Source organism: Pteronotus mesoamericanus, unplaced genomic scaffold, assembly GCF_021234165.1.
Source record: "Pteronotus mesoamericanus isolate MK-2021 breed Mesoamerican mustached bat unplaced genomic scaffold, CSHL_Meso_final scaffold_21, whole genome shotgun sequence".
In the NCBI taxonomy this organism is placed as follows: domain Eukaryota; kingdom Metazoa; phylum Chordata; class Mammalia; order Chiroptera; family Mormoopidae; genus Pteronotus; species Pteronotus mesoamericanus.
In genome coordinates this window covers 169,921-308,666 of record NW_026555310.1, presented here as the reverse complement: position 1 = coordinate 308,666, position 138,746 = coordinate 169,921, and the positions used below count along the sequence as shown (strand labels likewise).

At 44.2% G+C, this 138,746-nt stretch overlaps 8 protein-coding genes and 1 pseudogene across 12 annotated transcripts; 6 read left to right on the top strand and 3 right to left on the bottom strand.

Annotated features, from left to right (window-relative positions):
- Positions 1 to 3,854: 3,854 nt before the first annotated feature.
- On the top strand, positions 3,855 to 4,816 carry LOC129084514 (olfactory receptor 6C2-like). Its single transcript, XM_054590711.1, has one exon. It carries the CDS (start codon positions 3,878 to 3,880, stop codon positions 4,814 to 4,816), a length of 939 nt encoding a protein of 312 aa, XP_054446686.1. The 5' UTR covers positions 3,855 to 3,877.
- A 24,486-nt stretch (positions 4,817 to 29,302) lies between these two features.
- LOC129084512 (olfactory receptor 2AP1) lies at positions 29,303 to 35,048 on the top strand. 2 transcript variants are annotated; one of them, XM_054590709.1, is made up of 2 exons: positions 29,303 to 30,208; positions 35,016 to 35,048. In XM_054590709.1, exons 1-2 carry the CDS (start codon positions 29,303 to 29,305, stop codon positions 35,046 to 35,048), a joined length of 939 nt encoding a protein of 312 aa, XP_054446684.1. The 2 variants fall into 2 exon arrangements, with proteins under 2 accessions (XP_054446684.1, XP_054446685.1); XM_054590710.1 differs by lacking the exon at positions 35,016 to 35,048 and having other exon boundaries at positions 29,303 to 30,232.
- A 20,203-nt stretch (positions 35,049 to 55,251) lies between these two features.
- On the top strand, positions 55,252 to 56,241 carry LOC129085076 (olfactory receptor 10P1). Its single transcript, XM_054591490.1, is given in 4 exon segments — positions 55,252 to 55,483; positions 55,486 to 56,049; positions 56,052 to 56,184; positions 56,229 to 56,241. Coding segments are annotated over 4 exon segments (942 nt in total).
- A 1,927-nt stretch (positions 56,242 to 58,168) lies between these two features.
- Positions 58,169 to 59,285, top strand: LOC129084511 (high mobility group protein B2-like; annotated as a pseudogene).
- A 15,102-nt stretch (positions 59,286 to 74,387) lies between these two features.
- On the bottom strand, positions 74,388 to 75,317 carry LOC129084510 (olfactory receptor 9-like). Its single transcript, XM_054590708.1, has one exon. It carries the CDS (start codon positions 75,315 to 75,317, stop codon positions 74,388 to 74,390), a length of 930 nt encoding a protein of 309 aa, XP_054446683.1.
- Positions 75,318 to 99,695: 24,378 nt separating this feature from the next.
- ITGA7 (integrin subunit alpha 7) lies at positions 99,696 to 119,044 on the bottom strand. Of its 3 annotated transcripts, XM_054590985.1 has the most exons (26): positions 118,670 to 119,044; positions 114,277 to 114,404; positions 114,095 to 114,174; positions 112,843 to 113,098; positions 112,294 to 112,371; positions 111,852 to 111,971; positions 110,816 to 111,023; positions 110,497 to 110,690; positions 110,046 to 110,134; positions 109,790 to 109,917; positions 109,543 to 109,638; positions 109,305 to 109,366; positions 108,986 to 109,155; positions 108,432 to 108,581; positions 107,639 to 107,754; positions 106,912 to 107,104; positions 106,752 to 106,832; positions 106,572 to 106,651; positions 106,370 to 106,444; positions 106,133 to 106,235; positions 105,427 to 105,603; positions 105,108 to 105,239; positions 102,989 to 103,102; positions 102,664 to 102,762; positions 102,453 to 102,578; positions 99,696 to 100,406 (listed from the first exon to the last, which is right to left on the bottom strand). In XM_054590985.1, exons 1-26 carry the CDS (start codon positions 118,873 to 118,875, stop codon positions 100,176 to 100,178), a joined length of 3,492 nt encoding a protein of 1,163 aa, XP_054446960.1. In that variant the 5' UTR covers positions 118,876 to 119,044; the 3' UTR covers positions 99,696 to 100,175. The 3 variants fall into 3 exon arrangements, with proteins under 3 accessions (XP_054446960.1, XP_054446961.1, XP_054446962.1); XM_054590986.1 differs by lacking the exon at positions 111,852 to 111,971 and having other exon boundaries at positions 112,240 to 112,371; XM_054590987.1 differs by lacking the exon at positions 112,294 to 112,371.
- Positions 119,045 to 125,243: 6,199 nt separating this feature from the next.
- BLOC1S1 (biogenesis of lysosomal organelles complex 1 subunit 1) lies at positions 125,244 to 128,872 on the top strand. The gene is made up of 4 exons (XM_054590992.1): positions 125,244 to 125,438; positions 126,154 to 126,226; positions 128,248 to 128,380; positions 128,662 to 128,872. Exons 1-4 carry the CDS (start codon positions 125,378 to 125,380, stop codon positions 128,770 to 128,772), a joined length of 378 nt encoding a protein of 125 aa, XP_054446967.1. The 5' UTR covers positions 125,244 to 125,377; the 3' UTR covers positions 128,773 to 128,872.
- Positions 128,873 to 129,411: 539 nt separating this feature from the next.
- RDH5 (retinol dehydrogenase 5) lies at positions 129,412 to 133,256 on the top strand. The gene is made up of 5 exons (XM_054590989.1): positions 129,412 to 129,671; positions 130,253 to 130,599; positions 130,760 to 131,018; positions 132,474 to 132,637; positions 132,920 to 133,256. Exons 2-5 carry the CDS (start codon positions 130,272 to 130,274, stop codon positions 133,141 to 133,143), a joined length of 975 nt encoding a protein of 324 aa, XP_054446964.1. The 5' UTR covers positions 129,412 to 129,671; positions 130,253 to 130,271; the 3' UTR covers positions 133,144 to 133,256.
- A 790-nt stretch (positions 133,257 to 134,046) lies between these two features.
- CD63 (CD63 molecule) lies at positions 134,047 to 137,262 on the bottom strand. 2 transcript variants are annotated; one of them, XM_054590990.1, is made up of 8 exons: positions 137,167 to 137,262; positions 136,516 to 136,592; positions 135,433 to 135,621; positions 135,163 to 135,237; positions 134,973 to 135,068; positions 134,725 to 134,865; positions 134,386 to 134,469; positions 134,047 to 134,204 (listed from the first exon to the last, which is right to left on the bottom strand). In XM_054590990.1, the coding sequence occupies exons 2-8, from the start codon at positions 136,579 to 136,581 to the stop codon at positions 134,139 to 134,141; spliced, it is 717 nt and encodes a 238-aa protein (XP_054446965.1). In that variant the 5' UTR covers positions 136,582 to 136,592; positions 137,167 to 137,262; the 3' UTR covers positions 134,047 to 134,138. The 2 variants fall into 2 exon arrangements, with proteins under 2 accessions (XP_054446965.1, XP_054446966.1); XM_054590991.1 differs by lacking the exon at positions 137,167 to 137,262 and adding an exon at positions 136,889 to 136,968.
- Positions 137,263 to 138,746: the final 1,484 nt, after the last annotated feature.

Genomic DNA, 138,746 nt, shown 5'->3' with positions numbered 1-138,746 from the left:
AAATTAGAATTTGCTTCCATGGTCACTTTAGCTTTTGAAAGGGCCAGTCATAACTATGAATTCAGGAAGCCTTTTCTAGTTAAGAGACAGAATAAGAAAAAATGATGGAAAAAACATTACCACTCAATAATACCCACTAGTGTAATAGAAACAAAATAATATCAGCATTATAAATTACCTTACAGGGAACCTCACCTTATTCTCCATCTACTAGTTAAATCCTTTTTTATCTTTTTTTTTTTTTTTTTTTTTTTGGCAGGGAGTAAGTGTTTGGGGGCATAGCATTTACTCTTCTTAAATTTCAGCTATCCATTACATAGGCAGCCTGTCCCAAATGAACGCAGAATGAGGTTTGTTCCAAACACAGGAAAGGTCCAAGGGTCTCAGATATACCTGAATTAATGAAACAGGGAATCAATGAAGGAAAAGAAAGGAATCTCAATCACTCACCCAGCTCCCTAACTGGCAGCAAGAATAGGTAGTTTTGCACAGGTAAAGTCATCCAAGGCCTGCCTATGAATGTTAATTTAAAAAATTAGTTATGGGAGGGAGGTGGTGAAATTTATTATTTATGTAATGAAATTGTTTCAGACTTTAATTGATCCGAACTCAAAATAAATAAATAACTCAGTCTCCCAGAGAAATTTTCACAGTATAACAGAGAACGTTGCAATGATTGCTGGGAAAGGCCAGCCATTCGTCTGAAATCATTTGAATCTGTCTGAAGCAGTCTCACACACACATACCCAAAGGATCTGCCACCACAGATCCTTTCTAGTAATCCCCAAGTGCATTACTAGAAGTAGTGCTTATTTAACAAGCTTCATGAATTAAAACACAATGTTGCCAAAAAGTCACATGTACTATATTAGCCACTTTAAAACACTAAATTAATGATCATTAAATAAATGTCATTATGATTGAGTTCACCAGTCTTTCCTATCAATATAGAAGAATAAGAGTTTTGATAAGAGAAGGCAGGGAATAATTTTAGATCCTAGGAACTTTATAGGAGAGGGAGAACTGGAGATAATAATATCAATAACCAGTACAAGGATTTAACTTTTCTACAATGAGAGGGAGGGAGGCAAGGAGGAAAATTAGGAGTGCGGAAATGAACCAGACCTATCATTTAGTTTGGCCTCTCAGCATCTTCCTCTGACAAGCACATGGCAAGACACTATCTGTGCAGTATGCAATTTCTCCCCTGAGCTGAGTGAGTGTTTCCCTGTTCCAAAATCATGTCTGTGAACTCTGAGCAGTGCACTTGTCAACTCAGCTTACAGTGGCAGTTGATGCAAACAACTTTATAATAGAAAGAAAAGAACCTAGCGAGACTGAATGTACATAGGAAAATACGAATAGCTACCAACGTAATTAAGAGTGATTGTCGAGGAGTAACAATGAAGTAGCCATCCTGAGTCCAAATTTGCATTTTCATTGTTATCTGTATTGCCATGTCACTGAACATGCACTAAAATGAAATATCATTTCCCATTAGTACTCTGAAAGCGTTTCATTTTCCTTTCTTTTTAATAAATTCATTGGGTAACATCGATTAATAAGATTGTATAGGTTTCAAGTGTGCATTTCTATGATACATGATCTTCATATTGGTATGTGTTACCGTCTAAGTTCAAATTATCTCCCGTCACCATATATTTGACTCCTTTTACCCTTTACTATCCCACCTTCACCCTCTTCCCTCCGGTAATCACCACACTGTTGTCTGTGTCTGTGAGGTTTGTTTGCTTTTCTTGTTTGTTCACTCATTTGCTTTCAGTTTCATATCTCACATATGAGTGAAGTCATAGGTGGGATTTCTGATGCTATGCTTTTTAAATAATAAATGCTTATTAAATATTTATTTGAATGAAGAATTGTAGATTACTTACTTGAGCAATAGGAAAGAAGAGTACCCTAAATGTATTTTTATTCTCTATTCATAACTCACACATTGGATACTCTTGGGGAAATTGTTTAAACACAAGAAATCAGGTTTTCCTCCCATGTAGAAGTGTGTAGTGTTTTCCTATAAACCCTTGTGACTAAATTTTCCTATTTAACAATGAACCTTCCTAGTAAAACACAGAGGAATAGGCCAATAGATTGAGTTATTATTAACTTTTGATATCCCCAATGAGAATGCATTTACCAGGTCTTCTTTTACAGATGGACACCCGAGAGTAGCTGTTTGAAATATGAATCTCGATGAGGGTAAGTTTTGACATGAACGAGAGGGGGATTGCCTAAGCCTCTATCTAAAATGATTCCTGAAAAATAATGTACATTAGAGCACAGGGAGGCTTAAAACTGTTACCAGTTACTAAAATGGACAGAGATAAATATCAGTGAGAAAAGTAAGTACTTTATAATTTGTTTGCAAAGATTGGTTCATGAGTGTCCACTTGTTTCTGAATATTGCTTGGGCAAGTTACTATATCAAAACACAGAAAACATAGCTTGTTGGTAAATTAGTGGGGAGAGGTAACATGAGGAGGGGAGCAGCAGAAATTATTCAAAGTCACTGGAACACATACTGAGACAGATTCTGATGGTTGAGTTCTGCAAAGAGCACAGGATTGACCAGGCTGCTAAAGAAAGCATACATTAGAAGTCAGTCCCCCTGGACTCCACCCATGACTCGAAGCTCCAGAGAAGAACTAACTGTGGTTTATATTCAGGTTCCAAAACCTTTTTCTATACATCACTTCAGGAAATCCTTTGTGTAAGCAGCCCCAATACTGGCTTAGCGGTGCTTCCGTTTGCCTAAATACAGGGTAATAAAACAAAGATATATCTTTGTCTTTTAAACTTTTTATCTCCCAACTGAGAGATAATTTGAACTATACAAAGCAGAACTAACACTTTTAAATGAATGCGCTGCTGTTAAAGTTTAGCCCTAACAACATAAGATGATCAACATAAAATATTAATTAAACATTTGTCCAAACCCATAGAATATACAACACCAAAAGTAAACCATAACATAAATTATGGACTTTGATTTGTCAATGTAGGTTTATCAGTTGTAACCCATGAACCACACGGGGGCGCTGTTGACAATGGGGGAGGCTGTGTATGTGTGACAGCAGGAGTCGCACAAGAACTCTCCATCCCTTTCCCTCAGTTCTGCTGTGATTCTTCTAATATCGCCATAAAAAATGTTTTTCTTTTAAAACACAGAAATACTAATTAACAGATCCTTCTTAGTTTTGAAAATGGAACATTTCAGTACGGTGCGGAAAAGTAAAGAAAAATAAGGATGGGAGGAAAAAACTTCAGAAATGACATTTCCTCCATAATAGGGACAAATAAAATCTGTACTATAAGGCAATAATGTTGAGAAAGTGCAAAACAGACACATGATTTATGTTTTTTGTTTTTCATTTGACATCTTTGTAAATATGCTTTCTTTTTTAAAAAAAATTAATTTATTATTAGAGAGAGGGGAAGAGAAGGAGAAAGAAAGAGAGAGAAATATTGATGTGCAAAAAACACATTGATCAGTTGCCTCTCACGCCCCCAGCTGGGGACCTGGCCTGCAACCCAGGCATGTGCCCTGAGTGGGAATCAAACCAAAGACCTTTTTGTTTACCAGCTGACACTCAACCCACTGAGCCACACCAGCAAGAGCTATAAATGTGTTTTCTAATCACAGAATTATAAGCATTAGATCTATAATATTTCTATATTTCCTATAGATGTCTCCTAGTAAAATATTAAATGCACTATGTCAACACATCGGTTATTAAGCAAAAGAAAAAAGTACATGTGAGCTCCCTTGCTGGGTGTATTTTCATTCAGGTTTCAATGCTAGCTTCTTATGACACTTCTCTCCGCAGGTGGAATTATATTTGACTTGGCACAGGCAGTGATGAGAAATCATACAGCAATAACAATATTCATCCTGATGGGATTGACAGATGACCCAAAACTACAAGTTCTGCTTTTTGTATTTTTGTTCCTTACCTACATGTTGAGTGTGGCTGGGAACCTCACCATCATTACCCTCACATTTTTGGATTCCCATCTTAAAACTCCCATGTATTTTTTCCTCCGAAATTTCTCTTTCTTAGAAGTTTCATTCACCACTGTCTGTATTCCCAGATTCCTATATACTATCATAACTGGAGATAATACTGTCACCTATAATGCTTGTGCTACCCAGTTATTTTTTGTTGTCCTCTTTGCAGCAACAGAATTTTTTCTCCTTGCGGCCATGTCCTATGACCGCTACGTGGCCATTTGTAAGCCCCTGCATTACACAACCATCATGAACAACAGAGTCTGCACTATACTTGTTCTCTGCTGTTGGTTTGCTGGCCTGTTGGTTATCCTCCCACCTCTAGGCATGGGCCTCCAGCTGGAATTCTGTGATTCAAATGTGATTGATCATTTTGGTTGTGATGCATCTCCTATTTTACAAATAACCTGTTCAGACACAGTGTTAATAGAAAGAGTTGTGTTGAGTTTTGCTGTGCTGACACTCATTATTACCTTAGTGTGTGTAGTTCTTTCCTACACATACATCACCAAGACCATTCTAAGATTCCCTTCTACCCAACAAAAGAAAAAAGCCTTTTCTACCTGCTCTTCTCATATGATTGTGGTTTCTATCACCTATGGCAGCTGCATCTTCATCTACATCAAACCTTCAGCAAAGGAAGGAGTGGCCATTAATAAAGTGGTATCTGTGCTCACTACTTCAGTTGCCCCCTTGCTTAATCCATTCATTTATACACTTCGAAACAAACAAGTGAAAGATGCCTTAAAAGACACAGCAAAATTGATTGTATTCCTCACAAAGAAGTAAGAAACAATTGAGTTTTAGAGGTTATTAAATTTAAATCTAACCCATGAGAGACATTTATGAATTTTCCAAATAAATGGTTTCTTCCTATTCTGTAGATTCATCAAGCTATTCTACCCCCAGGAACATTTGTCTCTTAAACTCCAAAAGCCAAAAATCAAGCTATTTCTTTCTTTTAAGTTTATTTTATTCAGAATAGTTTCTTCAATAAATGTATGTTCTAGAGACTAGATTCCTAAAATGCTCAATGTCATAAAAAGAAAATGCAAATAAATATATTTTTATCACTGGCCATATAGCCTTCTCATGATGTGGAATGTAAATTTTCAGAGACCATTTCTCATTTGCTGAGAATACTTCAATATATAGCCTCTGATTGTACAAAAATAATCCAAGATTCCTTATTAATGCATAAAAAGTGATCTAAAAACAAAGTGTGCACTCCAGAGCTCTTCTTCTCATTTTAAAATGTCCATTTCTCTTCTGGTCAAGATGGAGGCATAGGTAAACATGACTTGCCACCTTGTACAACCACAGCAAAAATTACAAAACAACATGCACCCAGAATCATCAGAAATATGAGTTATATGGAAGTCCAACAACCAAGGAATTAAAGAAGTTACATTCATCCAGATAGGTAGGAGGGGTGAAGTATTGGAAGGGGGTCCCACATCCATGTGTGCTAGATAAGAATCAGGAGGGATACCAGACCCACACCAGCCCACCCAGCTTAGGGTTCCAGTGCCAGGAAGATAGGTCCCCATAACCTCTGGCTGTAAAAATCCATGGGTGTTGGGGCCACAGAAGAAACTGTGGGATTCTCAGGCATCTCTTCTTAAAGGGCCCAAAACTTACTTGGGACTTACACAGACTCACTACTTCTGGGCCTAAGCACCAGGGCAGCAGCTGGAAGGGCACCAGTGGTATACAGGGAGAAACTGGACTGTCTGGCATCAGGCAAGTGCCAGGGGACAGCTTCCTCCTAGACAAAACTACAGAAGCTAGGCAGTGGCCATGGTCCCTTCTCTGAGCCCTCCCCGAACAGAGCCACAGAGCTGAAACACCTTATCTGAGACTCTATCAACCTAGTTCACACAGGTTGCCCTGCTCTGGCAATTATGTAAGGCTCCACCTCATCCAACATATGGGTGCACTTTTCTACAATAGGCCATGCTACTAAGACAGGGAATCGAAGCAGCTTTACCTGATACATAGAAACAAACACAGGGAAGCTGCCAAAACGAAGAGACAAAGAAATATAGCCCAAATGAAAGACAGTACAAATCTCCAGAAAGAACTAAATAAAATTAAGATAAGCAATCAGATGCTGATAGTTCAAAATACTGGTTATTAGGATATTCAAGGAACTCATTGTATACTTCAACAACATAAAAAAAGACCCAGGTAGAAATGAAGGTTGCACTAAATGAAATAAGGAAAAATTGACAGGGAATCAATAGTGAAGTAGATGAAGCCAAGAATCAAATCAATGATTTGGAATATAATGAAGCAAAAACCAACCAATCAGAAGAGCAAGAAAAAAAATGCAACAAAAATTAGGATAAGCTAAGAAGCTTATGGAACAACTTCAAAATATCAACAACTGAATCATAGGGTGCCAGAAGGAGAAGAGAAAGAGCAAGAAATTGAAAACTTATTTGAAAAAGTAATGAAAGAGAAAGTCCCTAATTTTGTGAGGGAAATAGACATGAAATGTGATTCCCAGGAAGCACAGGGAACCCCAAACAAGATGGGCACAAAGAGGACCACACTAAGACACATCGTAATTAAAATGCCATAGGTTATACATAAAGAGAGAATCTTAAAAGCATCAAGAGGAAAGCAGTTAGTTACATACAAAGGAGTTTCCATAAGGCTGACAGTTGATTTCTCAAAAGAAACTCTGCAGGCTTGAAGAGACTGACAAGAAGTATTCAAAGTGATGAAAAGCAAGGACCTGCAACATAGATAAAGTGTTTCCCAGACAAGGTAAAGCTAAAGGAGTTCATCATCTCCATGCTATTATTATATGAAACGTTAAAGAGACTTATTTAAGAAAAAGAAGATCACACCCTGGTTTCTCTTCATATCATATAAATCTTTCGCCTTTTACTAAAGATTTCTGCAAAGAAAAAGATCAAAACTATGAACATTAAAATGGCTACAAATTCACAACTATCAACAATTGAATCTAAAAAAAAACTAAGCAAACAAGCAGAACAGAAACAGAATCATAAATATGTAGATCATTTGGAGGGTTATCAGTTGGGAGGGGGAGGTGGGAGAATGGGGGAAAAGTGCAGAGATTAAGAAATACAAATTGGTAGATACAGAATAGACAGGGCGATGTTAAAAACAGTATAAGAAATGAAGAAGCCAAAGAACTTATATGCATAACCCATGGACATGAACTAAGGGGGGTGATTGCTGGAGAGAATGAGGGGTACCAGGTGGAGGGGAGCAAAAGGGGCAAAATTGGGACAACTTTAATAGCATAAGTGATAAAATATATTAAAAAATAAATAAAATGTCCAGTTTTCAGGAACAAGAATTTTTCACAAAGCAATTTCAAAATCAGTGAAAATAATTATATTTTTTCTTTTAAGCCAATTTACTGACAAAAATTTTTCAACTGGCCTTTCTGGAAGTGTACTGAATCCTGAAATATGAAAGAGTGAAAAAACAAGATTTCCAAGTGTGGTATGTCGTTTACCCACATTGCCGTTGATGGTGCTTACTCATTGACTCAAGACAGATAAGCCTGAATTTAAGGGTAGGATAACTAAATCTTGGTCAAATAAGTTCTCCAAACTTCAGACTTATATTATTCCTTGATTTAAGAAGGTTAAAGATTAGAATTTATCAAAATATTTAAAAAGTTCATAATTTTGGAAGGACATTCTAACAGGCATTTGATTGCTTAGCATGGGCTAAGTATAGTGTGAAAAAAAATGATAGAGAAAGATGGAAAAACAAGTAACAGTTATGTAGGGGCCTTGGACCAAATAATGGTCCACTCTTTAATGGCCACTCTTGCCATTAAATAGTAAAAAAGTCATTTTATTCTTTTCAGGTTCTATAATTGTGGAAAATAAAAGTTTGTGCATTTCCAGTACATATACAACTATTACTTATGTTTATTAAACATCATCTAGTTACTGGAGTGTACCTTTTATTTTTATCATATTTACAATTGTTCATAGAAGGTAATAGTATGAGTATAATCTTTTATACTTTAAACATATTCAGGGAAAATAGAACTTTATTCTCCAAGGCCTTTCTTCTTTTTCATTTAAAACTTCTAAACCCCTAGAGACCATACTGATATAAGCAAATTATTGAATGAATTAATATATGAAGAAGAAGAGACAAATTTCCTATGCAAAAGTATTCCAAATCATTGATGTAGATACTCCGTCTAAAAGGAAGGAGAAACTTTACAGAGGAGAAACTGACACTGTGTCAGTCAGATGATCAAGGTCAACATCAACAGCCAATAAGCCATGTTGATAATATGTATCCCTGACATGATGTAATAAAAATGCCACCTTACCTCTGTGGTCTTCTTCCCAATAGCATCGGGCAACTTTCAGTGGGAAATCCTATAAAATACCTGAACTGTACTCCTCAAAACTGTCAAGATCTTCACATATAAGGAAAAGTCTGAGAAAGTGTCACAATCAAGAGGAATCTAAGGATACATGACAACTAAATGTAATGTAGAATCTAATAAACAAAATAGATTGAGAAACAAAATTAAAACAGAGGAATGAATACAGGAAACAGACTGACAGCTGTCAGAGGGGAAGGCGATCGGGGGACTGGGTGAAAGAAGGTGAAAGGATGAAGCAAAACAACATATATATAAAACAGAGAGACAGGCAACAGTATGGTGACAGCCAGAGGGAAAGGGGATGGGGAGTAGGTGGAGGTGGGCAAAGGGGTGGAAAATGGGGACAGAAAGAGACTACTTGGGGCAATGGTTTTGCAAACCAATGTCACTCCAGTAAATTTAATATAAAAAATGTAATGTGGTATCCTACATGGGATCATGGAATAGGGGAAGATATTAGGTGAAAACTAAGGAAATCTGAATAAACTATGGACTTGATTTAATAATATTGATTCAGTTTTGGTTCATTAATTGCATCAAGCACATTATACTAATATAAGACATTAACAGGGGAAACTAGGCATATGGTATACATGAACAATTTGTATTATCTTCTCAATTTTTCTGTAAATCTAAAACTGCTCACAAAAAAAAAAGATCTATTAAAAATAAATACAATCTTCAAGTTAAATGACAATTATTTCTTTATTCTGAGAAAAATCTATGACTACTTAAATGATGGATTTGAAAGAAAATTTAAAGATCTCTTTTGCAAACTACTCAATGCAAGGATGCCATTCAAGTCCATTGTCCCATCTCTCACTCTTCTCCTTAATCTGCTGATGACCTGTGTTTGATGCTTCCATTGCACATTCCTCACCAGTCTCTCTGGGCTGACCTCTGCTAAACACCTATTTAACTTTTGTTCTTTAAGGCAACAAAGAGTCTTTATCAGTCTCTCTGAACCAGGACCCCTAGGGAATGCATTGTTTGTCAGCACAGTTGATCCCAAAGTGGCTAGATCTGAAGAGAGAAAAAAATTTGTTCCTTTGAATATTTAAAAACCTCCAAAATGCGGGCTAATGTGTCTTTTGCTGAGGTAATCATTTCTCCTAGGAATAGAAAAAACTCTAAAAACTCTCTGCCCTTTAACACGTTTGTACATAATTTAATAAGTATTTGAATATGTGTTTAGCATTTTGCTATGTAGTATAGAAAATGCAACAGAGTTGATCTGCCCCAGATCAGCAATACAATATATAAAATATACAACCATGGAAAATTAACAATAGAAGAAATTACACAGGGCAACATATATTGAAGTGCCACATGAATGACACAGATCATGCGTCCTTTCAATACAATTATGATCCCTGTGGTCAAGTGAAATATTAAGAGCATTTATAGTATTTATTGTGTACCAGGCAGGAATTGTTCTAAGTGATATGTATGATAGTAATAGAGTCTATTAAAAACCTTGTATGTTATATAGTATTATCATCAACATATTTTTATAAATAATAATAACATGGTACCATTATCATTCTACTATTGCAGATAAGGGAATTGAGGTATAGAGCCCAAAATGCACAACTAATAGAAAAGCTGCGATATGAACCCAGATAATCTGAATCCAGTGTTCAGGTATACAACCAGAATAAAATATACTGCTTCCTATTATAGCAGACCCTGTGAGGAGATAGAACTCTCCTCAGACCCAGAAAAGATTAACAACAGTGAAAAAGTAAGCAGAGAGCATTTCTTACCAAAAAACTAGATCAAACAAATAAATGAGACTGTGCATAAAAATTCTTTGTGCAAATGTGGAGAAAAGAGAATCCTTGTGTCCTGTTGGTGGGAATGCACTCTCAGGCAGCCGCATGGAAAACAGTATGGAGTTTCCTCAAAAAATTAAAAATGGAACTGCTTTTTGGCCCAGCAATTCCACTTTTAGGAATATATCTCAGAATCCTGAAACACCAATTAAGGATATATGTACCCTTATGTTCATAGCAGTGTTATTTACAAGAACCAAGAACTGGAAATAGCCAAACTGTCCATCAGTAGCTGAGTGGATAAAAAAGCTGTGGTACACTTACACACTAGAATACAACACAACAGTAAAAAAAGAAGGTCCTCTTACCTTTTGTGACAGCAAGGATAGACCTGGAGACTATAATGCTAAGTGAAATAAGCCAGTCAGCAAAAGACAAATACCATATGATCTCACTTATATGTGGAATCTAATGAATAGAATAGAGACAGAGGCATGATACATGGAATAGACTGACAGCTGTCAGAAGGGAGGAAAGACTGGGGACAGGGTGTAAGAAGGTGAAGAGATTAGTCAAAATGTGTACCGGGTCTGGTACAAATAACGCCCTTTTTTATTACAAAATCTTTTACTACAAAATCATAAGCATGTAATTCTGTAATATAACAATATCACACTCAAGCATACCATACGACATTTTAGGTGAAATGTTCAAATTAAAACTCTAAATTATTACATCCATATTACCCTACCAACCACACTCAAGCAGGCATTACTTCTGCCAGACCCTGTATATGCATGACCCATGGACATGGATGGCCTGGGGGAGGGGCAGCTGGGTGGAGGTGGGGAAAAGGGGAAAAGCAGGGATAACTGTAATAGCAGAGACAAATGTATTTAAAAAGTAAATAAATTTTAAAAATAAATAAATTTTAAAAAATAAAAATAAAATAAAATATAATTTTAAAAGTTAATTTGAGAAAATCTTTCTACTTGGGTAAAATGTTTAGGGAAGATATAAAAGTTAGAAATAATTAGTGATATTAATTGACTGATAATATGAGATAAGAGGAAAGTCAAGTCATTTATAGAGTTTAAATCTGGATTGGAAGTATAGTGCTCTTGACCCAAATAGGTAGTTAACATGGAGAATCAGTATTGCAAAAGCCCTCCAATTTCATTTTTATTCAAAATTGTTGTGTCTTCCTAGGTCCTTTGCTTTTACATATAAATTTTAAATACAGCTTGCCAAATTGGCCTTAAAAAGAGAGCAGAGAGCTTGTTGAAATTTTTATTGGGATTGTGATGAGTATACGTATCAATTTGGAGAATTGCAGTCTCCACACTATTAAGTCTTCTGATCCATGAAAATGGTCCATCTCTCCATTTAATTTAGGTCTTCTGTAATCCCCCAATGATTTGTAGTTTGAAGAATTCCAAAATTGCAGATTTGTTAGATTTATTCCTAAATAATTCATGTTTTTACATACACTGCTTTTTTATTTTCAAATTCTAATTGTTCATTGTTAGTGTATTGAAATACAATTGATGACCATGTACCCTGTCCTAATCTCACTTTAGTAGTTTCAATAGCTATTTTATATTTTTCTTTATTTTCTATATTTATGTTCATGTGATTTGAAAATAAAAAATTATTTTAATGTTTTATTCCAATCAGGATGGATTTATTTTCCTATCTTATCACACTTATTAGGCCCATTAATGCAAAGTTGAATAGAAATGGTGAAGAAGACATATAAGTAGCTAACAGATATATGAAAAGATGATCAACTTCACTAGCAATTAGGAAAATGAAAGTCAAAACTACAATGAGATATCACCTCACACCTGTTAGAATAGCTACTATCAGCAAGACATGACAACAAATGTTGGAAAGGTTGGAGAGAAAAAGAAAGCCTCATAAATTGCTGGTGGGAATGTAAACTGGTACAGCTACTATGGAAAGCAGTATGGAAGTTCCTCGAAAAAATAAGACTAGAGCTACCATATGACCCAGCAACCCCTATTCTGGGAATCTACCAAAAAATTTGAAAACACTTATTTGGAAAGATATATACACCCCTATGTTCATAATTCACAGTGGCCAAGACATAGAAACAACTAAAATGTCTTTTGATAGCTGATTATATAAAGAAAATGTGGTACATTTATACAATGGAATACTACTCAGCCATAAAAAAGATGAAATGCTGTGATTTGAAACAACACAGAGGGACCTTGAGAATATCATGCTAAATGAAATGTCATTCAGAAAAAGCTGAGAACCATATGATTTCATTTTATATGGAATATAAAACTGAAAATGATGAACAAACAAGAAAACCAAACAAAAACTCATAGACACAGGCAATAGTATGGTGGCTACCACAGAAAAAAATGAGGGGGTAGTAAAGAGTAATGTAAGCCAAATTTATGGTGATGGAAGATGATTTGACTTAGGGTAGTGGGCACACAATATAATATATAAATCATTTATCACAGAAATGTACACTTGAGCCCTGGCTGGTGTGGCTCAGTGGATTGAGTGTAGGCCTGAGAACCAAAGAGTTGCTGGTTCAATTTCTGATCAGCGCACATGCCTGAGTTGGGGACTGGGTCCCCAGTAGGGGGCACATGAGAGGCAACCACACATTGATGTTTCTTTCCCTCTCTTTCTCTCTCCCTTCTCCTTTCTCTAAAAATAAATAAATGAAATCTTTTTTACAGAAAGAAATGTACACTTGAAACATATAATCTTATTAATCAATGTCACCCCAATTAATTTAATAAAAAAATGAAATGAAATGAAAGCTTAGTATTCTTTCAATCAAGGAATTTTATCTTAGGGAATTTATTCAATAGACATATGAATAATGTGTGAACTAATAACCTTTTACAGTCATTCATTTGAGCATTGCTTTTAGTAGCAAAAAATGTTAATCAATTGAAGTGTCCTTCATTAGATGATTATTCTAATCAATAGAAATTTCACTCTATGGAATACCTTACATCTACAAAAAAAAGTTAAGCTCTTTCTGTACTAACAAAGAAAGATTTCCATTATACCATATATTTAAGTAAAAAAATGTGGAACGGTACCTATATCCATTCTGTTTAGAAAAAGGCAAAAATTAATCATCTAAATTTATGTATGCCTAAAAATGCATTAAAATACTGGAAAAGTAGTGGAAGTATAAAAACAGGTGACTGAGCATAGATAAAGTAATGAATAAGAGCTTTTACTGTATATTTTTTATAATTTCTGCTGTATGAAAGCTTTTTAAAAATCATATAATGAACACGAGTGTTCGTTACATAAATATATATAAGTACAGCAAACAAATACAACTCATCCAATATATTCCTCAACAAACAACTTACATGCTATGTAAATTGTATTTCATTCATAATCAAATATATTTTATTCAAATTTGTATTTAATTAATATTCATAATTTATACAAATTCATACATAATTCATACAAGTCATAATATGAAATGAATTTATATGCATGTATCTATCATAAAAATGAACACCAATACTACATATTCAAACATGTATTATGCACTGAAAGTGGCAATTTGAGAGAAATTTATAATTTTATGTGCATATAATACTTGAAAATGATGGCTGAAGTTAAACTTTCAACTTTAGAGTAATGAAACAAAATAAAAATTAAAGAAAGAAGATATGCACCAATTATGACCCAGTGATTCCATTTCTGTGAATTTATCCAAAGAAACCTGAAACACTAATTCGAGAGAACACAAGCACCCCTATGTTCATTGCAATATTATTTACAATTGCCAAGATTTGGAAGTAGCCCAAGTGTCCATCAGTAAATGATCAGATAAAACAATTATGAGACATTTACAAAATGAAATACGACTCGGCCATAAAAAAGAAGAAAGTTTACCCTTTGCAACAGCATGGGTGGACATGGAGAACATTATGCTAAGTGAAATAAGCCAGTCAGAGAAAGACAAATACCATGTGATTTCACTCATATGTGGAAGCTAATGAACAAACTGCACAAGCAAAATAGAGACAGACTCAGAGAGCAGGCAGACATCTCTGGGGTTGGGGGGCAGTTTAGCGGGTGGAGGGATCAAGCAGAAAGGAAAAAGGACTCATGGACATGGACAACAGTGTAGTATAGTGACTGTGGGGGAGAGGGGAGTATTGGGGGACAAATGATAATGGAAAAATACAAAAAAATTAAAAATAAAAAAGAAGATATGAAAATATAAAGATAAAGTATAAAGATATCAGCAGAAATTAATGAAATGAAAAACAAAGAGAGAGTGTAAGCGGAAGTTATAAATCCCCTCCCAGAAGAAAAACTACTAAAATTTTCATCTTCTGGTAGAATTAACTATAGAGGAAACAAATAATATTAAAAATAGAAAAGGAGACTTGATAGCAACAACTTAGATAATAAAGATAAAAATACTATAAAAGCATTACTACCAGTAAATATAAATTTTAGTAAAATGGACTAATTCCTACAAAATATAACCTCAAAAATATAAAATAAAAACCTAAATGATGCTATAAGATTTAATAAAGAAATTAATAGTTTTAAATCTCCCAAAAAGGAGAACACCAGATCCAGACACTTTGCACTTAATTCCTACCACTCTCGAGGAAAAGATAATTCCAAGGAAATAAAATGTTTCAGCACCAGGAAAATGGTACTACTCGAATTATTTTATAAAACTAATATAACCTCCAACTAAACCCATGTAACGTAAGTGCAAGAAAGGAAAACTGAAGGACAATCTAACTTAAGAACTTATCTACAAAAATCTTAAAAAAAATATTAACAAGTTGAACCATTTTTTTGAACCATTTTTTTAAATTAAAAAGATAATGACCAAGTTTGGGTTTCTGTGAGGGATGAAGAGGTGGTTTAATACTAGTAAACCTTGTAATAGTATTTCATTACCCCAATAACAAAAGGAGGGAAAAAATGTGTTTATTTTACTAGATACACTAAATTTATTTTATTTATATGAATTTATTAGATTTCTCTTAGCAAGTTAGGAATAAGTCAAATGACTAAATGGACCTGAAATAATTGGCTTTGCTCTTTCCCACTTGGTTATAAATTTAAAAATAAAACAATCCAACAGTAAAATTTTTTGCAAACAGTAAAATAGTGAATATTCAATATCCTAAATATTTATAATAATGAGTCACATGATTGGACAAAGCACACATGAAGTGAAAGTGTGCCCAAAACCAATGGCAGAACTATTTCTCCTATGACAAGGGATGGTATGGCTTCACCCAAGTCCAGCATCTCTCAAGGCGTCCCTGAGAGGCTTCTTTCCTCACCTGAATAATCCCTCAGGCAATAAGAAGGAATGTGAAAAGACACCATGCTTACAATTTGTCACCTCACACATTGTTTTGCAACCTGACTTGTTTCTGATTCTATTGTTGCATCTTCCTTTCCCCAAGGACACAGTTTCAATTGATAGCTAGTTTTTTCCTCACAAAATTCATTATACCATAGGTTAATTAGTGACTTTTGAGCCTAGGATCCCAAGGGATCCTTTTATTTGTTTAATCAGATGATCTCTGCACACCTGTGGAGGGCCAAGTGTATATAACTTATATACTTCTTGTTAATATATAATTTACAGGGAATCCTGACTTCCTGTACAAAGGTCAAGATATAGACTATGCCCAAACCAAAGAGTTTGCCACCATCACAACAGTCTTTAATTCTTCCAACTGTACAGAATATATAAGCATTTTTCTAATATTAAAGTCAGATAATATCCTTTTTTTGGTATCTTTATTAAGACTGTTAGAAGGTAAAGAACATTTGGGAAAGACTACTGGGAAACTGTGAGCAATGGGAACCTAAGAGACTTCTGTTCACTCACACACTTGTCAGTGAAGGCAAGTGTGTGAGTATATGAAAATATTGCAGGACAGATTGTCACTAACAAACTCCTGCTCTGCTCTGAGTTACCGTAAGGATCTTTGTGGTAAAACTGCCCACAGAAGCCATGAACATCAATCTGAAAGGTAAGTATATTTGCTTAGTCATGCCAGTTGTTCACCTTCAGGACCCAAGCAGTTCAAAGATATACAGATGGCTTTGACCTATGTGTTTCCAAACCCAGGCCCTAAATAATTATGAACTGTATTTCAGAGTAGGAATCAGTTGTTATCTTCAGTATTAATCTTATTCTCTAACAAGTGACATTTGACTGCTTTTTTTAATCAATTTATTTATATTTTTCAAATATATTTGTCTCTGCCTTCCCCCAACCACTTTGCCTTGCCCCCTCCCCCCTCCCTCCCTCAACCCTTCCCCTTTGGTTTTCTCCATGAATCTTTGTTATATGTTCCTTGACTTGCCCTTTCCCTTCCTTTCCCCCCCGCCCCTCCCCTCTCCTTCCCTCTTCTCTCTGTTGGTTTCCTTTCCTTTTAGTGTTGCTGGTCTAATTTTCCCTCCATCTTTGTATTGTTGGTTAGGTTCCGCTTATAGGTGAGATCATATGGTATTTGTCTTTCACCCTCTGGCTTATTTCGCATAATGCTCTCTAGTTCCATCCATGCTGTCGCAAAGCTTAGTAGTTCTTTTTTTCTTTCTGCTGCGTAGTATTCCATTGTGTAAATGTACCATAGTTCTTTGATCCAATCATCTACTGATGGGCATTTAGGTTGCTTCCAAAACTTGGCTATTGTAACTTGTGCTGCTATGAACATTGGGGTGCACAGGTTCTTTTGTATTGGCGTTTTGGTGTTCTTAGGGTATAGTCCCAGCGGGGGAGTCATTGGATCAAAAGGCAGGTCCATTTTCAGCTTTTTGAGGAAATTCCACACTGCTTTCCACAATGGCTGCACCAGTCAGCATTCCCGCCAACAGTGTACTAGGGTTCCCTTTTCTCCACAGCCTCGCCAGCACCTGTTGTTTGTTGATCTGTTTATGATGGCCATTCTAACCAATGTAATGAGGTACCTCACTATGGTTTTGATCTGCATTTCTCTGATGGCGAGTGATGCTGAGCATCCTTTCAAATGTCTCTGGGCCCTCTGTATCTCTTCCTTGGAAAAGCGTCTGCCCAGGTCCTTTGCCCATTTTTGGATTGGATCATTTGTGTTCTTGGAGTGGAGTTGTGTGAGTTCTTTATATATTTTGGAGATCAAACCTCTATCTGATGTATCATTAGCAAATATATTTTCCCATAGGGTTGGCCCCCTTTTCATTTTGCTGATGTTTTCTTTAGCCATGCAGAATCTTCTTATTTTGATGAGGTCCCACTTCTTTATTCTTTCCTTTGTGTCCCTTGCTTTAGGAGACATATCAGTGAAAAAATTGCTGCGTGGGATATCTGAGAGTTTCCTGCCAATGTTCTCCTCTAGGACTTTGATGGTGTTGCGACTTATATTTAAGTCTTTTATCCATCTTGAGTTTATTTCTGTGTATGGTGTCAGCTGATGATCCAATTTCAGTTTTTTGCATGTAGCCGTCCAGCTCTCCCAACACCATTTGTTGAAGAGGCTATTATTACTCCACTTTATGCTTCTGCCCCCTTTGCCAAATATTAGTTGCCCATATAGACCTGGGCTTAATTCTGGGCTTAATTCTGGAAAAATTAACATAATTAAAATGTTCATACTACCCAAAGCAATCTATAGACTCAATGCAATTCTATTAAAATACCAAGAGCATATTTCACAGATCTAGAACAAATACTTCAAAATTGTATATGGAACCAAAAAAGGGCCCTGATTAGCCACATCGATCTTTACAAAGAAAAACAAAGTTGGAGGGATCACAATATCTGATATCAAATTATACTACAAGGCCACTGTAGTCAAAAAAAGTCTGGTGCTTGCATAAGGACACATAGATCCCCACAGAGAGAACTAAATGAAATAGGAGCAGGTAAACTATCAGATATTGAGTTCAAATCAATGGTTCTAAGGAAGTTCAATGAGCTCAGTGAGCTCAGAGAGAATTACAAAAAACTACAGGGAAACTACTAGGAACTTACTGCAAACTATAGCAACATGAAAAAGGACATAGAAACTATCAATAAGCTACAAAAGGAAAAGAAGACTACAATTTCTGAATTGAAGAACACAGTAGAAGGAATCCAAAGCAGGCTAGATGAAGCCGAGCATCGAATCAGTGATACGGAGGATAAGGTAGAAAAAGCTCCCAGAAAGAACAAGAAATGGAAAAAAGACTCAAAAAGAATGAAGAGGCATTTAGGGAAATGCAGGACAACCTGTAACGCAATAATATCCACACAATAGGGATACCAGAAGGAGAAGACGAGGAGCAAGGGATAGAGAACCAGTTTGAAAAAGTAATGATGGAAAACTTCCCTAATTGGAGGAGAGAAAAAGTCTCACAAGTCCAGGAAGTAAAGAGGGCCCCATTCAAGAGGAACCCAATGAGGCCCACTCCAAGACATATCATCATTAAAATGGCAACTATCAAAGACAAAGAGAGAATCCTCAAGGCAGCAAGGGAGAAAGAGGTAGAAACATACAAGGGAGCCCCGATATGGCTAGCAGCTGACTTCTCAACAGAAACACTACGAGCCAGAAGGGAATGGCAAGAAATATTCCAAGTCATGAAAAGCAAAGGCTTGCAACCAAGATTGCTCTACCCAGCAAGGCTCCCAATTAAAATGGAAGGTGAAATAGAGTTTCCCAGGCAAAAAAAGACTAGAAGAATACATCTCTACCAAACCAGCACTACAAGATATGCTAAAGGGACTGGTTAGGAAGATGAAGGAAAAGAGTGAGAAAGAGAAAAACACAGGTACAAAGGGGAAAAAAATGAATAAGTACCTATCAATAATAACTTTAAATGTAAATGGATCAAATGCGCCAATCAAAAGATGCAGGATAGTTGAATAGATAAGAAAACATGAGCCACACATATGCTGCCTACAAGAGACCCACCTCAGAGCCAAAGACCTACACAGATTGAAAGTAAAGGGATGGAAGAAAATATTCCAGGCAAATGGGCAAGAGAAAAAAGCAGGGGTTGCAATACTTATATCAGACAAAATAGATTTCAAAACAAAGGCCATAAAAAGAGACCCAGAGGGACACTTTATAATATTTAAAGGAAGAATCTATCAAGAAAACATAAACATTATAAACTTATATGCCCCCAATATACGAGCCCCCAAATATATAAGGAAAATCTTGGATGACTTTAAAAAAGATATAGACAGCAACACACTGATAGTAGGGGATTTCAACACTCCACTGTCAAAAATGGACAGATCTTCCAGACAAAACATCAATAAGGATATTGTGGAGCTGAATGATGCACTGACTCAAATAGACTTAACTGACATATATAGAACCTTACATCCCAAAGAAGAAAAATATACATTCTTTTCAAATGCTCGTGGAAGTTTTTCAAAGGTAGACCACATGATAGGACACAAAGCAAGCCTCAGCAAATTCAGGGAAATTGAAATAATACCAAACTTTTTCTCAGACCACGAGGGCTTGAAATGGGAAATCAACCTCAAAGAGAAACTTCAAAAACTTGCAAATTCATGGAGACTGAACTGTAGACTATTAAACAAAGAATGGGTCAATAATGAGATAAGAGAAGAAATCAAAAAATTTATGGAAACAAATGAAAATGAACAGACAACAGACCAAAACCTATGGGACACAGCAAAGGCGGTCCTGAGAGAGAAGTTCAGAGCAATACAGGCTTACGTAAAAAAGATGGAAACATTTCAAATAAAAGACCTAACACTACAACTTCAAGAACTGGAGAAACAACAACAAATAAATCTGCGAGCAAGTAGAAGGAAGGAAATAGTCAAGATCAGAGCAGAACTGAATGACATAGAGACTAAAAGAACAATTCAAAGGGTCAACCAATCCAGAAGCTGGTTCTTTGAAAAGATAGATAAAATCGACAAGCCTTTAAGCAGACGGATCAAGAAAAAAAGGGAGAGGACCCAAATTAATAATGTCAGAAACGAAAGAGGAGAAATAACAACTGATACCACAGAAATACAAAGGATCGTCAGAAACTACTATGAACAATTATATGCCAAGAAATTTGAAAACCTTGATGAAATGGACAAATTTCTAGAAAAGTATAATCTTCCCACACTGAAGGAGGAAGAAACAGAAAGCTTGAACAGACCGATAACAGCTGGGGAAATGGAAGCAGTGATCAAGAAACTCCCGGCACACAAAAGCCCAGGGTCTGATGGTTTCACAGGAGAATTTCACAAAACATTTAAGGAAGAGCTAACCCCATGTCCTTCTAGACAATTCCAAAAAATCCAAGAGGAGGGAAGACTCCCAGACTCTTTTTATGAGGCCAGCATCACCCTGATCCCAAAACCAGATAAAGACCCTACAAAGAAAGAAAACTGCAGGCCAATTTCGCTGATGAACATAGATGCCAAAATCCTCAACAAAATATTGGCAAACCGCATCCAGCAATACATTGAAAAGATTATCCACCATGATCAAGTGGGATTCATCCCAGGGATGCGGGGATGGTTCAAGATACGCAAGTCAATAAACGTAATACATCACATAAACAAAAAGAAAGACTAAAACCGCACGATCATCTCGATAGACACAGAAAAAGCATTTGATAAGGTACAGCACCCATTTATGATCAAAACACTCAGCAAAATGGGAATAAATTGGGGCATTCCTCAATGTAATAAAGGCCATATATGAAAAACCTACAGCCAACATCATACGCAATGAGCAAAACCTAAAAGCTTTCCCATTAATATTGGGAACACAACAAAGATGTCCGCTTTCACCGCTTCTATTCAACATTGTATTGGAAGTCCTAGCCACAGCAGTCAGACAAGAAAAAGAAATAAAAGGCATCCAAATAGGAAAGGAGGAAGTAAAGCTATCATTGTTTGCAGACGACATGATAGTGTACATAGAGAACCCTGTAGACTCTACCAAAAAACTACTCAACCTAATAAGTGAATTTGGCAGAACAGTGGGATACAAAGTCAATATTCAGAAATCAAAGGCGTTTTTGTACACCAGCAATGAAAGAGAAGAAGAAGAAATCAGAAAAAAAATACCATTCGATACAGCAAGAAGAAAAATAAAGCACCTAGGCATAAATTTAACCAAAGAGGTAAAAGACCTGCACGCAGAAAACTAAGAAATTAAGGAAGACACAAATAAATGGAAGCATATACCGTGCTCATGGATTGGAAGAATTAATATCATCAAACCGTCCATACAACCCAAAGCAATTTATAGATTCAATGCAATCCCTATTAAAATACCAATGATGTATTTCACAGAAATAGAACAGACATTTCAAAAATTTATATGGAACCATAAATGACCCTGAATAGCTGCAAAAATTTTGAGAAAGAAAAACAAAGTAGGAGGGATCACAATAATAGTTATCAAACTATATTACAAAGCCACTATACTCAAAACAATCTGGTACTGGCACAAGAACAGACCCATAGACCAGTGGAACAAAATAGAAAGCCCAGGGATAAGCCCAGAATTAAGCCCAGGTCTATATGGGCAACTAATATTTGGCAAAGGGGGCAGAAGCATAAAGTGGAGTAATAATAGCCTCTTCAACAAATGGTGTTGGGAGAGCTGGACGGCTACATGCAAAAAACTGAAATTGGATCATCAGCTGACACCATACACAGAAATAAACTCAAGATGGATAAAAGACTTAAATATAAGTCGCAACACCATCAAAGTCCTAGAGGAGAACATTGGCAGGAAACTCTCAGATATCCCACGCAGCAATTTTTTCACTGATATGTCTCCTAAAGCAAGGGACACAAAGGAAAGAATAAAGAAGTGGGACCTCATCAAAATAAGAAGATTCTGCATGGCTAAAGAAAACATCAGCAAAATGAAAAGGGGGCCAACCCTATGGGAAAATATATTTGCTAATGCTACATCAGATAGAGGTTTGATCTCCAAAATATATAAAGAACTCACACAACTCCACTCCAAGAACACAAATGATCCAATCCAAAAATGGGCAAAGGACCTGGGCAGACGCTTTTCCAAGGAAGAGATACAGAGGGCCCAGAGACATTTGAAAGGATGCTCAGCATCACTCGCCATCAGAGAAATGCAGATCAAAACCATAGTGAGGTACCTCATTACATTGGTCAGAATGGCCATCATAAACAGATCAACAAACAACAGGTGCTGGCGAGGCTGTGGAGAAAAGGGAACCCTAGTACACTGTTGGCGGGAATGCTGACTGGTGCAGCCATTGTGGAAAGCAGTGTGGAATTTCCTCAAAAAGCTGAAAATGGACCTGCCTTTTGATCCAATGACTCCCCCGCTGGGACTATACCCTAAGAACACCAAAACGCCAATACAAAAGAACCTGTGCACCCCAATGTTCATAGCAGCACAAGTTACAATAGCCAAGTTTTGGAAGCAACCTAAATGCCCATCAGTAGATGATTGGATCAAAGAACTATGGTACATTTACACAATGGAATACTACGCAGCAGAAAGAAAAAAAGAACTACTAAGCTTTGCGACAGCATGGATGGAACTAGAGAGCATTATGCGAAATAAGCCAGAGGGTGAAAGACAAATACCATATGATCTCACCTATAAGCGGAACCTAACCAACAATACAAAGATGGAGGGAAAATTAGACCAGCAACACTAAAAGGAAAGGAAACCAACAGAGAGAAGAGGGAAGGAGAGGGGAGGGGCAGGGGGGAAAGGAAGGGAAAGGGCAAGTCAAGGAACATATAGCAAGGACTCATGGACAAAGCCAAAGTGGGGAAGGACTGAGAGGAAGAGGGGGGAGGGGGGCATGGGAAAGTGGTGGGGTAAGGCGGAGACAAATGTATTTGGAAAAATAAAGTAATTAATTTTTAAAAAAACAAAGATTTCACCAAATATTATTAAAATTAATAAATGAATTCAGAAAAGTTATAGGATAATAAATTTACATGCATAAATCTATCGTGTTTCTATACACTAAAAGTGAATGATCAAAAAAAGAAATTAAGGTAACAATCTCATTTACAATTGCATCAAAAAGAATAAAATAACTAGGAATAAATTTAACCAAGGAGATGAAAGACCATACTCTGAAAACTATAAGTAACTAAAGAAAATAATGTAAGAGGACACAAGTAAATGGAAGGATATACCATGCTCATGGAATTGAAGGATTAATATTATTAAAATATCCATACTAACCAGAGAAATTTATAGATTTAAAGCAATACCTATCAAAATACCAATGACATTCTTCTCAAAATTAGAAAAAGTAATTTTAAAATTTGTATGGAACCACAAAAGACCACAAACAGGCAAAGCAATATTGAGAAAGAAGAATAAAGGTTAAGATATCATGCTCCCAGATCTCAAACTGTATTACAAAGCTATAATAACCAATAAACAATGTTGTACTGTCACAATAGAACAAGATAGAGAGCCCAAAAATAAATACTCCCTTATATGGTCAATTAATCTTTGACACAAGAAGTGGGAACATACAATAAGGAAATGGCAGACTTTCAATAAGTGGTATTGGAAAAACTGGACAGATACATGAAAAAAAAAACCATAACCACTCTCTGATATCATTTACAAAAATGAACTCAAAATTAATAAAGACTTAAATGTAAGACCTAAAATCATAAAACTCCTAGAAGAAAACATAGGAAGTAAATACTTTGACATCAATCTTAGTATTTTTTGGATCTGTTCCCTTGAGCAATGGATACAAAAAAATAAGCAAATGAGACTCCATCAAACTAAAGTATACCATTACAGCAAAGGATACCGTCAAAACAAAATGAAAAGACAACCTATTGAATGGGAGAATATATTTGAAAATAATATATCTTATAAGGATTTAGTTTCTAAAAATATATAAGAACTCATATGACTAAATAACAAAAAAATAAACAATCTGATCTAAAAATGGGCAGAGGACATGAATAGATATCTTTCCAAAGAAGATGTAAGGATGGGCAACATACATATAAAAAGATGCTCAACATCACTAATTATCAGGGAAATGCAAATTAAAACCAAAATGAGATACCACATCACACCAGAGTGGCAATTATCAAAAAGTCAACAAATAACAGGTGTTAGCTATAATGTTGAGAAAAGGGAACCCTTGTGCACTGTTGGTGGGATTATAAATTGGTGCGGCCACAATGGAAGACAGTATGGAGGTTCCTCAAAGATAAAAATAAAACTACCATATGCCCAGCAATTCAGCTTCTGAGTATTTATTCGAAGAAATAGAAAACACTAATTCAAAAAGATATATGCACCCCTATGTTCATTGTAGCATTATTTACAATAGCCAAGATATGGAAGCAACCTAGGTGTCCATCAATAAACAATTGTATAAAGATGTGTGTGTGTGTGTGTGTGTGTGTGTGTGTAAATAATTAATTTATTTATTGTTTATATATTCCCCCTCTTCCTTCCCCTCTGGTCACTGTCAAATTAAAAACCTTCAGCACGGCTAAAGTTTTCCCTTTCTTTATAAGGACAACAGTCGTATTCTGTTACAGTCCACTCTAATTACTTTACTTTAAATTTACTACTTTTCTAAAGAGCCCGTCTCCAAATAAGTTGCATTCTGAGGCACTGGGGATTAAGACTTGTGTGGAGTCATGCAGTTTAACCCATAACACCTTGCTCAATTATTATCACATTTATCATCATCTCACTTATTTTATACTTACCTTTTGGTTGATTTATTGCCCATATGCTACCTCTACACAAGGACTTCAGTGGTTTTGTTGCCTGCAGTACACCCACTACCTAGAAAATTTCCTGCACTTTAAATATTTGTTGAATAAATGAATGGGTTAGCTTATTATCTATCAAGATCTGCTCATTAGGTACAGGGCACTTAATCATTATTAGTTCAAATGCTTTAAATGTTTAGTAATATTATGAACTAAAATATTCTGAGGTCAGGTCAGAATTGGTCAAATATTTTACTGATCCTTTTTTTAATTGAGATATAACTGACATATAACATTATATTAGTTTCAGGTGTACAACATAGGATTTGATATTTGTATATTCAGGGTCCAGCAGAAGTAATGTCTGCTTGAGTGTGGTTGGTAGGGTAATAATATGGGTGTAATAATTTATAGTTTTAATTTGAACATTTCACTGAAAATGTCATATGGTATGCTTTAATGTGACATTGTTGTTACAGAATTACATGCTTATGATTTTGTAATCAAAGATTTTGTAATTAAAAAAGGGGCATTTGTGCCAGACCCTATATAAAGAAATAATCACACCAATAAATCTAGTTAACATCCATCATCATACACAGTTACAAAATTTTTTCTTACAAGAATTTCTAAGATCTACTCTATTAACAACTTTCAAATATGCAATATAGTATTATTAACAATAGTCACCATGCTGTAATTACATCCTCATGATTTATTTTATAACTAGAAGTTCATACCTTTTCACTTCCGCCACCCATTTTGCCCACCCCCACTCCCTGTTCTCTGGCAACCATCAATCTTTTCTCTGTATCTATTGATTGGAGGCTTTTTTAGTGGGGTTTCCTTTTTAGATATAAGTGAGATTACACTAGAAATTTCTGACATTATAATGCTTCCTCTATCTTCTATCAGTCACATTTACTACAATGATTTCCTTATTGTGCAACCTAGGTAATTCCTAAATTTTAGAAAGCAGCATGACCTTTCAAATAATTTATTATAAAATACTTTTCTTCATGAATTATTTCCTGGGAAGATTTCCACCTCTTGACCTCCTTGTCTTATTTTATATTGATTTTTGCTCCCAAATTCCAAGGCTGCACCATTTGCAGCCTAGACTGACTCATCAATGAGATATGATTCCTCACTCAATTTATAGCCCCTTCTCTTCTCTAAATAAGAATGATTCTCTAGGGAAGAGATTTCTCTAAACAAAGCATTTGCAATCTGTCAGAGACAAATGGCTTCCATTGGTGACTTTGGCTTTCTTCTCTATGACCACATTTGAAAGAAATCACTGAACTATTACTTATTATAACTTTATAGTTAATTCTCTTTATGGAGAAGAGAAAATGGAAATTATTTATGTGGCATGTTCTATGTACCAGGTACTTTTCTATGCCATTTTCAATTATAAATCTATTTAATGGGCATTGTGATCCACATTTTACAGTGCAGGAAAGTAAAATTGAGAGAGATGAAGTTTGCTGTGTCATTTAAAATGGAGTTAATCATGGCTTTATATTTGGTTAGACCACAATTCCTCTCTGGGCCTCACCATTGTTGTTAAGAGTTGTATTAAACCATGTACAAGGAAGCCACTTGTAAGACATTTGTGAAGTGGGCATTTTATCCCTAATTCTGGTATTTTGTTTGCAAGGCTAGCATTGGTTTTTCTGGTGCTTGTGCTGTGTTGATAAATAGATGATTAACATGTTCAATTAACTGCTGTGAAGGTGTCTTTGGAAGGTAAAGGGTTAGCCCTCCCAAGCAATATATACAATAAATACCTAAACAAGTACTTCATTCACTACCTTAAACTGAAAATTTGCAAGTGTTTTCTCAGAAGTGCCTCACAGGCCAGTATAGACTCTCTCTCTCATCTCAATCTGAGCATTTTACTTTTACCTGTTTTATATTTCATTTCTGTACTTACACTCCAAAAACATGAAAATGACTGCTTACTCTTTAGCAAGTAATCAAATCTATAATTGGGCTAATTACAACCAGGCAAGTGATGCTCAGAAAGTGCTTTTCAGGACCTTCCTAACCTGCAGGCAGTCCCACCATGGACTGCTTGTCCATGGCTAAATCCAGCTATGCCCATCCCCTGGGGAATGTTACTTTCTAGACTCTATAGTCTTCCTCTTTGCTGCTGATACTCCCTTGCTGCCCCACCACCACCATCTCACCCCCAGGCTAGCCTCTCTGGGCCTTCATCCCTTAGCCATATGTTTAAAATTTGTTCCCAACGTTATTGACAAAGACATTTATTAGCCTATTCCAAATAAGGATTCCCAAGGCAACTTGTGCTTCTTCACTCAATTGATTCCCTGGTGCATGCTCCCAGTAAAACAAATATAACCTGTGCCACACTGGATAAAGGATACTCTGGGGTGAGAGAGAGACTTCATATTCTGCCTTCTGTGGCCATCAACCTGATTTCTCCTAAAACAGAAAAATCCAGGATAATTTTCTCCTCAAAGTTCTTCTTTTATCCTGTTATTTATTGGTTCCATTTGAAAATGACATAATATAAAAAAAAATACCCTCTGATTCTGCTCCATTCTGAATTAGTGGAAGGACAGAAACAATAGGCACATTTCCACTAAATTGATAAGGGACCGCAGATGACTACTTCTTACCAAGAGAAGCTGCAGGATAGGATTTGGAGGGAGATAACTAGAAAATGCAGTAAATTTTATATTATTTTGTAATTATGTGGCCTTACAATTTTTATTTACCTCTAGCATAGTTAAGACTAAAATTCTACTATAGCTACTTGAATAGTCAAGTGAGGAAGTATATTTCCTGTTTATAGCTTCATTGATTTTTCTTCTCTGTGGGTGTGAAGCCTGAAACTGATGCAGATGTGACTGACTATTCAATCACTCCCTGAAGATTCCAGGTTGGTAACCAGGAGGGCAAGGGCATCTGGAACATTGTGTAACTTTTCTTGATCCCTGATTCCAACTGTGGACTGCAACCCACTAATGTGTTATGAAATCAATTTAGTGAGCTGCAACAAGCATTTGAAAAAAAATTTAATAAATAGAATTTAAAATATCAAATTGTACCATAGAGTGAGCAAGAAGTCTTCTATAAAACTTTTATTTAAGTTAGATATATGCATGCATATTTGCCAGAAAATTATATAAAATATGGAGTGAATTATAGTCCATCATACTTCAAAGCTGCTGCCTTAAAAATGTTTATAAAAACAATACATAGAAAAAGTTGTGAATAAATCAGTAAGGACACTCACATATAATGTGACTTTTAACCACATGAGCTCACAAGGCAGTAGAAACAAAATATTCTTGAAGTGCTTACCTGTAGAGTCTCTTAGAAAACCCTGGATCATTGTTTTATATACTTTCCCCATAAAATTTTCATACATGACATGTTTTACACATGATTTAGTGGGTTCATAGACATGGTAAATCCAATCTAAGAATTAATGAATCCCTAGTTAGAAATCTTGCTTTAAATATTCTTAAGCTCCATAAATTTTCTTGGAACTTAATAACATCTCCCTATCTTTGTGGGTAAGCTCTAGATCTAAAGATTCTGAATGTGTTTGTGTAAGTAAATGCAAGTTTTCATCTTAATCTAATACTTAATTCTAGGAAATATGTTGAATGGTTCAAAGGACAGGATTACATAATCCTAACACATTAGTTCTCCCTTATTCGTGGGAGATACTCAAATCTAGTGATCTGAAATGGAAAATAAAACCATGGATAAAGGAAAACTACTGTAAATTCTAATGAACGGATATGGGCAGAGATGCTCAGAGGGCCCACTGAGAAGTGAGGAGCTGGTACTTTTTGGCATCGAGGGAATTAAGAGAGTTGAACCACAAGGAAAATGAATAGCTGTTCTAATTATATGAAAACTAAAAACAAAAACAGCAATTAGAAAAACAGCAATTCTGAGAAGTTAGGCAGACAAAGAATGTGGGGCAATGAATGGAATCAGTGGTAGGTAAGGAAAGTGAATACAGGGAAAAGAAAATCAGGAACTATTCTGGAAGGAGGCAGCTGCTGGAGACTTTCTTTTATTAACTCATTTCACAAACTTTTCGATCCTCTATAAGGCAGGCACTTGTTTTACGTAGGTACTAGGGAAAGTACCATGTGGGGAAAAAATGACAAGAACTTTTCTATACAGGGCAAATGGGACTGGGAAGGCTCCAACATCATTCAAATGGGTCACTGGTTTGGGTCCTGTCATCAGAGGAAAGTTCATGGTGCATCTCCTTTTGTCCTCTTCAGATTTAACCTGTCCATTTCAGAGCACTTCTTATTTTCTCACCTTTTGTTACTAACATTTTTTTTTACCTTGAGTCTTCAATGTTTTCAGCAATGAAAAATAAAACCTTGTTGACTGAGTTTATCCTGCTGGGTCTGACAGATGTCCCTGAACTCCAGGTGGTGGTTTTCACCTTTTTGTTCCTCACCTATTCACTCAGCATCATTGGAAATCTGACTATCCTCATCCTCACATTGCTGGACTCCCACCTTCAGACTCCCATGTATTTTTTTCTCCGGAACTTCTCCTTCTTAGAAATTTCCTTCACAAACATCTTCATTCCCAGGGTCCTGGTCAGCATCACAACTGGAAACAAGAGTATCAGCTTTGCTGGCTGCTTCACTCAGTATTTCTTTGCTATATTCCTTGGGGCAACAGAGTTTTATCTTCTGGCTGCCATGTCCTACGACCGCTATATAGCCATATGTAAACCCCTGCATTACACGATCATCATGAGCAGCAGAGTGTGCACCCAGCTGGTTCTCTGCTCTTGGCTAGGAGGGCTAACGGCTATTATACCACCAATCACTCTGATGAGTCAGCAGGACTTTTGCGCATCCAACAGGCTCAATCATTATTTCTGTGACTATGAGCCTCTTCGATCTCTCTCTTGTTCAGACACGAGCCTCATAGAGGAGGTTGTCTGCCTTGTGGCATCTGTGACCCTGGTAGTCACTCTGGTGCCTGTGATTCTCTCCTACACATTCATCATCAGGACTATTCTGAAGCTTCCCTCTGTCCAGCAAAGGAAAAATGCCTTTTCCACTTGTTCTTCCCATGTGACTGTCATTTCCCTCTCTTATGGAAGCTGCTTCTTCATGTATGTTAAGCCCTCGGCAAAAGAATGGGACACATTTAACAAAGGAATAGCTCTGCTTATCACTTCGGTTGCACCTTTGTTGAACCCCTTTATTTATACCCTAAGGAACCAACAGGTAAAACAAGCCTTCAAGGATATAGTCCAAAAGTTTGTGAATCTTTAAAGAATATGAGAATTAAAGCCTTAATAGATGAGTCTTTACTATGTACCAAGCTCTCTGCAAGTTACTAAGTATCCAATAATCAGTTAAACTCCAGGCCAGTGAGAGAGGTTTGAAAATGAATAAGTTACAACCTGTTAAGTGTTCATATAAATAAATTCAATCTGAATTAGAGAGTCAGTATAAGTTTTCAGAGGGGATGCTATTTAAACTACATCTTAACAAATATAACAAGTCAAGGAAGCAAAAATAAAGGGAAACTTGGACTGAACGTATATTGTTGGTAGGACCACAAAATTTCAGTCCAACAGGATTGAATAAATGATGTCATTAATTTCAATGAAATAAAAAAGAGAAGAGATAGATTTAGTTTTGTTTTAGGCAACTGGATCTGGGACCAGATCTATGTATTTCGCAATCCTCACCATGTAGATGATAATTTACATGAGAATAGAGGAAATCACAAATAGAAGGTAGTAGAGATGAAGTTTAAATATTAAACTCTAGGGATCTTCTCACATTTTAAAGAGCAGAAGAGATGATAAGAAAAGTAATAGATCTGTGAAAGTCATGTCTCAAGAAACATGGTTGGCAATGAAAAAGTTACAGAGAGCAATTAATGTGAAGAACAAAAGTCTGAAAATTATCAAAAAGGTGTGATTTTTTAATCTCCGCCATTTTCAGTAAATGTGGAAATTTGGGTGGAGTAGGAAGAAGTCAGGCTATTGTGGGGTATAAGTGGGTGACAGTTGAAAAGTTAGAAATAGTAAAATGGAATTTCAAGAGTGGAGAAATGAAAAGAAGAACAACCTCCAAGCTATGTCCCCCATGCTTTCTCATTTACAGTATGTTACAGTAATGATTATATACTTAAAGTCTGAATTCACCTGTAGTCTATAAGATCCAGGAGTACAGGGATAATATCTTCTTGATCATAATTCCATCTATAATGTCAAGCAATGGTAGGTGCTCAAAAATTAGTTGTTGAATGGAGGAATAAGTAATGGATGGATAAATAGATGGATAGACAAACAAATAGGGAGCCCAGAATTGAATTTTTTTTTTAATGAAGAACCTTGATCACTTGAAAATTTGTATAGTGAGAGCATTGAATTAGCAAATCACAACTCGTTTAGACTTTTTAGAACTGCCTAGAAATTTTATTCTATTTTACAAATGAGAAAACTGAAGCTTAAAGAGGTGAAATAACTTGTATAAGGAAACACAGCTGAGTGCCTGAACTAGCACTAGAAGCCAGGGTCCCATTGCTTGGCTACTGAACAATAAAACCTTCCACGCATTCTAACTGGTTTTAAAGTTTAGTCTCCTAAGTATTTCTAAATATTTTAAAGTAGCCTTGGATTTCAACCTGTGTCTCTCTTTTTCCAAGCTCTAGTTAGATGTCTTTATGACATGAATCTCTTTAGGAAGTTGAAAGCATGCAAAATCCCATATTCCACACATGGTTTTCTACTTCTCCTAAGAGGCTTCTGCTTTTTGTGTCCATATCTGTTCTGAACAATGTGTGTCTCTTATTTTCTCTCTTTAAGAGGAAATAGAAAGACCCCCAAGAGTATCGGACCAGAGAAAGCAGCATTTTTCCTCCACTCTCATCTACTATAAGTTTCCAATTAGGATTAAGTTATGAACAAGGAGAGTCACATCCACTACTAACTCACACATCCTCCTCCCTATTCTTCTTCTTTCTGAGCTACAGGTCAGTGGCTTTGCTTACTGGGCTTGAAGACAGGAATGATGGCCTAATAGTATATAACACAGTGTCATGCCAATAATAGGCACTCAATAAATGTTTGATTAGTAAAAGAGTGTATGAATGAGTGAATGATGTCTTTATTACATAAGATGTAAGTAATTTTTATAAGTTTTTCTACCACCTACTTGTTTTTTAAAACACCAAACTCTTTCTTTTCTAGATATTTTTAAGAATATTTTGGACCACACAATTATTTTATTGTAGAGCCATACACAAGTAAATCCCCTGTTAATGTTAACTTGTTTAAAATTATTCTAAGAAATATTTTCTCCTTTTCTCTGGGATGTTCATTGGTAAATAAACTAAAAATCGCACTGCATTTTCACAAAGGCCGTCTAAGCATGTTTTCAGAACTCTAAAAGACACACATACCTTTTTTTAAAATGTTTTTCCCATCAATTTATATTTTATATCTAAATCTACTATTAGGAATTAATTTATTTTATTTTAAGTCTTTCTTCCTATTAAAATGCAATTAAGATAAGTGGCATACTGGTGTACTATACTAGCAAACATCACCCAGATCACAGTGGCTTAAATAAAAAGTTATGATTTCTCACACTATGTGCCCAGGGTGGGTCAGCAGCTAACTCTGCTCCACGAGATCTTTTCACACAATTTTATTATGCTGCCATCTCCACATGATGCTTCAAGGGTCACTGCAACAGGAAATGCACACCGCTGGAATGTCTGAAACCTGCAGTTAAATGCATCACCCAAAACCCACTGGCCAAAGTGAGTTAACAACTACAAAGGATCCAAGATGGGGGATTTTCTCACACTCACGTAGAAGAACAAGGAAATGAGAACTTTTTGCAAAAGGTTAGAACACTCTTTGAGGTAGAATATGTGACATTCTTTCCAAATAACAACCCAGTTGTAAACAGGATTGTCTAAGGGAAATTGGCAAAACAAATTACTGCAATGAAAGCTGTAGTAATAGTGAGGAGGACAACTTCCCATGGTTTTATTATTTTAAATACAAATAATATCATTTCACTGTTTTTTAAAACCTCCTGATCCATCAGGCTTCGCATTACTTAAATTCAAAATGCAGAGGGGCCAGAAAAAAGAATGAAATTCGGTGAAGAAAGCCTACATAAATTAGGAGATACCATTTAGAAAAACAATCTACACATTACTGGAGTCCCAAAAAGAAGAGAGTGGAGTTGGGCAAAAAATCTTAAAAGTTAATAACAGAACTTCCCAAATCTGGAGAGAGAAATGGACATCCAAATTCATTAATCTTAGAAGTTCTCCCAAAATTTGAACCAAAATGATCTTTTCTAATATACATTACATGAAACTGTAAAATCAATAACAAGGAGGTTTAAAAGAAGCAAGAGAAAAAAATCCTCACATACTAGGGATACCTCATAAGACTGTTACCAGATTTCTCAGCAAAAATCTTGCAGGCTCAGAGAGAGTGGAATGATATATTCAAAGTGTCAAAAGAAAAGACTGCCAACCAAGAACAATTTACTTAGCAAGGTTGTCTTTCAGGAATGAAAGAACAATAAAGATCTTCTCACTGAGCAAACCAAAACTAAGGAAGTTTATCACCACATGACATGACTTACAGGTAATGCTGAAAGGAGTTCTTGAAGCTGAAATCAAAGGACACTAAATAGTAACATGAAAACATAACATATAAAACTCACTGGTAAATGTAAGCATATAGTCAAATTTGTCCACTCTAATACTATAATACAGTGGTGCAATAATCACTGAAATCTAGCCCAGAAGTTAAAGGACTAAGGTATTTAAAATAACTACAGCTACAATAATTTGTTAATGGTTAAACAATATAAAAAGAAATAAATTCTAGTAGTTCCAGTCAAGATGGAGGTGTAGGCAGGCACCCTTCACCTCCTTGCTCAACCATAAGAAGGATTACCACTAACCTCAAAAAAAAAAAAACCACCCAGAACTGCCAGAAAAGTCTAGCTGTATGGAAGTCCAACAACAAAGGATTTAAAGAAGACATATTCATCCAGGTAGGTAGGAGGAGCAAAGAAGGGGGGCAAGGAAGGAGAGAATATGGCGTGGAAGCAGCAGGCCAGTGGTGACCAGCCAGGGGCAGTGGCAGCTGGCAGAATGGGAGTCCCACATTAGGGATACCAGGGGAGTGAGCCCCAGGCCAGGCTGCGCAGCCCAGGGTTCCAGTCCTGGGAAAATAAATCCTCATAACTCCTGGCTGTAAAAACCAGTCCGGGTTGGGGCAGAGGAAGAACCTGTAGGTCCCTCAGGGGACTCTGGTTAAATGGACCACAGGGTCCGAGAATGCAGGCAAACCCACCCATTCTGGGAATCACCACCAGGGCAACAGCTGGAGGGGCACAAGTCGCATAAGTGACTGGAAGTGGGATGAGTGCCGAACAAGCCTCCAGCAGTCATGCAGCAGCATTGCCCCCTCTCTGACCCGTCCCCCACATACAAGGGCACAAAGCGCTGAAGCAGGCTGCCCCCACCCTGGCGATTACCTAAGGTTCTGCCCATACAATGTAACACGTGTGCCAAGACATGGAGTCAAAGCAGCTCTACTTAACTCACAGAAACAAACCCAGGGAGGCTGCCAAATCCAGGACACAAAGAAATATGGCTCAAATGAAAGGACAGGAGAAAACCCCAGTAAAAGAACTAAGCAAAATGGAGATAGCCAAGCTATCAGATGCAGAGATTAAAACACTGGTGACAAGGATGCTTAGAGATCTCATTGAATATGGCAAAAGCATAAGGGAAGAAATGAAGGCTACTCTAAGGGCAATAAAGGAAAAATCCACAGGGAACCAAAAATGAAGGGAAGGAACCTGGGGTTCAAATCAATGAATTGGAACATAAAGAAGAAATAGTCAACTGGAACAGAATGAAGAAACAAGAATTCAAAAATATGAAGAGAATAAGAAGACTCCGGGACATCTCCAAATATACCAACATCTGAATCATAGGGACAGAAGAAGGAGGAGGAAGAAGAGAAGGAGGAGGAGGAAGTGGGGGGAGAAGGAGGAGAAGGGCACGAAATTGAAAATTTATTTGAAAAAATAATGAAAGAAAACTTCCTGGCTTCCAGTCAAGATGGCAGTGTAGGGAGACATTGCTCACCTCTTCACACAACCACATCAAAATTACAACTAATATATAGAACAACCATCACTCAGAACCATCAGAAGTCAAATTGAATGGAAGTCTGACAACTACAAAATCAAGTTGAATAGAAGTCTGACTACTAGGGAATTACAGAAACCACATCCATCCAGACTGGTAGGGGGAGCACAGACAAGGAATGGGCTGGTCCAACAGCCATGTGGATAAAAATTTAGGAGAGATATCTTGGGAATAAGGAGTCCCAGACACACACCAGGCCCTCAAGCCCAGGATTCAAGTGCCAGGAAGATAAGTCACCACAACATCTGGCTGAAAAAAAAAAAAAAGTGGGGATTGAATCAGTGGAAGAAACTTCTGGAGCTCCAAGCACTTCCTCTTAAAGAGCCCACACATGGATTCACCTACTCAGGCTCACTCCCTCTGAAATCCAGCTTTGGGGTAGCAGCTGAAAGGCACCAGTGGTATACAGAGAGAAAATGAAGTGTCTGGCATCAAGGCTGTCTGGCATAAGGCATTGTCCTTTAGCTAAACCCTCCCCGACGCTGGGCTGGTAAGCTTGTGCCATATCTGAGACTCCATCAACCTGGCTGTCACTCTTGACCCCCCTTGGAGATCCCTAGAGGCTCTGCCCCACTCAACTTACAGGCCCACCCAAGCTAATTTTCCATAAGAATGGCTGGTCTTGGCTCCTAAATCCTATCAAACAAGCAACAGCTGGCTTCAGTGGGCCCTAGTGGCAGCCAGATTAGACTCACAGCTTGACTTCACCTGGGAATCTCCAAGCCCAGTACAAGTAGTAGCCATCTCAGACTGCTTCACAGTCACGTAGGGTGCCTTGGGAAAAACAAAGGTGGAGGCTGATGTTGGCCTGTACCACCCAGGAATCCCCAGGGCCAGCGCACACAGTAGACAGCTACAGACCACATTGGAGCACCACCACCCACTGGCCTAGGTAAATCCCTCCCATTGATCTGCCAACAGCGACCAAGGCACAACTACAAGAGAATGATGTACTCAGCCCACACAAAGGACAAACCTTAAGTACCCAGCTTGGGTGATAGGAGCAGCTGTGACACTACAGGACACCTACTACTTTAGGCTATACTACCAACACATGGAGTCAAAGCAGCTCTACCTAATACATAGAAACAAACATAGGGAGGCTGCCAAAATGAGGAGACAAAGGAGCACATCCCAAATAAAAGAACAGATCAAAACTCCAGAAAAAGAGCTAAACAAAATGGAGATAAGCAATCTATCAGATGCAGAGTTCAAAACACTGTTTATAAGGATGCTCAAGGAACTTAGTGAGGACCTCAGCAGCATAAAAGAGACCCAGTCAGAAACAAAGGATACACTTATTGAAATAAAGAACAATTTGCAGGGACACAAGAGTAGAGGGGATGAAGCTGAGAATCAAACCAATGATATGGAAAATAAGGAAGCAAAAAACAACCATGCAGAACAAGAAGGAAAAAAAATTTTTAAAAAATGAAGCTAGTATATACAGCCTTTGGGATAACTTCAAAAGGTCCAACATTCACATCATACGGGTGCCAGAAGGAGAAAACAAAGAGCAAGAAATTGGAAATCTATTTGAAAAAATCGTGAAAGGAAACTTCCCTAATTTGGTGAAGGAAATAGACATATAAGTCCAGGAACCACAGAGAGTCCCAAACAAGATGCATACAAAGAAGCCCACTCCCACTCCAAGACACATCATAATTTAAAGGCCAAAGGTTAAAGATAAAGAGAGACTCTTGCCCTGGCTGGTGTGGTTCAGTGGATTGAGTGCCAGCCTGTGAGCCAAAAGGTCACTGGTTCAATTCCCAGTCAGGGCACATGCCTGGGTTGCAGGCCAGGCCCCCAGTACAGGGCCATGTGAGAGGCAATACTGATGTTTCTCTCCCTCTCTTTCTCCTTCCCTTCCCCTCTCTCTAAAAATAAATTAATTCTTTTTAAAAAGAGAGATAGAGACTCTTAAAAGCAGCAAGGAAAAAGAGGATAGTTACCAGATGGTTGACAGATGGGAGGAGGAAGGGGGCAGTGGGTGAAGAGGTGAGTGGATTAAGAAGTGCAAACAGGTAGTTAGAGAATAGCCAGGGGGGTATAAAGTACAGTATAGGAAAAGGAGTAGCCAAAGAACTTACATGCATGAACCATGGACATGAACAATGGAGGGGGTATTGCCTGAGGGAATAGGTGGAAGGTGGAGGGTGCTGGGTGGAGGGTGACACAAAGTGGGAAAAATCAGGACAACTAATAGCATAATCTATAAAATATAATTTTTTAAAGCACAAATTAGTAGTTACAGAATAGCCGGGTGGGGGGGGGGGGATGTTAAGAACAGCATAGGTAATAGAGTAGCCAAAGAACTTGTATGCATGACCCATGGGCATGAACTAAGGTACATGGATTACTGGAGGGAAAAGAGGTACCAGGGGAAGGGGGCAAAAGGGAAAAATGGGACAACTGTAATAGCATAATCAATAAAATATATTTTCTAAAATCCATTTTGTCAAAGTATGAGTACACCCACTTTTCTCTGGATGACATTTGCTCAGAGTATCATTTTACCCTTTCATATTGGGTCTATATTTGCTTTTGCAACTGAGATGTGTACCCTGAATGCAGGATATCATTGGATTTTGTTTTTTGATCCAATCTGCTACTCTATGGCTTTTATTGGTGAGTTCAGTTTATTTACATTTAGGGTGACAATTGATATAGGATGATTTCTTAATACCATTTTATCTTTTGTGTTTTGTATCTCCATTGTTTCTTTTCCCTTGTGTTTCTGTCTGCTCTTTTACTTTGGTGGTATTCTGTTATTTTTTCTTCTCTATACTCTTTTTTGTATGTTATATGTCTCAGTTCTAGATTTTTGTGTGTGGTTACCATTAGGTTTATGCAAAAATGTTTCTTGTATATAATAGTCCTTTTTCCTCTGACTGCATCTTATTTCCATTTCCCCTGTACAAATTCAGACCTTTACCCCCTTCCCTTTTATGTTTTAGTTGTCACAAATTATTCCTTTTAATGCTGTGAGTTTTTTTCTGAAGTGCAGAAGCTATTGTCTTCTTTCTCTCTCTAAAATGTCTTTAACTCCTTTAACCTTTATGTGATATCTAAGTGTATAGTACCCTACTCTGAAAAAAAGGGTTGCAATATCATGCTTCTGTCTGCCTGTTGGTGACTCTCAGTCATAGTTTTGTAACCTTTTATTTTTTTTGTTTCAGGTAGAATAACCCCATTAAGTACTTCCTGCAATGCATGTATTGTGGTGGCAAATTCCCTCAGCTTCTATATGTCTGGAAAAGTCTTTGTTTCTCCTTTGAATCTAAAGGATAACTTTGCTGGATATATTATTCTTGGCTGAAAATTTCTCTCTTTCAATAGTTTCAACTGTGGAATATTTGCTTCCACTCTCTCTTAGCTTGTGAAGTCTGTCCAGAAAAAGTCCAGCCATTGTTAATATAACAAGGGTTGGCACATCAATGTAACCTGGCAGCCAAGGAGCGTGGATGGGAATGCACACGAGTAAACAATAATGACTTCACTGTACTAGTCAGTTGGGAGCATTAGCTGCCATTGAATGAGCATGTGTACTGTTCAGCCCTAGCATTCAGTATGACTGAGAAAGTAGAGTAACGAATCTGCATTAAATTTCACGTTAAGCTTAACCATTCCTCTACAGAAACTATTTGGATGATTCAGAAGGCCACAGCTATGGGCAACTAGTGACTGGAAGCTTCATCCTCACAATGGGCCCACTCATGTATCACATCTTGTGCAGAGTTTTTTAGCAAAATATCAAATCACCCAGGTGACTCAGTCCCCCTAGAGCCTAGATTTGGCACCCTGAGACTTCTTTCTGGCTTTTCCCAAAGCTAAAATCACGTTGAAATGGAAGTGCTTTCAGACTGTTGATGAGATTCAGGAAAATACACCAGGGCAGCTGATGGCAATTGGGAGAATTATGTGGGGTCCCAAGGTGTTTACTTTGAGGAGGACTGAGGCATCATTGTCCTATGTACAACATTCCTTGTATCTTGTATCTTCTTCAATATATGTCTCTATTTTTCATATTATATGGCTGGATGCCTTCTGGACAGACCTTGTATATGGTTGCTGAAAATCCAATAGTAATCTACTGGGATTTTCTTTATAAATTGCCACCTTCTTTTCCTTAGCTGCCATGAGAATACTTTCTTTATCGTTATTTTTTTGTTTGTTTTCTAAGTATATTTTATTGATTATGCTATTACAGTTGCCCCAATTTTTCCCCCTTTGCCCCTCTTCCCAGTACCCCCTTTCCGTCCAGCAATCCCATCCCCTTAGTTCATGTCCATGGGTCATGCATAGAAGTTCTTTGGCTACTCCATTTCCTATACTGTTCTTAACATCTCCCTGTCTAATTTGTACCTACCAATTATGCTTCTTAATCCCTGTACCTTTCCCTCAACTCTCCTCCTTCCCCCTCCCCACTGATAACCCTCCAGATAATCTCTGTATCTATGATTCTATTCATGTTCTGGCTGTTTGCTCAGTTTGTTTTTATTTTTGTTTTTGTTTTACAGATTCAGTTGTTAATAATTGTGAATTTGTTGTCATTTTAATGTTCATACTTTTGATCTTCTTTTTCTTAAATAACTCCTTTTAATATTTCATATAATAAGGGTTTGGTGATGATGAACTCCTTTAGCTTTACCTTGTCTGGGAAGCACTTTATCTGCCCTTCCATTCTAAATGATAGCTTTGCTGGATAGAGTAATCTCAGTTGCAGTCCTTGCTTTTCATCACTTTGAATTTCTTGCCAGTCCCTTCTTGCCTCCAAAGTTTCTTTTGAGAAATCAGCTGTTAGTCTTATGGGAACTCCTTTGTAGGTTACTTTCTGCTTTTCTGTTGCTGTTTTTCAGATTTTTTCTTTATCTTTAAACTTTGACAATATAATTACAATGTGTCTTGGTGTAGTCCTCTTTGGATCTAACTTGTTTGAGATTGTCTGTGTTTCCTGGGCTTGCATGTCTATTTCCTTTACCAAATTAGGGAAGTTTTCTTTCATTATTTTTTCAAATAAGTTTTCAATTTCTTGCTCTTGGTCTTCTTTTTCTGGCACCCCTATGATTCAGATGTTGGCATGTTTGGAGATGTCCCGGAGTCTTCTTCAGTTTTCTTTCTTTCTTTTCTTTCTCTTTCTTTCTTTCTTTCTTTCTTTCTTTCTTTCTTTCTTTCTTTCTTTCTTTCTTTCTTTCTTTCTTTCTTTGAATTCTTGTTTCTTCATTCTGTTCCAGTTGACTATTTCTTCTTTATGTTCCAATTCATTGATTTGAACCCCAGGTTCCTTCCCTTCATTTTTGGTTCCCTGTGGATTTTTCCTTTATTGCCCTTAGAGTAGCCTTCATTTCTTCCCTTATGCTTTTGCCATATTCAATGAGATCTCTAAGCATCCTTGTCACCAGTGTTTTAATCTCTGCATCTGATAGCTTGGCTATCTCCATTTTGCTTAGTTCTTTTACTGGGGTTTTCTCCTGTCCTTTCATTTGAGCCATATTTCTTTGTGTCCTGGATTTGGCAGCCTCCCTGGGTTTGTTTCTGTGAGTTAAGTAGAGCTGCTTTGACTCCATGTCTTGGCACACGTGTTACATTGTATGGGCAGAGCCTTAGGTAATCGCCAGGGTGGGGGCAGCCTGCTTCAGCGCTTTGTGCCCTTGTATGTGGGGGACGGGTCAGAGAGGGGGCAATGCTGCTGCATGACTGCTGGAGGCTTGTTCGGCACTCATCCCACTTCCAGTCACTTATGCGACTTGTGCCCCTCCAGCTGTTGCCCTGGTGGTGATTCCCAGAATGGGTGGGTTTGCCTGCATTCTCGGACCCTGTGGTCCATTTAAACAGAGTCCCCTGAGGGACCTGCAGGTTCTTCCTCTGCCCCAACCCGGACTGGTTTTTACAGCCAGGAGTTATGAGGATTTATTTTCCCAGGACTGGAACCCTGGGCTGCGCAGCCTGGCCTGGGGCTCACTCCCCTGGTATCCCTAATGTGGGACCGCCCATTCCGCTGGTCACCGCCAACTCTCCACTGCAACACCACGTCCTCTCCTCCCCAGCTTCCCAGTTTTGCCCTTCATACCAATCTAGATGAATATGTCTTCTTTAAATCCTTGGTTGTCATACTTTCATACAGTTTGATTTTCTGTCAGTTCTATGTGTGTGTGTGTGTGTGTGTGTGTGTATAAAAATTTTTTTTATTGTTGTTCAAATACACTTGTCTCCATTTCCCCACCACCACTCTCCCCATCCCCTCCCACCCCCACCTCCCACCCTCAACCTTACCCGGCTTTGGCTTTGTCCATGGGTCCTTCATACATATTCCTTAAGGGCCCTTCTCCTCGTTTCCCCTGTAACCCCCTTCCTCCCTCCCTGCGTTTTTTTTTTTCTTTTGAGGTAAGTTTTGGCCCTTCTTATGGTTGTCCAAGGAGGTGAAGTATGTCTGCCTATGCCTACGTCTTGTCCAAAAGTCTCATTAATTTTTGACATATAATGTGCCTTAGAGAAGGCCTTTTTGAGGGATTGAGTTAGATACTCTGTTTGCTTCTTGGATTTGAGAATTCAGATCTTTTCATAGGTTTGGAATTCATCAGCTTTTTGTTTGAATAAGTTCTCTGTTCCCTTCTCCTTCGGGTACACTATTATCCTTATCTTGCTCTTTCTGATGGAGTCAGATAGTTCCCATAGAGTTCTTCCATTTTGTTTTACTCTCGTATGTCTCTCTTCTTCCATCTGCATTATTTCTAAATTTCTGCCTTCAATATCACTAGTTCTTTCCTCCATCTGGTCAATTCTATTTTCTAAGCTCACTAGTTTTTCTCCATCTCTTTTATTACGGTCTTCAGCTTCAGAATTTCTGTTTAGCGCTTTTTTTTATTTTTAATCTTTTTAGTACTATATTCTTTTCTTCATTTATTTTATTTCTGAGTTCATTAAATTGCCTGTTTGAGTTTCCTTGTATCTTTTTTAGCTTCTTCAGAACTGCAATCTTGAATTATCTGTCATTTAAGCCACACGTGTCCATGTTTTTAAGTTTATTTTCTGGTGATATTTCATTTTTTTTCTGAGGTACCTTGTTACCATGGTTATTCATGGTATATAATGGATATTTCTCTGCATAGGCATTTATGGGAATGAAATCTGCTTACTGTGATAAGAGTGTTTAGCACTTATTTAGCAAGTTGATAAGAAGAGGTCTTTCTTTCCTTTTCCAGTAGGTGGCAGTGAAGCACAAGTTTTTCATTTCTCTTGCACTGTTCTGGCTTCTCAGATCTCTGAGGGGCCGTGGGAAATGCCCTGTATTCCCTAGGGAGGTGGTCATCTCCTCTGTGACCAGCTCACCTTGGTGTCAGGGAATCACTCCCCATGGGTGCCAAACATATACCCATGGGGGTATATGTTTGGCAATAGGGTTCCAAGCCCATGAAATCCTAGAGTGTCCCCTGCAACAGTGCTACTGCCTGAGGTGTCCCCGGTGCCTTAGCTGGACTCAGCCATGATGGCTGGGGGAGCAGTGGGCTGGGAGAGGCCAGCTCATCCATTTGTGGCTTTGTTCTCCTCGGAGTAATGGTAACTGCCAGACCTGAGCTGCCTCACCTCTGTATCTCCACCCGTCACTGGGATTAGCCACAGCATGTGCCTGCTACTCAGCAAGGAATTCTGCCTCTCCAGTTCTCAAGACTGCAGATAGGGTGCACTGTAACCTGACACTTACTGCTACTGCTTCTTCTGGGGCCTGCTGCTAGTTCTGGGAATGTGCAATGGAGGCGGCCGGGCTCTGTGGCTTTGTTTTCTGCATGGCAATGGTAGATGGTAGGCCACAGCTGCCATACTTCTGTATCCCACCTCTGCCTCGGTCACTAGGTTCAGCTGCGGTATGTGCTGACCACTCAAGCAGTCATGCTTATTCTATCTCTCTGCTTCACAGGATCGCAGTGTGTGCATGCTGCAACTTCTCTGTCCCCTGCTCCCACAGCCCATCCGTGGCCATGTCTCTGCCCTTGCCCTGTTACCTCCTCCCTTATTTGCTCCAATTCGCCTACCTTCAGATGTTTCAATGCATACATCTCTTGGCATGTTTGTGTGTTGAGTAGGAAATTCTTTGTTGAATTATAGCTGTCCAACTTGTAACTTGAAGGGGAGAGAGCAGGAAGACTCTCACACCACCATTCTTCTGATGTCTCTCATCTAAAGAGATTATTTTTAAGGATAATAAGATACAGAGATTTATCAAGAGTTTCTTCTCTCTACTGTTGCCAAGAAACCAAGAGAACTCAGTGGATGACAACAGTTCTAAATCCGGGACTGACTCACATGAGATGCTTAAAAAGATAGGAAAAACATGTCCGCATGATTGGAAATGACTCCTTGCTTTTCTGCCTGATGCTGACCTTTACGTCTCCTCCCAAGCTTACATATTAGGCCTAATCCCAGAAGAATGAGCCCCTTCCAGACCCAGAATTAGTAAAGTGAAGTTTCACCTTTGTTCTCCAGAGGACCTCCTTTCCTGCTATGCATTTCCCTAATAAACAAGTCCTATCCCTCCTTAGCTCCCAGGATCCTGTGGATTTTCTGCAGGAAAATGAACCTAAGAGAAAGTATTGTCTTCATACTTCTTGCTTCTTCCCCTTCCTTCCCTCCCAGTGTTCTACTCCACAAATCACATCCAGTGTTCCTCCTATGCTTCACCTTCCTTTGAATCAGAATTACCCCCTGGTTAACCCTGATATCCCAGAGCTAGTCTACACTACCTTTGAGCTAAGCTTGAAAGTCAAACTTGAATTGCTTCATTGCATTAGACCAGAACCTCCTGGTCCAAAGGATAATTAGTTTTATCACACTTAAAGACATATATATTTTCAGACTACTATTATTTCCCATATAATCACTTCTTGCCTTCCAGCAACAGACCCCATAGGAAACCTTTTCTTATTGTCTTTTACTATACAATCCCTGCTCTCCCCCTCCCTCTTTGGAAAGTAAAAGAGAAAAGAGAATTTGTGGGAATACTGAGGAATCCAAGAAAGGAGTTCCCAGTGCTCAAGTATAAATAATGAAAGCAAGGATATCCCTGTGGACCAAAAAGAAAGCTTCTTGTGAGATTAGGGAAAGGGGTAAAAAAGGAGAGAGGATTGTAAGACTGCACAAGAGCCTGAATAGGGATCATTCAAAAGCATAGTGGTATCCCCTAACAACAAGTCTAAACATTCCTCTGTACGGGGGGATAACTCTAAAATTGTTAGGAATACAAACTCTTAAGGGGATGTTTGAGTCATACACACAGTCAAAAACTTCCCTGGACTCCAGTTGTGCTGTCGCCGTCACCAAATTCCCTGTTGATAGACTTCCAGCTGTTAGGCTTCACTGCCCCTCCTGACCTCTCTCTCTCCAGATCCATCAGGCCAAACCCCATCATGTTCAGCCCAGTGTCGACCTTCTCCTCCTCCCCTCTCAAGACAGCGTGATCCTAAAGAAAATACAGAACCCCCAGACTTGACTTGCTTGAGCTTCATGCCATTCCATTCCAACCTGGCCCCCATGGCTACTCAGAAATCTACTTAATCACCTCTTAAATTCCTGACAAACATGCCTCCCTACCCCCAAAGATACTCCTCTCTTGAATCATGTGATCTCTGCCCTGTCCCACTCTTTTTCTCTTTGGTGAGCTTGTCACTCACCCACCTCTCAGAAAACAATGAAGTGCAGAGATATTTGCTTCTTTCTCCTCAGAACATCTCTAAGCCTCCCTCCACTTCCTCATCCTTGCCTCTCCTTTCAAAGGAGGAGGTATCTCTGCAGCTCTGTTAGTGCAAAAGAGGCAACATGGGCAGGGGGTGTTAAAAAGAACACAAACTTTCAAGCTAAGCAGGCCTGAGTTTAAATCCTACTTCTGCTTTCTAGTTAATGTGACCTTGAGCAAGATTCTTTATCCTTCCGAACCTTGGTTTCCTCTCCTAACAGCCTGCAATGAAAAACATCTGATGCTTCCAGCCGATTTCTCACCCTCCCACCCAAGGAAGCTGCCCCTCAGTCGCAGGAGTGGGCCCCTGTTGCCTTGGGCAGTGCCCTCCCACATTGACACAGAGTTTGGTCATGTGGCTTGGTTTGGTACTGGTCTCAGACTATCAATAACCAGCATTATGGCTGGACTAGCCTTCATGATTCTTATTAAGATTGCAAGTCAACCTTTAGCAATAACCATCAAGAAACTTTGAAAAAAGATAAACAATTACTCACAGGACCTGGAAATTACACAGCTCACCTGGTGCCGCACAGCCAGGTCACAGGTAGAGATCACACACAGGCTTCTTTTCTGCTTTCACGGGGGTCGAGATAGCAGCCCAGGGTTTGGGGGTTCACTCCTTGTCAGTGAATTTAAAACATAAAAGCAGGAATTTAAAGCAAGGAAGAGAAAAAAAAACCTGTAGCCCAAATAATCAGTTATCAAAATCAACAAGGCTCTCTAATCAAAGGTGCTTCAGTGGGAGAATTTGGTCAGGCTCTACCTACTGGCTGACAATGTGTTTACTGAAGGTAGCTGTCTCTGAAGTGGATTCTTCTTTGAAATGGGAAGATTAAATCAAGCACTTGTATTAAAAAAAAATAATTTTTTTAACTGTCAGGGCTTACACTTCGGACTTGCTTAGGACATTGTGAGGCTAGCAGACATTATGGAAACAGCAACGTGAAAAGCCCTTGAAACTCCCTGACCACGACGTGAGCAAGCCCAGACTAGTCCACTAGATGCGCAAAGACAAATGACCTATTTGCCCCCTCACCCCTGCTGATAATAATCACAAACACATATACTCTTCTGCCAGAGACAGAATTGCCCAGAAGACCAGAAGCCAACTGAGGGGGCATGAACAAGCCCATCAGAGACCGATAGAAGGACCACCCAAATGAGCCCAGCCCAAATTGCCAATCCATAGAATCATAAACTAAATAAGTATGGTTGTCTTAAGCTACTAAGTATTAAAACGGTTTATTACTCAACAAAAAGTAAGCGTGTATGGTAAACACAGGCTATGTCCTAGTTAAGGAGCCAAGATTAAGAGGTGAAGGACAGAGAGTGTTTAATCACGTGAATTAAAGTTAGCTTGATCAGGTCAGGATAGAGAGCCTGGTCTCTTCTCATCCATGGTCATAGGCCACAGGAAGTTACCAAGAAATAGACTCTAAACAGGAGGCATACTGAGGCAGAAGTGGTTCCTTTTCTTCTGAGGTATTCACTGCCGTCCTCACAGGTCACCTAGCTACTAAAGTAAGAATCAGATGGGAAGGTTGGTCTGGTAGAGTTTGGAAGCTTCATCCCAAAGAACCTGACTTGAACATATTTCTCTGTGTGAAATGAGGTTTGTACATTTCCCAGAAAGCTCAGAAGCTACCTGCAGACTCAAGTGCCCACACTCTCATCAGGAGCACTTCTGGGACACCCTTTTCCAGAAAACTCTGTCTCCAGAGAATAAAATTCTCATAGGAAGGTGATGGCCTACAAGAGAGAAACCCAGAGCTGCCCAGCCTGAGTGTGTACTTCTCAGAAGCTGTGGAAAATAGCCAAGAGGAGGAGAATGTGCTGATTCACTCACTTCCCAGCCTGAAACAGTCTTAACTGAATGCATTCCTTTCCTTTTCCCAACCCCAGAAAGACATACAAAAAAAATTATGAGCCAGGCCTAAAACAGACAAATGCTGTGTGCGCTCACAGTGTGCAGTCTCACCTCAAGAGCTAGCACGCTGCATGAGCACCTCACAAACTCATTCCATCTTCCCTTCAAAGTGATTACAATGTGAAGGTAATTCCTGTGTGAGGTCCCCCATCAACTCTATGGAATGAAGAGAGGGATTGAGAACCCAGGACATTGCTTATACCATGTACATGGAGAAGAAACCAGGTTCTCCAGGCATATAATCAATACTCCAGAAATAATCCAGGTAAATGGTTCCCTCCCATGGGATATTCTATTGTTACAATGTTGCACACACCATAGGTAAAGAAATTCTTGAAAGGACTTATACTCAATCACTGTTTCAGAACAATCTAAGTAAACACCACCTTCCTCTAGTGGAGATTTTTGCTGTTGTATTTTGTTTTGTTTTGTTTTAGAAAATGTTGAATACTAAAGGAAGTATTCACAGGTTAAGAAACTCTGCTTAGACACAATTCCCAATACCTGCCTTATAGATTCTCAATGAAAATTAAAAGATCAAAGTAAAATCTTTGAAGAAAATAGTCATCATGGGTATAAAGTACACCACAGGGAATATAGCCAATAAATTGTAATAACTATATATTTCCCAGGCGGGTACTGGAAATACTGGGGGATGGGAGAATACTTTGGAAAATATATGATTGTCTAACCACTTATGATGTACATCTCAAACTAATGCAAAAAAATATTGAATATAAACTGTGATTTAAAAATAAATTTTTAAAAAAAGAAAATAGTTGTAATTGACTACACATCAATGTCGCCTCGTACCTTTAGAGGGAAGAGTAACTTGGAAGGGTTTTGGGGGTTTTTTCCCTTCATAGTAACAGGTGCCAAGGCTTCCTCTGGGGTAAGGGTGAGAGTGGAGCTCTGAACTGCTCTACCTTTGAATTCTGCTTTAATATGTGTAAGGTCAGCTTTTTCACCCTAGACAAGACAGCACCTTCTAGGGGTGGTGGAGCAAAAGAAAGGAGAGATAAAGAGGAAAGCAGAGAGCAATAAAAGGGGGAAATAGGTGGAGGAGAGGAGGGAAATGGGAAAAAGTGGAACAAATAGGAAGAGAGGGAGGGAAGGAAATGAGATTCATATGTGTATTGGGTATTGCTGACTAGAAGACAGTTTCTATTTTTGCATACAAGGCAACTGTTTGTTCACGGGTGATGTTTTGAGTATTCTGTCCTAATATAGTTTGTTACTTATGGATGATATTTTAATGTACTTAATTATTTTCTAGGAAATTGGAGGCTTAGGGCCAATATGTATCACATAATATGTGTTTCCATTTAAAATGATGGGAAATAGGTTCCCAGTTAGCATTTTCATGCAGAACATCTGATTATCATGAACAGATTATTGATCTTAAACAGAAGATGCTTATGTAAAGATTCAGATAGCTAAACAATAGCCCTGGAATTGTGAAAACAATGGAATAGTACCTGCGAAGTTCTAAAGAAAAATTAATTCCATCTAGATTACTGTGCCCAGCCAACTCTAAATAAAGCAGGAGGAGCGACTAAAGACTTTCATATATGCAAAATCATCAAAATTATATTTCTTACCCACCATCCAATGGCACCTGGAGCTACTGGAGTATGTTCTCTACCAAAACAAGGGTAGTCTAAGAAAGAGAAAAACATTGGACCCAGGAAACAGGAACTCTAATTCAGGAGAGAATGGGAAGCATTCCCAGACACCCCCAGGCGGAACCTGTGAAGCAGGCTGGAGAGAAAAACAGTCCAGAGGGGAGACTGTAGCCATTCACTTCCACACACCGCCACCCTCACCGCCACCCCACCAAATGCATCACAAACACCCACAGGTCCATCACGATCGAACTATGTACACATGGCACATCTATACCCACTGCATGACCACACACATCACAACACACACTACACACACTACAGGCTTATGTCTGAGAGCCCATGACTAATGGGAGTCTTAGACATCCTTTCTTGGATCCCAAGTCTAAAAAAAGATTGCCTTTTCCTCCTCCAAATTCCAAACAGGTTCCTGTTGACATTCAAGCCAGAGGTCGCCTGCCTCAGTGGGGCCAGCCTACCCTCAGAAGCCTCTTTCTACTTCATGCGTCCTCCAAGAGTGTCACCTCCTGCCTTCACATGTCACCTGGCCATCCAGTCATTCCTCCAGTCACTCACACCTCCAATTCACTGTCCATGTGGTGAGTTATCCATCCACTTATGCAGCTATCTGTCCATCCACCAGTCAGTTTGTCCATCTGTCTATGTCTCCTTACCACAAACCCATTTCTAGGGTGCCACTGTCCCACCCTGATTTCACAGAGCTGTGAATGAGGTAGGAGTACCACCTCGGGATCAGGAAGCCTAACCCACTTTCTGTGTCCTCAGGCCCAGGGCGCCAGTACACATCCATGTGCATCAAAGACCTCCCAAAATCACATTCTAAAACTGGAAAATCTTGTCTTCGACCCAAGCGAAGGGACCTCTGAGCCACTGGTTCACAAACTGACCCCCATACATGAAGGTCAGGGAGACACAGAAGAAAGAGGCCGACCACTCCAGACTGGGAGGTGGCAGTTTTAGCAAACAAGGAAGTGTACAAGGCTTGTCTCAGGCACCACAAGACAAGTAGATCTCCACACCCATCCACCTTCTCACTCACTCAGAAGCTTAAAAGTTTACATAGAGGCCTTTAAGGGACTTTCAGCACATCTACCAGGAAGCTGGTCTCAATAACACCTTATTTTCTTGAGGTTCTATCCTTGAAATAGCTGTGGCTGTGGAAATAGAACATACACTCCAAGAACAAGGGAAAGGGTGCAGAGCCTCTGATTGCCCAGGTCCAGTTTGCAGGTCAGCCGGCAGTCACATCTTCTCGAGGACCTCCTCCCACATGAGCCAAGAGAATAGCAGGAACTCCTACCACCCCTGCTCTCCTACTCATCCATGAGAAGCTTAGAAGGAGATAATGATGTCCTTCATATTCTCTTCCTAACTTCATATTCTCTCTCACCCAACTCACACCCAAACCTGTGACAGGACTGGGGAAGAGGGCCAGCAAAGAAAGGAAAAGCAAGGAGGGTTGAATCAGGAAAGGTTGGAGCTGAAAAGCAGAGAAGGGCAGAACTGGAAAGCAGAGGAAAAAAATAATGCAGGAAGCAAGGGCTGGGACTGAGAAAGGGCATAGGGTTTAGCAAAAGAGAGAGGGCGAGAAGAAAAAGAAAATGTTGCAAGAAGAAGGGACCAACTCTGTCAAAGACGTTTAGACATTAAGATGAAGACTGAAAATTATCTTTTAAATTTGGCAGCATGACAGGTGTTGACAATCTTGGTGAAGAGAGGATTGACGAAGTTGTAGGTCACACAGATGGAGAAAATGAGAGATAAGAAGTAAAAGCAGCAAATATCAACATAAGGGCACCGGGTACAGAGGGAAAGGCCCAGGCTGTTTCAAGTAACACCTCTGTTCTACCCCGAAACTTCACCACCCTTCCCAGACTAAAAACATTTGGAAGGCTTAACTCTCTGTGTAAGGGCCCCACTGAGCACATTTGCAGTAACCTGAAGCTGAAGACTGAGGTGAATATTGTCCTCCCTCCCATGCACCTCTGGGTAACCAGACAGGCAATGTCTTCATTGGAACACTTTTCATCTACAAGCCAAACCAAGCATGGGCATCAATGTGCCTGAATTATACTTCCAGATGTTTCCAGAAGCATCTACACTTAAGAGGGAGCCAAGATTTAACATAGAGGAATGAGTTATCCATGGTGAGATTCTAGACATAAGGGAGGGAGACTCTCAACTCTCATGCCATCTATAACCAAGGAGACCCCACAATGAGTGAGAAGGTGAAAGCTAGGAGAGGGGATCAAGGTGTGAGGAAAGGGAGAAGGACACAGGTTGGTCAAGAGAAATGAGATTAAGGAGAGGAGAAGGGAGGCAGCAGGCCTTGGGGCCCCGGGCAGAGTCGCCTGTGCCATGACACTACCTCAGCTCAGCACTACCCAGGGAAACCCCACAAGTCAGGGCTCCCAGGTCACAAGGGAGTGGAGGCACAACAGCAGCTGCAGAATAATTGCGGGCACCTCAGAGGCCAAAAGTCCCAGAGAGGAGGAGGGAACAACAGAGCCCAAGCCTGCACCCAGCAGCCCTTGCCCCGGCTGGGTAGCCATTTCCATCTCCCCCAGGTAAGTGCTCCACACAATGCTGGGTAGCCTTGGCCTTTCCCTGACAAGGCCAGGGATAGAAAGAGAAGAAGAACAGAGGGTATATCAGGCCCCAACTAGAGGCTTAGAACCTCTTTCTATAGGCTAGGAGCCAATACTTGTCCCTAGTCATGCGAGAAAATAGTCCAGGTGAGGGTTCCCCAATTTCTACTATTGCAGAGGTGTGATTGCAGAAGTGCAGATGCCACCAGCCTGGCTGGACAAGAAGAGGGATGAAAAGCAAACAGGGAGCATTGAGCAATTGCTCCCAGATAAAATTGCTCACAATACAGCAACGCAAATATGTATGTAATCAGACTGTGCAAACCTTGGAATGTGTGATGTGAGCAGGTGTGCTATGGGGTGGGCCATGGAATAAGTTTGGCATTCTTGTGATATGCGTGTTTGTAGTATGTCTAATAGGGTGTGGGAGGGGTGGTAAATTAGTCATAAGGCAGTGTGTGCAGATCTGTGGATTTACAAGTGGTACGAAAGTCAGGTGGGCATTCATAGTGTCCGTACTGTCTACGCTTAATGTCTGGTAGAAACTTAGGACATTCTTTCTCAGGTTCCTGTTAATGGTCTCCAACTCAGAGCCTACAGATAAAGCAAACCTGCGTCCTTCTTTGCTGCCTCATACTCTCCCCAACACACACACACACACACACACACACACACAGACACACACCCCTGCTCAGCTTCCATTAATACTTTGGGGGGGAAAATATATCTGAAAAAACCTAAGGTGAATTGTCTGGCTGTGCTCCCCCAGACCTCTGTGATTCAATTAAAGCTGTCTTCTCCCCCATTTCCCACATCCCCCACTAGGCTCCAAAATCCCAGCTCCCTTGGCCCAAGATGCCAAACCTACCCCTCAAGAACTGCTTTCTATGCAGTCCTTTCCTCTGGGCTGACCACCTCATGCAGCTAGCCAGCCACACCTTTGTTCATCCTCCGGCCAACAAGCGAGTTATCCGCAGGTTATCTGTTGTTCCATCCACATGCCCATTAGCTGATCAATTTATCCATCTGCCTGTCTCACTAAAATTTATTGAAGGAGGAGATCGATTCCATGGGGAAGTACCATGGGGAATGGTAAGTGGGGAGTTGTCTTACAGAGTTTTAGTTTTGCAAGATGAAAATGTTCTGGGGATTTATTGCACAACAATGCAAATATACTTAATGCTGCTGAATTGTACATGAAAAAATTATTAAAGTGGTAAATTTTAAAGTATGTTTTTTCCCCACAGTTTTTTTTTTAATTTATTTTAAAAAGCCTGTGCCCCTCTCTATGACCTGAAGGGACTCTGTTCTTCTCTGTTTCTCTGTGGGAGGCTTTCAAAAAGGTGACTGGCCTCAGGGTAAAATGGGTTTCCAATTGGACAAAGACTTGAGGACAATATACAAGAAAGAAAAGAACTAAGGTGGTGAAATCATAAATGACTTTTCTCTCATTATTTGTTAAAAATTTTAATTGCAAAACTAACATTTTTTAAATTTGAAAACAGCAATATTTCTCCCATAGGCTATCTACGTGGTGTGAGCATCTGGAAGGTTATTGACAGGAGTGAAGAAGACCAACAGACCCAGATACTCCTGCCCAGACTAACTAGGTAAAGTTCTTCTCCCAGAGTGAGGGCGAGGCTGTTGGGCTCCCTGGAGATACAGTAGGTTTGGTGGTTGAAATCTCAGGCTCCAAGATATAATTCTGGTTCTGCCACTCCCTAACTGTGTGATCTTGGGTAAGGAATTTAAGCTCTCAGAGCTCTGGTTCCTCACCTGCAATGACCAAATAACAACTTTTCCTAAAATTGTTTTACAGTCAGTTGAGATATTGCATTCTACTGCACAATGTCCAACATACCACAATCTCTAAGTGTAAACTATAGAGTCAAAGACTTAAGACAAAAAAATATGGTGAGAGGGCAAAACAAGTGTGGGAGGAAGGTTAGCACTATAAGCAATGGGGAGGCAGTTTGAGGCTCTCCTGCCTTACGATGGTGGCAGGGCTAAACTCATATGTGGGGTGAATATAGATGATAAAAGCTCTTCAGCTCTTGAGAACCAAGACTTCTAAATGACTTGGGCCCGTGTCCTGTCTTTCTTGGACTAGCTGCCTAATTTTAGGCAAATTATTTAATCTTTCTGTTCTTCAGCTCCCATCTTTATAAGTGGGATTCATTCATTCATCTCATAAATATTTAGATGAACACTTCACATACTCAAGGTATGAAACTAGTTGTTCTGGTGATTAAATTAACCTCTAAGACAGTTGATAACTTAGTGATTAAGAGCACAGGCTCTGGAGTTAGACAGGCCTGGATTTGAGCTCAAACTCTGTTACTAGGTGTGTGACTTTAAGAAAGTTTCTAATACTGTGGATTTCCATTTGTGTGGAGGATGGTGAAGGCTTCCATCAAAAGCTCAGGTTAAACACTTGGCAAAGCCACGCTTGACCGCTTGCATCTGCAAAGCAGAGCAAGCCAGCAGCTGACGGCAGCCAGAAACGGGGGCAGGGGGGAGGAGGGGAACAGGGCAGGCGTGGGAGATGTTGAGAAGGAAATAGTTAATGGCAAGCTTCAACTGAATGTGACTGTAGCTTTTCCAGAAGAAGTATTTTATCATTTAGGTAGCCTGGGAAACGAACAATCTTTGCCCACAGCTGCAAAACGTCCTTGAGCTTCATCTAACCAACCCGTATAACATAAATGCAGAGACCATGTTCAGGGTCATTGTCTCTCCATCTGAGGACAATGCCCCACCTGGCCCCCCCTTTTTTTTAAACTGCTTATGTTGTCTTTTTCTCAGTCTCCCATTGCTCCCCCTCAGGGACATCCACTCCACAGGGGCCACGGCACACTTGCTCATCTGTAAAACAAAGACCAGGGACGAGTGGAGAGACCAAGCACTTTGGAAATGGCAGCTGTTAAAACAAATGCCCTCCACCACCTCCCCAGCTCATTCTAGAGGATCTTACATTGGAGACCTTTCTCTAAAAAATTCTAAGGCTGAGGCACAAGTACTATCTCATGTGAGCCTGAATGAAGGTGCTTTCTTCAAATCCTTAAAGGCCTGCCTGGTGAAAGGGGGCTTAAACATTCTATAAAATACTAAGAATTTAGTCAACACCAATAGAGTAAAGACTTCCCACAGGCAGAGGAGGCCAAAGCTAAACAAATGGGGCTACTTCAGTAGATGGTGAGTTCCTCATTCCTGCAGATGATCAAACAAACACTGCACAACTTCTGAGATGTTGTAGATGAGATCTGAGCATTGTTGCACTGAAAGATATGACCCTTATGGTGACTTTTAATCCTGAAATGCCATGCATGGGTAATTATTTCTGACCATGAGGAAAGGAGAAGAAGCCATAGGGGAGATGGAATTTTAGCTGAGCTTAAAAGATGAGTGGAATTATAATAGGATGCATAGAAACATTTCCTGCAGGGGGCACATTCTGGAAATGCATGGGAGCTGGGAGGACAGGAAGTACTGAAACAGAACAGCTGGAGTAGATGATTACAAGACCCAGATTAGAAGAGAGTGAAGTACAATATGGCCATTCCCTGTCCCACTCTCGTCACAGGGAAAGGGCCAGAACTTAATAATCTTTGACAAGTTCTATAGAATCCTAAAGCATGATACATTGGGCAGTATTAATACCAACAGTTATATCATTGCATGACATTCTAAGTCCACAACCCACCATGGTGATCATTAAATATCAGCCCAGGACAGTCCCTGACCAAATCCACAGTGGGGGTGCTGCCTAGTTTCTTTCTGGGCTGGGATTTGGGGTCAGAGAATACAAAGGGATCTGGGACAAAGCAGCTGCTCCATCCCCACTGTGGAGAAAGACTGAAAGGACACAGCTGGGGTCTCTACACATGGGACTAAGGCCCTGCACACAGGATCCAGAGTTTAGGACTCTGGTTCCCAGAGTAACATGGGACTCCATGGAATCTGGAGTCAAGAAACCTAAATTCAAGTCTCAGGCCTACCACTCCCTTGGTATTATCTTGGATAAATTATTTAGCCTCTCTGAAATCCATGGCCTTATCCATAAAGTAGAGACCCTAACTGTCTCAGTTGATTCAAGAGGGATTTTACAAAAAGTATTTTACTGAATTACAGAAATGCTGATTCTATATAAACATCTCTTTCTTGGCTGTGTCACAGGGTCTAGCCTGAAGTGATGGCTAAGGAAAATCAGACTCTGCCTGAATTCCTCCTTCTAGGATTCTCTGACTTGAGGGCGTTGCAGGGTTCCCTGTTCTGGGAGATGCTTCTGGTCACCCTGCTGGGTAACTCAATGATCATCTTCCTCACACAGGTCAGCCCTGCCCGGCACTCACCCATGTACTTCTTTCTGCACCACCTCTCGGTAATGGAGCTCCTCTATACCACTGACATTGTTCCAAGGGCCCTGGGACAATGGCCTCCCCACACTCCCAGGCCATCTCCTTCCAAGGCTGTGCAGCCCAGATGTGTGTCTTCATGGTCCTTGGCATCTCAGAGTGCTGCCTGCTCACAGCCATGGCCTATGACCGCTACGCCGCCATCTGCCAGCACCTGCACTACTCCATCCTCATGAGCTGGTGGGTCAGCATGGCAATGGTGAGCATCTCCTGGATCATGGGCATCATCACATCCACCACCCATTCCTCCCTCATCTTCACTCTGCCTCTCCCCAGCCACCCAATCATCCCATATGTCCTCTGTGACATCCTGCCAGTCCTGAGGTTGGCAAGTGCTGGGCAGCACAGGAGCGAGATCTCTGTGATGACAGCCATTGCGGTCTTCATCACAGTCACCTTCTTTCTGATTGTCACCTCCCTTCTGATTGTCACCTCCTACATCCACATCCTGGGTGCCACCTTGGCAATGGTCTCCACCCAGAGCCACCTCAAGATCTTCTCTACCTGCTCTTCCCACCTGTTTGTGGTCTTCCTCTTCTTTGGAACAGCCAGCATCACCTACATCCATCCCCAGGCATCCTCAGCCTCTTCTACACAATCATCATACCCATGCTCAACCCCATCATCTACACCCTTCAGAACAAGGAAGTGAGAGGGGCCCTGTGGCACATGGTGAAGACACAGGTCTACTTACCCTGCAGGGACTCGGGGTATGTCTGCTCACTTTCTGACCGCTTCTCTTCTCAGCCTTCAGGTGCGGGACTTAAACCTCAGCCTAACAGAAACGTTGCAGCACCTCAAAGAAATAAGGCTTCCTGGCAGGAAGTGTTGGAATTAAAACAGAGAGAAATCTGTATTTTACCTTCTAACCCACACCCCAGACTCAGAGCATGGGCTACAAAATAAGATAGAATGGAAGGGAATGCTACCTATGGAAAAGAACACTTTGCATCACCTAGATTGTTCCAGATCCCTGAACAAGGTAATTGCCATAACTACAAAAATAGTCAGAGGTCCATGTAATTCATGACGGCAGATGTCTATGAACTTGACATCCAACTAAGTGACCCACCAGAGCCCATAGGAATGTCTTCCTGGCCCTTTGATCTAGTGTTCTTCCAGAAACACACAGCAGTCTTATATTCTAAGTGACTTTTAGAAAAAAGGGAGCCTTGGCAAGTATGGCTTTGTTGGTTGAGCATTTTCCTGTAAGCTGAAAAGTCACGGGTTCCATTCTTGGTCGGGGCACATGCCTAGGTTGCAGGTTCATGTACAAAAGACAACTAGTCGATGCTTCTCTCTCACATCAATGTTTCTCTCTCTCTCTCTCTTTGTCTCTCTCTCTCCCTCTCTCCCCCTCTGTCTAAAATCAATGAGCATGTACTCAATGAGGATTTTTTAAAAAAAGAACAAGAAGAAAGGGAACTGCTGTCCCTTGAAATATTCCACATTAATGTTCCCCCTTGCCTTTCCTTTTGATTTCTGACATCACCCATAACTGGCAATAACACTTCCAACTGGGCAAGAGGGTCTCCCTGGTTTTCCCATTCGCCTCCCAACATACGACATCAGCTTGAACCGATACTACCTTCACCAATCCCTTAGACTGATAGAAGCCCCGAGGCCATCCTGGATAGGACCTAGAGAGTAGACACTTAACTCTTGTTATGGTCACCCAGCATTTGACCCTCTTTCAATGTCTGGAGAATTCCTCACTTTAGAAGTCTCATGGGGAGAAATACCGCTTCCCTCTCTGGAGCTAAGAACATTTTCTAGCACCCCAGACATATGACATGGTTCCACTGATCAGACTTTGACTGAGTAGGTGGTACCCACAAGAGGCAAGGAGCAGCACTCTTTCAGATGACAGCAAAGAAGGTTGCAACAGCAAGTTTCTGACATAGAAGTTGCAGAAATATTCTGACCCATCCCTGGTGGCAGCACCCATGGTTTCTTCAAGAGACCAGTTAATATTTGTCAGTTATTCCGGGAAGTTTAGCCTTTGCCATGGTCTCCACTCCTCTCAACAACACTGTATTTTAATAATTATTTTTCTGCTTCATCATCCAGACAGCTTCCGTCACTGTCAAGGATTTTGATTAACATAATCAGTTTGGAGGCTGGAGGCAGGAGAGGGAAAACCTCAACCCTGGCACCCTAGAAATAGAATGGTCTAGACCCTGCTTAGAGAGACCAGCTAAAGGGAACTTGGAGTCAGAGAACATCCTCAGACAAACAGGCACAGAGTCAAGAACCCCAGAGCTATACAGCATCACTGATAGAAAAAAAATTGATAAGATCATTGTACCTCATGTGGCTCCAAATCTAATGGGGGTGGTCATGGGGCGAATGGAGTGGATAAAAAACAAACCAGCAGAACATTGAGTGAGAGCAATTATAAAAATGTATAAACATGCATTTGAAGGTAAATAATTGATAACAGTTTGAGGGTGTTTTTAGAAGACTATCCGGAAGAAGAGGCTCGATGCAGCACTTCCAACCTTCCGTCATGATAGCACATGTAGAAAGTGCTAATACTTGAAAGGCACACCAGCATAAACTGAAGGGAGTTTGAAATCATCTAGAATCTAGATAGGGGTCAGGGGGGATCAAGCAAAGGAAGTATTTCTGTCAGATCCAGCTGAACAGCGGGACTCAGGAAAAGCTACTGCCAGGTGGACGCTGCCTGTCACTATGAGTAAAGGAAATACTAACAAGCTGAGGGGCAAGATGTCTTTGTATGTCTTCCCCTGCAAACCTGCCAGGAAGAGCACAGGTAGAAACACCCAGGTTGTTTCATCAATTTTGCTGGCTTCTCCAAAAAAATATTCAGAGAAAAGAAAGGCCATGACTGCAAAGGAAAAGTCAGTTTGAAGTTATAACAAAAAGTGACAAAGTTCACTATGACAAGGAGATAAAAATTTATGTTCCTCCCAACGGTGATAAGAAAGGAAAGAGCATGGAGCAGACTGAAAGTGACCAAAGGGGATGAGGAAGGAGGACCAAGGTGGAAAGAAGGAGAAGGGACTAGACAAAGAACATGTATGAATGACCCATGGACATGGACAACAGAGTGGGAATTGACTCTGGAAGCGGGGTGGGGGGAATGGGTAGAGGGGGGCAAAGGGGGAAAAATTGAGACAACTATAATAGAATAAATGATAGAAAGAAAGAAAGAAAGAAAGAAAGAAAGAAAGAAAGAAAGAAAGGAAGGAAGGAAGGAAGGAAGGAAGGAAGGAAGGAAGGAAGGAAGGAAGGAAGGAAGGAAGGAAGGAAGGAAAGAAGGAAGGAAAGAAAGAAGGAAAGAAAGAAGGAAAGAAAGAAAGAAGAAAAGAAAGAAAGAAAGAAAGAAAGAAAGAAAGAAAGAAAGAAAGAAAGAAAGAAAGAAAGAAAGAAAAGAAAGAAAGAAAGAAAGAAAGAAAGAAAGAAAGAAAGAAAGAAAGAAAGAAAGACAAGAAAGAAAGAGAAAGAAGGAAAAAGATACCAATGTTCCTAAAAGGCCTCCATCTGCCTGCCTTCCTCTTTTGCTCTGAACATTGCCCAAAGATCAAATATGAACACCCTGGCTTATCCATGGGGACTACCGCAAAAAACATTCAGTGAAATGTGGTCTGGACAGTTAGCCAAAGATAAGTGGCCATGTGAACAGAAAGCAACTAAGCTAAAGGAGGAATATGAAAAGGATAGTGCCGCATACTGTGTCAAGGGCAAAAGTGAAGTGGACAAGGAGGGCCATGGCAGGCCAGCAGGCTCAAAGGAGAAAGAACCAGAAATGGAGGAAAAGGAGGAAGAGGATGAAGATGAAAAATAAAGGGCTATTCTGTAATGACGTGTGTGGAGTGTGCGTGTATGCTCAGGAGATTGTTTTGCTAAAAATGTGAATTCAAGTCCAGCTCGATATTATCTTCAGTATAAAACTATACAGATTTTTGTAGAGCTGATAAGATTCTTTGTAGAGAAAGTATTTTTTTTCTCTACAGATTGTAGCTTTTTGAAGGGCTACTACGTACAGTTAGATTTTAAGGCTTCTGATGTTAAATGTTGCAAATATTTACTGATCTCTTTAATTTCTTGACTTGTGTATGGCAACACAGCAGTCTCATAGGAATTAGTATCAATAGTAAAGCTTGGGTTTTTAGAATGTTGTATTTTGTTTTTTTAATTTTGTAATATTAAAAATAAAACTGTATATTTTTAAAATTTTGTTGTGCTCTTTATACTATTATTTACAAGGAAAATAAAATACACAGTAATATGGAAGTATTTAAATACTGGTTCCACAATAAAACTTCCAAATAAAATTTAATATTTATAAGAAACTGGAGCTTGTTTCTGTGCATATAATTATTATATTAGATTTTGTGCTTGCAAAATGGCTAAACACCTCCTGATCAAGATCTTTAAGTACTGATTTCTTAGAGTAATTGATGATTACCATCCAAGAAAACTACTCACAGAAGTGAGTGATTAAAAATGGAAAAACACTTTACAAAGTCTTATGAGTATTATGCTAAGTAAAACAAGCCAGTCAGAGAAAAACAAGTATCATAAGATTTCACTCATATGTGGAATCTAATAAACAAAATAAATAAACAAAATAGAAACAGAATCATAGATACAGAGAACAGACTGACAGATGTCAGATGTGAGAGGGTTGGGGTGAAAAAGATAGAGGTATTAAGAAAAAAACTCAGACAACAGTATGGTGATTATCAGAAAGAAAGGGGAAGGTAGAAGAGGGTATAGAGGGGTAAATGGTGATGGAAGGGGACTTGAACTTGAGGTGGTAAGCACACAATACAATACACAGGTTATGTATTATAGAATTGTATACCTGAAACCCATATAATTTTATTAACTAATGTCACCCCAATAAGTTAAATTTAAAAAAAATTTTTTAATGGAAAACCTTTTTCAAAGTTATTCAAAAGTATTAATTCTTGAAATTATATGGAAATATATATTTATAAGGGGGGACCCAAAAAAGCCAGAATTACCTTCTAGAGGACAGCCTAGCCCCCTGTAGTACAGGCTCCCTGCTCTAGGTAAGTGTTCTAGGAACCCACCTGTATCATGTACCAGCTGGTGGTGCTGTGAGAGGCTGCCTTCAGTTTCAGTGAATTTTTTTGAAGACTCTTTCAACGTGTTTGTGGATTTCATGATGGGTGACTTACGAGCACACCTGCCCACGCTGCAGTTTTCAGTTCAGCAGTTTTTGACCAAAAATGGCATGACTCCCATACTCCACCCTCCCTATTCACCCAGTCTCACCCTAAGTGGCTTTTCTTTGTTTCTCTGAATAAAAAAATTCCTCAAAGCAAAATGTTGCTGATATAAAAGAGGTGAGGCAAAAAATGGCAGAAGCACTAAAAGGCATCAAAATTCACGAGTTCAAAAACTGCTTTGAGCAGTGGGAAAAAACTTCTCAATAAGTGTATTGCATCAAATGGAAAGTACTTTGAAGGTGACTGAGGTTTAAACATATAAGAATAAATATACAGTTTTTATAAATAAATTCGGGGGAGTTTGGGATGCTCCCCCATACATTTATTCTTCCTTTTCTTTCATTGACAAATGGTAATGTTGGTAATTCTTGTAATTATGCACAGAATTTCATGTCTAAGAATACTTTTTCTTTTTTCTTTTTTTCCTTTTTTTTTTTTTTTTTTTTTTGGCTTAAACAGAAATATATTTTCTCACAGTTCTGGAGGCTAAAAGTCCAAGATCCAAGTATCAACATGGTTGGTTCCTTATCAGGGCCGTGAAGACTTCTCACCTTGATTTGTAAGTGGCCATCTTATCTTGTGTGTCTTTTATTTTTTTTATGTATTTTCCTATTACAGTTGGCATACAATATTATAATAGCTTTGGGTGTACAACATAATGATTAGACATTCATATACCTTACAAAGTGATCACTTTAATAAGTCTAGTACCCAGCTGACACCATACATAGTTATTACAATATCATTGGCTATATTCTTTTTACATTCCATGCCTACTTTCAGTCACACTTTTTCATGTCAAGTATTTCAACACAGTACTAGTGGTGCTTTAAAGTGCAAAATGTACATGCAGCCACCATGCAGCTAGTTTATATACCACAATAGGGCACATTAGCAGGTAATGGACAGAAGTATTGGATATATAGGAAGACAAAGATTCAAGACGACCACAGAGAGCCTAGGGGATCCCCAGGCCTCCTCACCCTCCAAATCCTGAGGACCACACATTGGGCTGTGCACAGTGTTCCTTGGGCACATGAACCCCACTCCTCCACAGCTCCGTGAGCCCCTCATCCACAGTGGATAGCAGGACACTGGGGACCTAGCTGCTGAAGTAGAGATGAATGTAGCAGCGCACCTCTTAGGCTGCCCTGAACCTATTGAGGTCAAGTAGTAGCTACTGCTCATTTCTCTCACCAGCTGCAGGAACCTCAGGGTGCATCACCAACCTTGATCTTTTGAGGCTTTTTCTGGAGTAGGCCCAGGCAAGGCTATTTATGGCCAGGAGCAATGCACCTGGGAGCTCTGTCCACTCCAAGACCCTACAAAGCAGAAACCAAGGGCAAAGAGGATCATGCTCTTACAGACACTTTTAAAAGATCATTTGAGCTGTGGTGTGAGTAATAGATAATAGTGGCAGAGAAAAGAGACATAGATTACTAACCAGTTCATCAGTCAGGGTGTCTAGTTACAAACAACAGATTCCACCCTGATCATCTTAAGCAGAGAGGAATTATTTCAAAGAAGATTTAGCAGTGCACAAGAGTCTGCGGGGCAGAGAGCCAGAGTCCTCAGCCACGCAACCTGGGACGTCACTCAACACCCCACCAAGTGGCTTTGGTATCCCCACCCCTGACACTAGAAGCTTGGTTCACACAGCACTGCCCACTGCACCAGACATCAGAACTCTGTAACAGCTGCCCGCAAGGGCCAGACACCTCCTCCACACACGCACCAGACCGTAAATTCTGCATCCCTCTGCCACAGAGCTCAGTTCCAAGCCAAAGTATCATGCAGGTGAGTCTAACTGGCAGGTCCACAGTCGAATGCTGGTGCCCTAGCTTCAAAGGCAGCTGGGAAAGCAAGTTTTCTGGCTACTATTTTGCAGAGAGAGGACTCATAGGACAGAACACTTCCCAAACATTAGAGGAGTGTTCAAAGGGTTCTGGAAAAACAGAAAACATGGCAAATGTCCACCAGTTACATATCCCACTACTGTAACTGAAATCCAAGTGATTCCAGCGCATTGAAAAGAGAAAAATAACAGTGCAGTAGGCTGATAAAAAAAAATGGGTATAAAGTAAGTTATTAGGGCTGGAACAGGAAGCACAGAAAGACAGTTAAGTCAGAATAAATGGTAATAAAAATAATGAGATTCAAAGATGGCAGCCAAGTAGGTAGAAGCTGAGTCCATTTTCTCTAGCCCCCAACTTGGATTTTTGGCTGATCTTTGACAAAAAACCTGAAGAATCCATGGACTCTTAGCTAATATGAAGTTTTGAGCCAAGGAGTACAGAAGGCTCTTCACAAGGGTCAGTAAGGAGATTTTATGAGATGAAGGGGAAATGCCCTGTGTGTGTGTCTGTAGATGCGGACAGATTGGTCAAAAATCGTAGCTTTGTGGCTCCCTCCCCTCACAGGACAGGGGGCCCCAGTCCCAAGCAGGGAGCCCACAGGCTGGAGCCAAGAGTAACTTGGGAGGCTACGTGAGGTCATACACAGCAAGCAGCTCGTCATCCATAGCTGCAGCACCAAACACCAACCAGGAGAATGCCAGAGAGACAGAGAAGGACTCTATCTGCACCTGGGCTGGGCAGAGGCAGGCTGCAGCCATGAGAGACTTCTGCCTTTTTGGAGAGCGATATGTGCAGAAAGCTGGACAGTGACTTGGTGCTGCAGTGGGTATGGCACAGAAAGACCTTTTAAAAGGGAAGCTGAAGCGTGCTGGGCAGGGACCCCATGCACACCTGCTTTGCCAACCGAGAGACAAGACTGAAAGCGCTGTTTGTTCCTATTGAACACAGATGGGCAGGGATATTAGAAAATAGTACAGCAAATGGGTCCCTGGCCCTGGCCTAGCACAGCTAGGAAGCTGGAGGCTACACAACACAAGGAGTTCTAGATTGTGTCTACTACCAGGGCAGTGGGCTGGGACTTCGATGGGCAAGAGATTATTCATAACCAGGCAGAAACCCCTTCCCCAGCAGAAATCAAACACCCGGGAAGGGAAGATCAACCCAGCGTCCACCTCCTGCAGGATTGGCAAAACAGGCAGGACTGTCTCAAGAACCCCCTGCACAGTACATATCCATAGGTGAAAGGCTGGAAGAGAATCTCTGAAAGGACCCATTTTGAACTTCTCTTAGTGAGACAAAATACACTGGTTCTTAGGTCCCTATTCTACTGAGGCCAGCAAGGCAGGGAGATCAGAAATGGGTGCAGCAAGGGGTAATCAGGGCCCCACCCACACAGAGTTGCCAACAGAACCACACAATAAAGAGCTGACCCTCTTACACAGATTCACCCTTCCCTTGAAATGGGCAGCTAATTCATTAGGAACTACACATTATTGGAAATTAGCTGGGAAGGGCTGGGAAGGGAAGACGGGTGGAACAGGGGTAAGGAAACATAGCCACAATTTTCCCAGGAGACTGAACAGCACCTCCAAAGACTGACCCAGGGGTCCCACCCTCCCAATTGCAATAGAAGCCTCTTGTAGATGCAGGTGAGGGTGGTACGTGCAGTGCTGCTACAAATCAGATGACCCACCCGTGAACCTTGAGCTGATAAAAAGCCAGAGAAAGATCCAGAAGAAGAAAACAGAAAGCAAACACCAAACTCTGCTGAGACAAATTCCACATTGTTCTTCTTCAGAAAGTGCGTTATTTTTTTCACATAGCCCTTTAACATTTCTTCATTTTCTTCAAGTGTATTCCAACTAATTCACTATTTTTGCCTTTTATTTTTCATTCTTTTTATTTAGGTGTTTATATATTTTTTTCACTTCAAATCTCACATTGTATCCTTCTCTCTTCTTACTCCATTTTGCCTTCTTCCTGCCCTTTCTCATTTTTGTTGTAAATTTTATTTTCCCCCTCTTTACTCCTAGTTCCCATTCCTTACTCTTGTGATTTCTCCTCTCTCTATCCTCTCAAAATCATTCTTCCTACCTTTAGTCAGCTCACAGTATTTTCCCCCTTCTTATAACATTCTTATTTTCTTTCCATCTCTATTTGTGGCTTGTTTTGTATGGATATTGCAATTATTGCCATTTTATTTCTATTGTATTCCTATCTGTTCATTATTTTTAATTTCAAATATCATAGGTGACTCTCCCCCTTCTTTATTCCATTTTGCCTTCCTCCAGCCCTTACTTATTTGACTTAGGATTTTTTTTTCTTGTCTTCCCCTGGTTTCTAATCCCTACTCTTATTATTTCTCCTCCCTCTTCCCTCTCAAAATCATTTTTCTCAACTCTAGTCATCTCATATTCTTTTTTTCTATCTTATAACATTCTTAACCTCTTTCCACCTTTATTATTCTTTGCTCATTTGCTTTTGATATTGCTGATGTGGTAGGGAGGTATTTTTCCTGGTATGGGTTTGGTTTTCTGGGTTGTATTGGTTTGTTAACCAGCACCTGTACAACAGCATACAAGATGCAGCTGGGGTTGTGATTCTCAGTCAGCCAGCTGGAGGGAAAAACTCACTAATGAAAGAGCCATCAATAATCAAAGCCCAAGTACAAGAGCGCCCACATAAACTGAATAAAGAGAGCCCACATATCCAGAACAGGAGACCAAAGGGATTGCACCACTGACTCCCACAGAACTCCTACCACAGAAAGCCACACCACGAACACAGGCAGTCAAAGCAGAGCAATCTAAGATGCAGAAACAAACAAAAAGAGTCACCTAAAATGGGAAGACAAAGAAATAACCCCAATCAAAAGAAAAGGAGGGATCCTCAGAAAAATAACTAAATAAAATTGAGGCAAGCAATCTATCAGACATGGAATTCAAAATAATGGTTATAAGGGTGTTCAGGGAACTCAGTGAGAACTACAAAGAATTTTATGGGAGCTACAAGGAACTTAGTGGGAACTACAGCAGCATGAAAAAGGATATAGAAACTATGAATAAGAACCAGAAAGAAATGAAGAATACAATATCTGAAGTGAAGAATACATTAGAAGGAATCAAAATCAGTCTAGATGATGCAGAGAACCGAATCAGTGAGCTGGAAGACAAAGTCATAAAAAATACCCAGAGCACCAAAATGAAAAAAGACACAGAGAATGAGGATAGTTTAAGGGAGCTTCAGGACAACATGAAATGTAACAACATTCACATCATGGGACTATCAGAGAGGGAAGAAAAGGAACAAGGGATAGAAAACCTGTTTGAAAAAATGATGACAGAAAAATTCCCTAACTTGGTGAGGGGAAAAGTCACACAACTTCAGGAAGCACAGAGAGTCCCAATAAAGATGAAACCAAAGAGGCCCACTCCAAGACAGATCATAATTAAAATGGCAAATTTAAAGACAAAGAGAGAATCTTAAAGTCAGCAAAGGAGAAACGGCTAGTAACATATAAGGGAGCTCCAATAAGGCTAGCAGCTGACTTCTCGACAGAAACACTACAAGCCAAAAGAAATTGGCATGAAATAACCCAAGCAATAAAAAGCAAGGACATACAACCAAGACTATTCTATCCAGCAAGGTTCTCATTTAAAATGGAAGGTGAAATAAAGAGCTTCTAGACAAAAGAAGTCTAAATGAATACATCTCAACCAAGGCAGCACTGAAAGGGATGCTAAAGGGATGGCTATAAGAAGGAAGAGAAAGAGAGAGAGAAAGGAACACAGGTACAGAATAAATGGCAATGAATAAGTACCTATTAATAATAAACAAACTAAATGGATAAAATGCTCCAATCAAAAAACATAGGGTAGCTGAATGGATAAGAAAACAAGACCTACATATATGCTATCTACAAGAGACCCACCTCAGAGCAAAAGATCTACACAGTCTGGAAGTGAAGGGATGGAAAAATGTATTCTAAGAAAACAGACATGGAAAAAAAAGCAGGAGTAGCAATATTTATATCAGACAAAATAGACTTCAAAACAAAGTCCATAAAGAGAGACAAAGAAGATCACTACATAATATTTAAGGAAGTAGTCCCTCAAGAAGATATAACCCTTGTAAACATATATAAACCCAATATAGGAGCACCTAAGTACATAAGGAAAATCTTGGAGGACTTCAAGAAAGATATCAACAGCAAGACAGTCATTGTAGAATTTTTAATACCTCACTGTCAACAATAGGTAGATCTTCCACAGAATCAACAAGGATATTGTGGCATTGAATGACACTCTATATCAAATGTATTTAATTGATATATACAGAACCTTTCACCCCAAAGAAGCAAAATATACATTCAATTCAAAGCACATGGAACATTTTCAAAGACAGACCACATGATAGGACACAAGCCTCAACAAATTCAAGAAAATTGAAATCATATCAAGCATTTTCTTGGATCACAATGGCTTGAAACTAGAAACCAACCTCAAGGGAAAAACTCAAAAACATTCAAATTCATGAAGACTGAATAACATGTTATTAAATAATGAATGGGTTAACAATGAGATCAAGGGAGAAATCAAAAAGTACCTAGAAACAAATAAAAATGAACATATAACAACCCAAAACCTATGGGACACAGCAAAAGCAGTCCTGAGAAAGAATTTCACAGCAAAACAGGTCAATCTATAGAAGATAGAGAAATCTGAAATAAACAACCTAACCCTACATCTACAAGAACTAGAGAAACAACAGACAAAGCCCAGAGAGAGTAGGAGAAAGGAAGATCGGAGCAGAATTAAATGCCATAGAGATTTATAAAACAACTCAAAGGATCAATAAATACAAAATCTAATTCTTTGAAAAGATAAACAGAATTGACAAATGTTTAATCAAACTCATCAAGAAAAAAAAGAGAGAGGAACTAAGTAAATAAAACTAGAACTGAAAGAGGAGAAGTTGCAACCAATACCACATAAATACGAAGAATTATAAGAAATTACTATGAACAACTATATGCCAAGAAATTTGACAACCTGGACGGAATGGACAAATTTTTAGAAACATACATCTTACAAAACTGAATCAAGAAGAAGCAGAAAGCCTGAACAGATCGATAACAACTAGTGAAATTGAAGCAATAATCAAAAAATTATGACACACAAAAGCCCTTTACCAGATAGCTTCACAGTTGAATTTTACCATACATTTAAAGGAGAACTATCTCCTATACTTCTCAATCGATACTAAAAAATCCAACAAAAGGGAAGACTCCCAAAGTCTTTTTAGAAGGCCAACATCATCCTAATCCCAAAACCAGGTAAAGGCACAACAAAGAAATAAAACTGCAGGCCAATATCTCTGATTAACATAGATGAAAAATCCTCAATAAAATATTGGCAATCTGGATTCAGCAATATATTAAAAAGATCATACGCCATGATCAAGGGGGATTCATTCCAGGGATGCAAGAATGGTACAATATTCACATATAAATAAACATAGTATACCACATAAACAAAATGAAATAAAAAATCACATGATTATATCAATAGATGCTGAAAAAGGATTTGATAAAATACAGTACCCATTTATGATAAAAACACTCAGCAAAGTGGGAATAGAGGGAGTGCAACCACAATAAAGGCCATTTATGAGGAACCTACAGCCAACATCATACTCAATGGGCAGAAACTAAAAGCTTTCCCCTTAAGATCAGGAACAAGACAAGGGTGTCCGCTTTCACTACTCTTATTCAACATAATATTGGAACTTCTTGCCACAGCTATCAGACAAGAAAAAGAAATAAAAAGCATCCAAATTGGAAATGAGGAAGTAAAACTGTCATTATTCACAGTCAACATCATAGTGTACATGGAAAACACTATAGTCTCCCCCCAAAACACTATTCAACCTAATAGATGAATTTTGCAACATAGAAGAATACAAAGTCAACATTCAGAAATCGATGGCATTTTTGTAAACCAACAATGAAATATCAGAAAGAGAAACTAGAGGGAGAAATCCCATTTACTATAGCAACAAAAAAAATAAAGTACCTAGGAATAAATTTAACCAAGGAGGAAAAAACTGTACTAGAAAAATTATAGAACACTGAAGGAAATTAAGGAAGAGACAAATAAATAGAACCATATACTGAGGTCATAGATAGGAAGAATTAGCATCATCAAAATATCCGTACTACCCAAAGCAATCTGTAGATTTAACACAATTCCTATTAAAATACCAATGACATATTTCACAGATCTAGAACAAATACTTCAAAAATTTTTATGGGGACTTCCAGTCAAGATAACAGCATAGGCAGATAGGGCTCACTTCTTCACACAACACCATAAAAATTATAATTAAACCCTGGCTGATGTGGCTCAGTGGATTGGGCACTGGTCTGTGAACCAAAGGGTTGCTGGTTTGATTCCCAGTTAGGATACATGCCTGGGTTGTGGGCCAGGTCCCCAGTAGGGAGTGCGTGAGAGGCAACCACACACTGATGTCTCTCCCCTTCTCTTTCTCACTCCCTTCCCCTCAGTCTAAAAATAAATAAAATCTTCTTTTAAAAAAATAAAATGACAACTAAAATATAGAACAACACTCTCTCAGAACCATTGGAACTGAGTTGAATGGAAGTTTGACAAATACAAATTAAAGAAACCACATCCATCCAGACTGATAGTAGTGGTGAAGATGTGGAATGGGCTGGTCTCCCACCCATGTGTGAGGGATAAAAATTCAGGAAAGCTATCTCTGTAACAAGGAGTCCCAGCCCCACACCATGCCCCCCAGTCTAGTGCCAAGAACATAAGTCCCGACAACTTCTGGTTGCAAAAACCAGTGGGGACTGTGTCAGCGGAAGAAACTGCTGGAACCCCAAGCAGTTCCTCTTAAAGACCCACACACAGGCTCATCTACTCAGATTCACCCCCTCTGAGTTACAGCACTAGGGTAACAGTGTCATACAAGAGGATCTGCAGTGGCTGGCATCAAGGCAACCAGAGGCTACTGTCCTTTTTTCTGAACCTTTCCCCCACAGAGTCAGCATGCTGGTGCCATATCTAAGACTCCCTCAACCAGGCTAATGCTGTTTTCCCCACCCTGGAGATCCCTAGAGACTCCATCCCAAGCTTATGGGCATACCCAAGCTCCTTTTCCATATGAATAGCTGGTATTAGCTCATGCTTCACAACTTCCCAAATCCTCTCAAACAAGCAACGGCTGGAATCAGTGAGCCCCAGGATCAGCACTAGCAGCAGCCAGCCTAGGTTCACAGGTTGGCTTTTCCTGGGAATCTCTAAGCCCAGAACAAGTAGCAGCCATCTCAGATTGCTTTATAGCACAGGAAGAGTGACCCAAGAAAAACACAGGTTGGGGCTGGCCTTGCCCTGCACCGTCCAGGAAACCCCAGAGCCTGACACCCAGTGGACAGCTACAGACCACATTGGAACACCACCACCCTGCCCATGCACAGCTGATATTCCACAAGGGCAAAGGGTGGTGATCAGCAGTCACAGCAAGTCCTTGCTGCTGACTGGCCTGTGTTAACCCCTCCCATTGATCTGCCAACAGCAACCAAGGTTCAACCACAAAAGGAGGATGTACTCACAAAGTACCTGAAGCCCACACAAGGACTGCACCTGAATACCCATCTTGGGTGATGGAGGAGGTGGTGCCACTTGACCGTACAGGACACCTCCTACATTAAGCCTCACTACTAAGACATGGAGTCAAATCAGCTCGACCTAATACATAGAAACAAACATGGGGAGGCTGCCAAAATGGAGGACAAAGAAACATGGCCCAAATTAAAGAACAGATCAAAACTCCAGAAAAAGAGCTAAACAAAATGGAGATAAGCAATCTATCAGATGTTAAGTTCAAAACACTGATTATAAGGATGCTCAAAGAACTTACTGAGAACCTCAACAGCATAAAAAGATCCTGTCAGAAACAAAAAATTCACTAATTGAAATCAAGAACAATTTACAGGGAAACAACAGTAGAGTGGATGAAACTGAGAATCAAATCAATGATTTGGAACTTGGGGAGCAAAAAACAACCAATCAGAACAACAAGAAGAAAAAAGAACCAAAAAAAATGAGAACAGTATAAGCATCCTCTGGAAAAACTTCAAGAAAACCAGCATTTGCATCATAGCGGTGGCAAAAGAGAAAAGAAAGAGCAATAAATTAGAAGTCTATTTGAAAGAATAATGAAAGAAAACTTCCCTAATTAGGTGAAGAAAGTAGACACACAAGTCCAGGAAGCACAGAGTCCCAAAAAAGATGGATGCAAAGAGGCCCACACCAAGATATATCAAAATTATAATGCCACAGTTTAAAGATAAAGAGAGAATCTCAAAAGCAGTGAGAGAAAAGAAATTAGTTACCTGCAGAGGAGTATCCAGAAGACTGTCAACTGATTTCTCAAAAGAAACTTTGCAGGCAAGAAGGGATTGGCAAGAAATATTCAAAGACACGAAAATCAGGGACTTAGGATTTTTCTACAGAGCAAAGCGGTCATTTAGAATCAAAGGGCAGATAAAGAGCTTCCCAGACCCAAAAAAAAAAAAAAACTAAGGGAGTTCATAATTACCAAACCATTATTACATGAAATTTTAAATGGACTTAAGAAGATCAAAACTATGAACAATAAAATGGCAATAAATACATATCCATCAACAATTGAATCTAAAAATCAAACTAAGCAAACAAGAAGAAGAGACAGATCATGGATATAAAGAACATTCTGATGGTTACCAGATGGGACTGGGGTGTCGGGGAATGGGTGAAGAGGTGAGGGGATTAAAAGTACGAACAACCATGGTACAGAATAACCATGTGGATATAAAGTGCAGTATAAGAAATAAAATAGCCAAAGAACTTATACACATGGCCCATGGACATGAACAATGGTGAGGGGATTGCCTGATGGAGTGGGGCAAAGGGTGAAAAATCAGGACTACTGTAATAGCATAATCAATAAAATATAATTAAAATTTAAAAATTTATATGGAACCAAAAAAAAAAAAAAAAAGACCCTGAATGAATAGCCTCAGCAAGCTTGAGAAAGTAGAACAAAGTAGGAGGAGTCACAATACCTGACATCAAACTATACTACAAGGCCACTGTAATCAAAACAGTATGGTACTAACATAAGAACAGACACATGGATCAATGGATGGAATAGAGGGCCAAGAAATATATCGACATCTCTATGGTGAATTAATATTTGACAAAGGAGGCACAAGCATACAATGGAGTAAAAATAGCCCCTTCATTAAATGGTGTTGGGGGAGCTGAACCGATACAAGCAAAAAAATGAAAGTAGACCACCAATTTACATCACACACCAGAATAAACTCAAAATAGATAAAAGACTTAACTATAAGTTGTGACACCATAAAAGTTCTAGAGTAAAACATAGGCAGGAAATTCTCAAATATTCCGCGCAGCAATATTTTCACCAATATGTCCCCTAAAGCAAGGGACATAAAGGAAGGAATAAACAAATGGGACTTCATCAAAATAAGAAGCTTCTGTATGGCTAAGGAAAACATCAGCAAAATGAAAAGGGAACCAACTCTGTGGGAGAACATATTTACAAATGACACCTCAGACAAGGGTTTAATCTCCAAAATATATAAAGAACTCATGCATCTCAACACCATCAAGACAAACAATGCAATTTAAAAAATGGGCAAAGGATCTGAATAGACACTTCTTCTAGGAGGACTTACAGATGTCCCATTGACATATGAGAAGATGCTCAACATCACCAGCCATCAGAGAGATGCAAATTAAAAACACAACGATATACCACTTCAAGGATCAGCATATAGCTCGCCGTGCATGCTCTCAGGTGAGAGAAGCATGAAGCCACCTAGGGCTGAGCCAGTCGGATTTCCTCATGTACACTCCTGGCCTCCTCTCTCAGCTCAGAACAATGGAGGGAAAAGCCTCTCCCCTTGTCTTGTTCACATACCAACTCTCTCAGGAAGTCTTTCCTTGGACCTAACTTTGATGCCTCGCATTGCACTCTCAGTCCAAAGATATATCTCATTCAGTCCTTGACAGACTGAAAGAAAGTAAGTTCATGCCCCCTTTATCAGATCTTTTTTGGGTTATAAGAATGTTAACTATCCATACTACCCCATCCCAGCCATCTGACCCCAACTCATCATTGACTTTTAGTTCATTTCCTTGCTCTGGAAATTGGACTGCACTCAATGGGACTGCAAAACAATCAAAATTCTTTTGGAGGGCAGCTTGGCAACATATCTTGAGGTTCTAAAACTGTGCATATGTTTTGACTCAACAGTTCCACCTTTGGAAGTTTGTTCTCAGAAAAGTGTAAGTATACAAAGATATAAGTACAATGATATCTGTCTCAGCAATATTTATAACAAACAAATTTTAGTTTCAATAATAGGAGACTGATTTAAATTATAGCACTATATTGTACACCTGAAATTTATATAACTAATACAATATTGTATACAAATGATACTTAAATGTTAAAAATTTAACAATAAAGAATATGTAAAAATAAATAATGGTACATTCATATAGTAGGATACAATATTGATATTAAAATCATGCTTTAGAAGTCTACTTGTATGAATAAATGTGAGAATATAGCTTAATGAGGTAGAAAACACAGGTTAAAGAACAATTTAGACAATACAATCCCATTTTTAGTTCTTAAAAACATGTATACATACACATACTATATAGAGGCAAAACAAACTGGTATAATTTCCCAAGGACACTATCAACATCAAGATGTTAACAGTCATTTTCTTTTCTTCTGGATACAAAATCTCTGCTAGTTTTGTAAACTAGAAAATAAAATCAATGCTGTTTTAAAAGTCCTCGTTTATTGTACCTTGAGAGTGATTTCCCAGCTTGTCTTGCCTCCTCCTGAGGCTTATTGCTGAAGGAGAGTTTATGAGCAAGCAAGAACTGCCTTCCCAAGAAAAGTAAAATGGTGCTAGATCCCTCTGGTCAGCGAATTAAAGTGGACTCCAAGTGGAAATAGGGGACAGTTTGCAAGAAACAAAAGCATTATCTTGAGAGTCTAGGGGCCAGATCCAACCTTCTAATCAGTCAGGGGAGAAAGGTATGCGAGCCTTTCTACTGCATGGCCAGAGGAGGAAATGAAGAGCTAGTCAGCCAGCAGGCGAGAGAGAAGCTAGGTAGAGAATAGTGCTTCAGGGGGTTCAGGAGAGAAGCGGTAAGTCAGGAACAAAGCAAGTAGATGCTTCCAGACCTAAAGCAGAACCAAACAAGATGTACTTAAACTGCCAAAGCCAGGCCAGTCACTCCCTACCCCTGTTCCTTCCCTGCTTCCCTGGTCACCTAGTCGGGCCTCATATCTGGAGTAAAGGAGATCTCCTTATATCAGAGGTAACTGATAGGAGAGACAGGGGCTTGCAATGAGGGTTCTGGGAGAAGAAGGAAGACTGGTGTCCCTAGGAAGGTACTCTGAGCATCAGAAAAGACCAGGAATTGCTCAGTCATCACACAAGATGGTCACAGCTGCCTTCCCTCAGGTGCATGTTTCTCCAGCTCTGTCCCTATAAACAAGTCAGGTCAAGGCCATAAGAACAGGCCCTAGAGCAGAGCACGGAGCAGCATGTCAGTGGGTTGGGCCCTTAAGCTGGGCAGGCCAAGGAACCCCGCACATGCTGCACACAGCTGGCCAGTTCCTCAAGGACTGCAGTTCCCAGCTTCTCCCTCCTCCTTGAAAGTATCCAAGAATCAGGCTCTTATGTCTAAGAACTTGAGAGGACCAAGGGCTTCAAACGTACTTCTTCACGAGCCTCCTCATTGCTCCTGTGACCTCCTTGTTCCTCAAAGTGTAGACGAAAGGGTTGAACATGGGAGTGACAACTGTGTAAAAGAGGGCAAGGATCTGGTCCGCATGCTGAGAGGAGCCTGCCCAAGGCTTCATATAGGCAGCAGTCCCGGTCCCAAAAAAAAGCACGACCACAAACAGGTGGGAGGAACAGGTAGAGAAGACTTTTTGACGTCCCTGGGATGTCGCGACCCCAAGGATGGTGGTAAGGATACAAGTGTAGGAGGCTATGATCAGTAAGAAGGGGGTCAGGATAAAAGCTATCGTGACAGCAAGATTGCCCACTTCACCCCAGAAGGTGCTTGTGCTAGCCAGTCTCAGCACAGGCAGGATGTCACACAGGAAGTGATGAATTGTGTTGGCACTGTGGAAGGGCAATGTGAAGATGAATATGGAGTGAGTGGTGCCGGTGATGATGCCCATGAGGTAGGAGGCCCCCACCATACGGGCACACGCGCCCCGGTTCATCAGGGTGCCATAATGTAGCGGCCGGCAGATGGCAGCATAGCGGTCGTAGGCCATGGCGGTGAGCAGGCAGCATTCCGCGATGCCAAAGAGGGCAAAGAAGTACAGCTGGGTGAAGCAGCTGGCAAGTGGGATGGTGGGGCAGGAGGAGAGGAGATCGGCGAGCATCCTGGGCACGATGGTTGTGGTGTAGAGGATCTCCACCATGGAGAAGTGGCGAAGGAAGAAATACATAGGCGAGTGCAGGGCAGGGTCGGCCAGTGTGAGGAGGATGATCAGGGAGTTGCCCAGCAAGGTGACCAGGTAGATGCAGAGCACCACCCAAAACAGAGAGCCCCGAAGGGAACCAAAACCCGAGAACCCCAGCAAAACGAACTCAGTTACTGCCGTGCCATTGCCACCCCCCATATTCCCTAGGACTGGAAGAAGGGGCCAAGGGAGGGTTCTGGCTGCAGCAGGAAATGCGTGGAATTGTCCACAAGAACATCCCAATTAACAGGAATCAGATGGGTGAGCACCTGGGCTGCTAGCAATTTTTTCCCAGAAAAAACCATCAGGACAGAAAAAAGATAAACTAGGGAAGTTGGTGGGGAGTGGCAGACCTTCCTCAAGGTTGGGATCTGGAAAGACAGGGTGGTTGGTCCCACCCACTGAAGTTCTGGGTTCTAGCAGCAAAGAGGTGTAACCAATAGAATAGGTCTGTTTGAGAAAGTGGTGGAGAATGTGGGCAGGAAGGTGAGTGAGCAGACAGAATAAATAAAGTAGGCAGAAGGAGACTGGAAGAAACATGGATCCACCATGATGCAGAGGAAAAGCTGGAGTGAGAACAAGAGCAAGAGAGAGGAAGAGAAGACACAGGAACAAAGGCTATGGAGAGGAGGCAGGTGCAGCTTTTACCTGCAGATGGGTCCCCATGGCCCTCAGAATGCCCCTCCCTGACAATATGTCACAGAAGCTCAATCCCCGCAAGAGCCTAAGGCTCAGAGCAGGGGATAGGGAGCGAAAGTAGACAAGGAAGCTTTAGAAGGAGGGAGGAGTTTTGTCTGATAACCAGAGAGAAACAGTTTCCTACTGCCCTAGCTACTGCCTAAGCCCCTCTGAATTCCCTGCTATCAGGCCTGTCCTCTGGAGTCACCACACCAAGGACAATAGAGACCACAATGCAGAATGGTCTGGGATGTACCCAGTGGTCCTTAGGCAAGGTCTGCATGAAGCTGGGATCAGAAACCAAGTGTTCCACTAACCTCGTCAGCTCCTATCTGCTGAACTGCTCAGTCCACTGCCCATAGGCTGCCCCAGGCCTGAGGCCCCCTCCCAGAATTAGTCCCTAGGTCACTTCTCTCCTGGAAACTAAGGAGAGCACTTTTCCACATCCTTTTGTTAAAAAAAAAAAAAAAAAACCCACAGTACTAATGCTCAAAGAAAAGAAACTGCTGAAATAGTAACAAGTCTGACTTCAGTAGAACTTCCCAACCTAGTCCATGGGTTCAACCTTCTCCCCAGCTGCTGAGGAAGACTTTAGAAACAGGAAACACTCACCCAAATCTCCCCTGGGGCAAATGACACCCAGCAGCAGGAAATGACAGGGGAGACCCGAGTATATGCTTTGAGCACTAATGGTCCAATGAATAAAACTAGAAAGTGCTGGTCCTTTGAATTATGTGTATCACTTAACCAGGAAAGAAGACTTCTTTGATATAGGTTCACCTCCTGTTTAATGTTCTATGGAGATCCTTCTAATTCAGGCAGCCTCTTGTTTGTCTGGGTTATTTTCTCTCTTTTCTTGTCGCAAAAAAAATGATTTATTAAGAGTTTCAAATAATTTGTGTAGAGAATCCACTCTCAAGGAGGAGAAGCATAACTCCTCACTCCTTAAGTGTGGATTACACATAGTGACTTTCTGGGAAAAGTGGGGAAAAGAATAACTTTACAGAGGAGCAACCTGACAAACCCCACCTCGATCAGTGATTATGATGAACATCAACAGTGTCAAACCGTGTTGATAGTATAATCCTTTGATATAATGTGATAAGAATGGCATATCATCTCTGTGGCCTTCTTCTACAAACCTTAAGCCCAGTTTAACTATAGGAAAAACATCAGACAAATTCTAGTAGAGAATCATGCTACAAAATATCTGACCAGTATTTCTCAAAACTCTCAAGGTCATCCAAAAAAAGGGCCTTCCACAACAACCAAATGTAATGTGGTACCTTGGAAGAAAAAAAAGGACATTAGGCAAAAACTAAGGAAATCTGCCCTGTCCGGTATGGTTCAGTTGATTGGGGATCATCCCGCAAACCAAACGGTTGCGCATACAATTCCCAGTCAGAGCACATACCTAGGTTGCAGTTTCAGTCCCCAGTTGGGGTGCATATGGAAGGCAACCAATCAATGTTTCTCTCTCTCACTGATATTTCTCTCTTTCTTCTTCCCCTACCCTTCCCCTCTCTCTAAAAGCAATGAGAAAAAAATGTCCTTGGGTAAGAATTTAAAAAAAAAGATTTAAAAAACTAAGGAAATCTAATTAAAGTATAGATCTTAGGTAATAATAATATATTAATATTGATTCACTAATTGTGACAAATGTATCATACTAATTTAAGATATTACCAATATAGAACACTGGAGGTGGGGCACATGGGAACAAGGTATACTACTACCACCTTTACAATTTTTCTGTAAATTTAAAACTATTCTAAAAGAAAGTTTTTATTTTAAAAAGTTAATTTATTGACATGAAAATGTGTTCACAGTATATTATTAAGCGATAAAAGCAAAGTAAAAAACAATGAGTTCTCAATATAAAATATATGTTCAGATAGATAGATATTAAAATGGATATACACCAAAGTATTAATGATGATAGACTCTGGATGGAATAAACTTGGAATGTTTATTATTTTCTTTTTGTTTTGTGTTTTTTAAATATATTTCTGACCCATCGATCATAAAGACTACTCATATAAAACATTAAAAGATAAAATGGAATTTGTTTAAACAGGTTGTGATATTTTTAAGATTTTATTTATTTGTTTGTTTATTTATTTATTTATTTGTAGAGCAGGAGAGGGAGAGAAACATCAATGTGTGGTTGCCTCTCATGCGCCCCCTACTGGGGATCTGGCCCACAACCCATGCATGTGCCCTGACTGGGAATCGAACCAGTGACCCTTTGGTTTGCAGGCCGGCACTCAATCCACTGAGCCACACCAGCCAGGGCCAGATTTTGATATTTTTAAATGTATGATTTATTTTCAACAAATTATGCCTTTTATGCATTTGGAAATGTTTCTATCAATAGTTTAAATTTGCAATTTGGTCAAAAGTGTATGTTTCTGGTTGTCAGCACACATTTTTCAAATATATACATCGTAGAAAAGCTGTGAGTAGAACATGAATGAGGGCACTTAGGTTGTTTCCAGGTTTCTGATGTTGAGTATTTCTGCAATTTCCAATTTAAAAGAGTTATAGCCCTGGCTGGTGTGGCTCAGTGGATTGAGTCACCGGTTCAGTTCCCAGTCAGGACATGTGCCTGGGTTGCAGGCCAGGTCCCCAGGAGGGGCGCCTGAGAGGCAACCACACATTGATGTTTCTCTTTCTCCCTCCTTTCACAACTCTCTAAAAATAAATAAAATATTTTTAAATAAATAAATAAAAGAGTTATAAATAAAAAACAGATGGAGGGAAGGGATTGAGAATGGGAAATAGGTCCAAATGATTAGACTTTTTTCCTAAAGAGCAGCATAATTCTGTGATTTATTCAAAATAGGTTCAGCTAGCTCCCATGTGGTGAATCCCCAAATAGCCCCATTCAGCATAGTACCCCCTCTCTGAGCTGTGTGTGTGTGAAGAGATGGTAAAGGAAGGTGCCATAAAGATCTTCTTGTCCAAATTCCTATCTACAGGGGATGAAACTGAGATCTAGAAAACCTCATTTGGTTTACCCAAGGTCACTCAGTGAGTTCAGGGCAGAGCTAAGACCAGTAATAATGTCTCATCTCTACCTCATCAGCAATGTTGCATTAATCACCTCACTTAATCCTGACACAATGAAGTTTAGTTAATTTTACCCTAAAGATGAGCAAATGAAAAGACAACCAATCAGAACAACAAGAAGAAAAGAGAATAAAAAAAAAACAAGGATAGTGTAAGCACCCTTGGGACAACTTTAAGCAATCCAACATTCGCTTCATAGGGGTGACAGAAGGAGAAGCGAAAGAGCAAGAAATTGGAAATCTATTTGAAAAAAATAATGAAATAAAACTTCCCTAATTTGGTGAAGGAAATAGACATGCAAGTTCCGGAAGCATGGAAAGTCACAAGCAAGATGGACACAACGAGACCCACCCCAAGACACATCATAATTCAAATACCAAAGGTTAAAGAGATGGGAGGGGTGGTGTGGGAGAATGGGTGAAAGGTGAAGGGTTTAAGAAGTATAAATAGGTACTTACAGAGTACAGTGTAGCCGTGGGGATGTAAAGTACAGTATAGGAAAGGGAGTAGCCAAGAAATTACACACATGACCAGTGGACATGAACAAGGGTGGGGGATTGCCTGAGGGGGTGGGGGGTGCTAGGTGGAGGGGCAAAGGGGGAGAATCAGTACAACTGTAATAGCATAATAATAAAATATAATTTTAAAAAATTAAAAGATAAGCTAATGGATGAGAGAGATGAAATATCTTGTCCAAGGTCACACAGCCTAACAGCAGCAGAACCACAACTCAAACAAGGTCTATCTGCCTCCAAAGCCAGAGGAACTGAACACTGTAAACCCGGCCTCCGAACCCAGTGCCCATCCCCCATGTCTTTGTAATATGTCTGTACCTAGATCACAGAAAGAAGATGCCTTGAGACATTTAACCTAATTCCATCGAGTCACAAAAGAAGACACAAAGATGGAGGAAGGACATGATCTTTTCATGTTACAGATGATCAGAGCTAAGGCTGGAACCCGTGTCTCCAGTCTCTTCAATTCACGCCCTCTCTGGCTCTGTTCTACCCACCCATCTTCTGCAACTCTGGGTGCACATATGTATGTGTTTGCATGTGTGCCTTACATGGACATAAGTATTACATATGCGTGTATATGCATGTACAGGGACAATCCTACATAAGAAACATAACCAGGAAAACCTCTGAGCAATCCCTGCCAGGAACAGGAGCTTCTCAAATTGGCTCTAGCCCCTTTGCAGAGCCTGGAGGTCAGACTTAGAGATCAAAAGAGTTTAAAAGAAGGAAGGGGACACTGGTGCTATAAGGCCCTAAGAGACTCAGGGTGCCTGAGTGGATGCAGGATCCCAGGGACACACTACCCTGATGTCACGTGTGCAAGGCCCAGAGGGACGCACGAGGCCACTAAGAGGTCAGACATCCTCAAACCCCAAGCCCCCTGCACCTCCCAGGACAAAAGCCCAGGGAACTGAAAAAGAACCTGCCCCAAACCAGAAGCCTCTTTCATACTCCTGTGTCAGCAACAGAATTCAGTGTCAGCCCCTCTATGTGGATCCTGAGCAGGGGGAGCAGGCACCCTGAGGGAGGAGCAGAGATGATATAAGAAGCAGCACTAGTTTGCAGGGGTGGGGCGCAGGGGGAGAAGAAGAGGTAGCACTGGTAGAGGAGGGGCAAGTGTGGCCAGAGACAAGGGAGGCACACTTCCCTGATGCCTCCGAGGTGAGTGTGTAGTGGGCACCAGTGAGCTCATGCCAGAGGTCCTGAGCACAAGGTGTAAGGCAGCGCAGGACAAAGGCCACAGGCCCTGTGAAGACGCGTAACCCTGATGACACAAGAGCCCACTGTCACCTCAAGTAAGGCATTTCCATTAGGTATTTATGTAGGTGAAATGATTTCCACCAAACCAGAGTTCACATTCCTAGAATGCACCTGTTTGCCATTCCGCTGCCTGACCACCTTTCTCCACCTTCTGCTCGTTTACTTCCTGCCCACCATCCCGGGCCCAGCACAGACACACCTCTTCTGAGAAGTCTCCCTTGGTTCTATCAGAGAAACCACATTACCCTAGAGCCTTCGACATTGTGTTATCTCAAAACTTAGCAACTTAAAACAACAAGTATTTATGAACTCATGGTTCCTGGGTCAGGAATCCAGACATGACTTAGCTGGGTGCCTGTGCCTCTCACAGGACTAGAATCAAAATATCAGCAGGCTGCCCTCATCTTAAGGTTCCACTGGGAGAGGGTCACAGGGCTGTTGGCGGGCTTCCAGAGCTTCCTGGCTACGGACATCAGTTCCTCGCCATGCGGGCATCTTCACAGGACAGCTCATGCCTCGGCCGCTGCCTTCCCTCTCAGTGAGCAAAGGAGAGAGCAAGAGAGCCGGAACAAGATGGAAGCCACATCTTTTTTACCCTAATTGCTAAAGTGACATCCCCTCACTTTTGCTGTGCACTGTTAGTGAGAAGTGAGTCATTAATTCTAGGCCAAAAGGTGCAGGTTACAAAAAGATCGTCACTTGTGTCTCACTGGCTGTCTCACTTTCTCCCTCTCACTCAGAGGGAAGGATCTGCCATGCTGTGAGTTGCCTAACACAGAAGCCCACACAGAAAGGAACTGAGGTCTCCGTTTATTCAAGGGGAGGGGATTACGAGGGTCTGAACGCCAGGAGGTGGGGCTCACTGGAGGCCTGCTGAGGGGCTGCCTACCACACGTGTCACAGGGGGCACCGCCTGAGCAGCTATTGAATCTAACACTAGGTTCAGTAATCACGTTACTTAAATCCCATAATCCCCCTAGTGAGCCAGGCATTATTATTGCCTCTTTGCAGATGAGAAGGCTAGGGCCCACAGAGGCGGTGTGTGTGACTTGCCTGAGGTCCCATTAATCAGTGATCAATCCAGGATTCAAGCCCAAACTTCTGACCCCAGGTTTATGCCCTTTCTACAGCAACTGCCTGCCAGCGATAACCTGCGATGTTGAGCTGGCTTTACCTCCTACCAGCTGTGTGACCATGGGCACATTGTTTAACTGCTCAAAGACTCAGTTTTCTCATCTGTAAACAAAGACAATTCCTACCTCATAAGACTGTTGCAAGAATTACACAACAATGCATGGAAAGCACTTAGCAGATTATCTGGTGTATAATAAAAATCAGCATTATTTCAAATGAATCAGGGGAGATAGAGAAAGTGAGTTTACTATGTCCATTTTCACCCTGGACTGAGAAGACAATAAAATTTCAAAAACATTAAAAAAAAAAAAGCTACTCATAGGATATACCAAAGTCAAAGAAAATATGGGATGAAAGCGAAATATCTTTAAAGTTAATACTTTAAGGGGAGAAAAGGCTTCAGAGGACCTCCTCTCCCAGCCTCAAGTGCAAGAATAGGGCTTTGTTGGTCAGGTTATATAACTTTCCTCAAAACATTTTTAATTCAGGTAAAAATAGACATTTGTTTGCTGCAATATCTGGTGGGGGGGGTTGTTGATGAAGGACATGAGGGAAGCCAAGGAGAGGGGAATAAACTGAAGAATAATATGAAAATAAGAGAGCAGGGGCTAACCCCAGAAACTTTAGAAGATGAAACTGGCCTCAAGTAACTGCTGAAGACTAGATTAGACCCAAAGAAGTAGAATTGTGGTAGCCTCCCCCAAAGAGATCATGAAAAAAACATAACTCTGGGAAATTCATGGTCCCTGAATCCCAGACCTCCTTGATTCTCCCAGGCCAAGCTTTCTCTTTGCAGGAAATATGTACGAGTGAAGATCTCATGGGTGCTAAGAGCTCCTGAGACGGTGAGCTTGAGGCAGGGGACTGGCCTGTCAAACTCCCTGAGATCCTTTTTACTCTAAAAATCTAAGCCATCACTTGCATATATCTAATGCAACTTAATAATTGACAAATAGTTTCTCCCCACAGATGCTGTATAACTTCTGATTAATTCCCCGGGGTCAGCCAAGTCTCTGTGTCCCTCAGGCCTGCTCCACAGCCCCTCAGCCCTCAGTGCAACAGTAATTACCTCTGCAAATGAGACCGTCTCCACCAGCATAACAGTAATCATAGCCACAGTAACTGCACAATTATTTTGGAGTATGTTAAATAAATGTTTATTTAAAAAATAATTATTTTTAAAAATAATAAACATTAAAAAATAGTAATAAAAAGTTTACAGCCTATCCATGAATAGAGCACTTCAGCAATTTCCTTTCATTTTTTAATTTGGTCTTCACACCAGCCCTAGAGATAAGCCTAGCTGTTCTTACTAAGTGACAGGAAAACTAAGGAGCCAATAAGAGGGAATGGGACTTGAAACCTAGAAGTAAATCTCCAGCTTCCAGTCCAGGACACTATAATATACCACCCAGTACTAACCACCTTGGGACCCCTTCTCCTACAAGCTTTGTCCCCATATCTGTGACTCATCCTCTGGAACCCAGCTCCTTCCAACATGGCAACCCAGGAAGAACTGATCTGCTCTAAGAATCCCCCTACTTCCTTACACCTTGTCCACTCACCACCTACTCAGGCTTCTGGAACGAGAACAAGTACCCCATTTGGAGAGTTCATTGGTCATCACTTCACCTCTGTATCCCTACCACCACTCTACCTCCTTCCACCTCCCACTTCCATCCCAGAGCTAAGGGATAGAGAGGTGAAGTGAGGACCAGATTGGGGAAGTTCTCCTTCATTATTTTTTCAGATAAAGTTTCAATTTCTTGCTTTTCCTCTTCTCCTTCTGGCACCCCTATGATTCAGATATGGGAATTTTTGAAGTTGTCCCAGAAGTTCCTAAGCTTCTCCTCATTTTTTTTTTTTTAATTCTTTTTTCTTCATTCTGTTCTGGTGGAATGTTTATCTCTTCTTTCTGCTCCCAATCGTTGATTTCAGTCCTGGTTTCCTTCCCTTTACTTTGGTTCACTATATGTTTTTCTTTATTTCACTTTGCCTAGCTTTAACTATTTCCTCCATTTTGCGACCTTACCAACCAATTCTGTGAACATCCTGATTACCAGTGTTTTGAACTGTGCATCTGATAGTTTGGCTACCTCTTCATCACTTAGTTCTATTTTTGGAGTTTTGATCTTTCTTTTATTTGGGCCATATTTCTTTGTCTCAGTGCACCAGTTACATTGGAAGGGGTGGGGCCTTAGGTATTCACCAGGGTAGGGCAAACCAGATCGCTGCGTTGTGACCTTATATGTAGGGGAGTGGTCCAAGAGGGAACAACGCCGCTTGCTCGGCTCTCAGAGGGCTTTCAGTCACTTCCCCCCCTACCCCCGCTACCCACAAGCAAATTGGGCCTTTCTGGTGCTGATTCCCAGGTGGGTGGATTTGTGTACGATCTTGGACCCTATGGGTGTCTCCAACAAACTCTCCTGTGAAACTGGGAGTTTCTCCCACCACCACAACCCCCAAAGATTTTTACAGCCAGAGGTTTTGAGGCTTTCTTTTTTTCTCACTGGAACCTTGGATTGTGTGGTCTGTCTTGCTCCCCAGCTCTTCCTCCTGGTTTATCTTCACGCAAATGTGGTACCACCTGGTCCACCAGCCACCACCTTGCCTGACTGGTCTTCTAGCTGCAGCCTTGCTATGAGTCCTCTCCACCCCAGCTGCCTGTCTCTGCCCCTCCTACCGGTCTGGATGAATGTTTCTTCTTTGACTTCTTGGCTATTGGACTTCCATACAGCTCAATTTTCTGGCAATCTGGTTATTTTTTGTTTTTAAATGTGTTGTTATCCTTCTTTTGGTTATGCAAGGAGGCTAAGTGTATCTACCTATACCTCCATCTTGGCCAGAAGTTCTGATTGCCTGTAATATATTCTTCATTTCAATTCATGTATTCTTCATTTCTGACTGTTTCTTTTTTAGGCTTTCTATCTCCATTCTTGTGTTTCCTATCTCTTTGTTGAAGTTCTTGCTAAGTTCATTGAGTATCCTTTAACCTGTGTTTTGAATGCTGCATCTGGTGGATTGCTTGTCTCCATTTTGTTTAGTTCTTTTTCTGGAGTTTTGTTCTTTCATTTGGGGCATGATTCTTTGCCTCCTCATTTTGGCTGCCTTTCTGTGTTTGTTTCTTTGTATTAGGTAGAGCTTCTACATCTCCTGGACTTGGTAGAGTCCTACTACATAAGTCCTTGGCCTTATGTACTAAGTGTCCTGTAGGGTCCAGTTGCACAGCCTCCCGATTCATGTGAGCTAGGCACTCTAGGTAAATCTCCCCATATGAATTGCGTACCCCCTCTTGTTTTTGAGCCTTGATTGAAGCTGGCATGTCACTGGAAGGGATTTACTCCCAGGCTGATCAGCAGCAAGGACTAGCTGTGACAACCTACCACTGTCAAGGATCAACTGTGCAAGGGCCCACCTCATAGAGTAGGATTTAATTCAGTGGGGTTATGGTGCCTGCTGAGTCCACCCCTTGAGTGTGTCACTTGTGCAGATGACTGGTTGGTGGTGCTCTAACATGGTCTGAAACTGTCCACTGGGTGCGCTTGCTCTTGGGCCCCCCAGGAGGGGCAGACCAAGGTCAGCTGCCATGTGTGTTCTTCCTGGGGCCACCTGGCATCAACTACTAAGTGATCTATAAATGGCTGCTATTTGTGCTGAGTTTGGGGGTGCCTAGGTGAGGCAAAGCTGCAAACCATAGCCAGTTGCTGCTAATGCTGGGCCTGGGGCCACATAGAGAGAGGTATGGGGCACATTTAGACCAGATCTGCTTGCTTTGAGAGATTTTAGGAAAATCTGAAGCATGAGCCAAGACAGGCCAATCATATGGAAAAACCACTAGAAAGAGCTTGGGTGGGCCTGAAATCTGGGTGAGATAAGGCCTCAGGGAACCACCAGGGCAAGGAAAATAGAATGAGAAAGGTTTATGTAGTGTTAGACATGGTGTTCTTCTGCTGGCTCTGTTGTCGGGGGGGGCTCACCAAAGGAACAATGGCCTCTGCCAGCACTTCTGTCTGGGAGAAAGCTGCCCTCTCCAGCTCTCACCTGGATGCTGGACAATTCATTTCCTTCATAACTGTCTCTGGTGTCTTTCAAGTTGCTGCCCCAGTTCTGTAGCTCAGAGGGAATGAGTCTAAGTAAGTCCCTACTTGGCCCCTTTAAGAGGAACTGCCTGGGACTGTAAAGCCCCCTGTCTCCTTCAGCCTCTATCCCTGCTGGTTTTTACAGCTAGAAGTTATGGAGACTTCTTTTCCTGGCACTGGAACCCTGAGCTGGGGGACCTGGTGTGGGGTCGGGGGCCCTTGCTCTGCAGAGGAAACCTCTTCAACCAAGACATCCTTCCTGGTTTTTATGCACCCCATGAGGGTGTGGGACCAGCCCGTTTGCGTCTCTGCCCTTCCTATCTGTCCTGATATGGCTTCTTCTTTAATTTCCTAGTTGTAGGACTTCCATTCAGCCAGGTTTCAGGTGGTTCTGAATGATGATTTTTCTGTAGTTTAGTTGTAATTTTGATGTGATTGTGGGAGGATGTCAATATCACTTTTTATCTATGCTGCCATCTTGACTGGAAGTTCTTCTTCTCCACATTAAAAAGAAAAGTAGGATCAATGATAGAACCTTAGATCAATTGGGGGTGATCTTGTCTCCCAAGGGACATTTGGCTAGGTCTGCAGATATTTCGTTTATCACAATTGGTGAAAAGGGTGCTAACAGAAGGTAGAGGCCAAGGATACTGCTACGCACCCTACAATGCACAGAATAGCTGCGCAACAAGGAATGCTATGGCTCCAAATGTCGGTGATACCAAGGTTAAGAAATCTTGTCTTAGATCATGTTCCATCAGGACAGAGCAGGTATGTGGTGCATCTAGTCTCTCCCACAACTGTAGAGGTGCAATGGCTTCCCCTATGTTGAGGCAGTTCTTAGAAGTCATCTTAGGACACTCGCTGTCAAGGCGATGGCAAGGATGTGAACCACAGTCATCTGTCTAGGAGCCTTTAGAGAAACTTCTGTTCGGTCTTAGCTCCCAGAATAGTTGCACTGCCCTGAATAGTCTGTTTCTGTTTTATCTCAGGGACACAGTGAACTCTGAAATGGATGAGCTTTACCTTTTTGACTTGGCTTCTAAACAGTTTTGAAACAAACTTGTGGCCCACCCTTGGGGAGGGCATAGGTCTTATATTTTACATTTTTTAAGTTACATTCCTGGCTCCATTTTATACCCTTACTTTTTTTTCTTTTAAAAAAATTATTTTCTGCTCTTTATTTCCTTTCTCTTACTTTAAGTTTTTGCCATCTTGTGGTGTTTTATATGTCTTGATAAGCTATTTATGCTGTGAAACAAGAAATAAGACATTGAATGAACAAATATAAACAGTGAGTCTCGACTGGAAGCTAGGGTCCCCGGTCCAATTCCCAGTCAGGGCACGTGCCTGGGTTGCAGGCCAGGTCCCCTATAGGGGGTGTGCAAGAGGCAACTACACATTGATATTTCTCTCCCTCTCTTTTGCCCTCCCTTCCTCTCTCTCTAAAAATAAATAAATAAATCTTTTTAAAAAAGAGACTGTACGCTGATTTCTCAACAGAAACTTGAAAGCCAGAAGAAATTGGCAAGAAATATTCAAAGTTATGAAAAGCAAAGACCTACAACCAAGATTACTCTACCCAGCAACTCTATCATTTAGAATCAAAGGACAGATAAAAAGCTAAAGGAGTTCATCACCACCAAACCAGTATTATATGAAATGTTATAGGGTCTTCTTTAAGAAGAAAAAAAAGATAAAAATATGACCAATAAAATGTCAATAAAATATCTATCAACAATCGAATCTAAAGAACAAACGAACAAGCAGAACAGAGACAGACTCATAGATACAGAGAACATTTTGGTGGTTTCCAGATAGGAGAGGGGTTAGGGGGATAAGAGAAAAAGGTAAAAAAGGATAAAAAAGTACAAATTGGTAGCTACAGAATAGTCATGAGGATATAATGTACAGCATAGGGAATATAGCCAATAACATTGTAATAACTATACCTGGTGTCAGAGGGGTGAGAGATTTATCAGGATGATCACTTAGTTATATGATGTCTAATCACTGGGGTGTACGCCTGAAACTAATATAACATTGCATGTCAACTGTAACTGAAGAAAGAGATATAAAAAAGGAACAAAACAGAACAAAAAATAAAATAGAATTAAGGTTTACTAAAACATAAAATAAAATGTGGAGAAGCAAAGACAGGACCTGGTTTTATTTTTATTTTATATCTTTTTGAGGTATAATTTATATACCATAAAATTTATTCATTTAATAAAAGCACACAATTCAGTGATTTTTAGTAAATTCATGGTATTGTGTAACTATAACCACCATCTAAGTTTAGGACATTTTCATCACTTTAAAGAGGTAACTCTATATCCTTTAGCAGTCATTTCCAATTCTTCCCTCCCCCTGCCAATGACTAACCAAATGTCTCTGTTATGGATTTGCCTATTATGAACTTTTTGTATAAATAGAATCATGCAATATGTGGTCTTTTGTGCCTGGCTTTACTCATTCAGTGTAACGTTTTCAATGTTTTCAAGGTTCATCCATGTTGTAGCCTGTATCAGTATTTCAATCCTATTTATTGCAAAATAATATTCTGTTGTATGAATATACCATACTTTATTTATCCATTCATCAGTTTTTGGGCATTTGGGTTGTGCACACTTTGGGACAACTATGAATACCACTATATACTTTCATGTGAAAATTGTTGTGTGGACATGTGTTTTTAGTTCTCTCGGGTATATACCTAGGAATAAAATTGTTGCATTGTATAGTAGCTCTGTGTTTGATATTTTGATGAATTACCAGATTTTCAAAATAGCTGCACCATTTTATATTTCTACCAAGAATGAAAGATGTTTTTAACTCCTCCATATCCAGCACTTGTCAATATCTATTTGTTTTTTTGGCCATCCTAGTGTTGTCTCCTTGTGGTTTTGATTTTCATTTCCCTAATGGCTAATGATGTTGAGCATCTTCCATGTGTTCATTGGACATTTCTGTATCTTCTTTGGAGAAATGTTCTTAAATCCTTTCCCCATTTTTCAGTTGGGTTATTTGGTAAAACTTCTTTATATATTCTGAATACAGATTTTGTATCACATATATGATTTGCAAGTATTTTCTGCCATTCCATAGGTTCTCTTTTCCCTTTATTGATGGTATCCTTAGAAAAACAAAAGTTTTTAATTTTTATGAAGTTTAATACATAGATATTTACAGCTATAAATTTTCTTTTTTGACACATTACTTATTTTGGAATGTGTTCTTTAATTTCTACATATTTGTGAAGTTTCCAGTTTTCTTCTGTTATTGACTTTTCAATTAATTCCATTGTGGTCAGAGAAAACATTTTGTGTGATTTTAACTTTTAAATTGATTCAGTCTTATTTTATGACCTAACATATGATCTGTCCTAGAGAATGTTCCATGTGCACTTGAGAAGACTGTATTCTGCTGTTGTTGGATGAAATGTTCTATAGGTGAATATTAAGTCTAATTAGCTTATAGTGTTTTCAAGTCTTCTATTTCCTAGTTGATCTTCTTCCTAGTTCCACCCATGACTGAAAGTGGAGTATAGAAGCCTCTAACTATTATTGTTGAATTGACTGGTTTTCCCTTCAGTTCTATCCGTTGTTGCTTCTTGTATTTTGAGGTGCTATTAGATGACTATAGTAACATCACACAAAAATATAGTTTAAGACAGAAGTTATTTCTAGAGATAAATAAGAACATTTTATAATGATCATAAATTCATCTATCATAAAGGAAATAATATACATTAAGTGGAAATTAAAAACAGGAAATAGAAAAACAATTAACAATAAAATCAACAAAAGTATTCTGAGAAGATCAACAAAACTGACAAACTTTCAGCTAGACTGGTCATGAAAAAGAATCAAAAAAATTAAAATCTGGAAGAAAAGAGGGAACATCACTACTAACCTTACATAAATAGAAAAGGTTATAAGGGAACATTTTCTGTCTAGTTAGCCCAACATCTGGTCTTTCTGGGGAAATTGCCTTGTTGATGGCTTTTTCACTTTCTGTGTATGAGCCATACTCTACTGTATCTTTACATCTTTCATAATTTTTGTTTAAAACTGAACATTTTCAATATAAGGTGGCAATTCTGGAAATCAGATTCACATCTCTTCAGGGAATTTTGTTGTTGCTGTTTGTTTGTTTAGTGACATTTCTGGACTAATTCTCCAAAGTCTATGTTCTTTATCCTGTGCAGCCCTTATGTCTCTGCTTGGCTAGCTTAGCAGGCCCCCTCCCACCCTCCCTGGGCGCTGTGTGTGTGATGGCATGCCTTCCAAACTCCAGCAGTTTACAGCTCTGGCTATCCTTCATTTCCTGCTTGCACAGAACCTCTACCTAACCCAGAGGTGAGAGATGTGCAGCTCTGTACATATATGTTGCCTTCTCGATCCCCAGCAAAAGGTTCTTCAAAGCTCCCTATAGACATCCCCAAATTTTCCTTTTAGGATGTTAGTGAGCCTCTGGTTTGTCACAATTGGCATTGCTATCTCAGGCAACTGCAATTTTTAAGTATTGCCACTGATTATTTAACCAATGCTCTGACGATAGGACATTCCTCACTGACTCAATAAAGTCAAGCCCTGTATATGGAGCTTTTCCAGGAACCTTCCTGACAAGTCAAATAGTGACAATTTTTTGGAGATCAGCTCTCTGGGGAGCTCAAACACAGTTCCACTCCAATGGCTGCTACGTTGTTGGGTTCTGCAGTTACTATGGTTCTGGGGCTGGTGGTTTCAAGGCTACCATGAAGCTGGGAAAAGAGGATGGAAATAAGGCAAGTTAAAATACCCCAAACTCACTGTTCCTACAAAAGCCAACCACTTTTCTTGAAAAAAAAAATGCTCCTCAGATTTTTGTAAGCCTTTGGCTAATTTCTAAAATTCTGAAAAACTTGATTTTGACCATTTTGTCAGGGTTCTTATTGTTTTTATGGAGGTGCATGTTTTCAGAGGTCTTTACTCCTCCATTCCAGAGGTGTTACTCCTGCTCTTCAGTTTTAATCACACTTCCCTGGGGTCTCAGGGCAGAGCAGGTCTGAGGAAACAACCCAGCTTAAAAAGATTTTAAGGATTCAGAGTCTGCCTTTTGCAGATCTTAGAGTTGTGAAACCTCAGCATGAGTCCTCTGTTTCCCCAGGAGCACAGTTTTGAGGTCTGGGGGTGCAGCAGCCATGTTGGGAGACCAGGGCCAGCCCCAACAGGAAATGTCTCCACAACTGGGGAGGACTGGAGTTGCCTGGGTGAGAAGCGAGGTCATGAGTTTTTGTGGTATTAATAAGTTGGTCCATAACACTGACACTCATGGCATTCCTTTGTCTTTAGTGCCTCGCTGTTTCAGGACAAATAGAACCATGACTAACTTTCTACGACTGTCATAACTGATTTCACATTCTACATATAACCTATATGTGGCAGGCAGGGCCACTCAGAGACTGAGAAAGGACTAGTCCTCTTTCATTTTTCAAGCTGTGGATGTATTAATAGTATTGCTATATTTCAGATGTTCATTTATAACCAACCAAAACTTTGAATACAACCAATAAATACAATGTGACCTTACTTAGCAATAATAGAAAAGTCTATACTTGAGGCCCTTCATGAATGTAAGGCCATATACTTCTCTTGGTTTCCCAAGTGGTAAAGAAGACTCTTTCTGTCCTACTGGGGACTTTTTTGCTCCCCACAGGAGGAAAAGAGAGGGAATTCAGACAAATCAAATTCAAGTTCTCTCTTGCCAGGAGTGCCACATGCAGCTCAGTAGATCACTGTGGTAGCTTCTCCTAGCAAACCCAAGGAGGCTGAGAGCCGTTCATCTTCCCATACCTATGGCCATACCTCAGCCCCTCCCTTCTGCTGCTCCACTCTTCCCCACAAGAAAGGAAAATCACTCCCAGTGCTACAGTGGAAGTATGCACCATTTCTTTCCTGTCTGGCTAGAGTAGTACAGAATAAGCAGAAAAAGTGCTGTTTTATCTAAATAACTCATTCCCTTGTATCACACAACCAAAAGAGCCCTATCAATTTAGGTCTTAAGGAGAAAGGGTTTTTTGTGTGCCCTTCTCTCTCAATCCATGTTCAAGCTTCATATTTTATCCAAATGTTAGTAGAAGTTTTCCTCTGTCCAGGTCTTAGAAGATCCAAAATGGAGATGAGCTATCTCTAATTTCATGAATGGAATAGACTGGGTGTGTCCAAACTTTTGATGTCTCTAGACAACACTGGAAGAAGAGGAATTGTCTTGGGCCACATATTAAATACATTGTGACATGTAATCACAAAAAAATCTCATGGTTTAAGTAAGTTTACAATTTTGTGTTGGGCCACATTCATAGCCATCCTGGGCTACATGCGCCCCACAGGCCGCGCGTTGGACACCCCTAGAGACATTGTGTGCTGGGGCCAATTTCCTTGCAGGTTTCCTAAAAAGCAAGCACACCTCCCCATATCAAGGATTAATTTTTCTCCTAAGTCAATAAAATCTAGCTTCATAGTAAGAAAACCTATGTTGCCCCTAATGTTAAGATTTTGATAGTATTTCTTACAAAAATGATAATTTTAACATAACTCTGCTAAAGAACACTTGACTTCTCCCCAAGACTGCGTTTGCTCCAGGAGGTCACTCAGCCCCTTCCAGGCCAGGTGCAAACTCTGAATTCTGATTCACAATTTTCTCCCCTGACAGAAGAAAATGGGAGGTATCAGTACTTCTTAACACATACCATAGTCCGCATTTTAACTCGTATCTGATGGCTCCGTTATTTTTGCTATGAAATACCAACACATCATATCTGAACACAAGAGGGTGCAGGTAGAAATCATATAACGAATATAGGTAACAAGAAGAGCATAATGGAGAGACACATGCTCTCCTGCCACTCTACCCCAAGCTCCCTGTGAGATGTCCTTATGACCAGAGGAGACCAAAGACAAAAGCCTGCTGACTGCAGTACAAAGCAGAGCATTTTAGCACAGCCACCCCTTCAAAATGTAAAAATAATTGCTTTGTATTACCAAGAATGATGTTCACACTAAACATTCTGACCCTTACTCCAACCCTGAGTCTCGCCCCGTTCCTGAAGCTGACGGCCCAGCCGCGATCCCTGCCCCAGCCCTAGGAATTGTCTCCTCTGATCCTCCTCCTGACCCGTGCTCACTGACCGGGCCTCAGACATTCTCACCTATCAGTTCCACCCAGGTCCACTTCCTGCCACTGGCCTGATCCTGGCTGGACTCCATTTGGACCTACTTAGCCACGCCTAGTTCCAAGCCCCAGACAACTCCTGTGTGAACCGGCTTGTTAGGTGCTGAGTGTCTACACCTGCCTATCGAGGTACAGCTGCGAGATTGAGTCTTTTGCCACCACCACTGTCTGAAGTCAAGTTCTGGAATGCCCGGCCCACCAAGTTCCACAGAGCACTGCCCTCTGGAGGAACAAGAGGGACCAAAAGTCCTAAGCTCACAAGCTCCAACCCCATTTTCAGTCAATAAATGGTTTCTTAATGGGGATGCACATACGAATGACCTGGGGATCTTGCTAAAATGCAGATTCAAATTCAGTAGGTATGAGGGGGGGCCCGAGACTCTGCGTTTCCAAAAAATTTCCAAGTGAACCCAACATTGTTGGCCCAGGGAACATACTTAGAGCAGCAAGTTCCAACAATACTAATTACTGCAGTTTTGCAAAATAAAAAATAGTTCACAGGAACTACAGCCCTAATTTTCACCAAAGGAGGAGGAGAACTTACTCCCTCACAGAACGCTCCAGCCCACAGAATTTGGAGTCTGTCCAATGAATACTTTTAACTAATCACATGAAATACTGCTTTCAATTTCACTTCGAGTCCCCTATAATTGTGTTTTACTTACTACTCATGCATCTAGTTCCTTTACACCATTATTATTGATTAATACTGTATTGGGGCTACAGAAATATATAAGACATAGTCCCTGTGCTCAATAAACCAACAGGCCATTAAAGTGGAGGGATGTATAAAGAGATATTTTTTTCAGTACAATATACAATATAAGTACAAAAATAGTATCTGTATATAGTGTGAGAGGGGACTTTATCTTGTTGGCAATGAGGAAACAATTTAGATTTTTAAATAAGGGTGTGTCATGGTCACATTTGGGGTTTACCTAAATCGCATTTGGTGACTGGATAGAGAATGGCTTTGAAGGTACCAGAATTAGAAAGACCCAGGAGACATGCTGAGGAAGATGGCAAGTAGGCGACTGAATATGCAAACCTGAATGAAATTCAGAGGAAAAGTCTGCATTAAAGTGATAAATATGTGAAAAAAGAGATAAATATATGAATAATTAGCATATACATGGTATGTAAAACTATTATAATGGATGAAATTACTAAATGAGAGAGCGTAGACAGAGGGAGATCTAAAGCCAAAGCCAAAGAAACAAAATCTAAAGGTTGAGTAGATGAAAAAGCCCTGAAAAGAAAGCCTGAGAAGAACAGCCCAGGGAATGGTATGAAAACAAGATGGTGATGGGGAGGACAGCCTAGAGGAGACGCTATTTCAAGAAGAAAGTAGCATTCAACTGTTTCTACAGCTGTTAAGAGGTGAAATAAGATAAGATCAGGGACTATCCACTGGATCTGGCAATGTGGAGGTCACTGACAGCCTTGATAAGAGCAGTTTTTATTAGAGTGATGAATTGGGAGGGGTGAAAGAGTAAGAGGATATGTCAAACTTAACATGTCCAAGATGGAACTTCTGATACTCCCCAAATGTCTGGCTTCACTGGGTCCAACCTCTTCACCAACTCAATAAATGGCGCCATCACCTGTTCAACTGCTCAAGCCAAAACCTAAGACTTATTTTATTTCTTGTTCTTCTTATTCTCCCTTCCCCCTACCCCCACCTCTTTTCCTCCTCCTCCTCTCTTTTCTTTCTCTCTTTTTGAACTTTGTATAAGGGAAATGTCTGAATATATACAAAAGTTGGCAGTAGTATAATGCACCCCATGTATACATCATCCACCCCCCACAACTGTCCACCCATGGTCAATCCTGCCTCATCTGCCTCCTCATCCCCTTCCACCCCTTCCACCCCTTCCACCCCTGAGTATTGCTCTGCAGTAAATCCAAGAGTAGTTGTCTGCACCTGTCCACCAACTCAAAAGCGTATACAGAGGCCCTGACTGGGTTCAGTCACATACACAGCCCAGATGGTCTCAACAACACCTCACTCTCTCAAGGCCATGTCCTTGGAACAGCTCCCACTGTGGGAATGGCAGGCAGAGTGTACATTCCAGGGAGGGGGTGGGGGACCTCCAATTGCCTGGGTCAATCAGCAGTCATGTCTTCTTGATGACCTGCCCCAACAGGTGGTAGCTAAAGACAGCTGTTAAGTCAAGAGAGGGTTGGTTTGTTATTAACCTGACATATATTAGAGCATATTAATATGTTAAAAGACCTAGGGAGAGGTTGAGCTTAATGGTTTAGGAGAGACAGGGGATAGAAGTAAGATTGTAACACAGAGCGGAGGGGGAGTTGAGGGGCTGGGTAAAAAAAGTAAAGGGGTTGAGAATCACAAATTGGTAGTTACAGAATAGTCATGAGGATGTAAGGCACAGCATAAGGAGTATAGTCAATAATATTGTAATAACTATGTATTTTCCAGGGGGGTGCTGGAAATAGTGGGGGAAACACTTTGTAAAGTATATGATTGCCTAACCACTATGTGTTACATATGAAATTAACACAAAATAATACTAAATGAAAAAAAAATAAATATAATTTTAATTAAAGAAAAATTAATATTAAAAAATTCATAGCAGCATTGTTCATAATACCCCAAAAGTGATAACAACCCAAATGAACACAAGCTGATGAATGCATAAACAAAATGTAGCAGTATATCTATACAATGGAATGCTATTTGGACATAAAAATGAAGGAGGATATATGCTATAATGTGGATGAACCTTGGAAACACTATTCTGAGTGAAAGCAGTCAGTCACAAAAGGCCACATACAATATGATTCCATTTACATGAAATGTCCATAATAAGGAAATCTGTAGAGACGGAACGCAGATTGACAGTGATGAGGGAGTTGGAGGAAATAGAAAGTAACTGCTAATAAGCATAAAAGATTCTTTTGGGGGTGATGAAAATATTCTAAAATGAATTGTGGTGATGGCTGCACAACACTGAGTGGCATAACTTAGACTGGTGAGTTTTATGGCGTGTGAATTGTGAATTGTATCTCAATAGCTGTTATGTTAGTGAGAAATTGAGAAGGCGAAAGATGGCCAAAAGAAAGGAATTTTCTCAACTGACTGGTGTTTACTATTAAGCCCAAGGCTTTAAGGCCCTGGAAATAGAAGAAAAGAAGCAAGGAAGGTGTAGACTAGAGAAGGGTCAGGAGACCTAGGTCATGGACTTAGTTCTGCTGTTAACTTGCTGTGTTCCTTTGGGCAAGTCTTTTCACTTTCTGGGCTCCAACTTCTCAGCTGTCAAATGGGGAAATGAGGAAAGACTGGATGGGCCTTGAACAGTCTCTAAGGTCTCCTCCTCCCCGCACATTTGTGTGATCTAAGGACAGCTGGGCGAGATAGGAAGCAGGTAACCCCTAGGTGTCCTCGTAATGCAGGACAGCGCCCCCTAGGCTTTGGGACCAGCCAGAGACTGCTGCTGAGGCAGGGGGTCACAGAGACCAGACTTTGGAGTCACAAGCATCTTAGCTGAAAGTCTCCAGGTAAAACAGTGGCTTCTTTTTTGGCAGAAGCCTCCTTCATAGTCTTGGGGGCAGCTCATCACACACAGTCCTAGAGGCTGAACACCAGCTGCACAGTGGTCAAAGGGAATTTTATTTAGAGAAAAAAAATTCAGCAATTTGGCATTATACCAGAGGAAAATTACCATAGTCTAAAATCCCATGAGGAACATTTCCCAGGGCCACTGATAGACTCTGGGGAAGGACAGAGTGTAAACAAAGTCCCTGGTTGGGAGGAGCACTCTGTCAAAGTCCACTGCCTCTATCCCACCAGTCAAACCCGAAGGTGGATCTGCCCCAGCCAAGGCCTTAGAGGAAGGCCTGGGGGCAGCTCCTGAGTCACGTACAGGTGAGCTATTTCAGGGAAGTGTCTTCTCCTATGCAGAGCTGCCAGGACCAGCGGCAGCCCTTGGCAACAAGGTTTTGAGACCCCACAGGTTAGACAAGTTCTTCCCTGGGCTTTGTTTCTGCTGTGACTGTCAAGGAGGTAACGATTCTCCCCATAGTAGGGGTGTGAGCTCCTGCCCTCAGGAGGTCGCAGACACGTGAACAAAGATTCGCAAATCCACAAGAAAGCGCAGAGATTGAAACCTGTTAGGAACTTGGCATGAGCACGGTGACTTTCTGAATGATTAGTGAAGACACAGGGGGTGGCCAAGCCAACTGGGAGACAAAAGAGGAGCTTCAGAGCCAGGATAGGAAAGGAAGGGTAGAAAAAGCAGGTATATGGGGCTGGGACATTTAGGATAGGCACTTGTCTGTCCCCATCTGAAAAGGGTGAGCAGTTTAGTTTAGTGGAGAATAGGATGAGTTGGAAAAGTGGTGGGAAGTGAGATCAGAGACAGTCATTTCTTAGTGAAGGTTTCTTTTTGTTTTGTTTTGTTTTTTAAGTAGTAACACAGATACATTTTTTAACAAAAAAAATAACTTATCTAACAATGATAAACACAGATATTTCTGTAAATATTAAATATTCGAGTGTAAGTTTCAGCTCACCCATATGTCATTCTGGTACACAGTTTAATATTCAAGTCACAATTGTACTAGATTATTCTATTGCTGATATCATCACTTGGGAGAAACTTTTAGTCATTAACACACAAACTTCTTTTTAATATCTTGGTGATGAATTCAATACAGATTTTTAAAGGCAAAGGAAAAATGACAGAACGATATAATGTTCTTGGTAAAGCAACAGAACATAACTTGAGATTTCATTCTAGTTATTTTTTTTATAACATGTCGACCAAGTTATTACTGGAATTTGTAAGGTCAAATTGTTTTATCCAGCCACCATAAAAGAACTTAAATTATGCTGACCTCAAATTTACTTTAAAAAAAATAAAATAAGGCCCTAGCTGGTGTGGCTCAATAGGTTGAGCACTGGCCTGAGAACCAAAAGGTCTCCAGTTCAATTCCCGGTCAGGGCACATGCCTGGGTTCCAGGCCAGGTCCCGGTTGGGGGTGTGCAAGAGGCAACCAATCGATGTTTCCCTCCTTCTCTTTCTGTCCCTCCCCCTCTCTCTAAAAATAAATAAAATAAATATTTTTAGGGAGAGAGGAAGGGAGGGGGAAAGGGAGAGAAACATAGATGTGTGAGAGAAACATCAATCGGTTGCCTCTCACACACACCCCAATGGGGGCCAGGCCCACAACCCAGGCCTGTGCCCTGACTGGGAATCAAACCGGTAACCTTTCGGTTTGCCAGATGATGCCTAATCCACTGAGCCACACCAGTCAGGGCGAAATAAAATGTTTTTTAAAAAATAAGAAATTTGTTCATTTTCTTCTAATTTATGAATCTATGGGATAGTTATCAAATTCTGTATTTCACATTAATATACTGCCCCAGTATTTAGTTTGAAGTTTCAGTCTAAAAAGAAGTGAGGTTATTTTAGTGTCTGATCCCAACAGCTAATTTTAGCAAGAGTTATGGCATTACCTCTTTTTGTTTTTAAAAGAATCATGAAAGAATTTTTTTTTTTGGAAAGGTAAACCATTCACATGGTACAAAGGACACTACAGGGAAAATTCTCTTCTACCCCAGTCCCCCAACCACTCAGATCCCCTCTCTGGAGACCCTAAATATCACATCGCCAATTTCTTGTAAATCCTCCTGGAAATGGAGATGAACTGTGAATGAGCAGATGACACACACACCATACATTTATATCCATGTACATATATCTGCATACATATTCACCTTTCTTCACACAAATGGTAGAACATTGTCCTCACTATTCTATACCTTTTATTGGGTTTAGCAGATACTGTCAGAGATTTCCAAAGATATTAATTTACACTTTCACCAGTAATATTTAGTATTATGTATCTTCTTGTTCATTCATTCATATTATTATTGACTCACAGATTTTCAAGTTTATTCAATGGGTTGTAATCTAATATCCTATTTACTTCCAGTTTTATTGAGGTATAGTTATATATAAGAATGGGTACGTATTTACAGCATTTAACCTGATGAGTTTTGTACACCTATGAAACCATTGCTACAATCAAGATAATGAACATGTCTATCAACTATGAAAGTTTTCTTGTGCCTCTTTGTGACCCATTCTTCCCTCTTCCATCCCCATCCTCAGGTAATCACTGGTCTACTTCCTGTCACAGTACGTGACATTTTGTAGAATTTTATATAAATGGACTCCTATACTGTGTACTCTTTTTGTCTGGCTTATTTCACTCAGCATGACTGTTTGGAGATTCATCCATGTTGTTGCCATGTATCAATACCACAGATTGTTTATCCATTCAGCTGTTGATAGACATTTGGGTTGTTTCCAGTTTTTGTCTACCACAAATTAAGTTGTTCCCATGGCAAAGTGCCTCCTCCCGTTCTTCTGAGACAACACCCATGAGCCCCCAGGATCTGGCCACAGAAGTCAGGACACATGCATCACCGCCAGGCCCCCTGACCCTCCCTCCCACTCCTACCTTTGTCCTGAGCTGTAGGGGCGCGGAGCGAATCGCTCCTCCCCTGAAGACCTTGGGCATGAGGGAGTAGAACCCAGCAAAGAGGCCAGGGATTTGTTCTCAATTTTTTTTAATAAATAAACAAAATCCACTAGATTGATGCAGCAAACTAAGGCCAGAGGAGAGGGTATATTAGGGAGGTAAGAGCCCCTGAGTCAGCAATGTAACCTCCTCCCCAATCCTATGGGCTAAGGCACTTTTGGGGAGATAGGTCCTTGGGGTCCTGTTACACTGGGCGAGTGAGGGAGGGAGGGATTAGGGTCCCCTCTCCCAACCTCTGCATCAGGACATTGCTGCCCTTCTCACCCTATCCTACAGCCCCATCCCTGATTCACCCCTCTCAGCTCACAGCATTCTAAGGGAACGTTCTGGGGGGCTCCTCCTGGAGGGAGAGGTCTATGGCCCTGAGGAAACAGATCCTACAAAATCCTGGTGGGACACCAGCAACCCACTCTACTGTCTTCATCCTGAGGAGCCGTCTCTGGGGACGGGATGGAGGGGACACATTGGCCAGGCTGGGAAGGGGGAAGCTAAGCAGTGCCTGGCGCAGGGTGCCCATCAGAGCCCAGCTCAGGGTGCCCATCAGCAGCCAGGATGGGGTGCGCGTCGGAACCCTCCCTCCGGGGGCTGCCCCAGTTGTTCCTCAGAATGGTGCCCGTCTTTTCCTCCTTGAACTGCTGTCGGTCTTCACGAGGGATCTTCACCGCGTGGTACTGGGGCACGGTGGCCTCGGGGTACCGCGCCCGCTTGAAGAATCCCATCTGTAAGCACAGCAGGCCAGACATGAGGAGCCTGCAGGACTGAGGTCCCTGGAGCAGAAGCCCAGCATAGCCCAGCTCCTTGCCTCCACCACCCCTGAGACGGAAAGAACCAACTGCCACAGAAAGGACATGGGTTGGACAGCGTCTAGTCCAGTGAGCAGCGCCCACAGGTGCCGCTGCCAGTGCTGAGTCCCCAGGGTCTCATTTACAGCAAGAGAAAGACCAGGAGGGGGCCCAAGGTACAAGACCAAGGACATCTCCCTTGGCACCTGAAAGAGGGGATTGAAGGTGGGACATCAGGACTGCTGACCCCCAAGTTTCCACCAGACCAAGATTTTTAGGACACCCACTAGCATTGCCCAGAACACAAATGAGATCTGAGGAAAAACATGGCTTCCTAGAGCCCTGCATACTCCGAAATGAGTCCTCTCAAGCCTCATACACATACACTTGAACACTGGGCAGCCTCCCTCTTAGGGCAGAGTCTTCTATCCATGAATATGGCAGCCTAGCCCCTTCCTAAATCATGAACAGACCTGCCCTTACAAGGTGGGAATGTGCCCCTTGCACACTCACACTCAGGGCTGCCAGAGACTCCCACATGCTCAGACTGCACAGACCTCCTTGCACATTTTTCTCTGCACACCCATGCCCAAGAAAAGACATGCATGGCACCTCCCTGCACTCCACATGCTCACACTCCAAGATCCCACCCAACCCTCTGTGCACGCCCCAGGCTGCATATACTCACTCTTATAAGCTCACTCTTACAGTTGTCTTCCACACCAGTTCCTACGACTCACCTCACCCTCATGCAATCTCATTTCTTCCCCCTGAATGTTCCTGGTCCCCTGAATGCTGGGCGGTCTACTAACACTCACATACAAACATACCCACACACACACACATATTTGTACACACATACACACACATGCACACAAAAATTACCCCACAGTCCCTGGACCCCCAGCTTCCACAGCTGAGGGCTGCACGGCCAGACGGGCCCGGTGATAGTTAGTGGGAAAAGATGAGTTCTGGCTGCTCCGACGGAAGAAGCCACACTGGGATGTCAAGGGAGGAGGGGAGCAAATGAGGGGGAGACGGGAAGACGGAGGAAGGATGGGGCCTTATTTCTGCTCTGTCCCCCTTCTGTAGGAGCAGGGAGCAGGGATCCTGGAGCCAGTCTCACGAAGGCATCAATCTTCTCCAAGAACGACCAGGTCCCCAACAGTTTGGATACTAGTCAACACTTTGACTCCAGAGCCAAAGGGTGTGTTTGGTCTGTCACTGGCTGGGGGCGGCACGGGAGGGTGTTCTCCACAGAGCCCCAAGGACGGCATGGTTGCACACAGCCTTGCTGTGGCATGGGCTTCCGGGGGAGACCGCTGGTGATGAATGTGATTCCCTGCACTGAGTGTGCTTTAGTGTAGAGCCCCAGTGCAAATGTGGTTCTGCCTATACTCGGTTGACAAGAATGGTTCCATGGATCATCTGGGATGTGGAAGCTCTGAGCTCAGCCTTGAGGGCAGTTTCCCGGGGGTAGTTCTCCACCCTGTTGGCCTTCATGGCCACAGTTTCCTTCCCGACCTTACCCTGTCATGTTCTAATTAAATCAGAACACACTTTCTTGCCTCCCTGAGTCGGCATCCCATGGTCCTTCTGGAAGGCCCAGACCTCACTCACTTCATCTCCCACATCCAGATCCTACTACCCCACCTTCTTCTAAGGCCCTGCTTCAGGGCCTCCTGCTCTCAAGCCAGCTCTCTGCTGGACTCTCATTGCACTTTCTTGACTTAATGCCTTCTGACTGCAAGGCTCCCCTCCCTCAAATCCCTGAAGGCAAGATCTGCATGGACTTCTGTCATGGCATCTCTGAAGTGTCGAGGACCTGACAGAGTCCCTGATACTCTGGGTACTCAGACGAGGTAAGTGCTCAGTACAGATTTGCTGAGTAAATGAGAGAGTGAGTGAGAACCACAGCATGAAAGGCCACCTGGGTGACAGGGAAGCCCAGCCCCCACTGGCCCCACCGTCCCCAAGCCTCACCTTCCACATGAGCAGCACCAGCAGCGCCAGCACCAGCAGCCCCGCCAGCACAGCCAGGAGGATGACCCACCACGGGACTCCTTCTGCCACCACAGCCACCGGGTCCAAGTACACCATCACTGGGATCTGGGGAGCAAAGGGTAACGGAGCAAGAGCTGGGGCAGCAGGAGAGGGGAGCTCCCCAACCCCACCTCCCAGCCCTGCAGCTCACCACTGTGGAGGCATCTGTGAGCAGCAGGTTCTTGATGGAGGACTTCACGGTGATGTTGGCTCTAACAATCACTTCCACGGACTTCACAGCGGAGTACTCCTAAGAGAGCAAGGAAGCAGGCCCTCCTCCTACATGCCCCCATCCCCTCACCTCCCCCCACCCCAGCTCCGAAACTGTAAATGGTGCCCAGCACAGAGGGTGTTCCTGCCTGTCTGGAGTTAAGAGTGTGCTGCCTTTGGACAGGGAGGAGGAAGAAGGAGAAATGAATCCTGGAGGGGCCGCTGGGGACGAGGACGGCCAGCCCACGCCTCAGCAGTGCTCTCACCTCCAGGAAAGTGCTGTTCCAGAGGCGGCCCCAGACGTGCAGCACAGCTGCTCGGTCAAAGCTGTAGAGCGGGCAACTGAACAACACGCAATTGGCCGTGCCCCGGTCGCAGTCCTGGGGGCCCAGACAGACAGGGCTCTGAGCTGCTGGGCCTGCCGAGAGCCCAGCATCCTCACGAATGCGGTCGCAGAAACGCAGAGTCTGCCCAGAGCCTTCATCCATCCTTCTGTGAGCCCCCGCACCTTGGACTGCTTTTCTCTTTGCTCCTCACTCATATCTCTATTTTCCTTACCCAGCCTCAAACTTCTGTCCTCCAGGAAGCCTTCCCAAACTAACCTTGTGGTCCAAACTAGCAGCTTACCCCAAATCTGGGCTACTGGTTTTGAAATGCATGAGGAGCAGGAGAAGGGCTCTTACTTCACAGCAGCTGGCAGAGCAGCTGCCCACAATTGATGCAGATGTCACCTAATGTTGTCCCCATTCATTGAGCATTTACTACCTGCCAGGTACTTATCTCATTTAAACGTTACAACTATTCTGCAAGGTGCCTATTATTATCATCCTCATTTTTCAAATTAGGAAATCGAGGCTCAAAGAGGCCAGGTGACCTACCTTAGGTCCCAGAGCTAGCAAAGCTAATAAGTGGTGGAGCACATATTTAAACCCAGTTCCATATTGGGCAAAGCCATATTCCTACCCCAAGTCCAAACTCGCTGCTGAAGGAAGAGGCTGCCACAGGAGCTGCTGGGGGACAAGGGGACTCAGGCCCTGCTCTTTCCAGGCCTGACCTATATCCATTTGACCTAATCCCACCTAATGATTCATTTACCTAAAAACTATGTTATATTCATCACACTTCATAGACAGAAGAATGGCTTGAGAGCGTTTGAATTCTGGGAGTTGTCTTCTGTTACCACTTTTGAGCAAATCAAGAACCTTTGGTCAATTTGCCTAAAAGCAAGGCCTTCTGCCTTAATTTGAAGTCAAAGAATTAATTTCAAAGTTCTTAGGAAAAAGTGGGGGTTCTGCCCTGGCTGGCGTGGCTTGGTGGATTGAGCACGAGCCCATGAATTCAAAAGTTGCTGGTTTGATTACGTGGCGGGGCACATGCCTGCGTTGCTGGCCAGGTCCCCACTAGGGGGCATGAAAGAGGTAACCAGTTGATGTATCTCTCTTACATGCATTAATGTTTCTCTCCCTTTCTCTAAAAATAAATAAATAAATAAAAATCTTTTTTAAAAGGAGGGAAGTTCTTTCAAAGGAAATTAGTCACGTGGAGAAGGTAAGACTATCCATACAACAGGGAGAAACAGCAATTACACAAGTTCACCTTACCCCCAGACACCTTCATTTGCCTCCTGCCTGCTCTCCTGTCTCCCAGACAGAAGGGATAGGGTGTGACAGGGGAGTTCCCTCCCAGACAGGTGACACCAGAGCTGGCCTGACTGCTTACATTCCCCTGCAGTCTCTGCAACTCCTTGCCTCTATTGCCCAGGTACATCCATACCTGGGTTTCACCGGCTGGAAACCAGCCAAATACCTCCTTAATCTGTGTCCCCCCCGCCACTCTCACTGCCAGCACCATTCTCAAAGGAGGAGCACAGAGCATGTGCCAATTTGCTCCATGAATCCATTTAAATAACAAAACTAGGTAAAACAAGCAGGAAAAAGGGAGCAAAACCAATCTAAAGGGGCAGACTTAACGTATCACGCATAATATACTATAATTAGAACTTTTTAAAACTTAAAGTGTTTTTGACATTGTAAAAATCAAACAGATTTTCTTACACAGATTGACTTCTTTTTCCTAAAAGAGTTCAAAAGAACAACAAACAGATCTCAAAGGTAGCTAAAACCATCCCACCCATATAAAACGTTGCCTTTGGTGTAAATGTGAGCATAGAAGGCACAGCTAACTGCCGTGCTCTGGAAGAAGCACTTGGTGGGGGCGCCGGGGGGCCTGCGATAGCAGCAGCTGCTTCACAGGTGTGACGGGAACTGTCCGTCACCCCTCTCAGCAGGCCAGCCTCCCTGGACATGAAGCTCCATGCCCCCAGCACCCTCTCTCACACCACCACCCACCCCCATTCCGCCTGCACCTCACTTGCCCTGCACCCACCAGGGTGATGTTCTTCTTCTTCTCCGCAGAGGACACCGGCCACCAGGATGTGCTAGGCTCCCGCCGCTCACGAGGCTCTTGCGGCTCTGGCTGTTCCAGCTCTCGACGCCTCCTGTCCCTGCTGTCTACATCCTGGATGTGGGGAGGGGTCCCAGTGAGTGTCCCTCTAAAATAACAATCCTGAGGTGGCATCTCCTCCCCGGTGCCTTCCTCCTGGCCCCCCCCCACCCGCACATGCCCAGCCCCATGAGGCCCTTCCCAAAGCCTTAACGCCCTCCACCCTGCTTCAGCAGCCCTGCCCGCACTGCCTACGCCTCACCAGGTGGAGGATGTTGGGCCTGGGGGAACAAAGCCCCTTCTGCCCAGGCCCCTGCCCGCCCTCCAGCTCCACGCGCATAGGGTACAGCAGCCACTTCCCGTTGGCAATCTCGTGGGGCCACATGATGTTGAGGAAGGCAGAGCCAAGGGTGTTGAGTGACTGGCCCTGGTTGGAGACCTGTGGGCACAGAGAGTGTGAAGTGAAGGAGCTCAGTTTCTGAGCGGCTCTAAATCAGCAGATTTGGAGAGGACAGGGTTGAGGGGAGGGCCACAGGAAGCACAGTTTCAACAGACTCAGGACCCTAGACCCCCCCAGGCACCATTCTCCACCTGCCTCTAACCCAGGAAAACCTGGAGATATCGCTGGCAGGTGTGGGAATCCCCAGCAAAGCCAGAGCAGAGTTCTGGGGAGAGGCATCAGCCCACCCACCATGTTCCCACCCCCCAGCCGAGGCCCCAGACAGAGAAGCTTCCCTGGGTTCTCATAGCCTCCCCAGACCAGCAGGTGAGATACTCAATCAGAGATGACCAGGCAATGATCCACTGAGGTCCCTGAGCAAATGCCTGTCCACAGCCAACGTCCAGGAGCAGGGGTAGGCCTTGACTTCGCCATACAGCGGAAGAGCCCCATCCCTTGGGACATGCCTCAGCGTCTCCTCCATGCCAAGGAGTGAGGACCATGAGGGACCGCATACCAGGACACTTACCATGACCTCATACTTGACCTTGCTGCCCACATCCTGCTCAGACCTCATGGCCATTTCACCCCGCACGACGCCAGAGAAGAAGAGCTGCTGGGGAATGGCCACCCTAGAGAAGAGGGGCCAAACGAAGACTGATGAGGCCTGGGACCTGACGGAGGGTCAGGGGCAGAGCCCAGGCCTGGGTTTGGGAGTGGCGATGCTCGCCCCTCCAGCGCAGGTCCCCACCAGGACAGGGCTTACCCTGTGATGGACAGCGGCAGCTCAATGAAGACATGGGCCCGGACAGAGACCGGATGTAGCTCCTGCTCGCTGATCCTGGTGTGTAGGCAAAGGCGGGAGTGGGCAGCAGACACAGGACATGCCTCCGAGGGTCAGCCCCTTCTAGATGGACATCAATTGCACTCTTCCCGGCCTTATCCCACCCCAGCCCCGCCAGGCTTACGTGGCCAGCAGCAGCTCCACCTCCAGCTCCGTAGTCTCAATGGTGATCCCTGAGGTGCTGAGGATGAGGTAGAAGGTGATCTAGGCCAAGGGTGGGGCTAGATTAGAGTCAAGGGAGGTCAGGGGCTTGAGGAGGGTCCGGGGTTAGAGGCCACTCGGGGATAAGGGCAGACGTGCCAACCTGGGCGCCTCTCTTCATGGGGTTCCCCAGCTCACACTCAACGTGGGAGGCATTCTCATCGGACACGCACAGCGGCTTCTCCTGGAGTGCGGAGAGACGGAGAGGTCAGTCTGGGTTACTGGAGACTCCCAGGACCACGCCCCTCTGCCTGGGTCCTCACCGCAGGGTCCAGGGCCCGCACTCCTGAGTAGTGCAGAGAGGCAGGGAGGCTGACCAGGAGCTGTGCTTCATGGGCATCATCCCCATCAGCCTGGGGCTGTGCTGGGTCCGAGGGCAGATTAGTAACCTTCAGCTCCAGGCCGATGAATGGCTGCCCACTCAATGCAAACAGGGCTGTTGTCCCATCAGCATCCCTGGAGGGTCAGACCCCGCTCACTCTAAGATAGAAACACCTTCCCCTGCCCCACCCAGTCTTACCTCCCCACCCCCAGGCCCCAGGGAATGCCGCTGACCTCCACTCCCTGAGCCTCTGCCCCTACCAGTCCAAGCCCCAGGTCTTCCCCACATGCCAGACACCCAGACTGGGAGTCAGGGGGCCTCCATCCTGGACCCGGCTCCACCACTGACCTACCTCTCTAGGCCTCTGTTCTCCATTTATGAAGTGGAACTAATAATAATTCCTCCCTCACAGGGTTGTGAAGACTAAACAGTGAGATGCACTTAAATCACACATTATTACATGCACGGTGAAGGAGTTACTCCTTACCAGGGGCGCACCCGCGGCCCCGTCACTGACCCCCATCTTCAGTCTACGGAATTTTCAGCAGGTCCTCCTCAGCCTTCCACCCTCCTCTGCAGGACCCCCCCGGCCTGGCCCTCCTGAGGAGCTCCCTTCCATCCTTGACCTCCTGCCTGCCCACCCCACCTGCTCCCTCGCCCCCTCTCACATGGGCAGAGGCTGGAACTCCATGTCGCTGACCCGGGCACAGAAGCGAGCGTGGACCAGCTGCAGATTGCTCTGACAGATTTTATCTTCACCACAGCCTTGCTTTAGGAAATGGATCTGGGGAGAAATTTGAGGAGAGGGTCATTCCTAAAGGGTGAGGAGGGGGCAAATGTGTCACTAAAGCATATGGTGGGGTAGGCATCACAGGATTACACAACCTGGGTTCAACTCCCAGATCTGCTGCTTACTAGCTTTGTGATATTGAGCTAGTCACTTAACCACTCTGAGCTGTGTCCTCACCAATAAAAGGATAGGAGTATTATGATGCCGTGATAGAGACTAGCAGGCTGGTCCACAGCAAGATCACATTTCCTGGCCTTCCTTGCATGTAACTGAGATACAGATTCCGAAGGTGGAGAGAAAGTGGAGCGCCACTTCCAGACTGACCATGAGAACTGTATAAGGAGCTTCATGCTCCTCTCTCCCAGGTCAACAGCATAGACATGGCCTTAGGACCGTGGAGGCTACATTTAAAGATGGAAAAGCCCCCATCGACCTGGGCCACTGACTGACCACGGAATCGAGGGACCCTGTACCGCCTGACTAGGAACACATGATCAGCTGGGCCACTCTCCATTTGGGATTCTAGTTGTTACAGCACCTAGAGATGTGAGGAGCTCCTGGAGAAACCTGTGAAAGAACTTTGCAAGCCATGAGTGAGTGTCACTGGTGAGGGGCTACGATTGTCGCTCCCCTCAGCTCCTTCTTCGGGGCTACACCAGAACCATGCTCACCTCTGCCCGCTGGGTGCTGGGCTGGTGGACATTGAGAATGGGGGCCACTGGGAGCAGCCCCTGGCCAGGAACCTGTCGCCGGAGCCGAGGGGCCTGAAGACTATAGGAAAGGGTCACCACAATGGCCCGAAGCTTGTCTTTAACATTCTCCTGGAAAGGGGGAAGATGGGAGGAACACAAGAACAATGCTCAGGCCCCAGCCCGGCCTAGGACACATTCTGAAACCTGGAAAGAAGTTCAGGGAGATGAAGGAGAGAAGCGGAGAACTGAGCAAAGAGCAGGGAGGGCAACTGAGGAGAAGGGAAGAGGCCGAAGATTTAGGGCTTTGAGAGCCAGACGCGGCAGTGGACCCTGCCATCTCCATCTCCAGGGAGCACAGAACTTGGCAGGAGACATAAGAAGGCAACAGCTGAGGAGGACAGCCAACAGCGGAGGCTCCCAAAGGTCAAGCTCTCAGAATGAGGTGTGAGTGTGTTAGGGAAGAAGCGAAGAGGAACCAAGGCAGAGATCATGCGATGACTATGACCCTCAGAGGCCAAGGGGTCAGTGTCCACCTGTAACTGAAACATGGTGTCTTCACAGACTCGGTCATGCTGGTGTTTCAGCCACACAGTGCCCATGGCCTGGTGCTTAGTGTCATCCCGGCCATGGCTCAGGAAGGTCACTCGGGGAACCTGGCCCCGGAGCCTGCGGTCTGTGTCCCCATCTAACACGTAATCCAGGGCTGTAGCACATGGGGAGAGGAGAGGAGACAGTGAGCTGCGGGGCTGCTTCAGTCTGACCCAGTTCCCAGGGGCCCCTCTTTCCACCTTGAGCCCTCCTTTCCCCACTGAAACCCAACAGGGTAGGAGATGGGAAGGGGACCCCACTCACCCACAACAGGGCTATAGCTGCTGGGGGTTGCAACGTAGCTGAAACAAATGCTTAGGTGCACACTGTGGAGGGGCAAAGGGTGGCTCTTGAGTCAGGCAAAGCCCCACCTCCACCCTGCCCACTCCTGAGCCAACCGCAGCCCCCAGTGCCAAATGAGGCAAGGAAATGGAGAAGGGAGAGAGGCCTAGAGGCCATGGAAGTCCCCACCCAGCCTCCCTCCCCTTGGATCCCCCCTCACCAGACCAAGTGGCCATCAGCACAGTTGGGCTGTTCTAGATCAATGACTCGTGGAGCAATGGAGACCTCATGGGACACATGGAGGACGGGTCTGGCCCTGGGGAATGGAGAGTTAAAGGCACAAAAGAACATAAGAACATGGGGCTGAGAAATTGGGGGGACAGACTCTTCAGCATCAGATTTTGCGCGAGTGGGGCTTACAAACTCAGGAGGGGAGAAGGCGGGCGGCAGGGCGGGGAGGCGCTCACCTGAAGAGCACAGCAGTGTCGGCCAGGGAGCCCACCAGCAGGTCAGGGTAATGGTTCCCATCCACGTCCAGGCCGCCCGACAGAGAGTAGCCAAAGCTCTTCACGCTCACGGCCTCACCCTCCAGCACCTGCAGGACCTGCCTGTCAGCTCCCCCACCCACCTCTGCCTCCGACCTCTGCCTCCTCCCCGGCCCTTGGCTGCTATGCCCCCTTATTTCACCCACACCCACTCCCTCATCCCAACAAGCCCCCTCACCTGGGAAGGGTTGACAACAACCCCCAGGCTGCTCCCGTGGTAGATAAAGACTTTCCCATCCCCATCAAAGGGAGCACCCACTGCGAAATCTGTGGGCGAGCAGAAAGGACAGGCAGGTTGTGGGGGCCAGGGTGACAAGGCCCAGGCCCCAACTCTCCCTCCATCACTCAGTTCCATATCATATGTATTCTTCCATTTTATTGAGAGGCCACCAAGGCCCGGGTACCTTACACACACCATTTTAATAGCTACTCTTTGCAGCTGTTACTAGCTCAGAAATGTTAGGTAACTTGCCCAAGATCATAAAGCTGGTAAATGGTAAAGTTCAGGTGTGAGCCCATGTCGCTTCTCTCCCTGAGCCCTCCAAAGACCTCCCCTTGACCTCTGAGGCACTTCCCTGTCCCTGTGTCTGCCCCTTCCTCTCCTGAGCCTTTCCAGTTCCCAATCACACCTGGGAAGCCATCTTGGTTGAGGTCCCCGAGGACAGCCAGACTGATCCCAAACATGGAGTCGGGGGAGCCGGAGAGCCGAAGCGGGGAGACGCCATCCCAGTGACCCCCCTGGTTCATGTACACATACACAGCACCCCCCAGCTCTTTTTGGCGCTCGAAGAAGTAGGGAGCACCCACTATCAGGTCTGCCCAACTACGGAGAGAGAGACAGTCAGTGTGGGGTCCCGCCCAGCCGGGGGAGTCAGGAGGAGATGCCAGAGGCCCCTCAGACTTCCTGGACCCCGCTCCCCCCAGCTCCACTCCCCTCTGCCCACTCACCCATCATTGTTGAGATCAGCCACAGCCAGTGAGTAGCCAAAGCCGGAGGTCAGGCCCTCGCCAGACAGAAGAACTTCAGGCACCAGGCGACTGGCACTGTCTTTGCGCAGAATGACCACAGCCCCCTTGTGGTTGGCACGGGGGGCCCCTGCCACAAAGCTCAGCTCCTCCGCACGCACCAGACCCTTCCCTGAGTCGATGGAGAAACCTGGGCAGGGGCGACCTCCCAGTGAGCATTCTCCATAAGGCTCAGGAGCCAGGGTGTGTCGCAGTCCCCGCCGCCCCCTCCTCACAAGTCTGGAGCCAAAGATGCAGGCACCTTCCAAGTTATCACCACCACAGCCGGACCTCTCCTCCCCCTACAGAGGCCTAGTAACCCCCCACACCCAGAGACTGGAGTTTGGCACAAGTAGTGCAATGAGGTCAGCCTCAGGGACTGGGGAGGAAAGAAAAAGGCAGTGGCTGAGAAGCCAGACGCTGGGCAGGAGTGAGCGCACTGGCAGGAGCTGGGGCAGGGCCCCACCCCTACAACTCCCAGAGAACTGCTCTCCCCTCTGCACGCCCCGGAGGCCCCTATCCTACCCAGCGCACCTTCTTCGCCCCTACTCCCACCATCCTAACAGATATGGGAAGAGCTTCCTAGCAGAGTGGGAAAGAGCTTCATTCACCCAAATTTCTCCCAGGCCTTGTTTCCTCCTTCTCTGCAGTAGGATGCAGATAAGACAATGAGACAGACTTACCAACACAGCTAGACTTTCCTCCAGCATGTGCCCACCATCCGTCACTGAGAAAATGTCCCCCTAGCGATCTGGCCTCTTTCCTTCCCAGAACGGTCTCTGCCCACCTGGTTCTTTCTCCACGGAGACCCCTGTTCACAGCCCCTTAGGTTCTCCCCCTTGGGACCTTTTCTTCTCAGGCCTGGTCACTGGGCCCAGCTTGTCTCTGGGTGTGTGTTGGGGTGGGGCAGAGCAGGAGTGGAGGGGAAGCCAGGTCAAGCCCCCAGGGCCCAGTAGGACGTGGGTGGGCGCTTACAAACCTAAGTAGCTATTCAGGGCCAAGTCTCTGGCTGGTCCTGGGAGCCGGTCAGCAGGGTCCAAAGTTTTATACACCAGCTGGTCGGGGTCTGAGCTATCAATGTTGGTCACAAAGAGCAACCCTGTGGGGGTCAGGGAAGGGTGGGGAGGAGAGAGACACCAGGGAAAGAACATCCAGAGGAGGCGCCACAGAGTGGAGAAACAGAGCCAGGCACAGAGGCAGGAAGAAGAGGGAGAGGTAGAGAAAGAATAGGAGAGAGACAGAGGCCAAAGGGATGGGAACAGAGACAGAAAGACAGAGACAGAGATGGAAGGGTGGGAGCGTGGAGAGGGAGGACAAGAGAGAGGAGCAGAGGGTTAGAGTGACTCTGGGCCAGGAGGGGTCCCTACCAAAGTAGCTGTTGGCAGGGACCGGGATGAGGCGGGGGTCCTGCTCCTTCTCACCCCCCGCCTCGTAGGGCCCGTCGTCCAGGTGGGCCAGGTCCGCTGAGCCCTGCGCACAGAGCTCCACCCTGGCAGTGCCTGCAAGGACAAATCCGTTAGTGCCCAGGGCAGGGAGCGAGGAGCACCCTCTAGTCTGGATGCTAGTTAGACAGTCACACAGGGAAGCCACTCCTCTCCTTTCCAGCCCCATCTCCACCCCCTCCCAAGCTTCCGGGGTCCCACAGACTTGGCACACACTCACCGAGTGTCAGCTCAGCCAGCAGCAGCGTGTGGAGACGGGAATGGGAGTGATGAGGTGTGGGCTGGGGTGTTGGTAGGGAGGACCAGCCGTGCGTGTGGGGCTCATGCCAGCGTGTTGAGGAACACTCCGCCATGCGAAGGAGAGGAGATCCCTCCATTCGTGTGTATGCTGGCACGGTGGGGGTGCAAGGCGTGGCAGTGCCCCGGGACTACATGGCAGTGAACATGTGGGCATGCTTGGCCACATGCTGCCCCCTGAGGTAAGAGGACGGTTTGGTGCCCTTCTCCCCTCCCGGAGGAGTGACTCACCCTTCCAGTTATAGGTTCCCGGGGCCCCAAAGAGGAGGTAGTGGCTGTCGGGGGAGAAGGCGGCAGCTGCTCCCTGCTGGCAGAACCCAAATTGTTCATGGCCCTGGGGACGCCCTTCACAGAACTTCCACTCGCCACCATCCAATTCGTCATGGATGGCCAGGTCCTGGCTTAGCACAAAGCAGCGACCAATCACGTCCCTTGTCTCCAGGATATGGTCCACTCGTTGCCTTGCCTCGTATCTGTGTGCACAGGTCTGCAGGAGGAAGGAACCTTCCACTGGGTGAGCCAGGGACATTCTAGAGCCAAGCTGCCCACATGCAGACATTTGGCAGACGCTGGTTCATGTGTGCGTACCCCACACACACACACACACACACACACACACACACACACACGGCAAGCGCCTACGCTGGCATCCCCTGAGCACCACCCCGAGCCCAGTGTTAGGCAGGTATATTCACAACCCACTATCCCATCAGCACCCGCCCCCTCGCCCTGTCAGGAAGAAGTCCATGTTCCACATTTTGTCTGGGCACACAGAGGCATAACTAAGCCAGCACACACAACCCTTGTGCCTCCATGATCACACCAACATGACAAGTTTGGTCCTGTTCCTGGCCCTTTATGTCATCATCTTGTCTGCGAAGAACTTCCTCCCCTCTCCACTCTCCAACTATAGCTTATTCTTGAAAGCCCAACTCAAACCACCCCATCCTCAGGCATCCTTTCCCTCCACTCTTCCTTCAGACTCTGATAGACGGAGGACTATACCACACGCTTACCATTGACCATACCTTGTCCCATCGTGACTTGTATTAATAATTGCATATTTGTGCATATTAGTGAAATGTTACAGAGAGAGACACACACACAGAAAAGGAAGGGATGAGGATCTCCATATATGCAGCAGGTTACTTGAGTTGTGCATCAAGCTTTTCTCTGTCTTTACATATCCTCTCTCGGTAGCTAGCACAACGCCTGATGCTTAAAAGGCTCTCAGTAAGAGTTTCACAAATGGATGGATGGATGGATGGATGGATGGATGGATGGATGTTAGATGGTTTAAATTTATAAGGGCTAATACACTTACACCCCATATCTTACACTTTCTTATATCTCCTTGAGGTCCTGGGAATCAGACCATCCTACCAAATGCCCAACCTGTGCTCTATAAGCACGTCTGTGCATAGGCACACACCACACACACACCACCGCCACCCTGGCATACGGTCACAGCAGAGGTGCTCACCACAACTTTGCCTCCAGGACCCTGGCTCCGAACACTAACTCCCAACCACTGGTTCTCCTTGCTCTCCTTCTGCACATCAGCTGGAGGCAAGACACTGGGAATTACGGGAGGGAAGAGGAGGCCAGGACCTCTCCTCCCCTCCTCGTGTGCTACCTCCACTCCCCCCGCCACAGGGCCCATACCTCCCCGGTCAATGTCCACTCTGTAGCAGTCAGTCTCCTCCAGGCTCAGGGGGCAAGCGAAGAGGCCTCCGGTGCGGTTTGCCTGCTGCCCAGGCAGAGCCAGAGCCTGGGGAGCACCCACCAGCAGCCTACACGGTGGGGCAGAGGCAGGAGTTAGCAGACAAAATCTCCAGTGCTCCCACTCCCCCGTGCTCCCGGTGCCAACGCCTTAGTACCCAGCAGTGTTGAAGGGCTACAGACAAGGGCCAAAAGTCAGTTTCCCAAGTCCTGACAAGAGCAGATTAATATATTTGGCCAAGCAATCATCATATTACATATGCACATACTATCTGGATGAGAGACCACATGCATAGTAGATACACACACACACACACACACACACACAAACACACACACACACACACACACACACACACACACAGCAACCAAAACAGCCTGGCCAGCACTCCTAGTTTGAAAGAACCGCCTGTCCCAGCACCTGTTCCTGACCAGGCCTTTCCTACCCACTCCCTGGCCCCATCCCCAAACTCTGCCCCCCTCCCCAGTCCTATTGAAACCTTCCCAGAAATGCCAAGAATGCTGGGAGCAAAAGTAACAGGGGCCCAGACTGGCACCACGAGGTGGCCCAAGGATCAGCTTTGAAGGCCAAGCAAGAACCCAGATATAGGCTCTTCCCACCCCTTCATCAGGACCATGTCAGAGACCCCACCCCCAGCAAACCTGCCAGCCCAGGAGTCTGTCAGTCACTCTAGCCAACACCAAGGCAGGGGCAAATGTCTCATCTGATCTCCAATGGTCCCTCTGTTCTCCCCTCACTTCCTGAACCCCCTTTCCCATCCTTTCTTCTCCTCCCCACAGCTACAATTTTCCCATTCCTCTCGCCCCACCCCACTCCCACCCCCTCCCAGTCTTCTCTCCTACCTCCCCCTCAGACGCTTTCCCAGCTACAACTTTCTTGGCAGGACAATTTTCCATAATCACAGCCAAGGCTTCTTCCCTGAGAGAGGACTGTGCTGGGAATGGAGGCTGCCTGGGTCCCTTGAGGCTGAACCCTTGGGCCAGGGGTGGAGGAGGGGGTGAGATGAGGTGATTGTCACCCAGCTGGCTACAAGGATTCTCGTTTTGAAGAAAGAGAGACTCAAAAGTGGCAGCAGGGCAAACGTCAAGGCCTCTCTCCCACACTGTTTCCCTCCATCCCCCTTCCCGGGGGGAGGCCCAAAGCTGTGTGGGGCAATACTGCAGACAGGCATCTGTGGGGCACTGTGCCATTTCTGGTGGGGCGGGGGGGGCACAGAGCCATTCTCCCTTCCCGCAACTCCTCTTCGTCTCTGCCCAGCTGTCATGCCATGTCAGAGCCAGTGTCAAGAAAGAGAGAAGGGGGGTGAGGGGGAGTAGTGGTAGGGAAGAGCACGGCATGCATGCAGCATTTGTTAACAACTATTTATTGAAAACTTATCTGCCGAGCCCTGTGTCAGGCACTGGTGAGACAAGGAAGGAATACTCATTCAGCACCTACTCTGGGTCAGGCCCTAGGCTAAATGCCAGGGACATGAGACACAAACATTTACCACTCTCTTCCTAGGTGCTGGGGCTAGGCAAGTTACATGCATTATCTCAATCTTTACAACAATCCCAGGTAAGGCTCCTTTTCTGGTCTTTCAAAAGAGGACTCTCAGAGCCCTTAAATAGTATGTGGGAATTCAAACGCACATCGGCCTCACTCCAATACCCGTGCCTTTTCACCACACCCAGTGACAGGCCATCTCCAGAACACTGAGACCCCTCCAGAAAGGGGTGACTCGGTTGGAGCATCGTCCCATACACCAAGAGGCTATGGGTTCAATTCCCTGTCACGTACCTAGATTGCAGGTTCCATCCCCAATTGGGGCAGATAAGGGAAGCAACATATCACTGTCTCTCTCCCTCTCTCCCCCTCTCCCTTTCTTTCTCGCTACCCTCCTTCCTCTCTCTCACAAATCAATAAACATATCCTCGAGTGAGGATTTTTTTTAAAAAAGAGAGAAAGAAATCGGGCAGCACGGTCAACCTTCTGACAGGTCTGCAGTAATGCCAACACAGAGATGGCCATCTCTTAGAGGAGGGGAGTTGTCATACTCATCTCTGCGCTTGCCCCATAGGAGGCTGAACCGCACTTCATGTGGACTCACAGAGACAGCCAATGTCTCAGATGGTCAGAGCATAGCTAAGCACCAGGAGAAGCTAACAGCCAGTGTTCAGTGTTCACATCTCCTCTGGAGGTCAAGAGGAGAGAAGAGTGGGGAGGAGAGGGGTTTACAGGGAGGAAAGAAGTTGAGCACAAGAATCCACCCAGCCCTACCCCTGGTGAACAAACCAGCCCATCCTTCCTGGAACAAGAGTTCCCACACACAACCTCGCTGGTCCCTCCACCTCTATCCCAGCCACTCACTTCCTGGCTTTATCCCATGATCCCCAAAACTCCAGGGCTCTGGACAGAACAGTAGCCACAGCTGCAGCCACTGCAGAGAGAAAAGCAAAAACACATTGGCAGCTGGGGCAGAGGGACTCCCCGGGAGCTGGGCTAAGTGAAGAGGAAAGAGAAGCCCATGACCACTACACCTCTTAGTTCCCCATGCACTCCAGGCTCCAGCCCAAATCCAACCCTCTCTCACTCTCTCTTCTAGGTGGCCTTCTGCAGAGTGTTGGGCCTGAATGAAGGCTGGCTCAGCTTGGGAGTGCTCTAGCCAAGCCTTTAAATCGGGGCTTGCTGTAAGGCGCTAGAGCTATTGTCTAGCTCTGTGGATCCCAATACAGGAATTATAGCTCTCAGTATGGGCCCTGCACTATTCTAAGCATTTCACATGCTGGGGAAGCAGACCTGGAATTCAAAAGCTGGGAATAAGCAAGGTACTTGGTTTCCCACAGGCCAAAAGGCAGCAGAGCGCCCCCTGCTGGAGCACAGCCAGGGGTTAGGCAGTCAGGCCCCTGGGGGAATGCCCTCAGCTTGACTCGGGGAGACAGAATCAGGGGCCACCTTCAGAGATGAGGGGGAAATGACAAGAGACCGAGCTATTAAAAATAACCTAGAATTTGCCTGGAAATAGCTCAGAGAGTTCAGCATGTCCTAAAAAGGCCTCCAGTTCTGGAACTCTGGCAGATGGGGGAAGGGGGAAGGGAGACAGATGAGGGAGGAAGCAGACAGAAGGCAAAGAAGAGATGAAGTCAGTGGCTTTCTATCTTTTCCAAACTTTGGGACCCTGCTCCCCAATGACAGGGATAATGACAGAAAAAAGATCAGAGCTAGCTTCCCCCACCCCCGACTCTCCCTGAGCAGGAAAAGAGAAATGAGCTCTTGTCACTACCCTCTGCCCCCAGGCCAATAGTAGCAGGGAGAAGATAGTCCCTGTGGATGGCATTGATCCCAGTAATGGACAGTTACTGTGGCTTAGGCTTGGCCCAGGAGAGAAAAGCCCTTTGGCATTCAGCACCATTCAGCGTCTTTGGCAGGAGGGGGTGGGAAGCTCTCTTCCCCTTCTTGTCTCTCTTTTTAAAACTATACATGTAGCTGGAGCAAATAGTACAGGAAGCATGACAGTTACAGGCCCCTCACAAGTGTGTCCTTCTCCTATGGGTCCTGAACTGATTAGAAAATAACCAGAATTGTCCTCTGCCTTTCACTCCTCCTTGCCTTCCCCTGCTGCTGAGGTTCCTGGAGTTGGAAATTTCCTGAAGATGAGGGAGGGGAAGGGCCTGGCCAGCATCCTTCCTGGATCTCTCTGTCTCACTGCTGCGACAACTTTTGGGGGCTCTGTTTTCTGCCACTATCACTAAAACACCTAATGCAGGTTGCCGACCCTGCCAGGTTCTCTGCCAGCTTTCCAATGGTCTTGAGCCACAAAAATGGCAGGTCTTTCCTGCCTTCCCAGTGTCCTGCTGCCCTGGTTCCATCCTATGGCCATGCACTGGCAGGAAGTTATTTCTGGAGTCTACCCTCTCCCCATCCAACGGCACCTTTAGGCTCTGTCCTTCCCTCTCTTCCTGTCCTAAGAAGAGACAGCATGCTCGGTCCTCCCCGCTGAGGGAATTCAGCCCTCTGAAGAAGGAGGAGAGCCACACACCCTGGGACTGGCGCAAGGATGCAAGTGGTGGGGAGAGGGGGGATGGAGGAAGCAGAGGAAGATAGCCCCTGCCAAGACAAGAACCGTGCTCTCCAACTCATCCCCAAAGCAAGAGCCTGGGTCTCGGGTTTTGAGCATAACCTCCAGATCAGAGACAGATGGGGCAAGGCTCCAGACTGGGGTGCAGGATATCTGTGGACAGCCGAGTCTTAGCGGGGTTCGAAGACTGAGAGATGAGGTGGGGTGGGGAATCTGTGGCTCGGACACAGGGACTCCGGGCGGGCGCCGTGACTCACCAGCTCTGGGGTCGGGGCTGTAACTGGCGGTGCAGAGCCACAGAGAAGCCGAAGAGGCTCCCCGGCTCACCCTCCTTGCGCAGGGCACCCATCACATCCAGATTGAAGGCGACAGCCCCTGGGGAAAGCAGTCCGGCTAGCAGGGTTCCAAGAAAGTAACAAATCCCCGGGAGCCCCCAAGGATCGCGGTCCCGAGTCCTGGCCATGGGCGAACCCTGTGTGCGCTTCCCACGGGCGCAAGGCAACGCGGTAGCACCCCGAGCACCAGGTCTCTCAGACGGGAGCCGAGTCTCGAGTCTTGGTGGTGTTCAGGGGTCTCCCAATCTTTCACTGCTTCACCGCCACCAGCACGCTGGCAGGACTGCTGCGGGATCTGCATCCACTGGGGCTCCCGCCTCCGCCCCCCGGGCAACGCCCCGCCCCACCCTCGGCCCGCCCCCCAGCTCCGCGGCAGGTGGAGGCCGCAGGCGAGAGCACTAAGGGATGCCCGGGCGGTCGCCCAGGCTGGGACCTGGCTTCGCTCCCAGGTCCCCCAGCCACGCCCCAGCTTCGCCCCAGCTCCGCCCCACTGCGCTGAGCGCTCCCTTCTTTCCCTCCCTCCTGCCCGAGTCTGTAAGGGGTGGAGGCGGCGCCTGGGGCGTGGGGAACTAGAGAGGGACCGAAAAAGAGAAAAAGAGGGTAAGAGATGAGGAATGGATGAGGCTAAAAGAGTCTGAGAAGACAGATCAGCAACAGAAAGAGAGGAAGTGAAAGGGGAGTGGTCTCGAGGCTGGGTCCCCTGTGGTCCCTTAACACTCCCTTCTCCTCTTGGTCACATGGAACACATCTCAAGCTGTTCCAATCAAACCGCTTCCCACCTCTTCCCATACCACCGCCCAGAGCCTGGCAGTGACACAGCGTCCGCATTCAAGGGGAGAGAGGTAAAGACTGACAAGAGATAGAAAAATTCAGCAGGCCTGGGGAAAGGAGCAAAGGAAGGAGATAGAAAGAAAACAGAAAAAATAGATGGAGAAAGAAGGGCAAGAGTTTGATCAACAAAAGATGGGAGAAACGAGGAAAAAGACTGAGGGTGAAGGTGGCAGAGGAACATAAGCTGGGAGAATGGGGCTGCCAAAGGAAGGCAAGGATAAGAGATTGGACCCAAGAGGCAGAGGGATGGGTAGGATGTCCCCTGCTCCCAGACCCTTTCCTGGACTGTGCATTTCCCACCCTCCAAAGGGAAGAGGATTGGAGGGGGCAGAGTCCTCAGCTGGCCCAGGCAGGAGCTGGGTGGGGCTTCCCAGGGATCTCTCCAGAGGGACCTGCAGGCCTGTCTTCCTCCTCTCCCTTCCCCCCAGGCTGAGGCAGAATCAAAGGGAGGGGGGACATTTTCCAACTCTCTGCTATTTATAACTCCAATCCAGAAATGGGGCCTAGAGGAGAGATAGGAAATAATTTGGCACAACTGTAACCTCGCTTGCTCCCACCTTCCCTTCCTAGTCTTCTCACTGGGCGTTGGTCTTGTGTATATCCCTATGTCCATCTTTTCCCTCTCCTCTCTTCTCCTCTCTCCTCTCCTCTTCTCTTCTCTTCTCTCTCTCTCTCATCTATCTATCTCCCTCTCTTCCTCACTCTAGTTTTGTCTCATCCCAAACGCGACGTTCCCCGTCCCCACCCCTGCGCTTGGAATCTTCCTTAGACTATTTCTCAATGTTTCTAATGCATTAGTTTTATCTGCCCCTCAAATGCTGTCATATTTTTGAGATTCTGTCATCTCCCTCCCTTTCTCAAAAGCCACAAAATGTGCCCTACCTAGTTCCTCATCACATGCTCCCTTTGTCTCTTACTTCTTTGTCCAAGAGTGCACTTTTAAACAAAAAAAACAAACAAGTAGACTCTCACTCTGCTGGCCCATCGAGTATCTTTCTCTGGGTAAATTACTATACATTTGAAGGTTTGTGCCTCCGTATTTACACTACACTGGTGGCCGTCCCCTCCAGGGGACTAGGCAACCTCTAAACAGGTGGTACTAAGGAAATGCAAGTGCTCCCAGCGGCTGGCACTGGATCCTACTGTTATTAACCCCCAGATACGCTCTCTCCCTCTCTTTCTACTTCAGAGCCACAGGCAATAGAGAAGAGCTGATATGAGAACGCAGAATAGTAAAATCAAGATAGGAACCGGGACTCCTGACTCTGAGCTGACCTACAGCCAGGGTCAGAACGCCTTCAGAGCTCAGGCTGCCTTCCTTTCTGCACCTACAGCTTCTGCCTGCCTCCAGCTGCACTCCACTGGCTCCTGCTAAATCTGAGGCTGAAATCAGATGCCAAGAATCTGCTTCTGACCTCCTCTGCCCAAATATTTGAGAAGTCACCTCACTGCCACAGGAGGAAAAAGGAAAAGAGAGCGAAAGGCTGCCCAAAATTAGCCTGCCTATAAATAGTGGAGCAAGGGTTGGCGGGAACATGCAAGAGCTCTAGAGAAGCTTAGTAAGTCAGTCATGTAGGTTTTCTCTAAATGAGAAGTAAGACCAGATTGTTGGAATGAAAAGCAATATTATAGATATTGCAGGTAAAGGGGGGAATGAAGAAGCTAGAGGGATCCCGACAATGGAGGAAGCTGAACATTAGAATCAACAACCTGCCAGAGAACTTCTTGTATCTCAGTCAAGAGTTTGGAAGTTCATTAATTGAAAACAAATGCTGATACTATATGATTCCACTCATATAACGTTCTCAAAATAATGAAACTGTAGAGATGAAGAACAGATTAGTGATTGCCCAGGGACAGGGGTGGGAGGTGAATATAGAAGGATATCATGGGAAGTTCCTTTGTGGTGATGAAGAATTCTGTATCTTGATCTTGGTGGTGGTTATATTTGAATCTATAAATGGGATTAAAATTGCATAGAAGTACACACACACACATGCAGATGAATGCATGTAAAACACTGGTGAAACATGGGTAAAGCCTGTAGACTAGTTCATAGTATTGTAATTGCATCAGGCTCCTAGTTTTGAGAGTGTGCTACCGCTGTATAAGATGTCACCACTGCGGGAAGCTGGGGAAAAGGGTACACAAAATATGTACTATTTTTGCAACTTCCTCTGAGTCCGTAACTATTTTAAAATAATTTTTAAAATTAATAAATGCCCAAGCACAGCAAATACTTGTTTGAGTGGCATCTGAGGCTTTCTCCAGCCCCTTCCCCGTCTAGTAGTCTTCTTCCCCTCCATCTGGGATCCCTATTTCCCAGCTGCTGTCTCCAGCTTGCAAGCAAATACTTCCAGAACACACACTGCCAGATTAAATTCTCCCTCCACCTCATCTGGCAGCAGAGCCTTAAAGCATTCGTCCCAGGGTCAGCCTTTTCCTTCACACCACACACAACGTGATGACTTTCTCACCCCACCCACCTCTCCAGCACTGGAATCCTTCTGCCTGCCTCTGAATTCTGGCTATAGCCAAAGCTGGGACTATGGGAGTGGCTGGGAGAGAAAGAATATAAGTGTGATTGAGGGGAGTGTCTGGGGAAATGACCACTCTGGCCTTTGAGGATCCAAGGGAAACCCTTGCATCTTGGGAAGAAGGACTAGGAGATCACTTCCCACAAGGAGCCATTTAAACTGTCTCAAGGGCCCCTTTTCTTTGAGCACTGGCTTCAGGCCAGCATTTGGAACTTGGCCACACCACCAACGGCCCCCCTCTTGAAGCCCAGCCAGATTTCCCAGCATGAGAAGCCTTCTCCACTCACGCCATGTCCTCCCTCAGTCCTCACCCAACCCCTAACAATTCAGCAGCTTCCAGCCCTAACGTTTAGCCTAGTCAGTCAGCTTGAAGCTTGCTAATTAAAGCTAACTCTGAAAGAGACCTCAAAAGAACAGAAAAATGAGAAGAGAAAAAGAGCACGGAGTTACAGTCATTCATGCTAAGGGAGACTAAACTGGGTGGGAGACTGTAAGAGAGGTGGGCAGAAAGAGATTTCAGTTATTGACTCATTCTCCAAATATGCGTGCAGCTTTTCTCCATCTACCAAAGGCAGGTGGGGCTGAACTTAAACAGCAGCAGAAACTGAGGTTAGACAATAAGCATGGACCCAGCTGGAGGACTGCTCTGAAGAGGCCAGCGGCAGTCCCCAGATTTCGGTACCCGTGTCCTCTGTCCAGCTCTAGGGCAAAGGAAAAGCCAGTATTCAGGAAAAGAGGGAGAGGCTGATGTCTGCAGAATCCTGGCAATTTCTATACTGATTGTGAAAATGTCAAACGGTTGTGCCAAGCAGGGTGAGGGTAATACAGGATGGGCCTGGCACTCTCACTGCGTCAGCCTAATCTTAACATTTATAGACTCTCCACAGAAACCCCCAACACCAACCTCCCTCATTTGCCCCTGCTCTCTGTTTCACATCCCCCAAGTCATTCTCTGGTACCCCTTCCAACCCCTTCCTTTCTTTCCCAGGCCCCACTGCTCTGGGAGTGAGACACCAGGCATCTTCCAGTCTGCCTCTATTTTGCTTGCTCACTGCAGTTCGAAGCTGGAGCCAGAGTGGGGGGAGGACTGGGCCAGGCTGCCCTGTGATGCTCTCACTCTTCCCGCTTCTATTGATCAGCCCTTCTCTGGAGTGGAGCCTCTTCCCAAACACTTCTCCCCTGCCAGGATTCCCTTCAACTGATGCCCAAGCTGGAAGGGCAGTGACAAGAGACAGGGCCTCTGCTCCTGGAGTCACTCCCATGGTGTCTGCAGTATAATGCAGTGGTTGCACTCAGGCTTTGGAGTCAGAAAGCCTGGATTTGTATCCCAGCTCTGCTTCTTGTAAACCTTGTTACTTCACGCTCTGTACCTGAGAGTCTTCATCTGCAAATTGGAGATGACAATTATAGTACTTTACGGGATCGTTCTAGGGATTAAATTAATTAATACACGTAAAGTGCCAGAGTAGAGGTCCCCTGGACTCATTGAAATTCTTTTCTTTCCTGGCCTTTCCCTTCTGGCAGCACCAGCCAGTTCTCAGCCAGTTCTCGGTTGATTCTCAGCTCCTTCCCTCTAGGGGGGACCACTTTCCTTTCAGAATTTTTATTTTGGCACTTAATGTCCTGCTTTATTCTGCCACTTAGCCATTTCGCCCACTAATCCTTTGATGGTCGCACATCTCCCGGGATTTAAGATGCTACTCTGCAAATAGCTGAGTGAATCAAGCAGTCAGCAATCCTCAACTCTGCCTCAGAAAACCAAGAGGCATGTTTATTCTAATTCAGTCAGCACCCATTTCTCCTCCCACTGCAAACAGAAGTGATAAAGTCAAGTTTCAGCTATGTAACCGACTCACAAAATGAAAGAATGCCAAAGTTAGAGACAGCTTTAGATATGGCTTAGTCCAGTGATTCTCAACCTTTGATGCATTTTAGAATGACCTAAACAACTTTTTAAAAAATACTTATGCCTGGGCTCCACACCTCAGCGACCTACTCATTAATCTAGGGCCAGGGCATTTTTTTTTTTAAACTTTCCCCAGGTGAGTCTAATGTTTAGCCAAGGTGCAGAATCACTATTTTAATCCAACCCCCTTATTTTACTAAGGAGAAAACCCAAATCCAGAGTGGGTAAGCAACTTGCCCAAAATCACCCAGCATGTTAGTGCCTGGTACAGTGAGAGAGACTGTGGCAATGGCAAGAATATGTTGATGATGTTTACAAATTTTTCTTGTTGGAGTTAATCCCAGAAGCATTTTTCTTAGTTCAGAGAGGTGTTATATAATTTACCTTTTACTTTGACAGCAGCACTTATTCTTCTGGTAAGACTGAAATGGGTTTGCATTCCCTGACCACAGAAGGAGAGAGGTGGAATTGCATGCACATTTCCGTACATAGCCAGTCCAATTAGCAAAGCTCCCTAGGAGGCCACTTGAAGTGCCTAAAATACTGCTTCTCTACAAAGATCGCCCAGCGCTGAGGGCCCTCGGCAGTGGTAAGAAGAGAGAGAGCTGGAAAAGAAAAGAAAGCAGTCCGTCCTAAGAGGGTAGGGAGATGATAATCAACTGAGAACTGGCCCAGCTGCCAAGAGGGAAAGGCCAGGAAGGAAAAGAATTTCAATGAGTTCAGATAGCCTCTGCTCCAGCAACAACCGAACGGTCACGGAGAGCCTGGCAACACCAACCTCCCTCCCACCGGCCACGCACTGCCCCACATCAGGGAGCCTGAGATTCAAGAGATGTTTAAAATTGTCTCTGTAGCCCTCGCTGGTGTGGCTCAGTGGATTGAATGTCAGCCTGTGTATCAGAGGTTTCCCTGGTTTGATTCCCAGTAAGAGCACACGCCTGGGTTACCGGCCAGGCCCCCAGTGGCTGGCGTGCTAGAGGCAAACACACATAGATGTTTCTCTCCTCCTTCTTCCTCCCTTCCTCTCTAAAAATAAATAAAACCTTTTTCAAAAAATTATAAAATTATCTCTGCAGTATGAGTGCTAAAGAAAACCTCTTCCAACACTCACTAAAAAGTGAACCCTCAATAAAGATAAGAGCTCACCTGCCCCCAAGCCTCTACCACTCCCTTTCTTCTCAGGCCGGATCTTCACTACCTGCTAACCTTGTCTCAAAAGCGGGGGAGGTTCCGGACCTCACGTGACAGCGTGGTCACGTGACCCTGGTCCGGCAGGAGCCGAGGGCTGTGTTTCAGCTCCGGGACTCGGTGGGGCCCGGGTGTATCCCGCCCCCCAGCCCCCAGCCCGTCGCGACCATGCTGTCTCGCCTCCTGAAGGAACACCAGGCTAAGCAGAATGAACGCAAGGAGCTGCAGGGTGAGCCGATATCGTGTCTGCCGTTTTCTCTCCTGCCGCGGCCTAGCCTCAGCCCGGAGCCTGGACCTCGATTTACAACCCAGATTCAGGGAAGAGCGCGGGCTAGTGGGCACGGGCACCGAGGGGCGGGGGTCTTTTTGGTGTCAACGGGCTCTGGTCCTTTTAGCAACACTCCCGCCCCCCTCGGAACGCCCACCACGCTCAGGCTCCCTGACCTCCTAGTCCCACCCCCTGTTCACGGGACGCTGTGCCGATTGGTCCAGGCAGCCTCTCCTCCTGGAAGTGGGAAGGGACGCTCCTGAAGGGAGGAGGGTGTTGGGGACCCCACAAGGATGGCATTCTTGGAGGCCTGAAACCACGGAAACGGCGTGAGGCGCTTGTTTCCTGAACCTGGGCTTGGAATCCCAGAGTTACCAATCCTTTAGGCGGAGAAAATGGGGAAAGAGTGCCCGGGGGCCTGGAGGCCTGGACGCTGCCACTGACCCGTTAGCGTCCCTAGGAAAGTCTCTTCCCCCCTCAGGGTACCAGTTTCCTCACCTCTAAAATGAAAGGTGTTTATGTTTGGCAAAGCTCTTTTCAGCTCTTGTACTCTGAGATTAGTTGGGATGTTCCCAAAACTAGCAGACTAGTCATGAATGGGTGGGAAAACTTAAGCATCACCCCTTAAAAAACCAAGTCGCCACTCCAATCCCTTTCCCCCCTCCACCCTCCCCAGAAAAGAGGAGAAGAGAGGCTATCACTGCAGCGACCTGCCTGACAGAAGCTTTGGTGGATCACCTCAATGTGGGGTATGAACCTCTTCCCATTAACACCAGCTGCCCCCACCCCAGGTTTAGGTACAGGCAAGGTCAAGTAGGCAGACTGCTCTTGAAGGGATGAGATGTTCCACCCATTCTCTTACCCTTCCCCACACAGTTTAAGTTGATAGAGAGAAGCTTGAGTCAGCTCTGACCCATAACATTGGGCAGGGAGGAGCAGCTGCAGTGGCTTGGAAAGCAGCCAGATTTCCCCCTGCCCGCAATAACTGCCCTGGTGCTCACAACTTGATGCCATCTGCCCACCTCCCCTCACCCATCCAAGTCCAGCTGTCACTTTGGGGGAGGGAGGGCACCCTCCTTCACCACAGCTTAGCACCTCTCCTTCTCCACCTCCCACCCCCTGGAAGGCCTGGGGAGCAGCTGGCAGGAAAGAGATGGCACAGCTGGGGAGGGTGAGGGCAGAACCTGTGTCAGGAGCTACAGCGGAGCCAGGCTGTCTCTGCCCTTCCTGCTGGGTCTCCAGGGACCACCTCATGCTCCAGTCCTAAATGGGAATGCCATTAACAACCAAAAACTTGGGAAGAAACAAAGAATATTGTCTCTTGACCCTGAGTGACCAAAGAGAGTGCAGAAATGATGATTTGATAGGGCAAGTAGAATGGCATACTTATGAACCCAGAGATTGAGTCACCCAAGTGAGCCAAGTAGGGGCTTTTGTCTTCATTACTCATGTCTGGGGAGATTAGAAGAAGACAAAGCTGTGGTTGAGGCCTGATCTCCCTCCCCTCCGTGCCTCTCCCATCACTCAGTATGAATGATGGAAAGCAGGAGATCAGCAGGAAAAACTGGTATTTCAGCAACTCCCAGAGGACTCTTGAAACATCAGGAGCCCCCTGCTCTTGCTGTTTCAGTTCCTACACCATCCTCTACTGTGGCCCAGCTATCCCTGGAGAGAAGAGACAGGGTCTACCCCCTCTCCTCCCTCCCATGTTGGCGCCTCCTGGCTCTGTTGTAAGGTTGGCCCAGGCTTCTCCCTCCCTTCTTCCTTTGATTGAGGCCACCCCACTTTCAGTTTAGAGGGCAGCTAAGCCAAAACCAGATTAGAGAGGGTTTTGTGTTGCTGCCCACGGCTCCTCTCATTCCCCAGACAGGAACACAAAGGCCCCATCTATCTCAGCCCCTGTCAGGTGTCCTTCCCACTCTCTCCACCCCCCAACCCCGTGCCCCCTCCAGCCCCCACAGATTCCAGTGGGTGGGAGCACCGGATGTGGAGTCTCCCAGCTGACCTAGAGCTTTGGGGTAGGGAATGAAAAATTCACCAGCCAATAAGAGAACAATTATTGCAGGAGGGTTCGGGGAAATTGGGGCAGGCAGAGAGTTGAGGATACCAACCTCATGGCAGTCAGTAATGGTAACTGCAGCCAGAACCTTGATTGAGGAGAAAAGAAAAACTATTGCATAGAGCAGAAGGAAGGGAGAAAGTGCTCCTGTGTGTTCATACATTTGTATGGGCAAAAGGAGAAGGGTTGGGAGAGAGACTGAGAGCCAAGAAGTGGTCCCTGGGGGATCCTCTCTTGACCCTTAGTTCCTGGGGAGGAGGTTGTTCTCCCATCCCACCCCAGAATCAGGGAGTGGCCCAAGTTCCAACTTTCTGCAAAGATTTCTGGGCTTCCAATTGCTGCCAGATGTGGGCCTGCTACTGGTTTTTCCCAGCTTCCTCACCCCGCTTTTTGCTTCCCAGCTTCTTATGCAGGGATATCCTCCTACCAGATTAGCCCTAACTTCCCGCAACCAGCTTCAGGAACTCCTTTTGAAGGATAGGAGATAGTATGTTTCTAGTCAGCTCCCAGCTAGCCTCTCCTGGGAGTGGGAGGAAGGAGCTGGGTTCACTTGCATGTACTAGTCTATTTAGCATCCCATAATGGTCAGAGTCGCGAGGTTTTCCCCAGCCTGGCCCCTGGCTGGCCTCCCACTCGTGCGGTAGGATATCAGTCCTGGAGACCACTCCCACTGGTTGGGTGAGTTGACCTCCTCCCTCTTCCAACCTCTAGTGTGGCCCAGGCCTACATGAACCAAAGAAAGCTGGACCATGAAGTGAAGACCCTACAAGTCCAGGCTGCCCAGTTTGCCAAGCAGACGGGCCAATGGATCGGGATGGTGGAGAACTTCAACCAGGCACTCAAGGTGGGCCGCGCTCCCTACATCACCAGCCCCATCCTGGGCCCCCACTGACTGCCTCCAGTAGGCTCACCTCAGGCCTGGGGTTAAGGAAGAAGTGGGCATGGCCTCAGAAATCCCTTTTAAGGCTCTGGTATCAGAGAGGCTAGAGAAAGAGGTAAAGGTAGTTGGTGGGCCCAAGCAAAGCCCTTTGTAGGGAGTGAGTGGAAATTGCCCCCATCTGTCCACTAGAGCCACATTCTACCCACCCTGATTTGTGGACTCCTGTTCCCCCCCCCCCTTCCCAGGAAATCGGGGACGTGGAGAACTGGGCTCGGAGCATTGAGCTGGACATGCGCACCATTGCCACCGCCCTGGAATACGTCTACAAAGGACAGCTGCAATCAGCCCCATCCTAGCCCCTCTTCCCTCCTCCTCTACCCTGCTCCTACCCCCTCCACTCCCCTCCGTGGGGCAGGAGGGAGGCTGACAGGCCACAAATAAAACAAGTTTCCATTTCTCTTTGGTACATTTCAGGAGCTACTAGCTCAGCATGGCGGATGGGAATGGAAGGGCCAAAGACTGTTTCCCTAAGGAACAGGCATCTTTTGGGTAGGGGGTGGAACTAGCTTCCTCTAACTATCCCAACTCTCTCTTCTCCTCGGGCCTGGGACAGGTGCCTGTTGGATAAGCAGAGGTTGGGAGATTTCCACACCTCCCCAGAGAAGGTCCCAGTGGGGACCCTGCCCCCAGCATCCTAACTCAGGACTTCAGTTTCCGGCTGGGAGGCCAGAGGAGAAATAGGACAGGGAGCAGGCCTAGTCCTGGCTCTGGCGCTCTGCCTTTCCACGTGCTCATGACCTCTCCCAGCCTGGTGCTAAGCCATGTCATGAGTCTGAACCAGAGGGGAGATTAACTATTGGGCATGGGGGCACTTCAGGGCTGGGAAGGAGGAGGAAGGACAGGTTCAAGGTCACCAACAGGGAGGAGCAGCTGCCAAACTTGGTATGTCCCTCCTGGGAGTCCATGTCAGAGGTAGTCAGGAACGTCAGCTGGAAAAGATAGCCAAGAAAGGGCTGTGGATATGCCTGCTCTGTGCCAAGCCCTGGCTTCAGCTAGCAGGCTTCCGCTTCCCTGGCTCCTCCCCACAGTGCCCCATCACAAACACTTAATACTTCCGGTTCCTACTCAACCCTTTGTGGACTCTGGCCTTAGCTGTAGTCTCTGTGAGCGCCTGGGAAGACTGGAGGCAAAGTTTCTCAACCAAAGCAAAAGAAGTGTCTGGTGTTGTAGTACCAGCTAACTCTCCTGAGAGGAGGTAAGCAGGGTACTGGGAGCTGGGGTGCTAGGAGTTGCAAGATACTACATGTATGGGTAACTTGAAGCTTTAAGCTTTTAACGTGCTTCCTCACAAACTTTCCCCTTTGATCCTCCACAACTCCGTGGTGGTCATGGTGGGTGTTAGTCCCACTTGGCAGATGAGAAAACAGGTTCAGAGATGCAGTAAGGCACTCGGCTCACACAGTAAGTTTGGGGCCACCAGGACTGAAATGCAGGGCTCTTTGCCCCATGTGTGTTCCCCTAAACAAGGCCCAGCTTACACTGAGAGAATTCAGATGTCCCCGGCTTAGCCAGAAAGCAAACCAAGGACAGCAAACAAGATCCTGCCGCACCCATACAGCAGGGTTGCACACGGGACCCAGCTCATCTGGTTTTCATTAAGTTACCCACAAACAGGGTCTTCCCAGATCCTTGCTTTTCCTAGATAAGGCATAATTTGCCTTTTATCTACAAGCAGATAATTTGTCAAAACGCTCAGACCAGAGACTTCCAGCTAGGGAGGCTGTTAAGGGCGAGGGTTTGAGGGCCAGAGTAAACTATACAAGTTTTCCTGCCCAGCCTCAGCTGCCACCTGCAGATGACCTGGGTTCCAGCTATGTGGCTGCCTCTGCTGCTGGGAGTCTTACTCTGGGCAGCGCTGTGGTTGCTCAGGGACCGGCAGAGCCTGCCCGTCAGCAATGCCTTTGTCTTCATCACCGGCTGTGACTCTGGCTTTGGGCGGCTTCTGGCACTGAGGCTGGACCAGAGAGGCTTCCGAGTCCTGGCCAGCTGCCTGACCCCCTCGGGGGCAGAGGACCTACAGCAGGTAGCCTCCTCTCGCCTCCACACCACCCTGCTGGATGTCACTAATCCCGAGAGTGTCCAGCGGGCAGCCAGATGGGTAAAAACACAGGTTGGGCAATCAGGTGAGTACAGCTGGGGCCACTGGGAACATGGTGTAGAGTATTCACTCACAGGGGCTGTGGGAAGCCTGAGGGACTAAGAGGGGAAGTGCTCAGGTCCTCCCAGGGAGGAGAGAGGCCACTGGAATGCCTCACCTGCCCTCTGCATCTCGCCTCCCCACAGGGCTTTTTGGTCTGGTGAATAATGCTGCTATGGTTGGTATCGCTGGGCTCACACCGTGGCTGACACAGGATGACTTCCATCAGGTGCTGGATGTGAACACACTGGGTCCCATCAGGGTCACCCTTGCCCTGCTACCTTTACTACAGCAGGCCCGGGGCCGGGTGGTCAACATCAGCAGCGTCTTTGGTCGCCTGGCAGCAATCGGTGGGGGTTACTGTGTCTCTAAGTTTGGCGTGGAGGCCTTCTCAGACAGCCTAAGGTAAGGGGGCCGGGCCCCAAGCTCCCAGGCCACTCACAAAAGAATTAGTGTCTACCCTGCAGAGATGACTAAAACATGTAATGGAATATTCAGAGGAGAGAGTTTAGGTCCCAGCATGGTTTAGACTAGAGGCCTGGTTTCAAATCCCAGCCTCTCAGCTTAGTTCTCTTTACCCCAGTTTATTCCTCATCTGTTAAATCAGGATGAAAAGACCTACCTCATGGGTATTGTGAGTGAAATGAGGTACATGTAAAGCCCCAACAGTACCTAGCACATAGAAAATGCCCCCCGCAGCCTGCTATCATTATTAGTGTTTTTTAAAACATTTTATTTATTTATTTATTTATTTTTAGACAGTGGCCAAGAAAGGGAGAGAAACATTAATGTGTGGTTGCCTCTCGCATGCCTGGCCCGCAACCCAGGCATGTGCCCTGACTGGGAATCGAACTAGCAACCCTTTGTTTCACAGGCCAGCACTCAATCCACTGAGCCACACCAGCCTGGGCTATTAGTGTTATTATTAATAACTATTACAATGAGCTGGTACCTTTACATAACATCTTTGTATTAATTCTCCTGGCAACCTTATCAGGTAAGTATTAGCACCCTTAGAATAGCATAACTTACCCAAGTCTACTGGAACTATCTGCTTGCCTTCTGAGCCTGGTCGTTGTGCTCTGCTGCCCCTCATCTTTAGAGAGTAATGTTCTAAGTCCCATGAGATCACTGTGGAGGCTTGACAAGGACGACACAGGAGCAGGTCCTGAATCCTGAGCAAAATTACAAGTCCCACAAGCCAAGCCCACTTTCTGAAGGAAGCCTGCCTTTGTCACCATCATCACTCAGCAAATAATTTCAATATCGACATTTGTCCCTATCCCTCAGTTTTTTAATTTTCCAGTTGGTATCATGGAACACATATTTTATACTTGGATTTCTGCATCCGTGCCGGAGTGGTTGGATGTATCCCCACTTTCCTCCCAGCAAATACCAGCCTGCACCTTCATATCCAACACTCAGGACTTAACCTTGTGTTTGGGGAGCTAAGTAATGGGGTTCTTCTAGGTCTGGGGTTGGCAAACTGGTTCTCGGGCCAGATCTGGCCAGCCACCTATAAGCCAAAAATGGTTTTGACATTTTTAAATAGTTATATAAGTACCTTCATAATATTAATTTTTAGTCCTGCAATACCCAAAATCTTTACTTAGCCCTTTAAGAAGTTTGCTGATGCCTGCTCTAGGTCATATAAGAGAATACAAAGGAAAACAAACTTCAAAAATACCTCCCTCCCCCATCCCCACTTGCCTCTAATCCGAGGACAACCGTATATCTTATCATCAAGACCCCTATCCCTGGTCTGATAACTTTCCCATCATACTCTCCCCTGACATGTCCCTGAGTATCTCCTCCATACAAGGGCGAGAACCCAGAAACAACCCTCTGCCCCCACTCCAGGAGAGACGTGGCTCCTTTTGGAGTACAAGTCTCCATCGTGGAACCTGGCTTCTTCCGAACTCCTATGACAAATGTGGAGACTTTGGGGAATTCCCTGCAAGCCTGCTGGGCACGGCTGCCTCCTGCCACAAAGGCACTCTATGGGGATGACTTCCTTACCAAGTGTGAGTAGCTGGGCCCATACAGAGGGAAATGGGAGTGCCAGAAAGGTCGGTCCTGCACCAGCCTGCTGGGCGGAAGTGGGCAAGAGTCAGGGAGTGGGTGAGGGAGAATGGGATGCCATAGAACACCCAAGCCATGTGGAGCCTGTCCGTTCCCCAAACTAGGGATGGCACTAACGATCCCTCTCACCTCGGCTGGGCAACACGCTCCAGGCCCCAGAGGAGGGCCCGAGATGGGCTGGAGTGGGACGGGGACACTGATTACAGCCACCCACTGGGTTGCAGACCTGGAAGTGCAGCAGCGTGTCCTGAACCTGCTCTCTGACCCAGACCTGACCAAGGTGATCAAGTGCCTGGAACATGCCCTGACTGCTCGTCACCCCAGAAGCCGCTACAGCCCAGGCTGGGACGCCAAACTGTTCTGGCTGCCAGCCTCCTACCTGCCAGCTGGCCTCGTGGATGCTGTGCTCACCTGGTTCCTTCCCAAGCCTGCCCAGGCAGTCTACTGAAGGCAGCCTTCCACCAAGTACTTTACTCCTGCCCCAACCCTGGCACTGCCTGGTGCCTGACACAAAATAGGCACTCAATGTGTATTTTAAAAATAAAAGTAGGTGGGCAGAAACGAAGGTGTTCCACATAAGTGCTAACAACCCTAGGCTGACTTACTGCCCAGGATCGCCTGTTCGGTGCCTGCAAAACAACTAGCACCCACTGGAGGACGCAAGGGGGCTGTTGCATCTCTAGATGATCTTTAAACTGCACCTAAATGGCCACCAGAGGGCACTATTGGACGTCTCCTTTATTTTCTACGTGGAGTAATATTGTAGTTCATGAAGTGTTTGGAGTGGGCAGTAGCCCTTAAATTTTTCTTGAGGGGCAAGGGAAGGTGGTAAAAAGGAGTCTGGGCTAGGCTGGGTAGTTTCCATGGGAAAACAAGGCAGTACCCACTTAAATTCTCTATTATCATCTAAGTCAAGAAGAATGACACTGGTCACACAGGGGTCAGAGCATCTTCATCACCACCCTGAAAGGAGCCAATCCCCTGGGGGAAAGAGGAAATTGCCAGGCCCTGAGTTGGACAGAAGGCCAGGGAGAAGACGTCCATGGCAGATGTGGACTGGCCTCTCCCAGGGAGGACCTTTGTGAGGAATCCTCTTGATTTCTGCAGGAGATGGCTTCATGAAAGTTGCAGCACTGAGCCTGGCAGCACAGGACTAAGAGGGAGGGCAGTAGGCCGCAGCGTCCTCCCAACCACGCTTCCAAGGCCAGCCCAACCAGCACCTTTCCCAAACACCCCCCAAAATAGGCCTTTCTTTCCTGGAGGTGCAAAGAGAGCAAGGTCCCAGAGTGCAGGAACATGGATGAGGAGGGAAAAGGGATAAAGTATCACTCATTAAGACAAACAGACGGTCTTTTTGGTCTGAAAAAAATAATCCGTTTAATTGAAAAATGCGGAGTATACTACCCCACTCTCCTAAAAGAGGGGCTGAAGAGACCAGACCCTCTACATCACTTCATAGCCACTTTGGATACTCTTCACAAGGCAGCAGGCAAAGACAATTCCCAGGACCTCGAAGGAGAGAAAGGGGGGTTGAGAGGAGTCAGAAAGACAAGGTACCCCCAACCACCCAAGAGACCCCAAACACACCCCAGGCTCCCCTGCCCAGACCAGTACCTCCTGCTCAGCACTCTCCTTCCCATAGCCCCTACTCCCCAAATGCCCTGGAATGAGTCCCAAGTACGCTCCTCACCTCCACAAAGGCAATGCCCAGGGCTGCTGCAGCCACCACCAGCACATTTCTCCTCAGCCAGACCCCAATCTTCTCCACACAGCCCTGAAGCCGGGGGCAGGTGCACAGGGCAAGAGCATCATGAGAAACTTCCCGCCCTCTCCCCTGGTCCATCCGTCTCTCCGCCACCCTCTGCACCTTTCACTTCACCCCCTACCATTCTCAGATGCCCTCCCCATTCCTGATCTCCAACTTCAGAGCGCCAACCCTCTCCTCTTCCATCCCTTGTTCTGCTCACCTCTTGAAACACTTCCCAAGTTTCCCGAATCCCCTGCTATCTCATCTCAGCCTCCTCCTTACCTCGGTATAGATTTCCTTCACTTTGAAATTAACCCCACAGTTATGAGTGACATTGATGCAGCAGGAGTCAGGGACACGGCCCCTGGGCTCAAGAAGGATGTTCTCCCAGTCTGTGTAGTTCGCTGCCCCACAACACTTGAACTGGGGGAGAAGAAAGATACGAGGGAGGTGGTTAAGTGAACTTTCAATGACGGAGATGAGAATCTTCTTCCCCCGCCCTTACCCCTGCTCCCAGCAACCCTACTCACGTTTTCCTGCATCTTGTCCAGAATGAAAGCTGTGTGGTTCTGTTTGGAATAATTCTTCATCTGCTGCCGGAAGTCGTCATTAAACTCCGACACCACCTGCAAGTAGGGAACTTGAGGTCTGAACTCAGGAAACCTTAGACCCAGAATAGCAGGCCTCTGAGGCAGGGCCCTCCCTTCATTCCCTGCTTACCTTGTCTCTAAATACATAGCCAGCAATGGCTGCGGCCACCTCCACCAGCATGATAAGAGAGAGGAAGATGACAAACTGCAGGCACAAAGGACAAGAGTCAGGTTTGGAGTCTGGGTGTGAGGGGCCTGCTGTGGCCCAGACAGTCTCTGGAACACTCACAAACGTTTTCCTCACCTACCCTCCTCACTTCGCCCACCCCCCTGAGCCCACTCCACAAAAGTGACCTTCCAGAAGTCCCACACACCCACAGTGGCGCCACAGCCCACTCACCGTGATCATAAGACAGTGGTTCTCCTTGCAGGCCCCACAGCAACCCACAATGGCCACCAGGAAGAGGAAGGCTCCCACTGCAATGATGACCACAAGCAAAATGGAGCCAGGAGTGGCCCCCTGGCTGATAGTCTGACTCAGGACATACTGGGCTGCTATACCCACAGCGATCAGTCCAACTGCACAGGCCTGCAAAGAGGGCAGGTCAGGATTAGACCAGACACACAACCCATCGTGGCAGAAGGCAGGGGGTGTATCTAGGAAACAGAATTAACCCCATCCAGAAAAGACGGATACTCACCCCTCCAGGAAATTTGACTGTGGGGGAGGAGGATGACCCATCCTTGTCCACAGTTTGATCAAACGCCAAAAGATAAGTTCCCAGAAAGCCCTGATCCCAGGGCTCATATTCCTAACGAAGAGCAGTGCTTCCTAGGGGCCTCATGGGCCCCCAGAATTGCCCTCTCACTATCCTCCATGCCTAACTCATCCCCATCAGCTGTGAACAGGGCTCCCTGGGCCTAGCTGGAGAAGGCGCCCGGCCTTAGGCGAGGGAGGAGAAGGAGGCAAGAGTGGTGTGCCCCTCCCTGGACAAAGTGGCCTCTCAATGCAGGAGCCCGGGGCAGGAGCACAGTGAGGTGAGCAGAGCCTTTCCTCACCCGAAAGCAGCTGGAAGGAGTGAAAAGGGAAGATTTAATAGGAGTGAAGAGATGGAGAGGAGTGAAAGGACAGAAGAGGGTGGGGGAAGCAGAGCAGCCCTGGGGGATAGCGATAGCCATCAGCCGTTGGCTGGTTGCCCCACTGTCCCTATCACAAGTGGTTGGGTCATCAGACAGGAAGGGCCAGGAAGCGTCAGGGTGAGGGAGCTGTGCATCCGGGCTGACCAACCTCATCCATACCAGCCTCAGAGGTCCTTGAAGGCTGGAGGAGGAGGTGGCCGTGCTGTCTTTGGCCGTTCCCCGGGCTTTCCTTCCACATCTGGTCTCCAGCTGCCTTCATTCTTCGTTCCTTAGCCCTCACACTACAAGCCAGGTCTCCCCGCACCCTGCCAGCGCTCCCACTTCATGCCGCCACCCCACTCACGCAAAAGGCCAGCAGAAAAAGGTAGAGCAAGATCTTGACACATTTCATTCCGCCTTCCACCGCCATGGCTGCCGCGCCTGGGGCAGAGGAGAGGGCAGGGGTATTAGAACCGGCCGAGGGGGCCCTTGGTTTCCGGGCTCCCTGCCGGCCCTCGAAGCCTTCCCTGCTCGGCCCCCATTCCCGGCCCCGCCCACCCGGAAACCCGCGGCCAGATCCAAGTCTCCCAGCCCCCTCTTCTGGCTGCCCGAAAAGGGTGGGGGCGACCGCCGCGCAGCCCTGACCCTCCGCCCGCCGCCCGGGACAGATCCGAGGGCGCGGGCAGGGGCGAGAGCCGGCCGCCCACTCTCCGCCGCCAGCCCCAGGCTCTAAACACCTCCTCTCCGCCAGACCCGTTCCGAAAACGGTCCTCAGCCCTAGCCCGACCGCCAGTCACTTTCCCTGCGCTCTTAACACTACCCCCGGAAAAAGGTGCGGCCGACACCCCCACTGCACCCCGCCCCGTCGGGGCCTCTGAAACTTTTCAAAGTGGCAAAGTTGCCAGGGCCTCGGAGCGGCAGAAACTTGGCAGGTCTTCCGAGACCGGGACAAACCTGGAGGAGGGGGCTACCAGCGACCCCTCCGACAAGCATTGGTCCTGACCTGCCGCCTCACCTGAGCTTCTAGAGGTTGTACGCTCCTCTCCTGCCGCCGCTCAGGGTCTCTCTTAGCTGCGCCCCCCGGCTCCGGCCCCGCCCGCTGCGCGGCCCCGCCCCGGCCTTCAGCCCCAACCCCCTCGTCCGCCGAGTGGCCGCCGGCCTCCCTCATGTGACGCGGGAGCAGCTGCGGCTTGAGTCACCCGTCCGCCCGCCGAGGGGAGGGCCGAGCCCCACGCTGGGTCAGGGCCACGTGGGCCACGTGGGCCCCGACTCGGAAGATAGCGCCCACCCCCGGCCGAGGGAGGGCACCAGGGACCGGACCTCAGGGTGCCTACGGCTCTTGTGGCGCTCCAGCCCCGTGCCAAATGGGGTAGGAGCGCGGGACGCCAGCTTCTCCGAAGTTCAGGGAAGCAGAGGAGGCAGCAGAGGAGGCGTGTGTGAGCCAAAGCAGGGACGAGCGCCCTGACCGTGTGGCAGAGCTGAAGCAAAGTGACCGGATGGTCTGTCAGAGGCCTCCTGGTGCTCCACCCAGGGCCCACTCCCTTCTGAGGGCTCCATCTCTGTTCAAGTCCCACTCCATCCCCAACTGCAGTGGGCGCTTTTGCTCCCTGAGATCGAGTGGGGCCAGAATAAACACTTCCAGAAAGTCCCCAGTCTTACATCCCGGGAGACCCCCAACATTCTAGAGTGGGTGTTCCTGTCCCACTCTGTTAGTCCCTTCTCCATTTTCTAGGGCTCCTGAGTAGTGTGGTCTGAGAAGGGAAGAGCCCCTTCTCCTAGCCCTTTCACCCGATCCATCGTGATCCTTCCCAGTGGGGACCCTCCTTCTGGGAAAGGATTGACAAGGTCTTGTGTTCCCACCACTCCTGGATCAGCCTGTCAGTGATAGAGGCATGGAGATGGACCTTAAGGAAGGCAAGGCATATATCCCCATCTCATCTAAGCAGATGGCTCTTCTCATCCCACAGGGCAAAGCCAGGTGAGGGCTGGAAGGAGACGTGGCAGACTCAAGCTGCCTTCATCCCACCTGTGCCACGGTGGTCCTGGGGAGGAGTTGTGTGAACAGGCCGAGGACAGAACCAACCAGCACATTTCCACACCCCTAGCCTGGGCCTCACTCCTTAAGTTCCTAGGTTCGTGTCTCAGAAACCACTTCCTGTGTCTCAGTGTGTGTACGCAGAGAAGGGAAGAAATTAAGAGCAAAAGGAAGGAAATCAGGGCTGGGCTGGGAACCAGTTTCCAGGATTGCAACCTTCTAACAAGTCACACCAAGCCCATTCTGGACCTTTCTCCCCAGTTATCACAGCAGTCAGGCTGTGAAGGAAGACCGAATCAAAGGTGCTCAGAAGGCTCTGGCTGGTGTGGCTCAGTGGATTGAGTGCCAGCCTGTGAACCTTCAAGGATCACGGGATCAATTCCCAGTCAGGGCACATGCCTGGGTTGCAGGCCAGGTTTCCAGTAGGGGGCGCAGGAAAGGCAACCACACATTGATGTTTCTCTCCCTCTCTTTCTCCCTCCTTTCCCCTCTCTAAAAATAAATAAATAAAATCTTTTTTTTTAAAGATGCTGAAGAGTAATCAAGGGTTTCTTTATTGT

Coding starts and splice junctions, on each gene's coding strand:
- BLOC1S1 (XM_054590992.1), top strand. CDS start 125,378: ATGCTGTCTCGCCTCCTGAAGGAACACCAGGCTAAGCAGAATGAACGC. Junction 126,227..128,247: donor GTGGATCACCTCAATGTGGG/GTATGAACCTCT, acceptor TCCAACCTCTAG/TGTGGCCCAGGCCTACATGA. Junction 128,381..128,661: donor ACTTCAACCAGGCACTCAAG/GTGGGCCGCGCT, acceptor CCCCCTTCCCAG/GAAATCGGGGACGTGGAGAA.
- RDH5 (XM_054590989.1), top strand. CDS start 130,272: ATGACCTGGGTTCCAGCTATGTGGCTGCCTCTGCTGCTGGGAGTCTTA. Junction 130,600..130,759: donor AACACAGGTTGGGCAATCAG/GTGAGTACAGCT, acceptor GCCTCCCCACAG/GGCTTTTTGGTCTGGTGAAT. Junction 131,019..132,473: donor GCCTTCTCAGACAGCCTAAG/GTAAGGGGGCCG, acceptor CCCCCACTCCAG/GAGAGACGTGGCTCCTTTTG.
- LOC129084510 (XM_054590708.1), bottom strand. CDS start 75,317: ATGGGGGGTGGCAATGGCACGGCAGTAACTGAGTTCGTTTTGCTGGGG.
- ITGA7 (XM_054590985.1), bottom strand. CDS start 118,875: ATGGCCAGGACTCGGGACCGCGATCCTTGGGGGCTCCCGGGGATTTGT. Junction 114,405..118,669: donor CAGCCCCGACCCCAGAGCTG/GTGAGTCACGGC, acceptor CCCACCGTGTAG/GCTGCTGGTGGGTGCTCCCC. Junction 106,445..106,571: donor GTGGAGCTGCTGCTGGCCAC/GTAAGCCTGGCG, acceptor CCTACACACCAG/GATCAGCGAGCAGGAGCTAC.
- LOC129084514 (XM_054590711.1), top strand. CDS start 3,878: ATGAGAAATCATACAGCAATAACAATATTCATCCTGATGGGATTGACA.
- LOC129084512 (XM_054590709.1), top strand. CDS start 29,303: ATGAAAAATAAAACCTTGTTGACTGAGTTTATCCTGCTGGGTCTGACA. Junction 30,209..35,015: donor AACAAGCCTTCAAGGATATA/GTCCAAAAGTTT, acceptor AAGGAGGAGAAG/GGCACGAAATTGAAAATTTA.
- CD63 (XM_054590990.1), bottom strand. CDS start 136,581: ATGGCGGTGGAAGGCGGAATGAAATGTGTCAAGATCTTGCTCTACCTT. Junction 135,069..135,162: donor GCTATGTATTTAGAGACAAG/GTAAGCAGGGAA, acceptor CCCTACTTGCAG/GTGGTGTCGGAGTTTAATGA. Junction 134,470..134,724: donor TGAAGGAAATCTATACCGAG/GTAAGGAGGAGG, acceptor CCCCGGCTTCAG/GGCTGTGTGGAGAAGATTGG.